General features: G+C 41.9%; 4 protein-coding genes across 4 annotated transcripts; 3 read left to right on the top strand and 1 right to left on the bottom strand.

Moving 5' to 3' along the window:
* Nucleotides 1-1,138: 1,138 nt before the first annotated feature.
* PGD (phosphogluconate dehydrogenase) lies at nt 1,139-13,432 on the top strand. Its single transcript, XM_082493367.1, has 13 exons — nt 1,139-1,227; nt 2,258-2,333; nt 2,771-2,950; nt 3,087-3,152; nt 4,280-4,398; nt 5,808-5,877; nt 6,213-6,347; nt 7,056-7,245; nt 9,675-9,805; nt 10,323-10,456; nt 10,794-10,893; nt 12,426-12,548; nt 13,132-13,432. Exons 1-13 carry the CDS (start codon nt 1,220-1,222, stop codon nt 13,249-13,251), a joined length of 1,452 nt encoding a protein of 483 aa, XP_082349493.1. The 5' UTR covers nt 1,139-1,219; the 3' UTR covers nt 13,252-13,432.
* Nucleotides 13,433-14,740: 1,308 nt separating this feature from the next.
* Nucleotides 14,741-18,115, top strand: CENPS (centromere protein S; the record flags this gene model as incomplete). Its single annotated transcript, XM_082493534.1, has 5 exons — nt 14,741-14,782; nt 15,484-15,607; nt 15,954-15,987; nt 16,414-16,480; nt 17,493-18,115. 5 exons carry the CDS (start codon nt 14,741-14,743, stop codon nt 17,646-17,648), a joined length of 423 nt encoding a protein of 140 aa, XP_082349660.1. The 3' UTR covers nt 17,649-18,115.
* Nucleotides 18,116-19,640: 1,525 nt separating this feature from the next.
* On the bottom strand, nt 19,641-24,219 carry DFFA (DNA fragmentation factor subunit alpha). The gene is made up of 6 exons (XM_082493377.1): nt 23,921-24,219; nt 23,308-23,469; nt 23,061-23,191; nt 22,026-22,215; nt 21,480-21,634; nt 19,641-20,757 (listed from the first exon to the last, which is right to left on the bottom strand). Exons 1-6 carry the CDS (start codon nt 24,015-24,017, stop codon nt 20,554-20,556), a joined length of 939 nt encoding a protein of 312 aa, XP_082349503.1. The 5' UTR covers nt 24,018-24,219; the 3' UTR covers nt 19,641-20,553.
* Nucleotides 24,220-24,300: 81 nt separating this feature from the next.
* On the top strand, nt 24,301-104,878 carry PEX14 (peroxisomal biogenesis factor 14; the record flags this gene model as incomplete). The annotated part of the gene is made up of 9 exons (XM_082493375.1): nt 24,301-24,336; nt 32,406-32,453; nt 62,866-62,950; nt 86,856-86,978; nt 93,987-94,072; nt 96,148-96,250; nt 97,516-97,613; nt 100,850-100,941; nt 103,107-104,878. The coding sequence occupies 9 exons, from the start codon at nt 24,301-24,303 to the stop codon at nt 103,570-103,572; spliced, it is 1,137 nt and encodes a 378-aa protein (XP_082349501.1). The 3' UTR covers nt 103,573-104,878.
* Between the last annotated feature and the right edge of the window lie 14,226 nt (nt 104,879-119,104).

The raw sequence follows: 119,104 nt of genomic DNA, 5'->3' as shown, positions 1-119,104 counted from the left end.
TAGTTTTTGGATGCTTTCAAAAGATTCTTTTACTTGAAAGATAAAATAAAGGGTGTCATAGCGCTGCCAATACTGAACTTGTTTATCTGGGGTGACCGTTAAAAATGACAGGAAGTGTGTGAAACCAAACCACTGAAATATAACAGCAAAGTATAAGCCACTGGCTCTGTGGACAAGGGTGAATCGTTCTTGTCTTGGTTTGAAAGTGGAAAGTTCTTTGTAGCTTTTAAAAGTCACGGTGAGGAAATTGGACAGGGCATTCCCAAATCCCACAAAAATGGGCCACTGCTTGCTGTCAAACACCTCTTGTAACTGTAAAACAGCTGGACAGTGGCAAAATACTTTTATCGGACTGCTGAAATGCTCTCATGGATGTCTTGCTGCCTTCTTGCTGCAGTTGCTGATGCAACTTTTTTCTTTTTTTTTTTTTTCTTTTTTTTTTTCCCCCCAATTAGGCACTTGAGTAACTTGTGAACTTTGCCAGCTGCTCTTCTCGCAGCTTATTTAATACTTCAGAGAAGCCGCTCTGTTTTACTTTCAGATTCATTCTGCTCTCAGTGCCCAAAATTAAGGTGGACCAAAAACTTGATGGGTCAGTCTGCTGTTTAGAAGGTGCCTTCAGTAGAAAGTGAAAGTGCTTCAAAGGTAGCTGTGTGGTGGGGCTGCGGCCGCCTGTCCTGGAGCACGGGTGTGACACCGCCCGCTTTCTTTTACACCGAATTTTAATCTCAGAGCTGACACCCGGACAGGTGTGTTTTTGCCCAAATCCTAGGACATCTCAAAGACAAGGGGATAGCTGCGATACCGCGGCGCTGCCTGCAGCCGAGGAGGACGGTTCAACGTTCAAGGCAACGAATTAAAAAATACGCGGTGCCCGCTGTGCCTGTGGCAGGTATTGCTGTTGCCATTAGCACGGCTGTCTCCCGTCGGCGTGCGGCGGGCAGCGGGCTGGCTCCCGCCGGAGGGTGACTCGGTCCCTCGGCGGGCGGGAGACGGGGTCCCCGCGGTGCGCGGCCCCTTTAAGGGGACGAGGTGCCCGAGCCATCGGCCCATGGGCGGGAGGCGGGGCTCGTCGGAAGAGCCAATGAGCGCGCGCCGTTTCGCCCCACCCCGCCCGCGCGGCTGAGGGGAAGGCCGGGCGCGCGCAGGCCGAGCCCTGAGAGACACTGTAGCCGCCGCCGCTTCTTTCAGCAACGCCGCCGCCGCTGCCGCCGTCGCCATGGCCCAGTGAGTGCCGCCCCCGGGGACTGTGAGAGCCGGGGGGGTGCCCCCTGCTCGCGGGGGGGGCCTCGCAGACAGACCGTTAGCGGGGAGGTCGCCTTGGGGAGAGCCGGGAGCGCGCCCCCGGCGGGCTGAGGGGCGGGCGGTAGCCTCTCGCCTTCCCCGGTGGCTTTCTGCAAAACCTCGGGGTTTTTTTTTGGGGGGGGGGGCGGGCTGGTGTGGGGAAAGCGGGAGATTCCGTGCGGTCCCCGCTACGGCCCGTTCCGCGGTGTGTCCGGCGGGGAGAGGGAGGGGGAGGACGGGGCCTTCCAGCCGCCCGGCGGTGGGTCGGCTTTGCGCCGTCAGCGGCTCGGCGGCGGCCGCGGGACCAGCGAGGGGGGGTGAGCCGGTTGGCTGAGAGCCTTCTTGGTAAAATGCGGGAGCGATCAGTTTGGGGATCGTGACTGTGAAGCAGGAAACTTGTTCCTGCCCCGAGGGGCAGCAGTAGCCGGGTTGGGGCTCTCGGCCTGCACGCCCCTTGCAAGTTGGATTAGAATATCCCGCTTCCCCCTTTTCCTTTGCTCACCCCAAATCTGAGACAGTTTGTGTTGCGGAAGCGAAAAAAAAAAAAAGGGTGTAGCGTTCAGACGTGAAGTTCGGGTGCAGTATCTGTTAAATGCGGGGCTGGGGTAGAGCTGGATCCATCAGCGGCACACTGGGGCTTTGCTCCCTGCCTCCTGGTGCCATGTTTTGGGTCGCTTTCTTTTCTCACTTGTCTAGTTGTGTCTTGGTAGTTGGGAAGAAATCTTGGTGACTTGAAACGTGCTATATGTTGGTCTCCACTCTGTCTGTTGGAGTGACTGGGAGGCACAAGGATCTCTTGCTGTGATAGCCTACAGAATCAATTCAGAGCGTGTGCTGCAGCGTTTGACTGTCAGACAGGGTGGGCTGGCCCAGCAGTTGACAAGACCAGAACAGCCTGACAGAGGGTATGGGTGCTAGTGCTAGATCACTGCTAATGAGACTTAGCTGACATTTTTGTTCTTCCACATTCCAGAGCCGACATTGCTTTGATTGGACTGGCTGTGATGGGTCAAAACCTTATTTTGAACATGAATGACCATGGCTTTGTGGTAAGTGAAGGAAGATATTGTTCAGAAAGGCTGACTCAGTAGCACTTGGAATGGGAGCTGAGCATTTTGTGGGTGATTTTTCTTTTCTTCCTTGTGATGGTTTAATGAGTGTTATTTCCTCCTTTTAGTTATAACCTAGGCTGCCCTTTGCCCTGTTTCCAGAGCAAACCAGCAGTGCATGCCTGTACTCAGCTAGCCACCTCATGTGTTAATTATGTATGATTTTTCCCTAAAGTTTCCTCTGGGCTTGGCCATTAACTGTAGGTTCCCAAGGTGCTTGCAGAGACATGCTGCAGGGTCATCCCTGCTCTGTGTTTTTAGGGAATGTGGAAGTGGGAGGACATGGGATGTTGAATCTTGCGTGTATAATTTGTAGTCTGAGCGAAAGTAACTGTTCTGGTGGCAGCTTTTATTAACACGTTTTCTCGCTCTCCTAGGTTTGTGCTTTTAACAGGACAGTTTCCAAAGTGGATGACTTTCTGGCTAATGAGGCCAAGGGAACCAAAGTGATTGGTGCTCACAGCCTGGAAGAGATGGTCTCTAAGTTAAAGAAGCCCCGTCGCATTATCTTGCTGGTGAAGGCTGGAAGCGCAGTGGATGACTTCATCAATAAATTGGTGAGGCAAACATTCTTTCTACCTGTGACTTCTTGCTGTCCTTTGGGGAAGTTTCCTCTGGAAGATCTCAATTATGCGTCATTACTGAGGTTTTGAGTGGATGGAGAAAACCAAAATGCTGATTTATTTTTGGCAGGTGCCGTTGCTGGAGACTGGAGACATCATAATTGATGGTGGGAATTCTGAGTATAGAGATACCACGGTAAGCCTGTTTTCTACCCAAAAAGGATGAATAAAATACGCATGATTCATTCTCCTCCAATCATCAGAACAGTCTGTCAATAAGATGACTTCTGCCATCTGCTTAGAGAAGGCCAAACTGAGTTATCTATGCAAAACTAGATCATGCAGCCTATTAAAAAGCAATTGTTAGTGTAGTTAAGGATTGTTCTATAAGAATATTTTTATAGAAGTTGCCCAAATTATCAATATTTTTATTGATATCTGAAAAATTTCCTGTTACAGTCTTAAAGAGTTTTCAGGGAGATTTGAAAATCTAAGGATATTTATAGATTTGTTGTTGTATCTCAATCCTATATGGCCACGGGGAAATCCGATAAGACAGAACTGCTGGTTTGGCTGTCTTTGTAATGAAAACAGCAGAGTAATTATCTGTTTTTCAAAAAAAAACCCAACCAAACCAAAACCCCCCCAAAAACGAAAAGTCTGCTTGTGATCAGGCTGTAACTCTAGAATTTATAGAAATTACATTAATGTATCTGGGACGCTTACACGTTTCTTTCAAGTCAATACTTCTGAATTTTAGAAAGGGTGCTGGTATTAGTCTTTCTGCTTTGGCATCCTGATCTTGGATAAGTGGGTTGGCCACGCCAGAGTGAAAAACGGGTACTAAATGAGGATTAATACTCGGGGAGCTTGCAGCTCCTCTTGTGGATCTCAGCCTGTGCTTCTTTCCCACTTGGAGGGAATTAGTTTCCCTTGCAGTTGTCTATGCTTGCACCTTCACTCTGTAGTGGACTCAACTACTCCACCTTGGGCCTAATCTGCCTCCCCCACATCTTTGTACAGAGCATGTATCACCTGACACTTAATTCTGAGCCTTTTCCAGCATCAGTACTGCTTTTTTTTATCTGGTGCTTATAAGGACTTTGTTTTCTCAGAGTGTCTCTTTTGCAAGGATCCGTGTCAAAGCAACAGGAAATTTCCTAATGTTCACTTTGGTGTACGTACAGGCGTTCTCTAAGGTTGTCGTCTAGCATGTCCAAAGCAGAATCAAAAACATAATTTTAGGTCTGAGTTGCTAACCTTTGATTGTAAGGCTCTGGCATTGAAATAAATTAAATAATGCTGCTCTGCTCTTTGTTCCAGAGACGTTGTAAGGAACTACAGGAAAAGGGCATCTTATTTGTTGGAAGCGGTGTTAGTGGTGGAGAGGAGGGTGCCAGATATGGTCCTTCACTCATGCCAGGAGGAGCCAAAGAAGCCTGGTAAGCATGAGTTACTTTATTCTTCTTCAGAATGGTCTGCAACAATCGTCTCCTGTTCACGTTGAGAGCTGAGGGAGGGAAGGAGGAGGGCGTGGGTGTGGAGAGAACAAGATGATGTTGCCATCTCACTTCCTCAAGGCTCAAGATTTCTCAATCTAGCTGGGTTCATGGGGCAGTGCAGAGCTTTCATGGCAGGCAAAAAAAAAGGCAGGTTTTTCTTCCAGGAATTCACAGGCAAAAGTAGTACCTACAGAAATCTGAAGGGAGAAATGCATGCCAGGGAAGAAAAGAGTTTTGCTTAAATTTTAAACAAGTACCGTTCTTGATTATGATTTTTCTTTTGGGGCGCTACGCATTTGGAAAGCTGTTAACCATGAAACAGGCAGCAGCAAACATCCCTGCAGTGACACACATTATAAAAGGAGGCTTCGGTACACGTTCATATTGACTACTGAATACGTGAATTTTTTTGCAAGTTGCTGCCGTGCTGTCTTGTACTCATGTTAGTGCAAAGGACTGTACATCAATGTTCATATTAGACTTTATCCCTGGTTGTCCATTCTCTCTGTAAATGTAGAAAGAAAAGGTGTGTCTGGGCTTTCCCTGAGCTTTAGAATCTCTTAAGCCCCTGTCCGTTTGGTTAGCATTTCGTAATGATATCGGCCTGTTCAAATTTGGTGGCACAAAGTCAGAGGCAACGTAATAGTAATCTGCTGTCTGATCATTTTTTGACATAAACAGCTCAGTAAAGACAGCTTATACCTGCCACCGTTACCTGAACTTTTTCCCCCTGTCACTCACAGCACCTGCACCCCATGTGCCACCCATGCTCCTTTCCCAAGTGGTGGCTTTAGGTTGCTCCGAACTTGGCATTCTGTAATGCTGTCCTGTTAGCTGAGGGAAGACTGGCAGTGATGAAAGCTCCTAATTACTGCAGTAATGCAGATAACTATACCCTGACTTGCATTCATGGAGTTTCTTTCCTCCTTCCCTCTCCTCCTCCAGATCACCCTGGGTTTTTCTTGTGGCTACAGAATGGAATGGGATTCAGCTCTCTCTCACTGATCCTCTCTGACTGTGAGCCTGTATCATAACCTGCCTCTATTTCCCCGTTTCTAAAATGGAGAAGTTAATATTTGGGGTCCTTTAGGTACATTAAGCTTGCCCGCACAGTGCTGTGAGCGTGACGTGGGCTGTCCCCATTTCATGCAAACAGTATGTGGTTCTGGAAAAACCATACATTTTATTTGACATTGCTGTGTGGTGGGTTGTCAGCCAGCCAGTATGCCCTCACCCCAGGCTTCCTTCTGGCAGGTTACAGAAGGGTGCATCGTACCAATGTTTGTTTTTTTTCTTGTGGTGTTTGTGTCCTCTGCCTATCTGCTGAGGCATATTATTTCTCCCCACAGGCCCCACATCAAGACCATATTTCAAAGCATTGCTGCTAAAGTGGGATCTGGGGAACCTTGTTGTGACTGGGTAAATATTTATTCGATACTGAACTTAACTTGTGGTTAGATCCATGCTTAGGTGGTTTGGTTGCTGAAGCTTGTGCATGTTTATCCTTAATAAAACCAGCAACGTTAGTGGGTTGATTTTCTGGCTGATTGCGTTCAGTTCAAATCTACCATCTCTGTTAATGTATTCCATACAATGGAAAGACAGTTCTATGGCCGGGTCATGTGCTGGGGGAGCTAAATGGATGTCTGACCCACAGTGCTTTCAGATAGCACTTGGGCCTCCTTCTTTCCTTCCTTTAGACAGAAGTGGTGGCAGTACTGTTGCTGATGGCATTTTTTGACATTTCCTGACAGGTAGGAGATGAGGGTGCTGGACACTTTGTGAAGATGGTGCACAATGGGATTGAATATGGAGACATGCAGCTGATCTGTGAGGCCTATCACCTCATGAAGGATGTGGTGGGGATGGATCATGATGAGATGTCAAAGGTGATCCGTAGTTTTTCGTGTCTTGCCTTCTTGAGCCATGGTGGCTGTTTGCCATTGATGGAGGCAGCTGGGCTTACGTAAAGCTGCTGTATGTACATTAAGTTAATTTTTCTGCCAGGGGCAGTGCACAATATTCCTGAGCTTCAAATGAGGTAGGGAGCAGCAAGCATACACACCTGAATGTTTATAGAAGTTGTCTAAACTCTCCCATTCTACAGTTGCATTTCTCCCTAGGAAACACTTTCTTGTGTAGAGACGTGAATTACTTTGTCTGAAAAAAGCTAGTAAAACATGGAGCATTATTATCAAGCAGGCGAATCTTGCAAAGACCTTGTTGAAGCAAGTCAATAACTATGATATGTCTTGAAAGGGTGGTTCTGTTTCCAGCCTTCAGTGCCTATGGTGATAGGCAATAGGATGGGCTCTGCCTCTGCCTTCCCCGTTGGAGATGGGTGCTCTGCAGCTCTGAGCCTGGGCTGTGCCGCTCCCAGTGCAGGGCTCCTGCACAATGGTCTTTCAGCAGTGCTGAAATCATGGGTAGATGTGGCAGGGTACCGATAACCAATAGCTGAGATAGTATGACCCCCTTTTGTATCTATACGTATGTATATGTATACATATATCAATAAATCAGTTGAAATATATAGTAGATACATGGTAAGTGTGTGTGTGTGTATATATGTATATACACTTTTTCTCCCCTTCCAGGTATTTCAGGAATGGAATAAGACAGAGTTGGACTCTTTCCTGATTGAAATCACAGCCAATATTCTCAAATTCAAAGACAGCGATGGCAAATACCTCCTCCCAAAGATCAAGGACAGTGCAGGACAAAAAGGCACAGGAAAGTGGACAGCCATTTCTGCCCTGGAATATGGAGTCCCTGTCACACTCATAGGTAAATTGTTTTTCAATCTGGCCTCGTCTTTCCTACCCCATGTATACCACACCACAGTAAGGAGCATGGTAATAAGTAATCTCAGAAATGAGCCCACACTAGGGCTTGGCTTGCAGAAGAGGCTCTTCTAGGTCTAGGCGTTGCAGTCTTTCTGCCCTTGAGAGCTATTACTGTTTTTCTTTGCTGGGCTTGTTTTTACCTTGTTTCTCAAATGTTGGTATTTGTCCATGGTATCTTTGCAGTACTGGTGATGACTCTGTGACAGGTGACAGCAAGTGCTATGCTAGAAGTGTCATGCTAGGTTGATGCAACATTCCTCTCAGTAATCCTCCACTGTATCTGCTACTCCAAATCCCATCATAGGCTTAAAAATGTTAGAAAAAAAAAAAAAAAAAGAAAAAAGATGGGGTCAGGACACCCTCAAAACCTTGTTGCTTGACCACTGCTTGATAAGTACTTAGGCTTCTCTGAAGGCATAAGAATTATTTTTCAGATATTTACCAAAGTCTTCTGTTTCTGTGTTTCAGTATAACTTAGCTAACCCAGCATTAGTGTGACTAAATAGGAATGCAAGGGCTGGACTGCATTATGGGTTCAAGAGCACAGGGAGATTTTTTTTTAAGAATAGTGGTAGACTGCGGCTCTATGATGGCGGCTGCTGGTTTTCCACCTCAACAGTTGATTGTGCTCTTTCTTTATACACTCTGGTCTGCTACTGTTTTTTGTTTTGTGGCTAATAAGGCTGCTGATCCAAAGCCAAACCAAGATGATGGAAATATATTTTTTAATTGCTTTGAATTATATCCCTAAAGTGTGAGAATGTACCTGTTCACATACATACCTAACAGTCTCATTACCTACCCTTTTAACTAACCTGGCACCTGAATGGAATTGTGACACAGGAGTTGTAATATGTCTGCAACACATTTAGAGTGCTCCCTTACCACAGTTCCAGTGTAAATAAGATGACTCAACAGGTTCTGTTCTCTCAGATTGGCTTTAATTTTCATGCTTTCTCTGCTTTTTTTCCTTTGCTTTGGCTGGTCAAGTTCTGTTCTATTAGAAGACGGAAGAGCTATATTCAGTAGGTTAAAAGAGAGTAACTGCAGTGACAGTTGTCAGAGAAAGATGGCTGCATTCCAGCAACATATTTTTGCAAAACAAGTTTTGTAAATGGTTTTAATATTCTACTGCAGCTATAGTCTTTCAGTTCTAGGCTTGAAACAGTGTTTCTTGCTTGTGCTGGTAATATTCTCCTGTTTGGTGTTCTTGCAAAGATCAAGGGTGGAGGAGACACTCCCTAATTAGTCCTCTGCAGCACCAGGGGAGCATTGTTAGGTAATGATGAGTTGATAGGGAAGTATGTGCAATAGCCCTTGTGCAAACATGGCTGTTCTTAGGGCAGTTGCTGTGTGTGTGGTTTTACTACATAAGCATGACTTGCAGAGTTCTGCTTGTAAAAGCAGAGTCATGCTACTCCTGCTTTTTCCTGGTTTCCCCCCTGCATTTCTCCTCACCAGTTAGAAGGAAGTTTTTGCAGAAATGGAGAGGAGCCAGTTCTGATTTTGATATGGTCTGTTAATCGTGCTGCAGGGAGGATCCAGAATCTTGTGCAAACATTACTCATCTTTTTTTTGTTTGTTTGTTTGTGTTAGTTTTTTTTTTTTTGTATTTTAAGACTCATTTAAAAGGTGGAAGAAAAGTTCAGTATGAAGACTATAATAAACTTGATTGCTTTCGTTCTGTCAGACCCTGGAAAGGAAACTTTTTTCCCTCTCCATTTAACAATACCGTCTTCAATTGCAAATAAGTACAACTTAGAACAACGTGATTAGGAATTCACTAATCCAGATCAAGAGATTGGCATTCAGGCTTTCTCTTTAGGAGCCGAAGATACTGCTTGGCTAACTCCTTAGCCCTGGCAGATGACATTCGGTAACCTACTTAGTGATGTTATAAAACTTTATTGTGGGCTCCTGAATACTAATGTTATGGGCATACCGGATTTGTAAAACTTATTTTCTCTTACAGGTTAACCTGCTGATTTATTCTTGATTTATTCTTGTCCCTAGATTGCAGTGCAACACTGTCTTTTATAGATAGGAAGAAATTTTAACGTAAATTCTTAAAATTAAGAGCTGATGAAGGTTCCTGAGGATAATTTTGGCTTTTTTTTTTTTTTTCCTTTATCATTTGATAGCTGTATCAGTCAATATTTACCCAATGGTTCTGCTGACTGGCAGTTTGGTCCCTCAGTAATGCTGTTGAAATAATTTATTTGTACACCTCTCTTGCCATGTGACTGTTTTAGTATGTATAGGGCTCGCTGTTCAGTGGTGCTCTCGCTGTGTGCTTGTGGACAAGCACCTCAGACCTTTACAGTTATGTTGAACCTTCTATTTATCGGCCCTTTGCTACCATACTTAAAGGTGAAGCTGTGTTTGCACGGTGCCTGTCTTCCCTCAAGGATGAGAGAGTACAGGCCAGTAAGCTGCTGGATGGACCTAAAATGACTCAATTCGGTGGGAACAAGAAGGCCTTTCTGGAGGACATACGCAAGGTGAGTCATTGTGCTTGCCAGAGTGCTGTAGTAAAGCTGCATATCAAAGGAGGTTTTGGATGTTGTAAACCCTGGTGAGGAGCTCTTGTGTTTACATTTCATGACAATTGGTTCCTGCTTTCAGCCATGCCAGTGTGCATTGTCTAGTGGTGTCCACAAAGTGTAGTGTGACCAATTCCTTTCCTGACCAAAGAACAGTCCTGAAGGAATTCAAGTCTAAGCTACAGTGGGCAGTGACAACTAGCTGGGGTGCAGAGGTCATAATTCATGCACAGGAGCTTACTTTTTTGCCCCTCAACACCCCTGTCTTTGTAGTGGGGATAATAGCTCTTGTTACCTCTGTGAAGAGACCAAACTTTCCAACAATTGGAAGGTATATTTTGGTTCTCAGATAGCGGGAATGTTGCTAATGTACTCAACCCTAATGAGATGTTGACTAAACAGAGCATGTAGACTGTGAAGTTTCTCACTTGGCTTTGTGGGACTTCACTTGATATGTGAATTTGGGTTTTTTTAGGCCCTGTATGCTTCCAAGATTATCTCATATGCTCAAGGCTTCATGCTGCTGAGACAAGCAGCCAAAGAGTTTGGATGGACACTGAATTATGGTGGCATTGCACTGATGTGGAGAGGAGGCTGCATCATCAGAAGGTAATTAAGTGAGGAGGTAATTAAGTTGCTGAGGGGAGAAGACTAGACTAGACTAGACTGACAAACCTTGAGATTTTCTTGGAAAATCCATGGAGTTAATCTGCTGATAAGATACTGAGAAGTTTTTCTATAGACGGCACTAAAGGTTACCGGATGAAGTCAATTTTCTGGTGGCTTAGCTACTGCAGATTTTCTTAAGTCCTTGTTTTGTTTGCATCATTCTCAATGTTTGGAATCAGAGTCTGGCTGAGTCAAATTTTGGCACTGTAAGTTTTGGATTCTGGGCCTTTGTTGGAAGCTGTGAAATTTTATTCCTGGTTTATTGTGTTCTGTCTAGTGTGTTCCTAGGAAAAATCAAAGATGCTTTTGATCGAAATCCTGACCTCCAGAATTTGCTGTTGGATAATTTCTTTAAGACAGCTGTTGAAAACTGTCAGGTGAGTTTCTAAGGAAGGAAGAGCATTAAAACAATAGTTTACAGTCTGGACTTCTTCAGCTTTTTTCCCAGGAGTTATCTTCGTGAGTATATTTAGACTGAAAAATGAAAAAGTAGAGAACATCCTTGAAACCTATTTATACTGCATCTTTAATCCCAAAGACCTCTAAACAATCCTTAAGCTCTTTTGAACTGTGTGTGTATCTGTACATGCGTAATATGGGTGTAGGAATTCATCATCTGTTGCTTCAAGGTACCTTTCTTTAGTAGAACATAGCAGTCTTGCAGGACCAGGACAGAAAAAAAAACCTACATAGTTGGAGCTGGTTGAAATTGAACAAGAAAGTTACTGTGATAAGGTAGTCTATACTGAGGTCCAAATTAGAATTTTGCCAGACACCAGGGTTAGTAACCTGTCCTTGAAAAAATGCCTACAAATGCCTCTTGCCTCTATTTCATCAGAAAGTTGGAGAATGTTAGTTCTAAATGAAGACTTTTTTGTTGCAATCACTGAAGCACTACTTTATAAATCAGCATCCAGATACATCAAGCAGTTGAACTAAGGTCTTGTGTAATGTTGCAAGGTACATTTGTAATGTCAACCTAAAGATAATACATGAGCAAAGGAGTATGTAGTCCTTGTTGTGTCATGGTTCTTCTCTTTGATACAAGCCAAGCCACTAGTAGAGACTGGAGGTTTCCATTTTACTATTACAAAAGAGCCTTAGGCAGAAATCTAGCAAGGAAAAAATGTCTGGCCTGTGTGAACATTCTCATTGCTGCCCTGTATCTTGTGCCTACTGCACACTTGGATTTTGGTTGTACAGCGTATAAAGCTCTGCTCTGTTACCATTGCTCACAGTAGCACCAAAATAACAGTGTTCCAGACCTGCCATTCAGTATACCTAGGTTTGTCCAAACAGTGTCCTGATTTGGACAGAGTTGACAGGCAGAACTAAAACCGGATTATGTGGCCAACAAAGAAGTCATATATTATCATTAATAATTCTTTCAACTGAAGCTGACTATTCCATGCAGGTTACTAAACCAGATGTACAGTTGAAATGAGCATTACCCACGTGTCTGTTTGAAGTCTTGTGCTGACCTCGTATGCCCTTGGGCGGGCTTTGTACTGTGCTCCATTAGAGGTCCTGAAAGTGCATCAGTGTTTGCTCAGTGTGTTCCACACTGTGTTTGTGCTTTTGGGATGCTCTGATTATGTTTATGTGAAAGAACAGCATCCTCCCTCGAGGCTGTGGTTTGACTGCATGAGAAGTATATGTCTGCACTCCTGTTGTCCTGTTTGTTAACTCTGTCTTACTTGCCATTGTTTCGGATCAACCTTGTTTACGCAAAATCAGGAATCTACTGCTGCATTTGCTTAGACTTGGTTGTTAGATTTCATATAATGTGAAATAGCACGTGCTATTGTACTGGAATAGTTCATGTGTCTGCACATACCTCTGAGCAAGGACTGATTTGTTAGTTTCTTTTTTTCTCCCCACCCCTCTGCCCTCCTTTCCTCTCTCCCAGGACTCCTGGCGACGAGTGATCAGTACTGGAGTACAGATTGGTATCCCTATGCCCTGCTTCACGACAGCGCTTTCTTTTTATGATGGATACAGGCATGAAGTATTACCAGCTAACCTGATTCAGGTAGGTGCCTGAAATTGTGTAGATCTTCTGGCTACTGAAATACCATCATGTTGTTGTTTAAATACTGGTCTAAAGGCTATGATAGCAACATGTCCCAACTACTCAACATTGTAAAGGTAAAAGCATAGATTGCCTAATATAATTCTGTTAAACCTGAAATTCATGGCAATAAAATACTGTGAGATGTCTGGATAAAAAACTCCAGAGATACTGGTATGACAGTGCCCAGCCTGTGTTAGTATTCCATCTACAAACCAAGGCTAATGATAGCTTTGAATCAAAATGCTTTATGAAGAAGTATCTTTGAACCTTTGGATGTATGTAAGTGCTTGTTTTTTTAGATGAGTACCTAGCAGAAATAATACGCTTGTCTTGCTACAGAACTCTTAATTACTAGATATTAGTAAATATTTCATAGCAGTGATTTTGCTAATAATGAGAAAATAACTTTGAATGTCATAATATTGGAGTCGGATCTTATTTCTAATATTTCTATAGTTGAGTATCAGTAGGTGCAACTTCTAGTACTCATATGACTATGATATTCACGTGTCTGGTTTTTGTGTGTGTGTTCTTATTCTAGGCTCAGCGGGATTACTTTGGTGCACATACGTATGAATTATTATCGAAGCCAGGTGTATTTATCCATACTAACTGGACAGGCCATGGAGGAAGTGTGTCCTCTTCTGCCTACAATGTCTAATGGCAGTGTTTCCTCTTGAAGCCAAGATACTGTAGATCTCAGATATTCCTCCTAGAATACCACTTTTTACTGTACTGTGCTAGAACTTGTGTTTGGACACTTTTGTAATAACTTGTGGGTATATTTCATATATATATCAATATATATATATAATATAAGAAAGCTAAATAAACTTGCTTATAAATGCATTGAGGTGTTTTCTTTGCATTGTTGCTGGCCAAAACTGGCTAAAATATCTTTGTGCAGTATTTAATAGAATACATTTTAAAATTATACTATTTTTATTGTATTATAGTGCATAAATTCATAGGGATCAAGATAGAGATGACTGCATTTCAGTAATTGCTAAAGTGGAGAATGGCAGACAGCACAGTAATGCTGCGCAAGATTTCAGGGAGGTAAAGGCCTTTTTTTGGTTGTCATTGTTTATTCGTAACAGGCAGTAGCTTGGTTCTTAAAGATTAATTCCTGGGTGTTCCCCTGTGCACGGTCGTTCATGCTGTGCGCTCTGTTTGTTTTCTGTGAAGGGTGGGAAGGATCTTGCAGAAACTTGAATGCAAGTTGACTGCTGTTCCTGTCACCAAAGTGTTCTCCCTCTGACTTTTAAAATTGTTCCCAGTTTTAACTGGTGGCTTATCTGGGCGCTTGCACTCTTTTCTCCAAAGCTCCCTGCTTTTTTGCCTCGTCTTCCCACGGGGCAGTTGTAAATCCCTGTAGTACCATGCAAAGTTGGTCCTGTTTGATACCCTCTTCCTGCAATCCCACTGCCAGTTGTCTTCAGGACTTCTGAAAATTGACCTCGCTGCCCCTTCTCCCCTCCCCTCCCCCCCCGGAACCTCTCAAGTGTTAAATTTTGTGCTGTGCACTGATTTTTATATTTTTATATTTTTTGCTCCATTTATTTCTCTTAAGACACTTAGTTCAATATCTGTACAATTAGCAAAAGATTACTATCAATTTAAAGCAACTTTTCTGCAAATTATGTTGTAAGATTTGGAAATTCTATAAACTTAAATGTGTAACAAAATGCAGGCAATAGAGATAACGGGCGGGTGATGAAGGTTTTAGTGTCCCGTTTGTGGTTTAGGCTCTGCAGCGGGAGGGGAGCAGCCGTGGTGGATAGTAGGAACCGTTTGGCCGGTTTATTGTGTGCGTAGGCGTTGTGTTTTGAGGGGAAAACAGGATGTTCCCGAGGGAGCGTGTCCCTGGCGGGTGTACGGCGGGCAGAGCCTGCGCGGGCATCTCCCTGGAGCGGGATGGGGACACGAGCCCGTGTCTCCCTACGCGGTGTGCGCTGGGCCGGACGCGCCGTTATCTGCCGGTAGCGGTCCCGGTTCACGGTCCAGGTTGGTGGGGGGTAACGTGCGACCCCGCCCGCAGCCCGTCCCTCCGTGCTGCGGGTGCGCGGTTGCGGCTGCGCGGGGCGGGGATGAGGCTGGCGGCGGCGCCGCCCCGCCGCGCCGGGCGGGAAAGCGGTGCGGGCGGCGCCATGGAGGCGGCGGGGGCCGAGGAGCGGCTCCTGCTCACCCAGGTACCGCGGGGCCCGCGGCCACGCTCCCCCCGCGGCCCCGCACCCCCCCGCGGCGGGGCTGCGGCTCTGCGCTGCCGGGGGGGGGGGACGGGGACGGGGACGGGGACAGGGCAAGAGGGAGGCCCGAAAGGGGGGGCACTGAATGATAAGTGCGGTGTTGTGGGGTGTGTTGGGCCCGTAAACCGTCGCTTATGTTACGACCTTTTAAATAGTCTTGATGATGCTGCGAGGGCTGGAGCCCCTCTGCTGGGAGGACAGGCTGAGAGAGTTGGGGGTGTTCAGCCTGGAGAAGAGAAGGCTCTGGGGAGACCTTAGAGCCCCTTCCAGTCCCTACAGGAAAGCTGGGGAGGGACTCTTGATCAGGTAGGGGAGCCATAGGACGAGGCGGGGACGGTTTTACACTGAAAGAGGGGAAATTTAGACTAGATAAGAGGAAGAAATTCTTGACTGTGAGGGTGGTGAGCCCCTGGCCCCGGTTGCCCCGAGAAGCTGTGGCTGCCCCATCCCTGGAGGTGTTCAAGGCCAGGTTGGACGGGGCTTGGAGCAACCTGGTCTGGTGGGAGGTGGCCCTGCCCAGGGCAGGGGGGTGGAACTGGATGATCCTTAAGGTCCCTTCCAACCCCAACCATTCTGTGATTTACGCAAGAGCTAGCACATCAGTCTGCAGAAAACTGACCTGTGCCTGCCCCGGGTCCTTTCAGAGGCTGAAGGCTGCGGTTCACTACACGGTCGGCTGCCTGTGCCAGGAGGTTGCAGAAGACAAAGACGTGCAATTCAGCAAACAAACCATTGCAGCTATCTCAGAGATCACCTTTAGGCAGTGCGGTACAGAGTTTGCATATTATCTATTTGTTCAAGAGCAATTGCTGGAGAAGCAATGCTTTAAAATAAATAGCACTGGAACTAGGTATCACTGGTGCATTGTTTCTTGCACTACATTTTTAAAAGTACAAGACAGTGATTCTATTTTTCAGACCTGGAAAAAGCATTTAAATGCATGTGGAAATATTGTGTGGGCCACTTGCCAGTGCAACAGAGTGGCACGTAATAACAAGCAAAGGTCACTTCTCATAACTAACTTGGATAACTAACTATAGCTTGAACTGCATTAGATATCTCTTCCTACTCAGTTAGCATTTTAAAATATGTCACGTCTTTGTGTTTTCTCCAGATAACTTTGCAAAAGACCTCGAAATGTTTGCAAGGTAGGTACTGGAACACTTGATTGTTACAAAAGCTTTCTTTACGTAGTGGTACTGGGTGGTTTGGGAGTGACAGATGGTTACTAGCATGCCTGTGTTTCAGCTGGTTGCTCCAGGGAGGTAAGGGAATGTTTTTAAGGAGTCCAAAGTTAACACAGTGACCTACTGGCAAGTAAGAGGGAACGGAACTGTGGTGCTTCAAGTTCTGGTTGCTAAATTCTACTGTTCTTACACAGGAATTGTGGGAACTTGGATGTACACAAACTTGTAAAATAGGGTTTTGTGTATTATAGTTGGAAAAAAAAGGCACGTTTGGTTTACAGCATCCCTATTAAGCCCTTTTAGTTAGTGTTCTGAATTAGATACAGTATAGCCTCTTACAACCAATGCTGGTAAACACATTAAGGGGTATATCTGAATTTTACGCAGGCATGCAAAACGAAGCACAGTCACTACAGAAGATGTGAAGCTTTTGGCTAGAAGGAGCAATTCTTTGGTGAGATTCACTGTATTTTCTCTCAACATTCTTAAACCAATTGGTTAGTTCCTAAGAGCATCTGAATGAACGCTATAGATGATGAAGCAGCTGTTGCTTACTCAATTTCACTGGCTTATTGATGATGGATGGGCATAGTCCAGTGATTTTTTTAATTTTCATCTTATTTTGCTTCATGACACTATGCCTCTCTGTGGGAACACAGATCTGATTGCAATTCAAGCAGCAATGTTCTCGTTGCAACAGGGCTGCTGAGGTTCCAGGTACAAAAGTGCAATAAACAGACACATGACAGCATTGTCAATCTTGGAAGTAAATCCCTTTGTTTTTTCCTGATGTTCTGTTCCTTTGTTTTAGCCCAACGTCAGGAATAGCTTGAGTCCGCCCTGCAGTGCTGTCTTCTACCATTAATAAATACAGGGATGATTCACATTATTCTGTTCTGTCACATGCTGATCTGTGTGATGTTCAGTGGACTCAAATTCACTAATGTGTCAAGACATACCTGTAAATGCTTCTGTGAAGAAGAATACTTCCAATACTAATTTTAATTTTATGTGAGGGGACTTTTTCCTTCCATCTGTGATTTGAAATATGCAACATGAACTTGCCTGAGAAGGCATAGTAAATTCTGGAGCTGAATTTTGTGTTTCTGTTTATGTCAAGAGGGCACAGAGGAATCTTGCAATGTCTCTGTACTCAGATTATATCTCAGCAAACCGCAGCTCTGAGTAACTGCTAACTTTTCTGTCTTGGTTCTAGAGATGGATGTAACATACGTTTATAAATCCCCTTCTTGCCAGGGCATTTCAGTATCTGAGGATATCCAGCTTAGACTGAGAGCTTTGTGCAAGAATTAAAACTAATTTATGTTTGTTGGCCTTTTTGGAGTGCCTGTCATCTTTTTTTGCAATAAGAATTTGCCCTGTTATTTCTCTTAAATATTTATCTCTAATTTCTCATGAATAAATGAAGTTCTTCAGTAGATAGCTGATTAGTTTGTTGTTCTCAGCTAAAGTATATCACCCAGAAGAGTGAAGAGATTGCATCAAATAACATGGAGCAAAAGGAGAAGAAGAAGAAGAAGTCCAGTGCAGCTAAGGGAGGGAGAACTTCTGGGGAACGAGAAGCAGCTGTGACTGAAAGTGAAGATTCCAACATGGCATGATTTACCTTTCAAGTAATGTCTCTGGTCATTTTCTCCTATTATCCCCGAGGACCCAAAGTCAGCCTATTAGCGATTCCTCTTGCAGGTTAGCAACAGTAATCAATTTTTAGAGTTTTCAGTGAACATGACTAACTGAATTTTTTTGTTCCAAAAATGAACAGTCTGTCAGAATTCAGTGAAGCCTACAGCCAAAATGCCTTAATTGCTCGCACAAATGTATCTTACTGTTATTAAAAAGAAAATCCTTTAAAAAAAGTGTGAAGCAAAACATTCTCACAGACCCTAATACCTCGGTGTGTGCAGCTCCCTTGGTGTTGCTACTTAGTTTCTCCAGTAACTGTTTTGCTTCTTTCTTGCTCCCATTTTTGATACTTTTGCTTAGGTATTTTGAATATTTTATTTATGGTTTAGTAGCCATATCTCTCACTTGTTGTCTTGGCAATTAAAACATGTTTGGGGTTATTTTTCACCTGTGATGTTGCTGGTATACAATCTTTACTTTCAATAAGTTGCATTACATTTCTAATTTCACTACAGTAACATGGCTCCGGAGTGGTGGTCAGAAATGTATCACCATTGCCCTCTGCTGGAGTGATGGAGGCTTACCAATTGCTGGCGATGCAAAGGAAGATTTAAAAGACATAAAGTATTAGACAGATACAGCCAAGTGAAATGAGAAGGCTGCTTAAGCTACTGTGTGGGCAAACTTTATCAAGCCAGAATATGCTTGCCAAGGATAGTCAAAAATACGCAGCAAGAGAGGAAAGACTTGAATGCTGTTTCTCTTGCTCAGTCCTTGATTTATGAGACAAGCTTCCTTGTAGCCACTTGTTCCTCCCAGAAGGATATGGTTAGGGCAGTCCCCCAAAACCAAGTTTAAAATCATCAGGCCCTAATTTTAGTAAGACTTATACCTTAAATACTACCCCAAGATAAAGAAGGTACCAGATGACAGAATAATCTTTATCACTGTTGAGAGCTTCTAAGTGTAGCCTTGCTCCTTGTTTACAACTATTCTCTTTCTGGACTAGAGTCACACAGCAGCTACACACGACACAGTGGAAAAAGAGTAATGCTCTGGACTCTCTACATGTGCTCCTTTTTATTCTTGATCTGTATTTGAGGTATTAAACAGCAGTGGATAGGGGAAAAAAAAAACCATCCATGCTTTTTGTAGGTTGTAACTATCCAGTATTGATCAGGTACAGCTCTTGTACAGCTTGAGGAGTAGAATTTCTGTTACCAAGTTGCTTGAAAAAAGCAAAACCATTGCAGCTTTGAGCAAGACTGAAAAACTGGTTTATAATAGCGAGAGTGGTAATCATAAGCTGAGACATAAGCTCACAGAAAAAGCTCGCTGACAGCAAGTCTACTCAATGCATGCTATTTCAATTGGTAGCCAGTGTAATTAGCTTTGAGTGCAATAGAGCATGCTTCAAAACTTGTTAATGCACAGCCATATATGCTATTTCAGAAAGGCTTGAATGTAAAAAGCTTGTAGGTATTTAAAGCAGCAGGAAACGTTTTTACTTGCCATGGCCTATAATGTTACAAGCCAGAAGTGTATGTTCTAAGAAGCAATTACTTGTCCTAGCAAAACAGACTGACCAAAAAGTTGACTGCAGGCTTCCCCCTTAAGTCCAGTCAATTCCCATATGGGTAGCTTCATCTGAAGTTAGCCTAAATATTTTGGCTTACCTGCTCAAAGGCACTAAACTGTTTAGACTGGAAGTGTAACTAATAAATATTCTAACTTGGGAGTGTGCCATAATTCAACTGGAATATCTACATGCAGTGGGTTCATCTGAATGCCTGCTGTAGGAATACTCATCAGTTGGCATCCTGTGCCATTTAAGGTTAAATCAGAGGGTTTTGCATGATACTAGAAAACATTTGTACCTACTAAAACTTTCTCAGAAGTCAGCTCCCTTTTCAGATTTTTTTGCATATACATCTTCTGTTCTCACAAAAGAAGAACAGATTTTGCCAGGTGAGAGTTCTGCTGTAGCGTCCCTAGTGTGAACATGGATTCTACCTAAATACTTTGGACAGGTTAAATACAGAGTACTTCTGTATTTAATTTCTTCTTCCTCTATCCTAAAGGTAATACTGTACTTATCAGCACATTCTTTAATCATAGCAGCTGGTGGAAATATCAAAACTAGTCCAACAGTAAGGTAAAAAGGTTTTAATGATATTAGAAAAAAAGACTTTAACAAACTTAAAAATAAGCCAGTTAATACAAAATCATCATGATACTTCATTAATGATTAGGAGAGTAATACAAACAGGCCAAATACAAGTCTTCTGCTCCACAGCCTTACAAAGCAAGTATTTCCACCTTTGCTGTGTTTTGTAAGTTAGTGCTTACACTGCACCCCAGAGGCAGGAGTTCCTTGCAGAAAAAGCAGAGGACTTTGGATTTACTTTAACTGATGAAATCAGCACGAGAATTCAAGTTCCTAGATCCCAGGCTGGAGCTTAAAGCCAGACAGCAGTTGGCTAACCCCTCTGCCCCATTCATTAACTGTGCCTCAGAGTGTCTTCCACAGGTCTTCCATCCCTGGGGGACAAAGTAAGCAAACCACCTGGGGCTTCAGAAGCTAGGGACATCGTGATCAGATGGAAGCTTCTGGCTCCCAACCAGGTATTCAAAGCTGAACCCTTACATGCTGCGTTTAGCAATACCATTGTTCTAGTATTCTGCAAAAAGTCAAAATCCCTTTGGTTACACATGATTTGAATCATCACAGGAGTTTAAGCCTCAGGACAATGTCCAGATTTTAGTTGTCTATAGCCAGACCACAGTATGACCAGCAAACTATGACTCCCAGGATGTATCTTTGCCTGTATTGATTCTAATGCAAAAAAAACCACCCACCAAACAGTGAGCAGCACTATGGTCTTATTTTTTGCGTTTGGAACTAATCCATTCTCCCCAGGGTAGCGTTTTCTTGCCCTTTGACGTGCTCCTTAGGGAATGCAAAGTCTGCACTTGTTGTAGACGCTTGGAGAGCTCCTGATCACAGGCTTGCTGCAGAGCTTCAGCTTTCTGTTTGTCCCATCTTAGAGCTGAGGCCAGGGCTTGTGTGTCTTCTTTCAAGACCAGCTGTAGCAAGATAGATTTCTAAGTCTTTTCTACAGATGCTCCTCCACCACTAACCCCTCTGCCCACATTAAGGACAGCAGTAATGAAACATCTGTTTAATACTGTCAATTTGGTATTGAAGATGTTCCCAGCTTTCATCATCTGTCCCGTGGGCTAATGGATTTTCAATATTCTACCAACACTTAGAGCTTGAAGCTATATTCAGATTTCCAAGGAACAGAAAGCAGTTACTTAGTTTCTACAGCAGGGAAAAGCAAGAGGAGCAAGTTCATAGCATTAGAAAGAACAAACTTTCTAATGGTTAAAGTTTACCTACACTTTCCTTTCCAAGTTCTGGGTTTATTTACGCTGTTTTCCAAAATAAGGTGGTTTTTATTTTGATTTGGGATGTATAAAAGAAATACAGCTAGATGCATCTGCATACAAAAAACCTTGCTGGTAAGACAGCTGAAGCACTGGCTGACTATGGTTTGGCAGAGTTCAAAACCAAAATTATTTTGTGGCTTTTCAGAAGACAGACAAGAGTACTTGGAATAGTCTCAACTGGCTATTACCAAGCAGGGGGTAGTGTTACTGAGGAAGAGGAATAGATTAAATCTTACCACTTTGAGACTGAGATATATATTGACTTAGAGCCTCCAGAAGCAAGGACAGCTTCCCCTATAACTTCTCTCTACAGAGGGAGAGATTAGCCAGAATATGGTTATATCATTCTCACCCACCTCTAGGTCTTGACTGTCCAAGCAGAGCTCTGGAGCAGGTTTCTCTTTCAGAGCAGCAAGAATCTGGTCACTGAGCGCCGTTTTGGCAGAAGGAGCTGTACTGCTGGTACCTGTGTCAACCACATCCATCTCCTTTCTTGGTACAGTCTCAGGTTCTGAAAAGTAGCAGAATCATTATAGCCCGTGACAAACACAGGACAGGAAAAGTGGCCTGGACTGCTGTGATGGTTTTGAGATTAATAAAATATGCATTCTATTCAAGGTGCATCCTCTTAACTTAAGAAATCCACAATGTTGAGAATGACTATGTGATTTAAGCTTTTCCCCCAGTATTCTACTTTCAGGCATTGTGAGAAATGCAACACAGCAGCGAGAGGAGTCCTGCTCTCACCCAGTCAGAGAATTCTTACACTATGCCAGCTATTACATCCACCACATTAACAGCTGCTCAGTGACTCACTCCAGTCCTTCACTCCGCCTTATTCATTCCACTCAACTATTTTAGGCATCTCTGAAAATCTCCTCTAGCATCCTAATGCTCCCTACCTGCTACTTTGCTTAAGACACTGTCTTCATTTTTCAAGGCCTCTAGATAGAGTTCCAGGAGCTGTCTTGACTGGCGTTCTTCTTCCCGTCTGTCCAGCACCTGCTGCAGGGTGTCCTGCAATACTTGGATTTTGGTTTGACTTTGGGCAAGTTCTTCTGCCAGGTCTGAACGTGGGACATCAATAAGCACCTTGAAACAATGAGAGTGCTCCTGTTAAATGGACTGATTGAGTAACTCATTCCATTGCACTGATTACAGTACAAACAGCAAGGCTCCTGAACAACAGAGCCTCCACCTTCATGAAACCCAGCATGTTTCACAAGGTTTCCTGTCATGGCAAGTCAGCCTAGTTATGAGAGGCTGCAGTGGCACTCCACCAGCCCACATTCTTTACCAGAAGCCAAAAGGCATCCAGGAAGGTGTGGAATCATGTGCATTTTTAACAGAAATCCTGACAACTCCTGGCAATCAGAGTACCACTTCTTAAGCGTACATGGGAATACATGAAGGAACACCAATAGCCTGGCACTTGGGAAGCTGCACATTGCAGGAGCACAAGAAGAGGCAGCTATCTCCGTGCCTCACCACATACAATGTGTTAAGCAGTCAGATACTTGAATCAATCAGCTCTGCTGTGAGTTTCCAGTTTTTCAAGCCCTTCTGGAGCAGATAAATTTGGTGTGCTGCTCAGCCTTCCCTTTTGACACATTACACAGGTGTCTGGTTTTAAGGAAGGAGCCCACCTCAGTTGTCATGTAGCCAAATCTTGACTTTTTGCCCTCCCACTGGCAGAACTGGAAGGCACACTGTGAGGGAAAATCAGTGATTAAGAGCATCCTCCTCAGGCACATAAGTGTCCTCAGGCACATGAGTATTTCCCCTCAAGGAGAAATTTGACTCTCACACCACAGCCAAACAACAGCAGCTGAATTAAGCCTGAGATCTTGTTTACTTATGCCGTTCTCTGCCATCTAGTAAGATAAATGGATGATGGGCACAACCAAGGACAGCAATTAGAAGTTTCCCCACTGTACCTGGAGGTCTTCTTCAGACATCAAGATAATATTAGACAGGTCGTCCTTCAGTTGCCTGGCCAGCTGCTTCCACTTCTCTGCAGCACTGTCCACTTCATCCACGGACTCCCAGAGCCAGGCTGTTGCGCTGTCTGACACAAGAGTCATCAGTTTCATGGGTCATTCCAGATCTACCTGAGACAGCCTAATTTCAGCAGGTGTATTCCAAACACACCTCCCCTTCCGTGCTCCCTCAGCCACAGAGTACCTAAGCTTTTGCTGGACCATTTCTCATTCTTGGCCAGTGCCACAAACTTGGTGTTAGCTGGCAGGCACAAGAAGTAATCTTCATCATCCACAATGGTGCCATCTTCTGCCAGTACTAAGGTGATGGGCTCCCTGGCCTTGTCGATAGCCAGAATGCCACTAGCTGCAGAACACACACAAAAAAAAACCTTAATGAAATAATAAAAGTGACATAAACACTGCCCTTTTATTACATCCATCACAAGAGACAGGCAAGTAAGTAATTTAGGCTGGAGGCCAGGACCTGCCCCACACCTCTCTGCACATCAGCTCTTTTTTAGCACATACTCACGAGTTTCCCCTCCAGGAATTGACATTCTTGATGCAAACCGTGAACATACACATGGAAGAAGGCGCATTTCAGCGAAACACCTTCCGGACTCTTTATTCCCACCTCCCTTCGCTCCCCCCGCAGACCCACTCTCTTCCCGTCCGTTCCACGGCACCGATCGGGCCCAGCGCCGACACCTCACCGACACCGCGGCCGAGGCCTCGGTCCGGCGGCGCACGGCAGCCCCCGGGGACGGGGCACGTCCCGGCGGAGACCCCGCTCTCCCCGGGCGGCCGCCCCTCACCCTTGTCGCGCAGCTCCCGCAGGCAGGAGGCGGCCACGCCGTGCTGCTCCCACCCGTCCTGCCGCAGCAGCAGGCAGCGCTTCAGCGGCGCCGCCATGGCCGCCGCCCGCCCGGCGGGAAGCGGAGAGGTGCGGATCCCAGCCCGGGCTGGCTAGGCGAGGCAGGAGGCTGCAACCCACACCGTCTCCCGGTCTGTGGCTTGCTCTCCCCGGTCCTGCCCCGAGCCGGCGGGAGGCCGCAAACTCGTTGCAGGAATGGCTCCCCCGCCGGGCGCATCGGTGCCCCGGCGTTCGACTCGTTCTGCCTGCCGGGGCGGGGGGGGAACGGCGGTTAGGGCGTTCCATCTTTTGGGCGGGGATGGATTAGCCGGGCCTGGGAAGATGGCCTCCTCGGAGCAAGCGGAGCAGCCCAGCCAGGTAAACGGGGCCGGCGCTCTGCCCGCTCGGCGCGGGCAGGGGGCGGCGGGGACTGGCGGGGTGGGGTGGAGCGGAGCGGAGCGGAGCGAGGCGAGGGGAGCCCGCCTCCGCGGGGGAGCGGGCGAGGGGAGGGCGCCGAGCCCAGCCCCTGCCCCCCCCCGGTCCCGTGTGTCCCGTGTGCCCCCCCCCCCCCCCCCCCCCGCCGCGGTCGGCTGTGGGGGGCGCGCGCGGCGGCGCCGGCCCGCTCCGCTCCCCGCTCCCCTCCTGCCCCTTTCCCCCACGCGCGCGGCCCCGCCGCCAACCGCCGCTCGCGCGCCGCCAACTGCCGCACCTGCCGTAACGGTCACTGGGGGGGGGCGGCTCGCGCCGCCTCAGCCCCCGCCGCGGCGGGCCTGTCGCCGCCGGGGCACCGGCACCGGAGCGGGCGCGGGGGCCCACGAGGAGGCGGCGGCCGGTGGCGGTGGCGGCTCCCTGAGGTGTGCGGTGCTGCGCGGGAGGGACGGCGGGGGGCTGCTGCCCGCGGGGGAGCGCCGTGCCTGGGGAGGGCTGGGTGAGGCTGGCGGGGAGGGCCGGGCCGGGCCTCCCAGCGCGGCGGGAATCGCATCACCCCCTGTGCCCGGTAGCGGCAGCGGAGCTTCGCTTCTTGGGGGACGTGGTTTGGCAGTTCGGCAGCCTGCCCTGCGCGGGCACGCTCTGCCAGAGCGCCCAGTGCTGCTCCGTCTGGGAGAGCTGGTCAGGCCAGGCCCCGAGGCAGTGGGCATCTGAGCATTTTAGGGTCTGTGTGTGAAAGTCAATAAAGCACTTCAGTGTGTGTGTGTAGGCACAGTCAGAGAGAAGGGAGGCAATTTATGTGTCAGCTGGGTTTTGAAGTGAGGTGGAGTACCAGTTAGACAAAATGTTCCTGCCTTGCAACTGCGAGGGATTGCAGATGCTTGAACCAACAGCGTGAAAGGGGCAAAGCAATGGTAGACGTAGTGTAAGCGTTGTCAAAAACTGAATGGGGCGGGTAAAAGAGGCATGTAAGTTTGCTGCTTGAGTGCATGCTCAAGAAACATACTAAAAGGTTAAGGTAATTTTAAATTGGGACCTGAAATGAATAGGGAAAAATGGAAGTGTGAGGTAGTTGAATATAGCGTGGGTTTCTGGTCACTTGCACTGGCTTGCTCATGATACAGCCTAACTTGTATTGCATTGCAAACTCTGCCTACCTCAAATTTAGTGTCCTCCTGGCAGCACTCTCATCTCACCAGTGTCTCGGACTCCTGACTATGTGATACCAACGGAATTTTGTAAAATCCTTTGGGTGGCTGCGGAGGCCTCTCCTGCAGCCGTCAGAGGATGAAAGGTCTGGCTGTTTCAGCAACAGGGAAGAAAATAGAGCAAAGTCTGCCACCAACACACTTTTCTGTGTAATCATTCAAGTTTACCTGGATTTGACTAAATTGGTGTGAACCTCTCCGTTGATCCTTTTATTTTGGACTGAGGAGGCTGACATTGCTGGGAACAATGTTGAACAAAACTGAAATAGAAATACATTACATAAAATTCATACTCTGACTAACCAGTACAAATCTCCTCCTAGGTTGTGAAAGGCCAAGTTACCAAACTCGCAGCAGGCTTGCTGTTTTGCATTGGCCACGTGCTTTCATCAGTTGTAGTTTGAGGTACAGGTATGACAGTCCATTCCTCATGCTTCATTCTGAAAGCATTCCCTTGAAGATACCTGAAACAACTGTGGCTGATCCTAAGCCACTTGGACAGTCTACAAGGCTTTTGAGAGGTTTCTGAGAAAGAAATCTTGTTAACTGGCAAATGTGGTTGCCTGAGAAAGATTCGGGTCCTCTTGAGTTTGCATAGAGTATCCTCCCATTGCACTGTTTTTTAACATTTATTTAGTCTTGCTGTACCTCAAAAGAAGGCTTGATGTTTGGAAATGGAAGTCTTGCTTTTTAATGGACCTCATAAATGTAACCAGAGCACCCCCTGGGTTTTAAAATTAAGGACATGAAGAAAGTCACTGTCACTGTCTCCATAGTGAAAAATGAGAATGGTATAACTCCTAACTTATGTGTAACATGGAGATTTTTTCAGTCATTGTCTGAAGAACGTAGTGGAGTTAACGCTTCTGTTGCTTTCTAAACCAGGAAGAATCTGAGATAAGGCAGAATACCCAGGCTGCAAAGTTAACTTTTCACCACAGAGAGACTATTTCGTGTCAGCTCCTCTGAGGAGGGAGGTGGTCTGAAGCCACTGTGGGTGAAAATGGTCAATTAACTGCTCCCCTACTGGATTCTGTCACATTGTATGCAAAAATGCTGGATTCTCAGGCAATAGCAGAGTAGTTGCAACTCTTTTTGGCTCCTGGCCTGTCATGACTTAATTAGCGGCAGAGTTTGTTTAAAGGGCAGTGCTGGTGGTCTGCCGTGCTTCAGGTATGTGAGGTAATGCTCAAGTTCAGCTAAAAGGTAGTCCATACTAATATTTACCTCCTCTACACGCACACCAGGAGCAGTCTTGCTTGTAAGTTAACTTTCCTGCTTCCCCCCATTTTGAGCTTGTTCTGTGTGTCCAAGGCAGAAGAAGTGCCTGCTGATGACTGACAGGTATCCCCATCTTCACCATCTAGTGTCTTACACTGGTTGCACATTCCTCATGCTGAGAAGTGTTCAGTGCTCTCAAATTTTGTTGGCTGGGATGGGATTTGAGAGAATCTTGCAGCTTTGGCCGGAAAAGGGGGGTGTAACTGAAGACTATATAGCACAGTAGATGAATTCTTAAGGGGACAATTTTTGGAATAAAACAAAACAATGAAAATATCTTTATTAGTCTAGCAGAATGTAAATGACACTCCTCTTATGCAACCATTGCAGCTTTGACACTGTTGTCAATGCATGTCAAACATTGTCCCCATTGCACACTAAACATTTAGAGAATTAAAAAAAATATTTAGTTTCTACCACTGATTATGTTTGTTTATTTATTGCCAAGAATTCAACATAAAGCTATGAGTAGTAGCACTGCCTTGCCTAACATGTTTATGTTTGTGTCCTGTTGTGTTTTCTATTACAAATCTAGTTAGTTTAGATGCCGAAAAGGGAGTGTCAGATATCTTTGGCTTATTATCTGTTTTTCTTAGTTTAGTTTTCTCATTCTCATGAATATATTGCCTCAAGCATTGTGGGGAGGGGGGAGTATTGCAGCTCAAATGAAATCGTTTACCTAGATAGAATTATATTCTAAAGGCGATAAACATTTCTACCAGAGATTTAAAAATATTTGGTTTTGTTTAAAAGGCCCAAGAAACATGCTTTCAACAATGTCTTTACTAAAAAATAAACAAAATAAAAGATCCTGTCTCTCTGTTAGCATTCCTTATAGTAGAAGAAAGGGAAGAGCTAGATGATGGTATAGCCTCTGAACAGAATAAACAATTTCTGATTTTTCTTGGCTATCAGTATTTTGTTGATGCTGAACACTTTGGGAGTATATTTGTTGAGTCTTCTTGGCTCAGCCTGCCAGCAACCCAGTCCTCCAGTGTTCCATTTAACTGTAATTCCCAGTAGTATGAGAGAAATTGAAATTCTTTAACATTAATTGGCAGTAGTGTTGTTGGTTTAGGACACAAAATATTACCTAATTATCTGTACAACTATGTGCAGAAGCTGAGAATCCTGTAGCCTGGAAGTCAGTATGTAGCTGGTCTGTGTAAGTCATAAAAGGCTTGAAATTGTTCAAGTCAATGGCTGAATTTGACTTGGTACCAAAATGGTAGTGCGGCCATTGAAATAGCAAAGGCAGAGTGGGTTCTGTATGTAGGATTCTTTTGTTTGTTTTGTGACAGTGGAAGGGTCACTATGCTAAAAACAGACAACATATAAATTTAACATAGGAGACTGAGAAAGAAGAGATGATAAGGTGAACAGAATGCATTGGTGTTCCAACATCTTTTATACTTGGTGATGTTCTTACATGTGGTTTAGTGGGGAAGCAAGCAAAGTACAAAGGCCCAAATCCTACTTGTTTTGTTTCTAAAGCTTCATAATACTTGCTTTGGATTGACTCTACCATGTAGCTGCATTTTTTCTTCAAATAAGGAAGTAGAAAGATGCCTGATTTGTTGCTTCAGAGCCTTAATTCTGTAGCTGCGTTGTTAGTCAATATATAGGTGAATTTTCCTCCCCGCTTGCCTGTAGCTCTTGACTGTTAAGCCTCTGGATTCTCTGCCTTAAAAGGTGGGTTTTATGGTGAAGATAAATGGTCTCTCGACTGTTTTCATGAAATACAGGCTATTGAATAGCCATCGCATGGAAAGGATGGAATCTTCCCTGACTTGTCTCAGAGCTAACGTGTTCTGGAGGGTTACTGTCCCCTACCCTGTAAGACTAGTTCCTTTGCTGTTACATTATGTCTTGTACTTGGAAATCTTGCTGGAAGGAAAATGCAGATCTCATTTAAATTGTTGGTAGCTTTGGACAATGCGGTCAAAATATCATAAATTATCCAACTCATTGTGTGTTATGTCGTCAGGTTACATACAAGCACATGTCAGAATTTTTGAGTATTTGTCTTCAGGACCAAGACTCTTACCTGCCAATATAATACATGTTTTCTCACAGTAACCTAGGCTTCATTTCAAATCCTTCTTTGGGTAGTTTCCCAGGTTGGCCAAATTCTGTGTGGAGCGACAGCCCATAAATACTAGCACAGCTCCTTAGGGCAGAACATAGAAGCTCTAGTACTTAGGATGCTCTGGGAATATGGAAGGATATGAATTCCGTGGTGGTTCCTTTCTTTCTTTGTGCCTTTGTGACTCTACTGTTCACACTGCACATCTGTAGTTCTTATCTTTGTGAAGTCAGCTTAAGTAGTTAAAAATGCTTTGAATTTTCCTTGAAATATGCTAGAGAAAAGCAAAATATGTATATTCTTAGAAAGCTCAACACTTAATGCAAGGAGCTTGATGGAACAATTCCATGGAAATAGTAGGTAACAGCTGTAGGTACTTTTTTGAAGTATTCAACGGGAATTTTATCTGTGCTGCTCTTTGTATGCCTCTTCTGAGGAGTTCTGATCCTGTGCTAACTGATTTTGATGTGGATCTTTTCTTTGACTTCAGTGTGTGTCCTGGTTGAATCAGCCCCCAGTATTTTAGAGTATCAGCCATAGTAAGATACCTGTGTTAGTCCTGGGCTTTGACTGAAGAAATAAAGTAGAGCATATGTACTGAATAATTTTATCCACAACATAAACAGGTTCAGTTGACTTATTAATAAATCATGGAAGCCTTATTCTTGTGTTGATTCTTATGTTTTCTATATTTCTGGAGGAGTGGCTGGTTCTTGAGACTGTTCATTATTTTTCTTTCATCCAGCTACAAAAGTTTTGAAAGCAGATATACAATGCATAGAACATGGAAAGCCAGTGCCAAGGTTGAAGAGAGAAGTGCCCTTTTCTTGGTATCACGTAGCATTGTCTCCACTACAGACAGACTGGGCAGTGTGACTTCCAGTATGGTGTTGAAGTTGCTATTTGCAGTGGTTATGTCAAGTGAATTCTTAGTGGCTGAAATTTTTGCACCTACATAGTGGAGTAGCAACAAAAATTATCATGACTGCATGTGATGAGACTAAGGTCCTCTCTAGAGAATCACTGCCTAGCTGTGAGATCTGGCTGGGCCCTGGTGATGATGCTTATGTCTGGAAGAAGCTGAATTGCAGTATATTTGAGTTTCTGGCCCCCTCTTGTGGTAAATAATTATTTTTATCTGTATTTTTTTGCATGTTTTGTAGATAGGGAAAAAAAATCTTGAGATACTTTGAAGGTGCATAAAAGTGATGAATGCAGTTGGAGGACAAAAAGTCACTTAAGGACCTTTATGCTATCCCTTGAAAGTTTTATCTTTCCCTGTAGTCAATGAATAGGATCCCTGAGCCTCAAAACTTGTCTTCGTTACTAATAAAACTGCATTTTTTTAACATTGAGGTAACCAGTATGTGTCACCTCTCCTAAGATAAAAAAACAGCGAAGGCAATATGGTTTAGACCATCTCAACATCATGTGAATCCCCTTTGAAAGCAGATGGTTGACAAAGATAAGTTTATTTTATGGTAAAATTTATGGTGTCCCTACCTTGGGAGAGCTGATATGTGCTAGTCACACAGAGATCAAACTGATTTTTTTTTTTGGTGGAGAAGAAAAGCCCAGAGAGTAATTCTGTAAAACATGGGACTATGCTAAAATGTTATGCCTGTTCTTGATGAGTGAGTGAATATGAGCAAAACCGCAGGTGAGCCTGGAGGGTGGAAGCTCTGAATTTTTAAGTCTAGTCCAGTCTTTGGCTTGCAGTCCTGCTTTAATAAAATAGTTTCACTCTCCTCCGGTGTACCACCCTTTCCTAGTGTTCAAGGTAGGGTGTTCAGCATCTGCCCTAAAACTGTGTCTCTTAATTATGTGTGGGAAACAAGGTTGGTACTGGTGATGTGTACCCTCAGCAAGTTTGCCAATGACACCAAGCTATGTGGTGCAGTCAATGTGCTGGAGAGAAGGGATGCCATCCAGGGGGACCTGGGCAGGGTCAAGAGTTAGGCCTGTTTGAACCTCATGAAGTTCAACAAGGCCAAGTCCTGTACATGGGTCAGGGCAATCCCAAGCACAAATCCAGGCTGGGCGGAGAATGGATTGAGAGCAGCCCTTAGGAGAAGAACTTGGGTTGTTGGTTGCTGAGAAGCTCAACATGAGCCAGCGATGTGCACTTGCAGCCCAGAAAGCCAGCCTCATCCTGGGCCACATCAAAAGAAGCATGGCCAGCAGGTCGAGGGGGGTGATTCTGCCCCCTGCTCTGGTGAGACCCCCCTGCAGTACTGCATCCAGCTCTGTAGCCCCCAACTTAAGAAGGATGTGGACCTGCTGGAGCAAGTCCAGAGGAGGCCACAAAGATGATCCGAAGGCTGGAGCCCCTCTGCTGTGAGGACAAGCTGAGAGAGTTGGAGTTGTTCAGCCTGGAGGCCCTAGGGAGATATCAGAGCCCCGTCCACTCCCTAAAAGGGCTACAGGAAATCTGGGGAGGGACTCTTGATCAGGGAGGGGAGCCACAGGACAAGGGGGAATGGTTTTAAACTGGAAGACGGGAGTTTTAGATTAGATATTGGGAAGAAATTCTTGACTGTGATGGCAGTGAGACACTGGCCCAGGTTGCCCAGAGAAGCTGTGGCTGCCCCATCCCTGGAGGTGTTCAAGGCCAGGTTGGACGGGGCTTTGAGCAACCTGGGCTGGTGGGAGGTGTCCCTGCCCAGGGGAGGGGGGTTTGGACCTAGATGATCTTCAAGGTCCCTTCTAACTCTAATGATTCTGTGATTGCTGACATATTGTGAGGTTCAGTTAAATCATAGTTGTTTTGAAATCTTTAGAAGAATAATGTAGAAAAGAAAGTTCATTACTGGATCATGGAAATGGGAGAAGCCTGGTGTCAAGTTTAGTCCTAAACAGGAGAAAGTGAACCATGGAATCAGAGTGAGGTATACTTTTGTATCCACTTCAATAGCAGTACTTTGGGCTTCTGTAGCATTTCATCCCCTTAGTATTGCAAAATTCTTTGTGAATGTCAAGTACTCATCAGGTCCCTTTGGACAGGCAAGTTATTATCCTCATTTCATATATGATGAAAATGTCCTGTCTTCTACCATGCAATGTGACAAGTGTTGCCACTAAGAGTTTAGCAGAGGGCGTCCGAGTTTCATGCTGTGTTTGTTTGCTGTGCCACGTATTTCAGAATTTGAGTTAGGGTGAACGTTTATTTCATGACATCTCTCAGGCTCTTAACTGCTGTCTCCCTAAAGCAAATTCTGCAGATTCTGTGAATTCTGTTGTTTTAAATGGGGCCTGCTGGAACTATTTCTTTTTATGTGATGCTGACCTTTTTGTCTTCTGCCCATCACAGAACTGCTACTGATAGCAGAAACAGGTGTATCTGCCTAAATCCTGCTCGTAGGAAGAGTGGTCTTAACCGACAAGTATTTCTAATCGTGTCCATCAGGTGGCAGTGTAACCTCACGCTTCTTTTTGCTTTACAGGCTGGCTCTTGCCCTGCGACTGAAAATGCAGCATCTCGGGAGCCGCTGGTAAGTTCTTCAAGAAGCAGCATATAATTTCATGCTGCTAATATAATATACGTGAGTTGTTCTCTTTCCTGCATCACTTTGCATCCATTGTTTTGTTTTTCGAAGGAGCTGGTGCTTTGTGAAAAAGGTGTAAACTGCCTTATGTTGCCCAGCTGTTGACCTCTGAATTCTGACCTCTAGCCATAACCTGTCTTTCTGGGGTTAGACATGGCCAGTAGGTTGCTGAGTTGTCCTTGAGCATGGACTGCCTGTCCTAAGTGTGTGCAATGTAAGCTCTTGATCAGTGCTTATTTAGAAAAAAGTCTGTAGAAAGACCTGTGCAGCATAATTTGAACTGAGAATCTTAGTGCTGTTGTCTAATAAAAAAACCCCTCTGCTGCTCAGAGACCTCATTCAAGCTGTCTTTATTTTAAGATGCACTCAGAGTGAGCTTAGAAGTGTCTGGCAGCTGACAGTGCATGTGATCCAGTGTTTTTACTCTAGAACTGTTTTGGAAAGAGCTCTGGGATTTTTTGTGTATGAGGATAACTAAGAGAATCCTGTTTTGTTTTCATTTTTATGGTGACGCGGAGTGGGAAGTAAGCCACTACTCTCTGGAGCTGCAGTATATATTTTTTTTTACAACCTTCTTTTTCTTTTTTTCATTCCTCTTCAGCTATCTATAACTTAGTCAAAACCTTGCCAAAATCCTTAGCCCATGTTATTGTCCTAAACATACAAATCTCTGAGTTTCTTCTCTGGCTTTCATTTGGTGATCATAGTGAATACAAGCTGTTTGCAATGAGAAGACTCAAGTACTTTCCTTAATGGTGTGGCACTGACCACATCAAAGTATTTTTACTTTGTAACTCTTACTGGAGAACGCAGGACATGATTTTTGAAAGAGGGTAATGTGAGTAAAGACTGTGAACTGGGAAGGGTCAGTAAAGTGCACCTAATGAAAGGGCTGTTCGTGAATTTTGTTAAGCTCTGCAGTGAAAATCTCTCTAGTGTAGTAACGCTGTGCCATCCCTTAATTGCATAGATTTCTGTATGTGAGATTACCTGAAGTTGTTATTGACACCGTGTGCTTTGTGATGGAGTTGGTGGTTTGTTTTTTGGGGGGTTGGGTTCCACCCCCCCCATTCTCCCCTTAGGAAAGTCATAGCAGGCAGCAGATCATCACAGCCTGTGACAGTTTGTTCTCTTTCTCAAGGCCAATTCTAACAATACCTTTGATTTAATTAATTTCTTACTGTATATGTGACTGAATAATTGCTCAGAGGAAGCACATAGCAGTTGTGTATCTTTCTGTATAGATGCGTATTCCTACTACATAAAATATTTATAAATTTAAAGAACTCCAACATAAACTTCACTCTAACAGTGGTGAGTCTTGCATGTGAGCTAATTAGAATCCTTTGAAAGATGGAGGTTTTCTCCTTATTTTTTCTTTTTTTTTTTTTTTTTTTTATATTAAACTCTCACAGTCTTTGTCACGTTTGTTTAGGAGCCATTATTGCTTCCAGCTGAGTATCTCTAGAAGCCTCATTAAATGAGCAGTTCAGTTCTGCAAGCCAGATGACCTGACTTCCACCACACTACTGTGGCTTCTCTGTAGCCAGGATCATGCATGCTGCCTTCTAACGCATGCAGTAGATCTCAGTCCTTAAAGCAGACTTATAGGCACATGGGCGCCATGTTATAAAAATGTTTATGGAAACACCAGAACAAATTATGGCATGAATCCAGCAAATGGCTCTGTATGGGAAAGCCATGTGCTCAGGCATATCATTACTGACTTCAAATCTGGTGTTAAGCGGTTGAAGAAGACTTAGAGAATCCAGAGGAGGGAGAAAAGAGTCTCATGACCAAATTCTGCTCTGTACCCCCCTCACCTTTTTTGACTGAATCAGTGATTGAAAATACTCAGTGCTTCATAGGACTGAGACCTGTTTGGAACACATCAGTGGTGTTATGCACAAGTATGAGAAAGCAATAGAATTAAAACATCTTGCGTTGTATCAGCAGATGTCATTATAGGCTCAAACTATTTTTGTAGTTATTGTATTTGTGATTCTAACGGGCACTGTATCCTGCAAGGTGCTAAATACCTTCTGCTCTGTGCTCAGTGGCACTGTCTTCTGTGTACGCTGTACCCCCACAGCCTGCTGCTTTCAACAGGAATCCAGGAGAAACAATGAGTTCTAGCTGTTTGCAAGAGGACTTCAGTGTTCTGCAAGATCATGTAGCAGATGCAGTCCGACGTGTTACATTGTGTCCCGCATTTTGAGTCTTCAGCACGTACCTTGCTAAAGGTCTGTGGCCTTACTGAGGCCTTCAGAATGGAGCCCTACAAACTCATGTCATACTCCTAATTGCTCTTTCTTCAACCCACTTTTGATGTTTTGAACTACCAAACTGGAGATAAGGGACTCCACGTCCATGCCATTAATCCCTTGAGTGATCCAGTGTCCTTACAATAAACTGTCCCAACTGAAAAATACTCCCTAATAAGAGGTCATTGTGTTATAGTACTGACAGTGGAGAATGAGTTGGAGGGGGATGGGAAAAGCTATAATTTTTGCAGCAGAGAGCGAACACTCATTTCCCTAGCTGTCGGTCTTGGCCCATTAAAATTTGCCATGTAGCTCCATAGTGGGAAGTGTAACCTTGTGTTAGCAGAGCGTCAGCATCTCGCTCTGCTGCTGTTTACAGCCACGTTTGTCATCGTCAGTGCGGGATCAGCTTCTCCTTGAGTCCAGCTTATCAGTGAACACTGCTGCATCCCTTTCTGCTTGTATGTGCAGCTGCCTCTGATAATCCTCTGAACACTTGTGGAATTGGAATAGGTTTGTCTTTTTGCAACCACTCAAAGTCCTGGGATGTGCAAAAGATGTAACTATGTAGGACAAAACCTCTTTCTGTGAGGTTAAAGCATTAGAAAATCCCCTTTTCTTCTCGAATCTTTGTTTCTTTGGTCTAATTTCTCTCTTTAGTGTAATTATGTTGTCTTTTCTGCTTCTCTTTTTAGCTTGTTTTTCCCTAGCAGTGTCTTGTAGCTTTTTAAACATTCTGTGCTGCTTTTGAGATGTTTGCAAGAGCTTGAATATCTTTGTTGTTGGCCTTTGCTTTCTGCCGAATCTACTGCAGTCTAAATTACAGCTATGAAGGTTAAACATATGATTGCCCCTAACATGAGCTGGGGTTGTAGGACAAACCTAAGGAAGCAGAGTTTGTAAGTGAGGCTTTTCCACGTGCTGCTTGTTTGTTGTTTCGTTTGTTTTTTTTTTTTTTTCCTGCCTCGAAACATACTCTTTCCCATGCTGGTGCTTGGTATATGGAAGAAGTACTAGTTGTAAATGTACAAGTACTGGTTGTTAATGTAAAACATTCTCTTGGTTTCTCACTAAGTTACAAAATCAATGGATTACAGCAGGGTATTTTCTTTTGCAGGTTTATTTAACTTTTCTATTTTTATTTTTAGCATGTGCTGTTTCTGTTTCTTGCTGCAGATGATAGCAGTTAGCACTGAAATATGGACATTTTATGTCCATTATATGGACATTTTTTACAGGCTGTTGAAAGGTACAAGGTAACAGGAATTACTGCTGCGTCTATAGCAATTAGTGTAGAGTTTGTTGGTATGTGCCCTCATGGCTTTTCCCCACCCTTTGTTAAACTGATTTTCAAATTTTTAAGGGTCATGATAATGGCCTGAATACTTTTAACACCCCTGTTTGTGCAAACATCATAGGGTACACTGCAGCCATTAATTATTGTGTTTAGGGAATATGTCTGTGTTATCTCCATTTTCTAGAAAAGCTAGTTGAGATATACAGGTTAATTGTTTAGCCGGGTTCACCCAGCAAGTCGGTGGCATAGATGTGAGACCTATACCTGTTGGCGTGGTAAATGAGGTAATTTCTGTTTCAGGGGCTTCATTCTTGCCCCTTTTATGTCTTTGGAAAAGCCTCTAGCCTTGCATAGAATCATAGAATGGTTTGGGTTGGAATGGACCTTAAAGATCATCTAGTTCCACCCCCCCTGCCCTGGGCAGGGACACCTTCCACAAGACCAGGTTGCTCAAAGCCATCCTGGCCTTGAACACCTCCAGGGATGGGGCAGCCACAGCTTCTCTGGGCAACCTGGGCCAGTGTCTCATCTCCCTTGCAGTCAAGAATTTCTTCCCAATATCTAATTTAAATCTCCCCTCTTTCAGTTTAAAACTGTTACCCCTTGTCCTACAGATGTTACACATTTTTAAAAAGTGATTGTTGTATACTGCTACTTCTTTAGTTCATCCTGTTTCATGTTTTGACTACTTTTCTGGTGATCAAGGACTTATAAAAAAAATGCAGAGCAGAAAAGAGACTTGGCATTTTTATGTCCATTGCGTATCCGCTGGCACAAAATCGCATCAGTCCGTATGTCCATGCTGAACACATTCGGTATTTGTATCTATCTTTGCTTTCCAGAACCATCAGTTGAGATCTCAAATTGAAGTCATGATGTTGGGGCTTGGTTATGTGCATATTTAGTTCCTCTACATTTTTTGTGTTCAGTTGCTAGGTTTTCTTTGAAGTAAACCAGTAAAATTTGTGATATGTATTTATAATGGATAAAACTTTTGAAACTGAAACTGGACAGAATTACTTACCCTTTTCTCAGCTGCCTGGATTTGGGCACTTAGCATTCAGTGGCAGATAATAGAATTATTAGATACACTCTGTTTCATTGCCTCCTTTTAAACCTTATCTATTCTGTTAAGCTTCTTCTTTAGTAGGCTACGGTTAAAAATAATTTCATTTAGGTTTCTGAGATAGGAGCTTTGCAATTGAGATTTTGAGTTTGACTACTTTTAACTCTAGCTGGTGTAATTAGAAGTTGATGGAGCCTAACACTAACAATACCGTTGTCTTTAACCATGTGAACAAAACCATGAGTGGGAATGAGGAAAAGTTACAGAACTGTGTCATAAGATATGAGAGAGCTTGTTGGGTCTAATGTTAGTTAAGAGTACTTAGAATCCGCTTTTAATGAACGAATCTTTGGGCACATTGAGAATCCATGTCCCTCCTTTTCTTGTGAAGAGCAGACGCTCTTTCTGCCTTGTCAAATCCTACAGAAAATGAGATACATGGGAATTTTTTGAAGATTCTCCTTTGCCTGAAATTATTATTTGATATGAGGACCAGAATGGTATTTTCACTGAAAAACTCATACTTTGTTTCCTGGAACACATTCTTACGCAAGGGATACCATGTAGTATTCTTACCCTTTCTTTTAAAGTTAAAAGATCATAGTCTAGATTTGTAGAAAAACCTGATTTTTTTTTTTTTTCAGAAGGACTTTCGTTTCCAGAAATCATGTGAGGGACTAGAGTGTACTGGAGAGACACTCCCCATCACACTTTGGCTTTCCATTTTCACACCCTTTATTGTTTAAGACAAGATTTATACCTGTTTACTGTACAAATTTTCTGTCTGCCACAATGGGTTTATTCAGAGTGGTGGCCTGCACTGAATGCTTCTCTAAAAGTAATTCTATCCAGAGAGGATTTCCAGACAGCCAGAGTCAGTAGGCAACTAACTTGTAGCCCCCAGCGAAACATTAGTCAGCATAATTTACCACTGTCAGCAGGGGAGAGAGACTATCAGCATTGTGACCTCCCGCACAGGCAATAACCCTAGTGCTGTGATAATGCTCCAGTTTGTTTGGGGAGGTCCTGAATGTGTTGCTGTGGATTCCCAGTGATGGACAATAATTCCATCAGGCTATGGAGGGCAATTCCTGTGCAGATTTCGGTTTTATTTGGCCTGGATCAGGGAGCCAGAGGTGTGTGATGGCCTTAAACCCCTAAATACCCTTTGGTTTGCTGCAAAGAGAATTATATGATTTACTAAGCGGAATTCTCTTGTGTTTGACCCTCTGATAAGTTTGAGATTATTGGGGTTTTGCCTGTTTTGTCTCTTAGTTCTATGTGTTCATTGACTTCTTTTGTTGTTCACCCAAAATGTACTCACTTAATCTGTCAATTCCTTTACTCTGTTGATTTAGACAAATATATTAACATGTGCAAAACACTCAGATGCAAATCTACTTATTGAGCTCAATTAAAGGAACACAGTCATGTCACTATAAATCTGAGGTCAATGGGAAAGTTTTCTTGGAATTCCTTTCAATCCCAATTTTAAAAGAGGGTAGACTATAATAGTTTGGGAAGTAACTTCTGTTGTAGCATTACATGTTAATGTATGAAAGCTAGAAACTTGCAGTAGTTATAGGCCAAAGCAGGTTAAGACCCTATCAGACTGTGCAAAATGTAATAATGGCTTTGCCTGTCCCTAAGAGCTTACAGGTTAAACGACACTTCAGAGGCAGTGGGTGAGGCAGCATAACAACGAGGATAGGTACAGTCATTTTCTATTACTAACAGTGTGGTGAGTTAGCAGCTTATAATCTTTTCTGTGCACTTGTGCAGAGGAGAGCTCTGAAAGCAATTTCTACTTGCTTTTCAGACAAACCAACATGACAGGTCAGAAGACCTTTAAGATGGTTTTAAAATAATTGTAATACTCTTTAAGTTGTTCTTTACAAAACATGCAAGGAAATTAAAGCACCAGGAGTTAGGTTAGAATCTTTTTTTAACATTAGCTATGATTTGACTTCCAGAGATCCCAGACCTCTCACTGAAGGTAAAATGGAAGCTACGGTGCTTTGTGATATCGGAAAAATACACTGGCACCCAGTTAGGAAATACTTAACGTTACTTGATATTTTTGCCTTGAGAAAAATGAATTTAATTTTTTTGTTTATGTTCACGTGATATTTTGGAGGTCTAAACGTACTACACCTACAAGCAATTTCTTACAGATCATGGCCTGCTTTGCTATCAGCTGGCTGTGCGGTATCGGTTGGCAGCCCAGCTCTCTGCCTGCTCAGAAAGATTGGGAACACTTTGCTGTTGGAAAGGGTACCTATTAGTTTCAAACAGGTGATGGCACACCGCAAAGAGATGCCTGCACAGTGTGCACTTTGGTAATGATGGGTTATGGGAGCAAGGTGAGATAATGGTATCATTTCAGCTACATGTGTGTGGAAAACATGCTATGTGCAGAACAACTTGTAGAGGGCAGCAATTGCCCACAGTTCTTTCTGCCTAGGGAAAGCAAGCTGCCCAGCTTAAGAACTTCACAGGAGTGTCTGCCTTTTTAGCTTCTCGAAATAACTTTATGCAGGAGACTTGTTCTGTGGATTGCCTCTTGACTCCATGTTATTAAATTCCTAACCTGGAAAGTGTCGCTAGAGATTCTTAATTCCTCTCCTACCTCTAATACCACTGAGCAGTTGAATTCCTTTTGCCTGTATCCAGATGCTGCCTGTGTCATTGTTACTGCAATCAAAAAGAGTCTAGTGACAGCTAGTGATTCTTAGAAGATTATAACTGCCTACATGTGATAACTTCATTTCTTGGCTTCCTCCTACTTTTACCTGGGAGATCATGCCATAAGAAAAAATTCGCAATGTCGCTTTATTGTGCCTCAAAGCAAAGGATATGTTGTATCTTCATCATGTTAAAAAGTAAGGTAGCTGCGGCACAAAAGGCAGAATGGCATATTCAAGAACTTGAAAGAACTTTCCCCAACTTTGATGTGCAAGGATACATCTTTCAGATACTTCTGATGCCAGCACCTGCTGAACCAAGATTTGCCAAAGTAGGAAGTTGAGAGTTGGTATAGTTCTTGGATTTGGAGTTTCTAACCAACTTACCAGAGAAAAGAGTTTCCCTGCTTTTCATGTTTCTAATATTTCTCCATATGTCACTTACATTGCAAATCCTTCCAAACATCTTAATAGTTTGTTTGTTTGTTTTGATTTTGTATGCATGTTTACATAGCTTTTGTCTTTGTTACAATTGTATAGAGAGTGGCCCCTGCCCAGTTGTGATCCCATAACACACCACTGCTACTTTGGCAGTTGCCTTTCTGAAAAGTAACAATGAAAATATGCATGGCTTTTTAGTAAAAGGATTTTACAGCTGGAGAGAAGCAAGAGAGGGAGCTTCTTATCATCAGCCACGCTTACAATATGCCCCACATTTTTACATTATCTGTTTTATCTTTTGTCCAGAGCAGGATTTTCCTCTGCTGTCAACTTCCTAGTGTGTTGTCAAGCATCTGAATGGCCTGAATGATGGTATTCCTTGGGATACAATGCTACAGCAGAGTACATCTTGCTGGAATGGAGTTTCCCTGCTGTACAGTGAGAATTTCCTGTGTTTTCCTTCCAGCTTGCTTCTCCTGTTTGTTTTGTGTGCCACCCTAAGTGATTCCTTTCCTCCTTAAGCATCTGCACCCTTCAGATGTTTGCAGACAGTTATCACATCATTTCTCCTTTTCCCCCACCCCCATCCTGGTCTCTTAGCCAAGCTCTACATATTTAGCTCATTTAATCTTTCCTCATAAGTCAAGCCCGTAATTGACAGCTCTGACACGAAGAGTCGCATTGGTTACACATGCTGCCAACAGGATATAAATACTTTCTGTGCAGTGATTGAGAATTACAGTCAAGACTAAGATGAGCACACACACCCCCCCAACTCTATATTTTTGACAACCCCTTTCTCAACATCAGGTTGCCGCAATCCCATAAAGATGGGCTTAGATCTTACTCTAATGGTCAGCTACCAAGCACCCACTGAGGTTCAAAGTAGTGGTATCAGGTCACTTGGGAAATTCAGCACTAAAGCCCCATGGGATTCCAGTCTGATCCAAATTCTTACAGAGGTGCTGTTCTTCATACTTCTCTTGCAGGCTTGCAGGTGCCTCAGGCTGCTGATGGTCATTGCTTCTGGGAAGTCAGAGCTGAGGTCTCTGCAACCCAGTGTGTTACCTGAAGTGAATGGGTCTTGCTATGCAAATGCAAAATGAAAGAGATGTTGCAGCCAGTACCCCATGTGTATGTGTTTATGTGCTGCCATCAGGAGGTTCACAGCACTGGTGCTGGCAGGAATCTGTTATGCAGATACTCTTGGCACTGACGTTCTCCACTGTCTCTGCCAAGGGGAAGCTCAGGATGCTATCGATCCGATTGGCATAGCCGTGAACAAGTTCGGGTTCTTGCTTATGCATGTACGATCTGGGAAGAGGCTTTTAGTCTTACCCAGAAAGGCATTGCACTGGAGGAAGAGGTAACTCTGTACTGCATGTCCATGCGTTGGTACATACAGACCTGTTTCCAACTAAACATATTTGGAGGTTGCTTTAGTTTACTTGTCTCCTCATGTTTGTTGCATTCTCTTGAAGAGAGGCGCAGCTAACAAAAGTTGAGGAACTGGTAAATGAATTGTCTAGCTTTTAATGTTGTATTCTGTGAAGCTTCATATGATACAGCTTCCCCAGTGGGGATGGTTCACAAACATTACATGTATTATTGCAAAGCATGCAACATAAAGAGAGCATTTATGAAAGGGAATATCAGAGGAAACATTATAGCAGAGACCTTTATAGCCTTTCCATTATTATGGTTTAAATCTTGACATGGTCTTTATTTGCAATGACACTGGGACCAGTAAAGAAGTGTTTTTTCTCTTCCCCTCCCCTCCCCTTTCTCCCATCTCCTTTTCATTCTTTTCTTCCACATCCTGTTCTGAAGCTGTGGTGCAGAGATACAAATCGTTAAACATGCAAGTAGTCAGAGCGCCAGGTTTCAGTTTGTGTGGAATCAGCCCCTTTTGACTCAGAAGTTGGAAACCAGATGACTCACTGTGATGCATGTTTGTTGTTTTTAATAACTGTCATTTTGCAAAATATGGTCAAAGCTTCAAACCATGACTTCTGGAGTAGGGGTGGTGTGTATTTATTTTTAATTTGGGAGGCTATATAAGCTGGAATGTGTTTGTAGCTGCAGTCTTCCCTTAATATCTGAGATTAAATAAATTAAAGCATTGACAACGTGAAAGATTTTAGAGATAATTTTTTCCTGTTACCTGAAAAAAAATATTTTCTTGATCAATTACTTGCAAAGGATCCAGGTGCCAAACATCTGGTGGGATTGTAGGCCCCTGGTTTGTGTTTATGTTTTTTAATATATACCCAAAGGGACAGGTTTCTTTTTAAGAAAGCAGGCAGATGTTTTTCATTCATATAGTTTTAAAGAATAAATGCCATTCCTGCTTTATCATTCCAATTTCTAACAAAATTGTCATCTATCCCCTTTCTAAGAAGTTCCATTTGCTAAGAAGCTAACAAATGTAGTATTTTAGTGGCAGAATTCCGTATCAATAAAATCTATTAGCAGTATGGAAAATATGAAAATATCTACACATTTCATTTTCTGGAGATTTATTACTGGCTGTACAACAGTTTGTAAACTATAAGCTCAGTATTAAGTGTTTTATGAGTTCTTTGTGTTTTACTTTCTAATTTGCCTCAATGAGCTTTTTTTTATTTGTCAAAGTTCTACAGATTTGTTTTGCAGGTCAGTTAATTCTCAGTGTAAATCTACAGCCACTCCATCACAGGTATACCAGTATAAAATCTATATATGTGAGAACAGAATTTGACCCTAGATATAAAAACTGTATATAAGTGGCCTTATGACAGAATTCATTGTGCTCATGGATTTCCCCTGGTTCAGTTTTCAGATTTGGATGCTTTGTAAACATTTCTATCATGATTTATATTATGGTCTTTTGCAATTGCTATTGCAAAATGAAGTGCTGTGGTATAGTCCAAGGAAGGTAGACTCCTAGCCTACCTCAGCCTGTTGCTTCTTGTTAGAGGGTGAAAAAGCAGCTACTGATTTAAATGAGAGTTCAAGTTTGGGTTCTGCTTTTAGACGGAGATGGGGCATCTCTCCAATGGTAAAAATGCTAGAAAAAGCATATTGCCTTTACTCTGTGGAAATATGTATGTGCTGGCTACTCCTGGACAGCTGTGATCTACATGATTCGTTGTTTTCATCAGGAAAGAAATAGGTTTTGGTCTTTATTTTTTAAAGTGAATGTAATTGCTTGTGAAAGATAGTGAAGTGATGGCTTTGGAGGCTTAAATCATCTTCTCACAAAACTTAAACTGCAAGCTGTGATAGCAGCATTGCAGGATTCCTCACCAGCATGATATGGAAGGGACCCCACTCGTCCCCCAAGGGATGAGAGGAGAATTCAGTCTCGAGCCCATTTGATGCTTGACTTCCCTCTGAAGCTGCCAAGAAGGATGCCAATTTTTCCATTTAGCTGACTATTGTATAGACCTTAAAAGGGAAGGTTTTAATGCAGTTGGCTGCGATATGGACTGTTAAAGGGAAGTTATTTATTTTAACTGGCTGCTGTATGGATTATTACAAGGGCATTCTTTTAGCTGCAGCTGCTGTATTGACTAGTGAACGTGCCGGGCTGTATTGCTAGTAGCTGTCATATTGACTGTTACAGAAAAGATCTGTATTTAAGCCATAACACTGCACTGGGATCTCCCAGGCAGGATATTAATGCTAATTCATCTGCTCACCCCCTGCTGTGAGTGTTATTTGTTTAAATCTGTAGAATCCCACAGCGCATTTATATCCTCGCTAGAGTGAGCTCCGCTCCCTGTAATTATTTAACATTATATGCTGATATAAATTGTAACAGTTAAAGAATGGTAATGAGTAGCAAAAAAACACAAACTTAACCTTAGAAATGGCAGAGTCAGCTCTTAAAACAACAGCCAGCAACTTTCACTGTTCTCTGTCTTTTCCCAAGTCCATATGCACAATATTGTGCATACATTATGTGTGTGCGTGTGTGTTCATGCTCGCACTGGCAACTGTGCCAGGCAAGGCTGTAATTATGCAGAATGTACTGTGAAACTTATGCACACACTCATAATTACATACAGTGCCTACGTACAGCAAGTTTTATCTCTCTGCAGTTTAGCTTCTTGATGAGTGATTCTGATAGGTGATTTGAGTTGGGGCTCCCATCCTGACAGAGCAAAGGGAGCCCCTGGATTCTTGCAGGGAATGCGTGTCCGAAGGTTAAGCTGAAAGCCATCGGGTGTCACTGTTGCTCTGTGTAGGCTCAGCTGGCAGTGGATTTATCTGGCAGTAAAAACTGGACTTTGAAAGTAGTATTTTTGGCTCCAAACATCTAAGGCATTTACACTTAATTTTATATATAAAGTGCATGTCCATGCAACACCATTTATGTGTGGGTGGAGTGAGTGGAGGTAGCTCTATTGTGTGTAAGCTGATTTTTTTCTGCTGTTTCTGTTGTCTGTTATAGCATTCTTGTCCCAAACTGACATGCAAGATGGCCAGCTACTGCTGAATAGTTGTTGTGCTCTGCTGTAGAGGTGACTGTGGCTCAACAGTGGAGGTGACCCGATTCCTGTATGTAATTTGCCTGTGAACATTAAGCTGTAGGCAAATTTTCAGTTTTATGATGTGCACAACTGTGGTGTAGAAACAAATTTATATTCAGTTTAGATTTTTTTTAAAAGCTTTGGAGCTACTGGACTTAAAAGGTATTGTAGAAAATTTTTAACTGCAGTGTGTGTTAGAGCTCATTGAAAAAACATGTTTGCATTAAAATAGTTCATCAATAGCGTAAGAAAACTTTCACTGACTTAAAATGAAGATGACAGAGAAAAGCCGTGTAAATAACAGAGAAAATGTATTTTAAAAAGACTTCTCTGTGGTCTCTGTCCCTTCTGATTTCAGGTAGGGAGTAAAAGCTGGCGTAAGAGGAGCTGAGCTTGTACTTGATTTGCAGAGTAGCGTGATGGTCGGTTGGGCTGCGTTGGCAGCATGGACCTGTGCCAGACTTCACCACAATTCATACTGTGTCAGTTTAATAAATGCACTACTTAAATTATGAAATTACAAAAGAAAAAAGAGAATGCACTTATTCAGACTCTTAATACATTAAAAATAAGGCATTAAAACACTGCCTTTTTTTTCCCTTCCAGAATCAATAATGAACAGGAAGGGTTGTAGACATTAACAGTCATGGACATTCAAACTCTTATACATAAATTATCTCAGAAAAATGCACATAAGACTTGAATAATGTAAATACATTAATGCATTTAATAATTTAAACATTAAAGCGCATTCAGGAATTCGTGGCAGAAGCTGTTCTGAGATAAGGAACGGTCCTGGAAGTTGTGTGTCCCAAGATCGATGGCTGGTTTCTCCTTGAGAAAACTCTCTGGGGAAGTCAAGCTGTGCAACGAGAGTGACCGCCTGTCCTAAGAAATCCCAGGACATTAGCCAGCTCTTTTGCTTTTCACCTCCCATTCTTTCTCCGCCACATGCATGAACACATACTTAGAGAGTATTTAATGGTCCAGAAAAGGCCAGTGTGCATTTTGCCATTTCTTTTTTGCAGTTTGTCTAGAAATTAGGTGAAACAGCTTCAGAGAATGAAAGTGTCTTGGCTAAGTATAACATACCACTAAATGCTAAAGAAACTGCCTGCAAGAGGTTCCGTGGTACCACGCAGGGTAGGAGGAACAACTGTTTGCACAGTGAGAGACAGGAACATGGAGTCTTAAGTATGAACTGTGAAATGGCAATCCTCCTCTTCTAGGGCATTGCATGGACCTGTAATTTAGACTCAGTAGTAGCTGCTGGGAAGACAGCGTCAGTTGGAGAGAGTGAGGCTTGGGAAAATAGCACGCTCCAGGAATGCTCATCTCTTTCTTGGAGCCTTGAAAATCACAAGGTTGGCTCCAGTGTAGTGACAAGTAAGAGGTTTTATTCTGTTCTTGCCTTTCTGCTCTTTGGACTTGAAGCACCTTCAGCACTGTAGCAGCACCTAACTGGCACACTGAAGTCCGCTTCATGCAAGGCATTTTCCTGAGGATTTTGAGCTGTGTCACTTTTGCTGATGTAATTAAGTTTGAAAGGTGTTGCATCAACCCCCCATGCCATTTATCCTTTGTTCCTAGCCTTGCTTTCTTTGCCTCTTCTGCAGACAGGTTCTTTGGAGATCATTTGCACCCTATAGCCCCTCTCACAAAGCAGTATAAGGTATCCTGCTTAGGCCTAGATACTGATGGAACTAATAAAAAAGAGCTTAGTCTGATCCCAAAGGGAGAAGAGTTGGGTTGGTTAATTAAAGGAGCCTGGCACAGGGCACCTAGTAATTATAGGTGCAAGAAGTCTGAATTTGAAGAGGACTGTGCAGCTGGAGAAGGATAGGGAGGCACCCAGAACTCTGCAGTCTGTGGGCAAGAATGCAGCAAAACCAGATCTGGAAATCAGACTCTGGCAGAATTCCTTGGTGAATTCTTATTTATTCCATTTTTTAATGAGGACCTGAATCTCTCCTTATGCGTTTATGTTTTTGCATGCACATGCGTATGTACAATTCCAGTTACACCCTATGTCTGGGAGGGTGATTTTATTAAAGACCAGAAGATTGAGAGACAGATGTTTTAAGAGACCCAGGCGTAGCCCTATAGTAGTTTGGAATAATTAATGCTGACTGCTGCATTGGTTGTATTATCAATGCTACTGGGTCTTTATCTCAAGCATCATCTCAACACCCATGAGTCTGTATCACTGTAGGGCAGAGCTTTTGAAGGCAAAGGGGCTGAGGCCACCAGGACCTGCTGGGAAATTGCTCGTAAACTCTTAGGTAGGTGTGGGGTGGGGGACAATGCTATGTCATCACATTGTCATCACCAATGCTACATCTCTTTATAGTTAAGTTCCTTAAAGCAATGTTTCTCAAAGTTAGGTTATAACCCCCAAAGAGATGCAAAAGGCTTCAAAGGAAGTCATAAAGTCACTAGCCAGTAAACAGCTTTCTACTTGTAATTGCTATTAGGAGTTCTGTTCCTCCTAGTTTCAAGTTAGCATTTATTTCAGTAACTCTCATTTTCCTGAAGGAACTTGCTGCCATCTCAGCTGAGGAATGTGGGATGAGCCACCACAACAGATGAGTGCAAAAGGGAGTCAAGCTTGCATAAAGTTTGAGAAGCAGTGCTTTAGCAAATTTTATTTTCCAGGGACAAGCTCTGCAAATGTTCCCCGAAATAGATTTATTAACTTTACCTGATGAAAGATAAAGGCAGTTATTTTGTCTCCAGTGGATTTCTCAGTAGGCCCCATCTGGGGAAGGTAGGACTGTCTGTGCAAAAATGTATTGTTTGTTGTAGTGCTCAAGACTAAATAATGAGGTGAGGAAACTGTAGCTCTTACTCGACCCTTACACTGACATGCTGTATACTGGTAGGTGGATCACACTAGAAAACAAAATGCTAGTTCTAAGAGATTCTAGCTCAAAAGATGAAAAGAACCAGTTTCATCCAACTATAGGAGAAGATGGTCCACAGAATAAAACTGCTTTGAGAATTTGTCTTGTGAATTGACTATACGTACGTGCTGCTTGGCTGTCGTAAGTGTAAAATAAAAAAAATGTTAACTTGAGACACTTTTTTGTTGTTTGTTTTTTTTGTTTTTTTTTTTTTATGTTGCAATGGACTAGGGGAATGCGTATGGTAATTTTTTCCAGTTCAGATGACTTTATAGCTTCTGATCACCTGTACAAAGCCAGAGCTGAATGCCTTCAATTTTCCCATCTCAAGCAGGCATATTCTGTGTACATGGAATAAATTTTGAGCCTCCCACACCTGAAAGGGAGAAGCGTCGCTGGTGGTAGAAAAGGGGTGTGTCTGTTGCATGTGGGAAGCTCCTGCAGGGGATTTTTCATAATTCAGGGCCTGTTGAGGAGAGGACTTGAGTGATGGGATGCTCTGGACGTGGCCTGCAGGGAAAACAGAGGAGTGGGTGGGGATCTCCCTAGGCTCTCATGGCTTAACGGCCACATTTAGACGGATTTAAGAGGCATAAGCATTTATAGTAAATTCTACTGCTGTATCACAGCCTGCTTTCTGCTTTTCTAGCTTTGTTTCCATGGGGGTATTCCATGCTTTATCCCATTAGACAGCCTGAACTTTTTCCCCTACTTATAGGATTACATGGGGCAGAGATGTAAGAAGAAAGGGAATCTTGCCACTACTCTGCCTCTTTATCTCGATAACTCCATGTATATCTATCTCTCTGCTCTCACGGAGGCCAAGCTTTCTGCCTTCCAAAACCCTGCTCTGAAATTGCTGATTCAAGCAGGTAGCAACTTTAGGACTCCTTGCAGAATAAATGCCTCCTGCGTGCTCCCCTGGCACTGGGATTTCTTCTCTGATTTATCATGCTCAGGTCTGCTAATGTCCCTTGACTAAACTGGGCATGGTGTGATGGTGTGAAGGTTATTTTATATATGCCATATACATTTCTGGAGACATGGTGGGAGAGTAGGACATCTAAAGCAGCATATCCTGCTGGGAAAAGGAGGAAGAAAAGGATAGTCTGGCTCTTCTTTTCACAGCCTCTTGTGGTGGGATGAAGGTTTTGACAGCCTAATTCAGCATTTAGAGAAAGAACCAAGCAGAAAGATTCCCCCTCACCCACTCCTTGCAGCCCAGCTGTGACAAACTGACAGATAATTAACAAATCAAGACCTCCTATTAGCCTTGTCCCTGATGCATTAAAGCAGCTCCTATGTTGCATGTGTCCTTTAGCAAATGCCCATACTTTATGGCTACAGAGTGAAGTAGGTAGATCACTTTAGAAAGGCAAAGGGTTCTCTAAGGTGTCAATGCACAAATATTTCCATGAATGGAAGAAGTTATCTCTAAAAGAAAACGGTGGACAGTAGGTGGGAGAGCTGTACCATGACCGAATGGAAGCTACTCTAATGGTACAGTGTGTGTGTGAAGTATCTTCTGGAGTATGTAACTGAAAGGGATGTATGGAATTATTATGGAGTTCCTCTTGTTTTTACAGAAAATGACGTAAGTTGAAGCAGTGATTGAATCACAGAATCACAGAATTTTCAGAGTTGGAAGGGACCTCTAGAGATCATCTAGTCCAACTCCCAAATGATAGGACAGTTTTTTTGACTATGACTAACCGAGCCTGTAAAAATTAACATGCCAGGAAATTTGGTTTGTGGTAGAAACAGATCTAACGTTAAGACCTTAATATTACATTGTGTGTAGTGTATTGGTGCCCTTTCCTTTGTGTCCTCAAGTTGTTGAAACTGCATGCGTAATCCCCAGGTAAGCTGCCTTCCCTTTAGCTACACTCATTTGGAGAAGAATGAGGAAGAGTGTCAATATCCTTCTAGTTCAAGATGTTAAATAGACACAAGCCATTGGTTCAGCTTAACACATGTTAAAGGAGAGGAGATATCTAATTGCATCAAAGCCACTCTTAAGTTCATGTATGTGGAGCCCATCAAGCTGAAAGCATCCAGACAGCATCTGCTGTTATCAAATCACTCTTGAGTCGAGCTAATTAAAATAGAGCTTCATTTTTCTGAACCATTGTTTGGCAGGAATTCGAAACAGGTCTAACCCAATTTCTGTGTGTTTATGAGCCTTTATTATATCAAAAGTACTTTTCTGTAAATGTACAGGGCAGTGTTAAATGAATTGATCCGCACTGTATCACTGTAGATGCACTGTGGACTTCCTAATGATTTCTCTTCTAGCTTTTTCCAGATATACCCCAGAAAGCTTGCTCTTTGTCCCTTATCGTGTCATCTTCTTTTTCTCTTTTCCTCTCTATCTCACTCTCAAGAAAGTAAATGTCCTTGTATTTCTTTCTTTCATATCCTCCTCCTCCACTCTATTGGGATTTTTGTATTATTAAAACATTTACACATTTGCTGCCACATGCAAATGCGGAATAATAAACCAGGACTCTTTATACTCCAGACAGGAGCAGGAGGTCTCTCACCACTGATTCTTACCCAGTACTCATCCCTGTTGATGACAGGGGATGGAGAGGAGGGGGAACCTAAACGTTGCTGTGTTGAATCTGTTTGATATAGGATTTTTGTCCTTAATTTATTATTTTACATTTCAGTGTGCAAATCCTAGGTATCACATTCCTCTTTATAATTTGCTACATACCAAGCACTAAAGTTAAAGAGACTTAGAAATTGCTCCCTGAAGACAGGTTGTACTCTGGCATCTAAAAGCTGATTCATGAATGTTCTCTGTAGAAAGAGAATACCACACATAGGGCCAGTCAGTTCAGAACATCTGAGTGTCAGTAGCAGCCCAGTGAAACAGTAAAGTCAGGAAATAACTATTTTTCTGGTACCTGGTACAATCCAAGATGTTCATATGATATTCTTATGTCTTAAATTCGTTTCTGAGCAGTGAATTGATATTACAAAAACCGGAAGCTAACGATTAGCATTAGGTAAATAGCCTGACAGTGATCTGTCATGAATTAGAAGAGTAGTAAAGACTTTTGGATTTTTAAAAATAATTGGATAAAATACAAAATACAAATTCTTTCTGAAATATAAATGGAAATGTACTTTCTGTATAGTTCAAGGAAGTTTGCTGCTTTTAACTCAGTTAATTCATCTTGGAACGGAATTTAAGTGCATTTTATTTTGCATTTAATTCAGTCTCTTCTGAATGTGTATATTCAACTCCTCTGTGTAAAGCTTAAGAGCAGCATGCATAAATTGATACTGGAAGCAAGTGTAACATTTTGCTATAAGCAAACCAATGGGTAAAGTTCTATTAGATGTTCCACAACTTTAGAAGCATCATTGTCTCCTGTTCTGTGGTTTTAGAGAAAGATGAAGAAAATTGTTACTCAGAAGTTTGGTCTTCTGTTCATTGACAGTGATTCTCTCCCGATTCCTCTTTTAATAAATTTAAGTGAATTTAATGCTGACAAAAAGCAGCAGAGTCACCGTATTCAGAAAGATAGAGCAGGGCCATTGTACTGCATGATTTTTCTGTAAGTCTTGTAGGCAGAGCTAATCTGAGGGCCCTACGGCTAGGGGCTTCACTAGTCTCATGATTTATTCACTGCCTATCTTCTGTACTGAGACCGTCAAGGTGTACAGTGGGTACTTGTCTTTCTAGCAACTGTCTCATCAATATGGTCACTTTCCCAGCCAAGGGACATGAGTCGATGGCTTTGAGAGAAGAATTTCTGGTAGAGCACAACAATAGAGGTAAATACAGATACTCTTACATGCAAAAGTAATTCAAACAACATTTCTGCTCACGTCATGGTGAGTACAGAACGGATGTGTCAGATTTAAGAATACCTTCATAGACTTCTCAGCATTTCCTGCATATGCAATTGTTGCTGTAGTTGCTACTGCAGAAAGAAGTTTGCCATTCTAGCAAGAAACGCTCTTTCTTTTTTTTGTTTTATAATAACAACAACAAAGTCAAGCATTTGGTCTAAGGATCAAAAAGCCCAGGAAATGCATCTCTAGGGCTCCTCGTCAATTTCGGACATAATGAAATATAGAAAATACTCAATAAAAGCACCTTTATTACTTTAAATGTTTAAATGTGGAGTTTTTAGCCATCAGGTTAATGTTTTTGTATCATTTTTTGATTTGATTGTGAGCACTTTTCCAGGTATCTCTGCCACTTGAGCACTAATTGGATTTCCACAGATAAACGGTGCTAGCTGCAGCCCTTACATCACTGTGTCTTTACTTCATCATTATTTTATTTGTTTTTACTGTAAAGGTTAATAAATCTCAGTATGTTTAGAGTATGAAACAAGGCAGGCAGGCTAAGAACTACAACATGAAGGGGTGAAGTTTTATATGCTGCTTTCTCAAGTCTGAGGGGTGGAAGGAGAAACAGTGTGCCCTTTGTGGTATTTCTAATGGGCTGCTGGGTATGTTAGTCAGCCAAGTAGCGATCCATAATCCTTAAGATAAAAAGCGTTGATCTCTCCACTAGTTCTCAGACAGAGCTGTAAGGCATTTGAATTGGGTTACCATTGATTTAAGGTGGGGAGAAGACTGAGTAGCATGGGTCTGCTTAAAAAGGGATATGTGGGATTTATTTAACTTTATTTAATTTTTTAAAGAAAATTGGAAGCCTTTCAGTGCAAGTGCAACTGAGTTCCCTCTGGATTCTCAAGGAAGTTAATATAGAACTTGCTAATATTTTAGGGAAGGACTAAATGAATGGCAGATTTTAGTCAAGATTTAGGCTGCAAATAAATTTCCATAAGAATTTATAAAGGTCCCAGACTTTTGCTGTCTCACCTATTTGGTCAGGAAAGTATTTTTTACCATTCTTATGGTTTCCTGGGAAGCTGAGCTTGACCTCCTACCACATTAGAGGTAACCCTTAGTTTCCAGCCACAAAGGCAGTGTGAAAGCCCTTTTTGGCCTAGCAGGATTGAACCTAGTGCATTTCAAACACTTACCCCCAATTTTGGACTTTGTCGCTTAATAGAAATTGATTGAGCAGCCTGTACTTGGGCCAAAGCAGCATTAAAGACTGAATCTGCTTTCTTCTGTTACAAAGATAGAAAAATGCCTCATAGCTCCTATGGATCAGGTGCAGAGTCTTGGGAAAACTGCAATGTTACACATGCAAGCTTTCAGTTGCGCCAGTTCTCTGTAGCAACAATGGCCATTCTTACACTGGTGTTAATCTCTTGCTGTGGTATGGACCCAGATTTCAGAGAGATTGTTGATGCTTTCTGCAGCATATATCAAGGAAATGGCTGCTTTCTTTTTTTTCCTGAAGTGAGTAATTGTTTATTAATTTTTCAGCACATAAAGAGTATAATTATAATAGTCCCTGACATGTGCTGGCTGTGCCAAGGTTTAAGGAAAACAAAAAACAGTAGAAGTGCCGTTTTGAACCTTGTCTGATTTTGTAGGCCTTCCTGGTTTGGACCCAAATTTCTGTGTAGAAACTAGGCAGGAGCATCCTGGCTTGAGTATAATTCTCTGTAGAACTAATACTCTTGGACGTTTTAACTCAGTTTAGGACGGTGGGATGTTACTCAGGTGTTTCAAGAGACATGAGTTGGTTACACGTGATTTTTTGGTACATACAGTGCTGTATTAGTTGAGCAGCATCCTGAATTTGTCCTGACACCTATATGCTTTGTTTCTTTAAACAGTGAATGTAATATCCATGAAAAATGCCAAATTGACCCCAGGGGAAAATGAAGTGGACCCGTTGTTTGGTGAATATTTGTGGCATGGACAGCTACAGTGGAAATATTCCTCATGTTTGCCCTTAGAAACAGGACTGTTTCACTCCTGTTGTAGAGGAAGCATGCTAAGAGTTGACCGGGAAGCTCGTTGCTTTTGAGGCTGCTCATGCAAGTTCCTACATATGAAGGAGAAATTCTGTGATGTGAGCTTCTTTCTGTTACAAACTGGACAAAGACAAGGGACGCAGCTGCTTTTGTATCTATAAAATTATTCCACTCTCAATCCCCATAGACTAGGCAGCTCTGGCCAATCAAATTTCTTGCCCCTTACTTAGTTTTTCCCTTAATGGGGCAATTAACAGCAGGAACAAAGTGCATGGTCTGCTCAGTCTTTATTATTATTTGTGTTATAATAAATGTCTAGGAGGCCAGTTGCAGACCCAGACCAGGCACGGTGCAAATCCAGAGTAAAAGGACGATTCCTGTCCCAAAGAACTCTAAAATACTAAATTTACATAAAAGACTTCCAGTGTTTTAAGTCCTTTTCCTTTTGCTATTACTTCCCAACTGCTGTGGTTTGCATGATTTATTGTGCAGCTGTCACGATTTCCAGCTTCTTTAATGTTTCCAACATGAAACCTTTTGTTTGTTAGATTCTGGTGATCCAAGTAGTTTCCCCCAATATCTCCTTATTCATTTGGTCATTCAGATCTTCCACGTGATAATGCCATCATAGCCCCTTGAGTTCACCCCTAATTGTTTGGGGTTTTATTGCTCCAAGGAAAACACTCAGTTTCTAATCTATGTTTCCCATGGATTAAGAATTCTATTAAATGGGGTTCTTGAAATAGGTGGTTCAAGGAATAATAGCTTGCTGATATTTCCTGTCCATTTGAGTCCTTTCAGCCTAAAACATCTTTGTGGCATCTTCCACAGATGGGTTCTAGTTCCAATCCTCTTGCGCTAAATCTAAACCATTGTATTACTGGTATTTTCCAGTCCCTTGACTGTGGAATTGAAGGATCTAAGTAAGTCTGAACAATGATCCTGTTCTGGTGCATCTCTTTGGTTGATTTAGCCTTCTGGAGTCTACCATTCAATAATGATTTCAAGTACTCAGGCACAATTGTTAGATGTGACACAGACTTCCTATCCTTATGTCATCTTCTAGCTCCCTAGCATGAGAATGACCCTCCAGCAGTCCTTGTCTGCTCTGTAGTTAAAAGAACGAAAATGTAATAAATTACAGCTTCATTGTTTTTTACGTTCTGCACATGTGAAGATAATAGCGTAAAGGAGATTTCTTTCAAAAGCTTCTGTATTTGAACTCTTCAGTAATGCCAATATAGAGAGAGGAGTGGAAAAGGTAAGAGTTGGAGGTGCTGCTATCCACTCCCCTGAAAGCTGTATCATGCATTTTTTTTAGCTGTGGAGCCATGGAATGATCTTAGTTCTGCTGTAGTGAGCATCTTGGACACTGACTCATTACATTCCTTTGGAGTGATTCAGCTCAACAGCTTGACAATTGCATTAATTTTACAGTACAGAGCCTCAGTGATCCCTAAGCTTCCTTCTGTAAGAATGGAGAAGCAAGATGTATAAATTGGGTACGATCATGAAAAGTTATAAAAATCAGGTTCTCTTGAATCAGTTTTGACCTTTCACCTTCTCTGTTCTTAGGTCCTGTTGAATCAGTTTGTTAACGTTACGTGGCACTCTGGCTTCACCCACACTTGAAAGCTAGATACCTTACCTACTTGCAGGAGATGCTGACCTTTAAGTCCATATATTATCCACAATGGTCCAGTACATTCAGCGCTGAGCTTATTGCTATTTTTATGTAAACAGAACTTCAAATAATTTGCTGCCAATTGGATTGCAAGCATTATTTCCCACTGCACCACTTTGGTGGTACTGGTGATTATAGGAAGCTTGCAACTGAACCTTAGGCAGAAGTACAAAAAGGGGATATTTAAAGTTTATTTTTCCTCTGAAAGTGAGATTATATCTTTTCAATAGAAAGTTAAAATATTTGAACTTTAGAAAAAAAGTTCATGCTCCTCATTGGTTAAAAATTATTATGGCTGCATTATCAGTTTAATACATTTAGTTTGCTGTTGTGCTCATATTTCTTATTAGGTGTTTCTCCAGCATTTATCACGTCCCTGTAACAGTTTCCACTGTGTTAAACCTGATGTTATGAAGTCTCATTTGGAGGTGTATTTCTTTCTGAAATAAAAAAAATACATAGATAGCACATTTTCTCTGTGCATAACAGTAGTTATTGTACATTTGTTTTAAAGCACGTGTAAAAGTTTCTTGTTCTCTTTAGTTTTATGCATGTAAGTATTACTTCAATATTATTGCTCTTAAAAAGGGAGGAATTTTGTACAGATGTCCACTATGTTTAAATCGAATCAGAAAAAACTGAAGATGGCAGAAATATTTCACTTTGAAAGGTGACTACTACACAGACGAAGTTGCTACTTTTCATAAGGGCTTTTACTCCATATATCAATGTGTTTTAAGAGAGACTTGGGTCAATAATACCATGCTTTAGAATTCCCTAAATACATATTTACACAATAGACCTTAAAATATATTAGTCTATCATGTCAGCTCCTGTACACTTCTATCAGGGATGTTTTATGTCCTTAACATATGATACAATAAAACTTTATTTTATATAGCATTTTTCATACAAATTGTATCCTAGAATGCATTGTGGGGTTAAACAAGACTTTCACAAGGTTAAAATTGAAAAAAAAAAAAAGCTGAAGGGCACAGGAAAATTAAGGGCTTTGCATAGGAAATATTTATTTAACTGAGTAGTGGGAATCTGAATGGAGGGGCCACCGAGCTAAGAGAGCCCGTGAGTCTGACTGGAGGTGCAGCCCAGGATCCCTGGCAAGGGGCAGGGTGGGTGAGGGAAGGATGGCTGTGTGCGGATAACGATGGGTTGTGCTTTATGAACAGCTGGAGCAGGCGTGAAGTGGCTCCTGCAACAAAGAAGTTGAGAATGGGGACTATGTGGAGTGAGAATAGCAGAAGAAATGAGGGGAAACTATGCGAAGCATCTGAAAGCAGGGCTCTGCAGCTGACCTGGTGGGTGACGCTGCGGGCAGCGGGACAGCCACGTGTACCGAGGAGCCTTCGGCTGCTCCACTGCTGTGCCTTCAGCGCGCGCAGCCTCCGGCCCCGCGGAGGCCCTCCCTGGGACCAAGCAGGCACAACAAGATGACACGAAGGCAGCTCAGCTGGGATTTTTTCTGGCTTTTATCAATTTTTTTTTTTTTGGTCACCCTATTAATGTAAATTAAGTAAGGCTTTTTTGTATGTGATAATTATAGATAAATGTATTTAAAGTAGATCTGGATTTTGTAGTCCTCAGGAAAAAGAGGAAGAGTAATTTTTCCCCCCGTCCCTGTCATGTGTTCATTTTAATGAGCAATTTTAAAAAATTGAAAATAAAAGAGGAAAATGAATAGGTGTTGAACCAGCCTGTGATATGTAAATGCCAACTAGTAATTACCTAAAACCTCAATTTTCTTTCTGTTTCATCTTGCAAAACATTTCATTTCCACTGAGTGAAAACACTTAATTTGGGCTTCGCCGGCGGGTGAAGCCTGCCCTTCAGCGCGGGGCCGCCTCAGCGCGGGGCCGCCTCAGCGCGGAGCCTCAGCGCGGGGCCGCCTCAGCCCGCCCGCCTCGCCGCGGCCAGGGGGCGCGCTGGCTCCGCGCCGCCGCCCGGGTGAGGCACCTTCCCCGCCCCGCTGCTCCTCGGAGCGCTGGACAGAAACGCACCTGCCCCCTGCCCGCACCCTGCTTGCCTTCAGGAGCCTTGCTCTCTCGGGTGTTCGCGAAAACGGGGCGATAAATGCGTGGCTGGGATTTGTTTTCTTACCTTTCGTCTAGCTGCTGTTATGTTGAAGATTTTGAGTTAGATTTCACTCACAGAACTCTCCTCTGTCCGAGTTTCCGGGCCCCCGGGATTTTTCCTTTTTAGCTTGTATTACCGTTTTTGTTTTTTGTTTTTTGTTTTTTTTTTTTTTTTGTTGTTGTTGTTTTTTTTTTTTTTTTTTTTTTTGTTACTGTTCTGTATTCTCTTAGTTCCGGGTTCTTAATCTCAGACATAGTTTGAAGCTTGTTTCTTCCTTGCCTTTGTTCTTTTCTCGTTTTCTGACTCTGGTGAATCTTGCTTTAAATTGTATCTGTTTTTTTCTTTTCTGTGTTTTACATCAGGTTTTTTTTTATCTTTGTTAATGCATTTTTAAACTTTTCGGGATATGACTTTGAGATCTGCCAAACTTTTTAGGTTTCTAGGTTCTCTCGCAACAGAAATAATTCCTGGGATTCTGTATGGTTTCATAAAAATTTCTCTCCTGACCGACCTGCAGATAATTTCTGTAGAAATAACAAGCAGCTTCTGTGAAATATGAATTTCACAGGAATTCTGGGGCCCAGAACACTGAATTGGGAAAAGGTTTGTCCTGGGAGAAGGAAGCTTGCGTTAGAGCACATTGCATATATAGTGTCCCAGGACCCCGACTTGGAGAGAGCTCTGCCTGGAATCTCAGGGAACAGTGCCTCTTTAGTGAGATATATGGCTTCATAATTAGCCCTTTGCATTTTTTCATGAGTGCTAGCATCAGCGTTCTATGATGTGTTTCCCTGATTAACAGCTGCTTTGCAACTATTTCCGTGTGCCACCGATAACCATATTTGTCAAGTTAGTCCTGGCAGAGCACTGATTTCTTACTAAAATGCAGCATTTCTGTTTGAAGGGGTTTTCTTGTTCGTTGCGGTGCCAGGCTTTTAAGTCAGCCCTTGTTAAAACGTAAGTTGGCTTTAGCCTGATGCTTGTTAACAGGATTCTGGGTATCTCCTTTAGAGTAGGAGTGCAGAAACCTTTCACAGACAATTTAATCTTCTGAGCCTTGCAAACATACAGCCGTACACTGAGGGGGTGTTGCTGTAGGCTAATATATTGATCAGTTCCATTTGCCCTATAGCTGTGGCCTTCTGCTCTGGCTGAAATAGGTTGAGTGTTAGTTGATACTGCCATATTATTATTTTTTAATACACTAGAAAAAAATTAATTCCAACTTCTTTTACATACGTCATGTATATTGCCAGTGTTGATTGCTTCCGCACATGTAATGTAAACTGTCTGTGCATAGTTCATGGCCTGTGCCGCCTCTGCTTAATGAAAAGAAGTGTTGCATTTAAACAGATACAGATCCACTCAGAAAGACAAAATACCATCCCTTGCAACGTATAATTCAGACCCAACCTTTACATCACAGGTCATCTCAAAGTCTCAGTCTATCAACAAATGCTGTTTAGCAATAACCTACAGAGGGTTCCCAGTCTTAGGAAATCTGTTAGAGTTCTTACGGGCTGCGCTCCCGGTGGCTTTTGATTCTGTTTTCCACATGGAACTCTGTTACCGAATCTTGGGGAACTTTTATTAATGAAGGTGATTTTCTTTTACGTTTTTGTTAATTGATTGGGTTTTAGTTTTTTAGATGGTAGAAAGCGGTCATTGGCCACAGTATTTTAAATTTCATGCTTTATTTTTCAATGCTGGTTAACTGATAAAGTAGCTCAGATTGCTTCATTGGAAACCCTGCAGCTTTGAGCATAATAAGAAATAAGGCTGGCTTTACCCTCCCCATTAACACAAAAGGAAGGGAAATTAGGAATGAGGGACCTTGGCTATAATGTCAAAGTACTGTGCTTTGGCCCAGAATTTTGCCAGCCTGCTGCACTCCCACAACATCTGCAATAAAGTTCCTGTCTCCCTTTTATATCTTTGACATTGAAGCAGAATATTTGGCCTGAATTTATGTAATTTGGCCAGACTCAGATATAATCCATGAATCGTTACATTTATCTTCTAATTAGAAAATCAAACTGTAGGACAAGACCTGCTGCAGGATTCCACCCACCATCACCCAGTCAGAAGTACGTCTTTGTGTATCATATCACTGCAGGAGAAGCAGTAGTGGGATAGCAAATTTGTGGAATTGACTTACTTTTAAAAGCCAAATAAACTGTCTTTCATAAAGAGAAATTTGTACCTGATCCAGTAGATAAAACTAGTTTGCTGGCCAGTGTGTGCTGGCAATCTAAGAATCAGAGTAGTGGTACAATGCACATTATTTGGCAGTGTCCTAATACTATAAAAATTCGGAGAAGTGTTACAAATTAAACAGAAATAGTATGCAACAATGTTACTGGCTGAGTCAGAGTGCTGTCTGCTGCATGATTTTTTTGGCTATACACAGGACTGCAAAGTCTTCTCATCTTCCTCCTCCTTTTTGTGTTGTTTAAATTATGGACTGCAGTTGCCCTTGTTTGTGCAAAGAAAATGATCCATAGAAGGTAGGAAAGTTCTTGTGTATGTTTGTTGAAAATATTGGCATTTTGACATGGCCAAAATTGCTTCAGAAGTTGCTCATGTATACAAGATGAATTATAAAAATGAAGAAGTTTCAGCTCAGCCTAGAGGAGGAATGTTCAGAGGTAAATGCAAACACATATATGAGAAACATGGGATTATTGGGAGAAGGAATACATATCCAGGATTCTTTTTTATGAAGTTTGTTGTTGCTTGTAATTTTATTTTGTTTTAAGATTAAAAATGTGAATAATGGAGGAAGTGATGCAGGGGAGAGATAAAATAGAAGTTTATTTTGGAGTGAAATTTACTACTGAAATGTTTATGTTTTTACAAGGAAAAATAAGTTTTAATGACGGGTTAGAATCAATGAAATGTTCACATGGTTGTGATTGAAATAGCACAATGAAAATTACTGCTTATTTCTTACAGTTTTTTTAATGCTTAAAACCCGATAATTAAATATGAGAGCTTGCAGAATTTCAGGTCTGCAGGCCGTTTGTGTCTGTGTCTCCAGCTCACTAAAAGTGGGAGGGGGTGTTGAGTTTCTGAAGAAACAAACAAGTAATTATTGTTAGAAGGAAAGTGGTTTTGATATGTTCACATATCTGTTGGTCTGCTCATTGGGGCATCTTTCTTATTCAGCATATTATCTTAAGGTTATTAGTTTGGGTGCTTTATATTTCTGCATCTGGCATAGCAATATCAGCACAGTTTAAATCTGTGATTTGCTTGTCACCAGCATTTCAGCTGGAGACAGATCAAGTGCACATAAATGAAACCGAAGTGTAGTTTATGTGGGGTATTTTGCTATGGTATTTTATGGTTGAAAATTATAGAATGTAAACTTAAGGAAAAAAGTGAAGGAAAATAAGAAAAGGAAAAGAATTAAAAATACCCCATTCATTTTATCTTCCCAACTTTGAAGTGTGCTGGGACTTTGTCAAATTCCCGTTAAAATAAATATGTCAATTTCATCTCTCTTCCAAATTCATTTATCATGCTTTTTTAAAAGGTGTTTTCTGCTTTACCTGATGTTTAAATTGGATTCTCTCGTTTATGCTGTTCTTTGCTGTATCCCCCATGTTTTTCTTAAATGAATTAGTAATGACAGCGTACTCCATCATACCCTCTCTACAGCCACTTTAAGGGAAGCCTGGTGATCTAAACCTTTTAACCTATTAAAGATGATTTTCCCCAATTGAATCAGACCCACCACAGGTGTAATAACTAATCATTTAAACTACACCTGCTATTATGTATTTTTAAGCCATTATGCGTGTTGGATAGATGATAATTCATGTTTATTGCATTGTCCAATGGATCCGTTTTGCCTACACTAGCCTGATTAATGTATTTAAAGAAATAAGAGATGCAATTTAAAAGAAAAAAAACATTGATGGAATGCACTGAGGAGTACATTGAAAGTGCCATTAAACCCATCAGAACTTTGCTCTCTGACCAGAAATGCATATTCGAAGGGTTTGATTCAAACACAAAGTGAAACTTAGTGATTTCAGTAGTGATGCTATTTTTTTCCCTTCCTTTTCTGCTGTGAAAAGTTTTGAAAACCTTTTTGGAACTGAATTCCGGAAACTGTATTTTAAGATAAACTTTTCAAGACCTACCTAACATAGGTCTAGCATATACCACCATTTTAGGAGAAGGTTTATGCCACTGTTTGGGGGGAAAAACCTCTATGCATGGTTATTTCTAGCTGTAGAGGAAGGAGGGAATCTCTTCCACTAGTTCACAGGGATGTGTCCGTCTCCTAAGTGCTGTTAACTTCAGGCACGTTATTACCCCTGATGCCACAACAGATGTCTATGTATAAAAGTAAAGTGAATCACTAGTGCAGCAAGATGTATTAATGTGGGTGATAGTATAGGAGAGTATGTGGAAAGTTCACCTATCGTATGAAGAAACAAATCAAATACCTTTCATTGGCCCTAAATGAAAATGTAAAAAACAGTGCCATTGTTGTTGATGCCATTATTATCCCATACTTTACCTTTTTGTTTGAATAAGTGATTTAAGTGCTCTGTCACCTTAAAGAAGCATGTAGAAGTCAGTCTTTAGACAAAAGTAATCTGATTTCTGCCAGTGTGGAACATAAATTTAACTACTCATCTACCCATTTATTCATGAAAAGCGACTTTTTGTATATTTTTGTTATGTGATCCAAAACATGTGAAGTTGCTTCTTTTCCAGTCATGACAAGCTGAGGTTTATTTATTGCTTTCAGTAAGTCAGATAGAAAGGAAGCATTCTTACTAGTAAGCCTATTGTTACAGATCACATGCATTGTCTCAAGGTTGCCCTCAACTATAGGAGCCAACCTAGGTTAAGAAGATCACACTATCACAGAATCGCAGAATTATCAGAGTTGGAAGGGACCTCTAGAGATCATCTAGTCCAACTCCCCTGCTAAAGCAGGATTGCCCAGAGCACATTACTCAGGACTGCATCCAGGCGGGTCTTGAAAATCTCCAGGGAAGGGGACTCCACGACCTCCCTGGGCAGCCTGTTCCAGTGCTCTGCCACCCTCACCGTAAAGAAGTGTTTCCGTGTATTTGAACGGAACTTCCTGTGTTCTAACTTGTGCCCATTGCCCCTCGTCCTGTTACTTGGAACCATTGAAAAGAGCCTGGCTCCATCCTCCTTCAACCCACCCTTTAGATACTTGTACACCAGTACTATACTTGTACTATAAATGACAGAAACCCCTAAGAATCTTAATGGAGTTTTTTTGTACAGGTTGAACTGCTCCAAGATTAATTCAGAAAGAAACTTCTAGGTTGAAATACCATATTTGTGCTCTCTGATTAGAGTTAAGCCACAAACTCTGATGCTCATTGAACCATTTCTGAAAGTTGGATCAGTGTCAGCTCCAGACCATCTCCATGTGTTAGATATGATGCCTTACTTTGCAGTACGGAATGAATAATGTAAAATAGGAATTTGACCATTCCTAACTTGGATATTTTCTCTCTTCTATTTCCCCAATTCTCCTACCCTCATCAGATTGTGACAGCAGTGAAGTTTTTACAGAATCCACGAGTCCGCCAAAGTCCTCTCACAACCAGAAGAGCATTTCTGAAGAAGAAAGGTATGGACTCTTTAAGTTTGTGGTCTCAGTGATAATGAGGGAGCTTGAGTTAGCGTAAAGCCAAAATGTATTGCTGTGGAAAATTAGATGTTAAGGACAAAGCAAGTAGTCAGTCTCAAAAAAAGATTTAAAGTTTGTAAGAAATATGAGTCTCCTTTCTTCCAAACTGACTGAAGCAATATTGGCACCAGATGCGGAATTGTAGAATACAGAAGACATTGGAAGTTTTTGGGTTAACTATTATCAGGTCTTTTCTGCAATGAAGACAGTTTAGAGTTGTGGACTAGTTGGTCAGTTCTAACCTTACTGGCATTGGCTTTATAATGACCAACTTTAGGTGAAAAGGTCGAATGTTTCCAAAGAGAGCCAGAGAGATGAATGAAAGGCAAAGGACGTGGTGAAAGTAAACAAGGTCAGGTTAAGGTCAGGCTTGGGGTTAACCTGACTTTCAGGCTGAAATGGTAAACTACTGACTGAGTTTAGCCCTTTTCTATAGCAAGGATAGAACAGATCCTGACAAATCCTTTATCGTCTCAGACAGATGGAACATACTTTGGCCATTGCCTACTATGAATTTATTTTGCTTTCTGACTCACGGTGGAACTATCTTTTGTTATTTTTTTTCTTTCTGAAGTTGTAAGTCCACAACTTACAGTGCATTTCAGGTGAAGTTCACTGCATATTATGCTACCCTCCTGGGACCATATTGCTTAGATCCTTACCACAAGATGTAAATAATAAGGACAGGCTTACCTTAGAGTTAATTACATGCACTACGGAGCACTTTGAGCAGTTGGAATGATACTGAAAATACAAACTCCAAGCTTCAGATGGGAGCGACCCACTTATACATTGAAGTCATAAGTACTTCAGGGTACATCAAATTCTATAGCTAAAGTTTTTCCGTTTTGAAAAGTAGGGAAGCCTATGAAAGATATATTATTCTGTTTGGGGTTATGAACTGTTTATTGAGATGCCGGAGACCTGATGTCATGAGATGGAGAGTTACAGTATATGCACCATGTTGCTCATCTTGAACAGCGAAGGACCTAGAAGGGAATGACAGTCATGTGTTTTAGCAATGATGTCATGACAAGTAGTTCATGGATCATTTTGAGTGTGATCCTCTCACTGCTTGTCCTAGTGCCAGTTAGAGAACATTCATAGAATCACATAGGTATGCTACTTGCCCTGCCCTGCCATCAGGATGGCATTAAAATTTGGAGCCTGTTGGCCGCTGTGCTCCATGAGTTTTTCCTTGAAATATGTGGACCTACGGGGAGTAATTAATCATAAAAGCTTGGGGATTTCAACTCTATCATCGAAGCAATGAAGCAAGGGAAAGCTGAGCCTAAAAGCTGTGCTGATTACCCGGGGTAACCTGATACAAAATCTATTGTTGCCGAGAGATCCTTAGCCCCCAGTATATCGTGCAATATTATAACTGCCTGATCTTCTTCTGTGCTGACAACGACCAGTTATTCCTCATTTTCTCTTTCAACACAGCTGGGTTAGAATTTCATTTGCAGAAGGTATTTAGAGCAATTTAGAGACAAATGTCTCTGGTGTTTGCTCTGCACTTCCCCACCGCAGGCTTCGCTGAACAGTTTTTAGTATCAGGAGCTCCATCTAATCTGTTTAATTTTAATAAATCCCTGACTGGGAGAAGAGGAAGGGTGGGGAGATGGAGGCACAGAGAAACTGTGGCCTGACTAATACTTCTTATGAATTACTTGGCTAATAATTACTAAAGAGCAGAAATGGTTTGGTAGAGCTGTTTGTTTGTTCCTGTTTGTTAATTAGCCCTCCTTCCCTTTGTGCTAATTGTTTGTTTGAAAACTTAACAGTAGGAGATAGGAAGAAGCAGGGTCCAGTAGTGCCTGTTCCCAGCAGTCACTGGAAATATGTCCATATGGAATCTGACCACTGAGCTTTCAACATGACCTCTGTTCATGACCTTGAGAGCAGAAGGTACATGGTACCTATGTGCTGAAGCAGATGGAGGCAATTGTTCTTGAAACGTAGATGTCGTGGCTAGTTTAGTCCTGAGTAAATGAGGGATTACATGGTTTTGGTAGGCTATTCCCCCTATTCTCTGATATACAGTCATTGTAATGTTTATCCCCAGTTTACAGATAGTTAGGCTGTCTGGTAGAGAAGTCCTCACTGCCAGTTAAAAAAGCATTTTCTGTAGAGAAACCATTTCAGTTACAAGAGTCTCTCAAAATTATCTTTGTAGGAAATAATGCAGAGATACCCTTGTATTTTTTTCAGTTACTCTGATCCAAGTTTCTTCAAGCAGAAATCACAGTAGAAGATCTTGTTATGGACCCCAGAAGAATTTGAGTGGAGGGGAATTTTCATATCTGTAGAGAGTTGTACACTGTGTATGAACTTGCCTTTTGTAGTTACTTTCATGAAACCACAGAGGAGAGGTCTATGATTCCCCACCAAGCCTAGTTAAAAACTAGGAGAGGATGGTGCTGGATCACCTTGTGTCTGTGAATGTGGAGGGAAAAGACCAGCTGCCCTACCCCTGCAGGAGCCTTCCACTACCCCAGCTACAGCCTGGGTAGGCTGCAAGGACAGGATTGGAACATTAGCTGTGGGTGAAGCTTAGGTCCTGCAATCCTGGCTTTGCCTAAGAAATTTCACTTTTAAGACTTGCAGAGATGGTACCACCTTGAATTACAGTTTTTTCTTTGTTTTGTAAGTATCTCCTTCCTAAAAAAGGCCAGTCAAATTTTATTTCCTTTTAATATTATTTAATATGTAATATAGGAACTGGATTTTAATACATTTCAGTGCAGTAAGAAATGAAATTTTCTGCAAGATCATCAGCTGGACTGGGCTTGGTTTCTTGTGAAACAGTAGTTGCAGAGGCTGAAACTAGGCTTTCCTTGTTACTTGCAGGTCAGGGGTTTGCTGAACTGCTCTCTCCAGAACATGGGATGGTAGTGTTGATGACAGTTGGGAGAGTGAGGGTGTCCTGAATTTGCAAAAGGTATTTCAAGAGTTGGATGAGATATCTCTGTTGTCTTAAGCACTTCTAAACTCCCCAATACAGAGGCATTAATGAGAAACATGAAGTTATTAGAATCATTTATCATTTTCTTTGAAGCTTACACTGGCATTTTGTGTAATTTATGACATTTCCTCCTTTTTATCATGAACTTCTTCAGATGAAGGGAAAAACAGCTGTTTCCCCTCAGAGTATCTGAAAGAAAAGAAAGGAAAAAAAGATGCTGTTTGTTTTTTGTCCAACTCGCTGATTCTGCTGATGACATGCCACAGAATCAGCGGCGCCTTGGGAGTAATTAGACAGCATGTGGGGTTTAAACCCTTGTGGAAATGTGTCTGTCATCTAACTGTTGTGCCTTAGATGTCCTGTACTGCTCAGTTACCCATCCGGTAACTCATGTGGCTTGTTAATTTTGTGTACTCTGAATCTGTAACTTCTGGCAAGATAGAGAAAGGGGGTGGAAGTGCACTATACATGTGGAGCTCTGTTTTTCAGGGTGCTTGTCTTTGGGGGCAGGGAAGGGAAAATCTGCTAGTTTACAGGCTTATTGTGTAATCTTGGATGAAGAACTTTTTCCTGAGTTGCTTGTTCTCTTCATCTGTGAAACGAGTAATGCCTTCCCAGAGTGACATTGTGGGAACAGACAAAAGCATATGAGGAGCTCAGAAATTATAGTGATGGGAGAACAGAAGTGCATTAGGGCAAGTAAATGTATAATTGTTGAGTTATATTGGGAAAACGTCCACCCAGAAAGTTGGACAGTCTTCAGAAGATACACTGACTGGATTGATCTTTTGTATATGTAACATAATGGGCTATATGCTTGCAAAAGCAGCTGCATTCTTGCTTGGGTAGATGAGTTGGAGGTTGTTGGACATGTTGCCCTTTTACATGTTGTGTCTACTAATCTGTTTCATTACTTTGGCTGGTAGGAAGTGAGTTACTACACAAGGTTTTCCTGTAGGTCTTGCACAGTTTTTTGCAGTGCATCAGAGTTCCAGAAAATGTTGCCAGTGACAAGATGCCAGGCTATGGTGATTTCTGAAGGGATGAATAAATTATTTCATAGTACATGCCCCTTCCCAGTCAGAGCTGAAAGGCACTTGATTCCCTGGAAACAAATGCTGTCAACCCCAGAATCTCCAGTAGAAAACGGGCTTAATTTTCTTCCTCTTTCTGTAGTTGGCATTCTTGGAAGTTGAACCTGTGTCTTTTCTCCTTTGCCAAAGAAACCCAAATGGATCACCTTGAGGACCTGAGAGAAGGGGGCACAGCCATCTGCTGGAGGGCTTTAAAGAAAGTAAATTCTTCAGCAGACTTCAATTTAACCCTCTTTTATTACTTTTCTTTTTTTATAATTTACGTCCATTTCATGAGGCAGTTTGCATGTCCTTGAGTGGAATCTCGTTACCATGAAAGCTTTTTTAGCATTGATTTCATAACAGTCTTAATTTAATAGCGCCGTCATTACTGAGAAGCCCTGAGAGTGAGGCCCTAGCTTTCCAGGTCACTGACCTTTTAATTACAAACTTTGTTCTGATGGCCAGGTTATCGACTGGACAGCTCCCAACTCCTGCCCCCGGCATGAAGATGAAAATAACTGCCTTTCCTCCCCCACTTCCAGAAAAGGGAGGAAAAGAAAAGTAACCTCTTGTGTTTCCGAAATTAATTTTCTCCTTCAGCTTTACTTTGTAATTAGTTCTTTAACATGTCTCAGTGAAGCTCAAACAGTTTTTACAAAGCTTTTTTTTGAGAAGAAAATACAATGCAAGCCAATAGAGTCCAGTGACAACTCATAGCAAAAAGTAAAGTTAGTAACTTGTGCTGTCAGAATACCTATTTGGGCCAAACTACTGTAGCCCTCCAAACCTTATGCTTTTCTACAAATGACCATGTTTGATACAAGAATGTGTGATTAAGCTGTAAGTGTCGACTATTCAAGGAATGATAGGTGACTTGTCCTTCTCTTCATACTTGCTGACAGGATATGGATTTAAGAGATGGTGAAAAAAGGAGTGAAGACTTAACTTCACTGCACAACTGATTGTGTAAGTGAGTGCTTGTCCTGTTTTGTACTTGCAGATCAAGTAACTTGTTCTCTAGCTGTCTAAAAAGTGTTTTGTGCCAACGCCTGCACAGACCTCATCACTTGCACTTGCAAAGATACACTGAGGCCTGGAATTCAGACACTGACAACAAAAATTTATTGGAAGAATATATTTGCAAGAATGAAGCATCTAGAACAAATTAACACACAATGAGAGAAAGTTCACTAGCATAGGTAGAACCAGGGAGGGTGTGCTTTCTGATTATTATGAAGTTTGCAACAGGTGTTCAAGTAGCATAAAGTAAGTCTAACAGCTTGTGTAGACTTACAGAAATGACTGTACAGGTTAAACGGAAGTCAGTGCATTCTACATTTTCATAATGCTTTTCATTTGAGGTTCTTAGAGCACATTGTACCCATTAACCATTGAAACTTTGCAGCTATTTGCATGGAACATGTCTGATGGTGCATATAAGGTTATCTAGCTCTCACTATGCTTTCCACTAAATAGCATCCACCTCTGAGGTAGAGGACAGCAGCTGCTTAACATCAGTACACGGATTTTAGAAGAGAGAAATGAAGAATACTTTATCTAAGTGATCTTGCAGAGGGAGCTTTAGGGATAGAGAATGTAATTACTGAGTAAAAAATTTACTAAGATTCTTGAAAAGCACTATGGGATATTTAATTACTAAAGATGCTTAGGCCTCTGTTTATGACTTTGAAAGATGGCTAATGTGCCTTATATTATTTTGCTTAGGTTAAAGAAAAATATGTCCTACACCTGTTCATCCAACCAGTTTCTTATTTTGGTGTCATCTCCCTTATGAGGAAAGGCTGAAAGAGCTGGGACTCTTTTGTCTGGAGAAGAGAAGGCTGAGGGGAGACCTTATTAATGCTTACAAGTATCTAAAGGGTGGCTTGAAGGAGGATGGAGCCAGGCTCTTTTCAGTGGTTCCCAGTGACAGGACGAGGCACAAGTTAGAACATAGGAAGTTACGTTCAAATACACGGAAAAACTTCTTTACAGTTCGGGTGGCAGAGCACTGGCACAGGCTGCCCAGGGAGGTCGTGGAGTCCCCTTCTCTGGAGATTTTCAAGACCCGCCTGGATGCAGTCCTGAGTAATGTGCTCTAGGCAATCCTGCTTTAGCAGGGGAGTTGGACTAGATGATCTCTAGAGGTCTCTTCCAACTCAAACTCCGTGATTCCGTGATTCCATGTCTCCCATCCAAGCTTTGGGTCAATATAACCCTGCATAAATGGGGAAATCTGGTTGTCTCCCAAGGAACTTATTAGGGATCTGAAGAATGAAGAGTGAGAGAATGAATGCTTTCATTGCTAACAAACTCACAACAGTTCCTATCTGAATCAGCATTATTGGTAGTCACATCTGGTTTTGGCACTGTGCTATGTTTGCCCAGTGCTGATAATGTTCAACATACAGGGAAGATTTCCATTGCTGGAGTCTCATAATCCAGAAGAATAGGTATTCTCATTATCCAGAAATCAGTTCCACAGTTCTGTATTTTGTATGAGTTTCCTTTTTTTTTTTTTCTTCCTGGAAATGATTGAGAATCTCCATCCATCTGCTTGGAAGGAGATGTCTCCCTGTCCTGCCAGTCTTCTATCTGCATATCTGTCACTTGCTGTTCAGTACCAGCCTATTCATCATGCTGACTCTTTTTCCCCCACCAATTTTACCACTGTTTGTGATATCTGAACTTGTCATGAACTTTAGGGATTTTCTTGGCTTCTTTGGCATGAAGAGACCTGCAGCAGTAGTGTTAACAAAATGTGATAAACCAATCAACCTCCGGACATCCTGGGGAATCAGATATAGCTATTTTGAGATGTCAGGGTTTTGGAAGAAAATGTTGATAGAATGCCTTCACTATCATTCCTCAAGATTTGGAAAGAAATTTGGAAAAACTAATCTATTTAGTGCCTATCCACATGGAGAAATCAGTTCATATCTCATCTTTGACTCTTGTCCCAGTCACTAGTGATTCACGAGAGGGCAGAAAAACACCTGACATTAGTTTAGGCAAAACTAGCCATGTGATGCAGTGTACAAAGGAATGCAACCCTTTCTTTTTCCTACCTTCTAAAGTTTATAATAGCCACATGATTAAGAAAAGTGTGCGTGTTTGATAGAAACTATAGTTACTTACAAGCGAGTTTGTTATTTTAGAAGAACGTACTCGGTGTACATTTCATTCTTTTGTTTTTTGTAGCTCAATGATATCTAGAAACTGGGTTGAACAATACGTTTCTATCCCATAGGAATTCTGAGATTTGGAAATTTGGTTTTATATTAAATAGGGATTAACATTAAAAATTGCAGACTTTTTAAAAAAAAAAAAATATTGTAGACCTGTCAGATCACTCTGTATTTATTAGAGTGGGGTCCTTAATATTGTAACTGATAATAAAATAGATTGATAGAATAATATAGTGTGTACCATAATATTACAGTGAAAATATTTGGAAAAATGACTTTTGAATTGTTAAGAAATCATTACTTTTCTCTAGACCTTTTGGGGATTTTTTGAAGAAAGACTTTATGAAAAAACTATGTCCTAGAAGTTTGTTGATGAGCTCTACTTGGAACTAAAGAATTCTTTCATAGAAATGCTTTTCACTAGCAGGAAAATATATCATCAGTGTTACTGGATAGCTCTAACAAGCTTGTCATCTTGCACTGTTTTGTACTTGCACGTTTGGCTTGAATCCTCCAGACGACTGGCTCTGAACTCAGTCTGTTGCTGAATATGAGCAAAAAAGTCCTACTTGGGCCTGTTTAAAGGAAGCAGAAGAAAAAAAGTCATGGATAAGTTAAGGCCTACTAATCTTCACAGTGTCTGGGTTTAAGCAAGATTATTTTAAAGGGCATTGATACAAGATCTGCTATTTAATATTAAAAACATGAAAATGTCGGTGACTTTCTCCTTGGTTTCTTTGTGAAGTGTTGAGAAGGTGCAACACAAGAGGCACCCCTTTGATGTTTAGTGGTGTGAAGAAGACATTGAGGCAGTAAATCTCAAATTTTACATTCTTTAAATGTTTATGTATATGTCCTGTAACAGAGGGTACAAGTCACATTAGTGATAATATCCTTCCTCTCTCACTTCAGGTGCAACCTACAGTGATCTTGAACCATTTAGATCTATACTCCACAGAACAGGAGAAATGATTAATTTAGAATATGTTGGGTAAACAGTCTGCTACATCTCCTGTTTCTGTTGGGCCACAGAAATTCCTCACAATGTCAGTGAAAAGTCCAGAATCACCTTTGCCATGTTTTTGTAGCTTGAAATTTATTGATAAATTGTAACAGACCGGTTTGGTGCCCAGGAAGTTGTGCATGCCACAAAATATTGGTTGTAAGCTTAATTTTAACAAATAATTGGAATGTCATGGGTTTAATGATGTCTCTCCACTTGGCTATCTGACAGTAACTATGTAATGTAAAAGAGCCGTTAAAAATGGCTTTGCAAAATTAACTCCTGTTGCTCACTGAGTGTGTTTTGAGTCATATCTGCCTCGTTTACTGTCAAAATAATATTTCCATTCCTGGTAGCATTGAAAAACCAATATGATTACAGCATAGTGAGTTGAAATCTACTCTAAAAGACAATGCTAAGACAGTCAGTTATATTTTGAGTCCTGACATTGTTAGCCTTAGTGATGGGCAGAAAAGACCTAGACCCTAAGTCTGATTTGTAAATTTACTAATTTATTGATCATGTTTTCAAGTGAAAGTAAATGCAGAGCGCCAAAAGAAAGTCGCTTCTGTAGTTACAATCTAAGAACAGGCATTGGAGGTCTGAGATATGACTGCTTGCTTGGCTTTGGGCGAGTTACTTGTTCTTAGCTTGCCCATCTGTAAAATGGGGTTAATTACCACTTTTGCATTATTGACTTAGTAAGATTTGTGTTAGCTATGTTTATAAACTGCTTTGATATGCTTGTTTCGGAGTTCTTGGTGCTGCAGTGTGTGATTTTTGAAGTTGCTTTCTGCAGTAAAAGCAACACTTGCAGAGAGGTTGAGAATTTACTTCCGCCAGCTGTGTATGGGAGGGGAGAGCTGCAAACTTTAGAATGTCAGAATGTCAAGGCTCAGGCAGATTGCGTGCAATCCTAATCCAGCCCTGCAGCTTTGACCTTTGAAGCAAGCTTCACCTTGAGACAGTTGAAGAAATCTATGTACGCTTGTATAAAAATATTTTTGTGATAGAAGGAATTTGCTCTTCATGGTCATCCAGCTCAGGGTTTCCCCACAGTCTTCCTACAGCAAGTAAAGGAATTCAGTTCCTGATCTGCTTTGTGAATGAACCTGGTATTTTAAGTCTAAAGAGACAGCCTTCTCTCTTGGGGCTAAAACAAGGAGTGTAATTAGGATAATCTGTGTTGCTCTTTTGCTGAAATCCATCTCAAATCTAATGATACTTTCCTGCTAGGAAAGATAAAATAAGATCCTGGATGAGATAATTCTCTAGGTTTTCTTAGACAACATTTCTACTATGTTTAAAACTGTCTTGGGTGCTGGTGAACAGGAAATCCTACAGTTTGCTTTTCTGCTACAGACTGTTCCCTCTTAATTTTAATGTGGAGTGCAATCATTTTTTCCTTAGCCAAACGGGGAATTTAGTTTTTGGTTCATTCTTTGTATTCTTTCTGATGGAACCTAGTCCAGACGAGACTCCACTTCCCTAGGAGGAGAGCGGAGAATTCATTCTCAATGAAATCTGAGGCTCTCTGAGGTAAAAGCTGTTGACTTTGTCATACCGTGCAAATGTGCATTGCTTTTAGCAAGACAATAAAGGGTAAATGGGGTGATCTCTGCTCCTGTGGAGAGGTCGGGTGGTTACATTACACAATCTTCTGGAGCATCTTGCAGCAAATACATGGGTTATATTAAAAGTTGCAATCATATCATTTTTTAGAAGTAAATTGCTGACCTTATGCAGTGGAATCAGCTTTATTGAATTTCGCCAAAAATGCGTTTATAATCCCCCCCGCCCCTGCATACACATGATATTCATGTCCTTGCTGCCCATGTGGAAATGTCCCTTTTTATGGTGATAAAATTAAATTTGTCTTTGTCTCTGCCTTGCCTCACCTTTTAAGATTCCATCCTTAAGAGACACCAGTGGATATCTGTACCAGAGAATGAAGATGGGCAATATTGCTGCATGGATGGCTGGCTGATTGTGAGCCAACTGCCACGGAACAAATAAATAAGCTTTTCACATTTAGAGGACAAATAAAGCTGAGGACAGGTGTAATATGGGTATTTTTCTAGGAGTGTTGTGGCCTTAGCATAGGTAAGAATTTATTTTGACTTGGAAGTACTTATGCTTTGCTTCTGGATTTTTTTCTAATTGCCATGCAATACAAAATGTAAAATCCACAAATAGTTATTTTGCTACTCATGTAATACTGTGTTCCGTGTCCTTCTTCAGTAATAACTAACTGTAAAACCCTCTAGTCTTTGGCCACCTACAGCCCCCCTCCTGAATTCACTTGAGAAAAAAAAAGTGTTTTGCAGCATGCTCGAGAGTTTAACAAACATGTATCCCATATCTCTATGCCACTTTGCATATTCAAAGTACTCTACAAATATTAACTGACTAAGCTTGTGACACCTTTTGTGGAATGGCAAGATTATAAGATTAATTTAATGTACTTCTGATTACATTTCCTCTTCTTCGTTAGACCTTTACATTCTCCCAATAGTTTGCAAACTGCAGATTTCAGTGGGAAACAGAGGAAATACCATCCCCTTTTTAGATGGGGAAACTGAGTCATATATATTAAGAACAGTTAGATCTGAGATAATTCTGACTCCCAGTCATATATATATATAAATATAACCATACTCTCAGTGTGATGTACTGATGTTTATAGGATTTTCAAAGCATTTCCATGTTTATCCACTCCAGGTCCCAGCTGGTTTGAGGTGGTGGGAGAGGTTAAGCTAGTTTTATTCAATAAAATTAACACAAACCATCTAAGTAAGTGAAGGGGCAGATTGGCCTCTGCAGTGTTAGCATGTATCCCTTCTTGCAGCCTCTCCCCCAACCTGTTTTCCTTTTTATGTAGCATTTAAAAGGCTAGTCGCTCAGAGGTACAGGGAATAATATCAGAATATCATTGCTGCTGCTTTTCAAGGAACCAGGAGAATGCAGCTGTTAAACTCAGAAATATAAAATACATGTTTAAAAGATGACTCTGTGTGTGTTTAAAAAAGAGAGCGAGAGAGGATTCAAGGGAACCAAAAAATAGCAGGTTCCATTACTGTAATTAAATGGCAGCATTTAACCTATCAGGCCGTTGCGTGTATGTGAGAGACGAGCAGGGAGCTGCATTTGAAATGATCACTGTCTTCCTTGGGGGATAGAGTAGTTAAATAATTTGTTTGTGAGGTGTGAGTTCAGTGTCGGGTAAAGCAAGTGCTTGTGCGCGTGTGTATTTTAGAAGCTAGGGATGGCTGTATGTTTACTGAGAATACCCTGGAGGTTGGTATTTACTAGCACGTGTACTGTCAATAAGAACACAAGCTGCTCTTGCCCATTTGTTAGGTTATCTGTAGAGTCAGGGCCTCACCTGGTCCCAGATATTGCATCATAAAAGGGGAGCTTTTTTCACGCTAGGCCACACGAGACAGACAGGAGTAGCAGCAAAAGAAAACCAGGTAGGAAATGGGGGAAGAAAAGAATCGGAGTCTTTTTGGTGAGCTTCATCTACTGCTGTGACTGTAAAGGGTGAGTTGTTGCGTCTGGTGGTTGGGCTTGGCACTCAGTAGTGTGGGGGCTGTGTCATCCCTGGGGGACCAAGGGCGAAGCTGCTGCTCAGAGGTCTGCCCCTTAAACAGCACATCAAACAGTCAGTCCCCCTGCAACAGTGTTCTGCCTGTGCCTGGCACGATCCCGATGCTTCAAGACTGTAGCGTGCAAAATTATGTGGAGAGAGAGGGACCTGCAAAGTACATCCTTGGCCCTTCATAATTGACCCCGGCTCTTTGAAAAGCTCTTTGGGCACCCGTGTGTAGTAGTGTTGATCAGCCTTTTGGCACCCAGGAAAGGAGACACATTCTTATGTAGCGTCCATTTTTATTAACTCCCTTTTTATTTGTGAGGCGATTCCTTTGTTTAAGGGATATTTCCTAGTCCTAGAACTCCAAGAGCTATCCTCATACAGTATGAATTGATACTAGCAATGAGTTTTTCAGCTGCTTCAGCTGCCTAACCTACTGGTCTGACTTGTGTTATGTGGCAGGAACATGCCCATAAATGTGTCTTAATCTTCACTCCAGTTTCTGTGTGAATTCTGTGTAGCCAATCCTGTTTTAACTCCTGGGCTGGAACCTTTGTGAGGCTCTAGAATACAACAGACAGTGTTAAACAAAATAGGTATTTTGGTATTTCCATTTTCAACGTTCAACCCAAGTGACTGGATTTTGAGGGCAACACTTGGCTGAAAGGAGATGAGAGAAATGCCATGTATTTTAGCACCCATTCAAAGCAAAGCATGAATAGGATGAGTCCTTGTGTAGTTTGGTGAGAGTTAGAAATCTGGAATTATTTCCAAAGATGATCTACAAGCACAAAAAAAAAGGATAAACTTGTTACTTGAATAAATTATTTGTTGCAAATGCCTTACCTAGCTCAAATGCATATAAGGTATGTATAGATTCTCAAAACTGTCAGTTAGTCTTTGTACATGATAATTGTGTCAGCCTGAAACATTTTACAAAGGATATTGTGTAATATTACTACTGTTTTACAGATGTAGAAACTGAGGCAGATGGAGGTTAAATGACCTACACAAGGTCAATAGCAAGGCTGGGAATAGAACACAAATGTGTAGAGGCTTTTTATTATACTAATAAGGAAACTCTGGAGGTGTGTTTGGCATGGTAATCGGAACCCTAGAGAACTAGAAGCAGTTAGTATGTTCTGTGCGTGTCCTGAGGGAGCAATGATGAAACTCCTTTTCTACCTTACCACTCCAGTTCTCTGTGTGTGGTCACCATAGTTTTTCCACTTCATCTCGTTATTTTTACTATTGTTAGCATTAGTCGTCCTTTGGGCGTTTAATCCAGACTCCTTTAATTTTCTTCAGAACTCCGAGGAGCTGTTGAAGGCACATGGGGAGAAAAAAAATAACAATAAACAAACCAAAAGATGAAAAATGATCTTTTGAAACTTCGGCTGTTTTTTTGACTTGTCCCCTAATGTTTTTTGTCTTCACTCTTCTTTTATCGTGAAGGACCCTGCTTGAATGTGTAATCTTTGTTTCTTAAAAGTTCGTTTGCTATTGTTTCTTTCTTCTCCACCCAAGATTAACATCCTGTGTGATGACATAGATGGTTGTTGTCTAAATGGATGCAGTGTAACCAACAAAATTGTGAAGGGTGGGTGGAGAAATATTTATACAGTTGTGTTAAAAATTACAAAGTAGGTTTGCCTTTTAAACAGAAGGTATTTCAACACTTATTGGCAGCATCATCCTTTAATTTTACAGGTGGCTAGCTTTGTAGTAGCATTCAGCAAACAATATTTTAATGGCATGTAAAAAAAATTCTCTAAAACAAAAGAAAGAAGACGAGGGTGATTTATAATCTGTAATGAATACTTGCTGACATGTCTTTTTATAATAGTGTATTAGCGTCTCTGTCTTTCTGGGGGAAGTGCAAACCGGATTTACCTGAAACATTTGTACCATAATCAAATATGTAGTATTTAGATGTATTTTTCATAATTGAGCTTATCTTCTCACTGCTACAATACCTGACTTCTGGGCGTCTAACACTTATTCTACTTTATAGAGACTGGGTTAGAGGAGCAAAGACACTCTGTAAGGTTGTGAGAAAATATCTGTCAGAAAATGGACTTAGACTCCTGTGTTCATGGCTCCTCACCCAGTGTTGGTTTTGTTACATTTCCATATATTTTTCCATATGTACGGCCATGTTTTTTTACATTTTCTTAGAACATGCAGCTGTAGTTACTGTTCTCCATGCTCCTTATAGCAACCTCCTCACAGAGACAGCACACAGTAGGCACTGTCGTACTGCATATTCAATCTTCTGTTCTGTGCGTTCTTCAAACACTAAAACTTCGTTTGGTATACACCTACATGATTTTTCACGTGGTAAGTCTGGACAAATGGGTTTGCTTTGTTTCTTTTTAAAGTTTAAAAGGTTTGAAAATAAAAGAGAAAATAAATAGCGTTGAGGCAAGTTGCTCTTTACATTGCTGTTCACCTTAGTCTGCAGAAGGTACTCTCTGACAGGTATTGTCTAATGTGGAAAATATCCAGATGATCTTGTTAGTGTGTTTGGGGCAATCAATAATTCCAGAGTAATATAAGGACCTGGGAATGGTGCATCAGGACAGACTTTCCCATTCTTATATATAAAACTGAGTCATCCTTCAGATATTCTGACAAATCTGGTTAAAAAATTCCTTATAATGGCTTCAAATTGCTGTTCTATTACACAATTCCTTTTTTTTCAATGCTGAGTCGGGGAGAAAGAGAGTCTGGTTATAGAATTGCGGGCCAGACTAGTCCAGTAATAACAGATCAGCGGTGACTTCTAATCTGGAGGTATTCCACGTTAGGGGCCAGTCTGCTAGGTCAAATCTAATACGGACTGTATTCAGGCCCATACCACTGAAACACCTGGTTATTCTTTGCTGTAATAACAAAGGAGATGTTGGAGTTACAAGTGTCTGGTTAACTGCAGATCCTTCAGGCCAGCTTCTTCTACTTCAGTGTTGGAATTCTTGTGACGTGCTGGTTCAAGTTGTTGGAAATACAGTTTAAAAAGGGAGTTCCAAGGGTAGATCAAAACCAAACCTCCTATATTGCCAGTGTTTTACCTTACTCAAATTTAAGACAACCTCTGGCTTTCTCCTTAGAAGTTCCTAAAGATAGTATCACAGATCAAAGAGTAGTAGCCAAAGGCCAATCATTTTGTTACTATTGCTCAACAAGCTGCTCAACAAAATATTTTTCTTTCACACAAAGTAAATGGATCTGAAGCACAAATGTTTTCCAACACTGCTGTTTTTAAAATTTGTGGTAAGTTTGGTAATGAAGTTTAGTTTCTAGGTTTTTCAGGTGCCTTGTACAAAGCGATCTACTGTTGGAAATGAACTTGTAGAAGAAATGAATATCCTTTCACCTTTATAGAATCTTGTTTGTTGTAGTTCCCAATTTAATAGAAAGGAAATTTCATAGACCTGGTGTGTAGTCTGGGTAAGTTACTTCATTTATGTGTGCAGTGCTTTTCTTTCCAATCTGTCTTTCCTTCACATAGACTGTTGAACGCTTTGGGTCTGACTGCCTTCTATGTTTCTGCACAGTACCTGGCACAATACCTGCACAGTGAATGACTTTTGGGGTTTCTAAGGACTATTATAATACAAGTAATGAGGATCAGGAACCATCACCATGAAACTTGTTTCTCTGCAGGAATAACAGCAAGCATTTGCAGGTCACAGGTTGGGTACGCTTGGAAACTTACCAGTTTAGTGTGTCTAATACTTGTTTTCTCCGAATGCATAGTCTTATTTCTAGGGAAGTTGTCAGTTGCGGTAACAAATTATGACAGCATTATGGTTACTAGAGTAGTGTCTCTTCCATTATTTGGATTTTCTGCCCTATACGGGCTTCTTCTAAACAAATGTCAGAGCCTTGGTTATGTTCTATTCCTGATAAACTACCTTGGAATTGGCATCCTGGCATAGAGTCTTCAAAGCCTTCAAACCCCAAGGTAAATATTAATTTGAAATAATTTCAAATATGCAGAGATTTTGTTTGCTATATAGTGTTCTTACATCGTGTACTGGCTGAATTGGATGCCCCATGTTCCCATGTTACAACATTGGTTTCCAGCTTAGTCACATGCATTGTCTCTTTATCACTAGCGGTGCGATAGACAGGTGGACTTACCCTACCATTGTCCACTCAAAGGAGGCTTTCTATCAGGTACTGTTCTTCTGCTTGCATGGTAATAGAAAGGAAAAGCTGAACGCAAGAGACCTAAAAATAAAACCCATAGATGATGATAAAATACATTTTCCCTCCATTTTTAGGAGGAGAGATTTTTATTTATGTTACAGAAAGACTTGTTTCTTCTGATCATGGTATTCTTAGAATGACTCTGTAATAGACAGGTCTTCAGAAGAATGTACTGAAGATGGAAGTTTTGCCGTGTTTTTGCATATGCTTGTTGTGTAGGAATTTAACTGAGCTTTGTAACAAAACTTCTGGTTCTGTAATTCAGATTACAGAGGACTTCTGGACATGTCTTGTTTAATTTAGAGTCATTTTGCTGTCTGTCCTTTTTCTGATTTGAACTTTTTGTGATGCAAAAATTGTGCCTGTTGAGTTATGCTCTCTGCTACCTGAAGATTTGTTGTAGATTAATTAAAAAATGAGGTGTCCAAATCCTTCTAAGGCTGTGATAGTGCTGCATCTAGTAGGACTTTTGCGCTTCAGAATCTCGAGTCTGAGTCCCATTATCCAACCACATTGTCCTGCATGTTGTTCCTCGTGTTCTTCCCTTAGTGCTTTGGCTCCTGAAATATATAGCTTAGTATTGGGAGCTTTTACTTAAGGTTATCCCTTCCTTTTTTTTCCATGTGGACCAGAGATAACATACTTCATATAAGCAAGGAGCTTACTTTACATTCGAAGAGGAAGACCTGACCTCTCTTACTACAAGTGAAACTGTATTTTCCCTGCCTTGAAACTACCAGTGAAACACATTTTGCACTGACTTATAATGCTGTGATTTATGCTGTGATATGCTTTGTGATATTACAGTGTCCTTTTGCCTTTGTGTTTGATTTTTTCCCCTCTAATAAATTTTAGTGGGTATGTTGTCAGTGAATGGGGGTATTTACCCAAAATGCCCATAGGAGAATGAGGCATTCTCCCTGCTGTCTGCTGCCTCAGAGAAGGAATCCTATGCATTTTTTTCCCCTCCCATTAATCTTACTGCATTTTTTTTTGCCTGTATCTTTCCTCCTTGTTTTGAAATAGTATTAACAAGGGAGATTTTTAAATAGAAAACAACTGGAAGGAAATATATTTTTCTTTCCATCTCTCGTGTGCATACACATACGTGTTACACACAAACGTGAGTGACCAGAAGCAACTTTTTCATAGCACATTTTGAACTGCTCATATATAGAAAACTGAGAAGAAAAGTTGTAGTACTTGTTCCTGTTTTTTTCCTTTCCAAGACATGCTAAGCAAGTTGCTTGCCCTTTCTTACTCAGAGTGAAAATACTTTGATCCAGTTTTCTGAAGACAATACTCATTTCATAAGAATATTTAATCAGTAGAAAATAGGGAGGATTTAGTTTGTTTGTTTAGTATTTAACCAAGTGAATAAGGCAGATTAGGGGAAGGGGGGGGGGACTGGACCCATAAACAAGGTGATATATAATATTTTTTTTCGTTCTCCTTTTAAATAAATACCGATCAGCTTTATGTTCAGAGACAATAGGAGCCGTTGGCTTAAATTTGCAGTTTACTGTATTTATGGCTGTAATATCAAGGTGCTGCCGTCGTAATTTCATGCCCCAATGAGAAGAGCAAGGTCGAAGCAAATGCTTCCATCGGCATCTGCTAACACACTAACTCATAAACAAGGCCCGGCTGGATCAGGTGGCACGGAATAATACAGGCTAATGAAATACAGCACAGCTTTCCATTACTGTTAGTTTTTACAGTGTCGTCATTACGTGTAATTTATGTTTAAAAAATTCAATTTTATACAAGGCTCTGGGAAATAGGGGTCTGCAGGTCACCCGACGACTTTTAACGGCTCTGAGAGTCCTTATTGCACTCTCCTGTTCCAACAAAATGTTAATAATAAATAAAAAAAATCCTCTTTTACTTTTTCTCTGGTTTGCATATCTTGCTCTGTCTTTTTAATTACAAGTGGCTAAGGAGAGTTTGGGGCTCTAGATGATGTCAGGAGTTATCCCCTTTACTGATGCTCCCAGAGGGGGGTTACTATCTGCTTGCTTTTCTTTTGTCTGTCTATCAATCACCTGGGGTCCTGTAAATGGAGTAAACACAGCTGAGGAGAGGGAGATACTTAACAACCTCTCTCCCAAACCCTCACCCTCTGACATTGCCCTCCTCTCCTCCATTACACTTCAGTTTATTATAGACTCCAAAAAGCTTGGCCAGGAAGAGAAACTGCTGCCAGATTTATTTATTTATTTATATTTGTTATGCCAAAATACTTTTTATTTTAACCTTTTCCTTCCTGGTTGGCTCTCTGTTATTCTTAGCATTGCACCGTCAGTCTGGTTTTCCTTCCTTATTTCAGTGCTGCGCAACTGAGGTTAGAGCACCTTTATCAGTTCTGATTGCTGCTTAGTCACCCTGATGGGTTAAAGTATATAATGTTTCTCAACGATTGCAATTGCATAATTAACCGTCTCGTAGATGAATAAAGCTGTAAGAATTCAAAGCCCTTTCAGTAACTTTTCAAATTACTCTTATTTCTGCATTTTCAGCCTGACAGTTGAGACCAGTCAATTTCCTTTTGATGTTTGGGCTACTTTACACAAAGTTTGAGCTGGAAGTGCAGCAGCAGGATGTTTACATTCAAATACAGTGTCTTAATGTAAATGAAGGGTAAAAAAAATCAGTGATGTTTCTGACACCTTAGGTTTTGTTAAAATGTTGGTTTGGGCTCAGCCTCATGAATGCCCCGTGAACCAAGATGTGTGAAAGAAAATGGATCAGGAGACTGTGCCTTTTTGACCTTTTTGAAATGTGTTCAACTAAGCACAGAGTAGGATATAGGACAAACATTTGATAAAAGAATCGCCCAGCACTGCATGTAACTGACTGAACAGGTGGAATCATTAGTCTGGATCAGATCCCAGAAGGTTTTTATGATGATTCTTTTAAAATGTGGCCATGTTCTTTCTGAGCAGAGTTGACTCAGTGGCTTCCAGGAACAGGAGTGTAATGTCATTTCAGGGTGTCTACCAGTAGATCTTCCTTTTAGTCATATGATACCATGCACTAAGTTCGGATAGTCATATAGTTTGTTGTAACTAAACAAGTTGTCCACTTCTATTTTGTTTTATTCTTAATAGAAAGTGTGTGCATGTGTGAGGAAAACAACAGATACTTCTCCCCTGCCTTTAGTCCCTCGAAAGGGTAGGTGTGATGATTGCTCCAGGGTGGTCTGTCAGAATGGTAATAAAGCTGGCTCTGGAAACCCAGAGAAGGAACTTAATTCTTTCCACCACCTTTCCCTATTATGGTAGAATTTTTAATTTCTTCCTAACCAAAATTTTCTCCCTAAAACTAATGTTGCCCTCAGGTTGTGAAAATCTGGCATGAACTAACTGCTGGATGAAGCAATACAAAAAGGAATATAATGAAGAAAAAGATATGCTCAGTGGATGGGATGGGAAAAAGAGCTGTCACTAAAATGTCAGAGCCTGTGTCAGAGAAGAAGAAAAAACTTAGTGGCTCGTCTAGTTAAGCTCATGCAAGGGTTTTGCATTGCAATTATTGCTTTCATCCAGAAGATAGAGAATAATGGATTTATGGTAAAACAATGGGTTGGGAATCACATCTCATGAGTTTTATTGTCTGTCAGAGGTTTGGTTCTGACCTTGGAGCACTTCTCGTATCTGTATGTCTCACTTCTTCATCTCTAAAATAGGGGTAACAGTACTCCTCTAAGTACTCCTGTACTTCAGAGTGGTCTTAAGAGGAACAGTATTTTGATGTACATGAGGTCCTTATATTAAATAGTAGTAGATATTGTAAAAGGGCCTAAACAGACAGTCAAGTCAAAAGTTCTCGGGCAAAGGAGCTTTTTATACAATACCTGAGGTGCAGGCACTGAGAGATGTTTGTGACAACCCATTTTATTCTGTGACTTGCTCTGATTCTGTGGTTGACTACAATTTACAGAGGCTGAGTGATCCCTGAAAATTGAGTGGCAGCAGTGACAATCACAAAAGAGGGTCAGCAAGAACCTTTGAGTGCAAAACAATTATGGGTGCTGGATTATTCAAATCAACACCCTGAAGCCTGAAAAGGAAATCTTAAGGCTTTGTGAAAATTATGACTAATTCTTTGCAATGGCTGTGGTGCTCCAGAGGAATGAGATGGATGGTTGGGGGAAGGGAATAGGTTTGCATTCTGTAGGGCTGTGAAGACAGTTTCCTTGCATCCTTCTCCTCAGCTCAGTCCTTGCTCAGTACCCTCTGCGGTTAGATTATTCCTTGCAGATAGCAATCAACTGGAAGGAAGTGTGTGTCTAATTTGCATGAGATTATTTAAAACAAAAAAAAAAGGTCTGCATTAGTCAGGGTGATGGTAAACAACGCAAAGAGATGCCTTTTATAATATAGCCGTGGCTCAGCTTTCAAAGCCAAATATAATTCACTTACAATTGGCAGTTTCCTTTATTGTTCCTTTTAACCTTTTGCATTCTGCATGGTCTTGATCTTGCTGCAACAACAGAAGAACTAAAATGTTTGTTTTCCAAAGTGTTGAGAAAGTGGATTTAGAGCAAATCTCCTATTAAACTGAGGTGATTTTCTTGACATACCTATTTGAGAGTTACATTAGACACAAAGCTCCAGTTTTCGTGGCACTACTTTTGCATCCAAGGAAAATGGTATTATTTTGGGGTTACCAGCTTCCTGCTAGAGTCAAAAAATGAATGGACCACGGATACTTTTTTATATAATGCAGTGACAGAAGGACTGTGAGAAAATAAAGCAAGGTGAGATATTGGAATAGATGACACTTTGATCTGGTTTAGAAATTCCCACTTTTCTATGTAATTAATATATCGAGGCTGAATAATTTGGGGCATGGAAAACTCATACTGTGTGCATACATGTGTGTAGGTGGTGAATCTGAAAAAAATTCAGTCCAAAGGGAATTTTGATGAGTTAGTTATAATTGCATGAAGACAGTCTTAGAATATCTTGTACATTTTTGTTAGTGTGTGTGAGAAATGACACCCATGAAGACAGGTATATTTCTGAATCCACAAATGACTAGTTGCAGTGCAGACTTGCCCATATATATGCTTAAGGAATCAGCTCCGGGAGATTATTCCCTTGATGCTTGGAGGCCAAGATGACAGGGCCTTAAAAACATCTTGTTCAGATGAATAAAAAGGAGGTGTTCCATGGTGATGGCACTCCCAGTCTTCTCTGATAATTAAGAAGGGATTTAGTTCTGATGTTCTTTTGTACAATGCCACTAGTACCATGAACAAGACCACTTCACAAGGCAGCAGAATAGTCCAGGGAAGTAATAACAGTTTTAATTTGCACTACTTTGCTCTGGCTTCAAACCAGGAACTCAAATGTGAAAGGTTTCCCATCATTCTAACATTCACATCAGCTTTTTCTTCACAGTACAGCAGGGTTTTAATGGAAACAGTAATACTTGAGTGTCCCTAGTTGGCAAGACCAGAATAATCCTAGAACTGCATTTTATCTGCAAAAGGTTTTTTTGGTTGTTTGTTTTTTTTTTTTTTTTTTCTTAAACAGGATGAGAATAAAAGGGGCAGTATGGTTAGGAAACAATAAGCATTGTTTCCTGCTCTTGTTATAGAATCAAGTAAGGATCCTCCATAACTTTCGTACATTTCTAAGTGTTAAATATTATCAGATTTGCTGTCTTTGCATGGAAATAGAACAAAATGCCCTATTCTAGTGGGAGCTACATTTGTAGCCAGCAGCTAATGTTGCCTCCATCTTTATGAAATTCCATAGTTGCTAGTGATCTGCAGTGTTGGCATCTGTTTATGCTTTCTCCTACATTGGATAATTAGGAGCTGGTTAAAAGAGTTTCTTTCTGATTAGGACTTCGCTTTTTAACATGGATTAGACACCATAAATACTGCTTTGGAACTGGAACAGTAGGCTGAGTTGTGTTCATGTGCCTTTTATTACTCTCACTGCAAGTCTTGTTCCATACTGTCATGTGTGGGTTTGGTTCCTTACTATTTGAGGCATGCATCAAATACAAGTAAAGAGGTGATTTTGTCAGGTTGCAGGACCAGAGATCAGGTGCTTTAGATTTCTGATACTGTTTCTGACACTGACAATATTCTGTTTTGTTAGAGAAATCACCTAATTTCTCTGCGCATCAGTATCTGCATTGTAGAGTAGATAGAATAGTATCTCACAGGAACTCACAGTATCTCACGTACTCACAGGAATAGGGAAAAGATCTGTTAATAGGTATAAAGCCTTCTGAATACCAGAAGCTGTGTTAGTGCTTTATGATATTAAATAACAGTTCTGGGACAGACTTGTGTATTTATTTCTTGCAATATTGTTTGTGCTACAGATTAATCTGTCTAGATCCTCAGTATGCAGTGAAGTTTAAGATCCTGAAAAAATTTGTCGAAACTTAGGTAATATGCCCAGAAGCCTGGCCGTTTTCTGTGTTGTATCTCCCTGTAATGGTAAAAAGCTAAGTGTTTTAAAGGATTAAGTTCAGAAACTTCATCTACCAGCAATATGTCATGGATCTTGAGTGTAGGTGATGGAGAGGAAGTATTCCCCCATTTTTATCCCACTGCTGTCACATTCATACCATTTTCCTCACTGTGCTCAGTCCCTACAACAACTGTTTGGGAATCAAGTGGTCTCTCTCTTCTTTTCTATATCTCTTTCCTTAAATCTGTATTCTCACCTCCAGCCTTTCTGAATGTTTTTGCATACACACTCCATGTATAGTAAAAGGTCCTGAATCACTTCACATGTTCCTCGTAGCAGGGACACTGGCTTTCTATCTGCTTCTGTGCAGGAGGATAACATAACAAATAATACACAGCTGTCCAGGCCCCACATCATGGTTGCCATCTGAGTTCTAAATTCTTTTTCTAGAGGATGTTTTCTCCTGTTGGAAAAAATAATCCAGCTGTGCTTCCTTCTTCACAGATGCTGGTCATCGTGAATCCTTTAGCTGCTTTTCTTTTCCCCCTTGTTGGCCAAATCCTTTCCATATGTTGTGGCCAATTACAGATGGTCATCCTGGCATTTCCTGATGGCAGGAGTGACTGCACCAACATGTACCATGTGTGCAGTGTTACTACAGCTCTGCGTGAAATAAAAAACAGGCTGCCCTAGGGCAATCTAATCACGCAGCAATAGGCCGGGACAATGCTAAGCTGAAAGTTTGGGCTTGGCCTTGTTTTGATCTGTTTTGTTATAGTTTTATTTCCTCCTTACATTCTGTGTCCCATTCATACTAATCACAGTCAGTCCTGATTTTTTCTTTTTATTTCTGCATTTGTCATAAAATAAAGCAAATTATTCCCGTCTTCGGAAACGATCTAGACTAATTAGTCGTCTAACCCAATAATTAGTTTTTTGTTTCCCTGTCTGTTTTCATGCATTATTGTTAGTTTTTTCCCCTCTTTTTTTTTTTTACACCATTACAGATTAAAATGAGCCACATTTGCAGTTGATGGTATCTTTTTTTCGGGGGAAGAATGGAGAATTGCAATAGAAAGCTACTTCAAAAGCAGCAATAAACTCAAGGATAAATTAAGGAAATTGAATGAGCCACATTTGGAAGCAGCGTTGAGGCTAATATTCTGTCGCTTAAGGTTAAATTGCAACAGAGAAAGAGAGAGGGAGACATTCCAGTGAATCCAAAATTGGGGAGGCATTACTGCTCAAGTCAGTGCCAAAATTCTTTGCAGCTTGAAAGGGTCCTGGCTTGAGAATTTAATTATGTGTGCATCAAGTGAGTAAAGGTGCTAAACTGATTTCATTTCCTCTGCTCCCCCAGGCCTGACAGATGAAGAAATTGACCTGGCTTTCCAGCAGTCGGGCACAAGCACGGATGAGCCACAGTCCCCAGGTCCTTCTACACAGCTGGTACCAAGTCAGCCCTCTCACCCTGTGGTGTATAGTAAGTAATGCTTTGAAAAACATCTGGTCCTGTTGCTTTCTGCAGTGATTTCTGAAGCACTTTCACAGATTTCTGTGCCAGATCCTAGATTTCAGTTCAACTAGTGCCATACTTTTGTCAGAATCAGACACCGAATGTTACTTTGAATGCACTTCATAGTTGTTGATGCCTGTGACAAGATCTTATTACACAAGGAAAATGAGATACAAATGATCATCGTGTACAAACAAACATCATATGTACTAACCTTCTTGACCTGAAGGTGTACAGTCAATACAAATTAGATTCTGATCCACTATAAGGAGTTGAAAAAGCATTTAGTGAATGTAGGACTCAGCCTTCCCTTCTCAAACTTAACGTCACACTTCCCTTCATCAGTAGGGTTTTCTATTATTTAGATAATTAATATATGATAGAGCGGATAGATTCTTGGATAGAAGGTCCTGTAAAAGTGCAACACTATTACATCTTTAGTTATTGCAACAGTGGATTCTGTTCAATAAACTGTTGGACATCATCACAAAGTTTTGTGTTTTAGTTAGAGGACTTACTTTCTTAACTAGTCAGGAAACCGATCAGTTCATAAAATCGTAGAATATCTCGAGTTGGAAGGGACCGATAAGGATCATGGAGTCTAACTCCCGTGCTCCTTGCAGGACTATGTAAAACTAAAACATATGACTAAGAGCGTCATCCAGACACTCCTTGAACTCTGACAGTTAATGCCTTGAACAGTTACTTGAAAGAGGTGTGTTTTCAGCATGAACAGCAAGCTAGAATATAAGGTCTTCAGGACTCAGTCTGTGACTTCCTCTGTGTGTGAGTTAAAGATCTGGCACAATGGACTCCGGTATGAATGAGTTTTAAGAGTGCTGTCAGGTTAGAAATAATAATAAACAGTTACATGGATCCTTAATTTTAACAAGCTTACTGTCTTCAATCTTACATAATCTGAGGGGTGACAGCAGAAATTCTGTGTAGACTGTGTGGATGTGTTTGTATGGTTTTGTGTAGAAAATACACTCACAAAGAATTTTTAAAGTCTCAACATAATCTGTGTAGACTCAAAATTTACATATATATTTGCATTTTAAAACAAACCTCGCAAAAAAGTATCTAAGCTCCAAACAATAAAAACCAAAGTACACACCATTAAAAATCCATCAAAAGAAGCTGTTCAGCTCACGTGTGTGTCTGGCAGTTTGAAAATCACTTCACTTACCTGCCAAGTATTAAGAATAGGATTTTGATACCGCTCCTAAACAGCACTAAGTCAGATATTGACCAAGGTAACAGTCCATTTAGGGCTGTGTTTATTAGCTTATGGCATAGTTTTGCTATTGCTTAGAGACAATACTAGACTTGCTTTCTGAGTTTTTAAATACGCTGGTTTGGCACAGTGTGGGAAGAAAAACATTTGTGATGGAGTTGGGCTCAGAACTGGAATATTTCTGACTGTTGTATTGGGTGTGCTGGTGAACTCCAGGCCTGAGTTATGCCTTCTGGGCATGTCTGCTGTCGTTCACAGAAAACGCCAGAATAGCAAAATCTGCTCTCTTGCTGAAGAAACAGCGTCAGATCCCTCTTAGTGCTACCCATTGCTCATTCAGCTAACTCTTATCACAAACCAATATTGGAAGAGTTAATCTTCCCTTATTTTAAAATGTTCCACTAATATGAGTAGGGCAGGAAAGAAGTATGCAATTCAAACTGGAAAACACTGTCATCATCGTTAACCCTTGCAGCTTCATCACTGTTTGGTTTTTCTCTGTTTACTATTTTGGCTTTCCTCAAAGCACCAGCTCCCAACTTCTTCTTACTAGGTAAGAATCTTAACTAATATTTAAACATCAAAATGTTCCCAGTAACAGCTCCATAGAGAAGTCTGAAAGTGTCATTCTGTAATGCTCAGAAACCAAAGGTGAATAAAAATACCACCAAAGTAAAGATTTTGTAGAGGTTATAATTGTAAACAGATGCTCTAGCTTGGTGATCTGATTGTTGCTTTTTAAATAATTTGAACCAAAAGCTTTTGCCTGTGAGCCAGTCCTTTTTAGCAACCCCCAAAATTAGGGAAATGGTGACAATAGATTCGTGAGGTGTTGTTCCTCCCCTCTCTAGCCATTCTTCATAGACCTTCTATTTAAGCCTAACTCCTAAATGGATGTATAAAAAGAATAAATAGCTAAACATACATTTATTTGACCAAAATACTTGTTTTGATTAGGTGTTACCTGTGGCCTATTCTAGTTCTTGACTGGTGTAGTAATGGTGTTGTTAATGATGGATCGATCTTCGTGTCTTCCTGTTAAGTGCTTTCCATGGTATCAGAACTGCAAAAATAATACGTGAATTTCTATAGACCTGATGGATGAGACGCTGCAGTGGCTCAATGCTCTTTCAAAGTGCCTTGTTTGCTGTAGGTTATTTCATCAGTTGGATGCTAATCCTGTAACGAATATTACTGAATTGGGCCAAATCTGCTCCAGGACAGTTGTTTCTGTGATAGTTTACTAAGTCAATTTATCTTTCATAGATTTGTCAGGGGTTGTCATGTACAGAGAAATACAGATACTACTTTTTCTATCTGTTATGCTTATCTTCTTACAGAGTATTCGTGACACTAGTGTTGGAATGCTTTAAGGTTTGAAGTTCAAAAATATATCTAAAGGACTAATGAGATAGGTAGACAGCTGAATCTGTAAGTTGACTTGTTGCTGGGAACAACTCATATTGGAAGAGCTTATATTGAAAAAGATTATGAGCTATATTTGCCTTCCCCAAAGAAGACGTCTGAGTTTCTTGTGAAGCAGCTTCTGATCTGCTGGAGTTTAGGTCTTGAAGACTGTGAACCACTTTGTGTTTTATATATGTTCTTTTTAAGTTGGTTTTTTTTTGAGTATATTTGACATCTCTACACAAAATGACAAAACTAGAGAGAAAGAGTTACCTTCCACAGGGCAAAAAGGAGGGACACTTGAGGAGGGTACTGTGCTGAAACGCAGTAGCTAGTGTCTTAAGAAACCTAATTTCTCTGTGTGCCCCCTCCCCACAAGGTGTTGCTGCTTCATGTTTAAAAATTGCATTAAAACTGTGGGTTGCAAGTTCAAGATGGCTTCTGAACCGTCTAAAGAGTTTATTCAGCAGGAATGGAGCAAACAGCCCAGTTGGTCATCTTGCCAGCAACTCCAGCATAAGATGTCCACTCTTCTGAGTCAAAGCAATAAATCCTATGCACACCTTTTAATTTTACTTGCTTGATCTGCTGCTGTTGTCAACTCAGTCTGTTCTAATTTTTAAAGCTGCAGGAAATAATTCATACCGCTTAAATACTTCCTTTTGTACAAATTGAGCTGCTAGTGTAGGTATTACTTAACGTTGTAATGTTTTGTTGGAAATAGCTGTTACCTATGTAAGTATTTTCTTATTCTTGAAGAGTTAACGACGAAGAAACATATTTGTAAGCATTCAGAGCAACATAGTTCTTGTATGCTGAACTCCTCCTGTTTAAGAGAGTTTAAGAGGTTTAAGAGAAACAGTGATAACTTTTAGGAGGAAGAGACAAGAATTAAGTTTCTAGACACTGTATTTTAGCTCAATACCATCTCTACTATTTCTCCTCCTGTTCTGGAGGAGTAATTCCTTTCCTCCAGTTTGTACTTTTGCCAAGAGGTGTCAAAACTGCTTTAAAAAAAAAAAGCTTAAAAAAAGCTTGAATTTGATTAATATAGAGAAACAAGACTTTGCCTGACTGATAATAAAACTGATAAATGACATTTGAATTACTTGTAGCAGTAATTTATTACATAAAATATCTTTTATTTGACATGCGATTAGTTGCTGGAAGCATCACTCAATCTGACTAGTTTAAACATGCTCTAAAATGAACCCCCAGTAAAAAACCAGGGCTGTCTGCTGTTGGCGTTATGAAATATACTAATCCAGCAGTGAGGACAAAAATCTGACTTTAAATATTTAAATGATTAATTGGGGTTTGTGTTTCTTTTTTTTTTTTGCCTTTCTAACCCCTATAATTACAAGCAAACTCAAGGGAGTTTCTGAGCAAGGTGTGCAAAGCCGCATGCTTATCATCCAGGTATTCTCTGTGTTCTTCCCCATGGTATTTATGGTCTCCATTTATGGTGTTTTGTGCAGATTTTACACCTTCTTAAAATCAGCTCCAGTGACTGTTTTTCTTGCCATTCGGATCTCCTTCTCCCAGCCCTGTGTCTTCATTATGTGGGAGGCTGTAGAATACAGACTGTTATCTCTTACAATCAAAAATGGTAACTAGAATCCAAACTCTTTTTTTTTTTTCCTCAGCTCCTTTCCATGGGTTCACTGTTTGCTCTTGGAAAAAATCACCTCTTCCAGCCTCAGTTTCTACAGTTTTAAATGTGGATACTAGTGAGGCTGACCTTACTTGGATGCACAAGGCCTAGTTAATTGATATCAAGAAAGTTAATTCTGCGATGAACAGGGATCTCAAAAATAATGTTTATTCTGGAACTGCGATTTACAGTTGCTGCTGTGAAAATTAAATATACTTACAGAAAACGCAGCTGGAGAAAATGTTTGTGTCCGTTCCACTTGCCTTTTGAGGATCTCTTACGTAGAATGGCTTGTTATTTCCCCAGTGCCTAAACTGACGAGTAACTGGGTTATTAGTGCTTTTTCATTTTCTCTTAATTTTATTCCAGTTTTACAAGTGGGGAAATTGAGGATATGCAAAGAAGTCAGTGTGAGCACTGAGGCTACAACTGAGAAACTTCAAACCCTGTCTAAACCCCATGTTTTATATTAGAGTGTTACAGAGAAAAAGGAAGATTGAATGTCGATTTTAGGCAGAGCTGTGACATTCTTCGTAACATTGTAAAGTTGATGTGGTCAGTGCAGAGCCTTTACTGCGTCCCTCACTCACTTTTCCTCTCCACCCCCCTCACTTTTTTTTGCTACAAGACAGAATTATTTCACACATCTCTAAAACGAGTAAAATGGCATTTCAGCTTCTTGTCTTTATAGACTCTCTGAACTTTAGGAAAGATCATTCTGGTCCCTTTTCATTAATAATGAAAACCAGGGGGCAATAAAATGTTCTTAGCTCAAGCATTGCAGGAATGGAGGGAGAGATGAGTGAGGGGAAAGGGCAAAGTGGACAGGGTCCTACAGGTGTCTCTCCTTTCTACTTGGAGATCACCAAGTAGAGCAGCTGGGAGGTAGCGACAGCCAGTCAAGGACTGCCATGCACAGGGCGCAGTTGTACCCACAGACACTCTGAGATTAATTAACCCTTTACAATAGGCAGTTCACCCTGGAACAAGTTGTGTTGTCGTAGAAGGATATGTGCAGTCAGAATTTCAGGGCAGAGAACTGGACAACCAAGAGACTTCAGATACCAGAAATGACAGTGGGAGCGGAGTAAGGAGGGATGGATGACTGGGGTTTGTAGCACGATTAGCCAGAGATCATTTTAAATCCTGACATGTACACAGCCAGTTACTGCAGCTTAGCTGACGTGTGTTAACTCATTAAGTTAAAAAGTTATGATAATTTGATCATGTGCCTAAGCTCCAAAACTGCAACTGCAGCAACCCAAAATACTGCTGGTGAAACTATTCACCAATTCTGGCAGAGCTGCTTTAATTTGTTCAGATTTCTAGCCAGTGGATAATTTGAGGAGCTGCGTCCTAAAATGTAGCAAAAAGCTATGAGTGCCGGTCTGTGAGAGTCAGTGCCTGTCTGTAGAGCCTGAGGGCTGGCATTAGGAGTAACTCTTGCAATGAAGTCCCTGTAGAAGATCTTGGCAACGGGAAAAATGGCAATAGGTGAGCAAAGCAAAAAGGAGACAAGCTTCCAGCCGTTTCAGCCTCCCTTTGAAAGCCTAAATTGAAACTTTGGGGAACAGAATGCATTTCTGAGACATTGTAGGTCACATGTAGATTTGGATCTGTCTGTTTGGAGACTACACCGGCCTCCACTTCATCAGTTCTGCCCACATCCTGCCACTGAACTTTAGGAAAGATCACTCTGCATCCTCTTTATCATTAAAGAAAACCGGGGGCAGTATAAGATTCGTTAAGGGAACTGCGAGGGAGGTGAAAGGATAAAGCTGGTGGAAAACTACAGGTATCTTCTGATCCTGCTTGAAGGAGCAGAGCATACCATATCTTTGCTTTGTTCTGTGGAGTCTCTAAGCTTCTGTGCAGAATTGTGTGTTAAATATCTCAAGCTTTTATCTACTTCTTTACCTCTTTCTAGATATTTAATTGCATATTTTCTTTCTGCTGTTTATGTGTGCTTTGGTCCCTATTCATAATTCAGGCTTGAAAGATACTGGAACCTTCCTTATTGAAATGGTCTGTAATTGCTGACACAGTGTTCATAAACCCGTTTATTGCCCTAATAGATTTCTCTTCTTTCTCAAAACACTACCTTCTTTCTTTTTTTTTTCTGCACTCTTCTGGGTCTCTGGCTCTGTCCCCATTTTCAAAGAATTATGAGAGTAGAGAACAATTGGTATTCAAGTAATGAGTTAACCTTAGCTAGTAGTAACACCGCAGACAGTTATCTGGAGGAAGTGCAGTAGGGTTCAGAGTGCCTTCTGCAAGGAAAGAGTAGGGCAAAACAGCTTGATGGAACTTTTTTAATCGCTGCTATGATTTCTCTCCCTTTTACACTTTGTGCAAGGCCAGTGTCAATGCTAGAGGTCTGGACAGATGTTTCAATGTCCTAGGGCCAGAAGCCTGCACACTGTACCAGAGGAACTAGCAGCATCTTAATTCCCTCTGCTCAGTAATTCTGTGCCAGCTAAGAAACAGCAGAACTGGCATTATTCATTGCTCTTTTCTCTGATAAAATCACGGAATCACGGAATTTTCAGAGTTGGAAGGGACCTCTAGAGATCATCTAGTCCAACTCCCCTGCTAAAGCAGGATTGCCTGGATAGGTGGATGAAAGTGTTGTCACCTGCAGTTCTAACTATGATTATTTCTTGATTTTGGCCTTTAGGTCCACCAGGCTCCAGATGGCGAGATTATGGGGCTTTGGCTATCATAATGGCAGGAATTGCCTTTGGATTTCACCAGCTCTACAAGGTAATATCTCCCTCTCTACTCTCACACTGTACTCTGAGAGAACGATGTTAGGCTACTTGTGTCCAGATGATCATATTGGTTCCAAGTTGGTGAAGCATCTGTGCTCTTGCTGGTACTGCCATTGGTCTATTTCATAGAATCATAGAGTGTTTTAGGTTGGAAGGGACCTTGAAGATCATCGAGTTCCAACCCACCTACCATAGGCAGGGACATGTCCCACTAGACCAGGTTCCCCAAGGCCACATCCAGCCTGGCCTTAAACACCTCCAGGGATGGGGCCTCAGCAACCTCTCTGGGCAACCTGTTCCAGTGCTTTACCACCCTCAGAGTGAAAAATTTCTTCCTAATGTTTAATCTAAACCTGCCCTCTTCCAGTTTAAAGCCATTCCCTCTCGTCTTGTCACTACATGCCCTAGTAAAAAGTCCTTCCCCAGCTCTCATATTTGAGAAACGTAGACACGTAACATGAAAATACAGAGTCAAAAAGTGGCAAGCAAACAAAACTCATTTTTAGCAGTGGATCTCAAACAGCTAAAACCAGGTCATTTTCATCATGTATATGTATTTTGGAATTTTTTAAGTTGAGGAATCTGAGCACAGTTCAGTAAAGGGATTCTCCCAGCATTGGCTAGCAGACATTACTGTCATAGCCCCAATCTAATGATTTGTCCACTGATGATCCTACGTCTTGGGTATGAAAGAATCTTCTTTAACTGATCAGAACATTGAAAAGAAGGTGCTGATTTCCAGGTCTCCTTTAGTTCTACTCCAATGTGCCTCATAAGGCATATTGTGTGCCTAGCAGAGACCCATTTCTTTTATAGGAGTAAAACATCTTTGGAAACGGTTAAGTTCCTTCTACTCGTCATGGGATTTTGAGGGAGTTTGCAAATAGTGATTTTTATATGAAAGATAGGATGCTAGGATACAACATAGTTGTCCGTGTGTGTTCTGTGAAGATTAACAGGGAACTGTTCATGAAAGTCATCAAAAGCCATTTACTTTTCAGAATGTCTGAGTGTAAACATGTATGTGTACATGTGCTTTGTGAGTGTAAGAGCTGTGTACACAACACTGGAATCTTAGACCAGTGCTATTAAGTGTAAAAGAAAGCTGTCCCACACACGTCAGTTTGGATAATCAGCTGTGTCTCAGAAACCATCCTGTATGTATGCCCCTGCAGTGGGTGTACACAGATCAAAAGCCAGGATGAAAAAGAATTGATAGGCACTATCGGGGCTATTTTTACATCCTAGACTATGATTCTCTCACATTTTTCTCACCTGCCATGTTGTGCTTGGATGTGCCCTTGTTAAAGCGCATATTCAGTTCATAGGAGCAGTGCTGCAGAAGGATCCATGGTAGTTAAAGGAGAGTTGTGACCTATTAGATCCAGTCCATCCTCTGCAAGGGCAGAATGAGGTAGCTTTCATGGCTCTGTACAGTGTCACTGAACTGCTTCTCATCCTGTACTAGCTTGGTTCTCACTTCCTTTAGCCCTGGTTCCTTCGTTCTCTCCTACTGTTGTTAACTCTGCTCCGTTTCCTTTCTCTTCCCTGTGCTCCAGATCTCTGCTTTTCCCTCCATGAGTCGTAACCCTTCCCCAGTCAAGGTTCAAAAGATTTTATAATACCTCTCATTCCCTGGTTTGTGCTTCCTCTGGCCTTTCCTGGGCCTTTTTCCTCTTCTTCCCACTTCCGCAATTCTTGCCTTGTGGATGTAGCTCAGATGTTGCAACACATCAGTGTGTTCACATCGAGATCGTAAGATCTGAAATTGTACTCTATGCAATGGATGTTTCTCTGGACTGAGAAGAAAGCTTAAATGGAGTTAGGAACTGGTTTTCAGCACCCCCAAAAATGTAACCAGAGACTTCATATCTTCTCTTCTGCAACTTGTTTTAACACCTACTGTAGAGAGAATTTCTTTTCTCAGCCAGATGCGTGGATAAATGATCACTGGCTCTGTGATAAAGGCTGAGGTTTGGGTGGTGGGCTTTGAGGATGTTTCAGATAGATTAGAAAGACCACTTTGCATATCCCTATTTCCTTAAAAAGTTTCTGTACTCCATGCAGAAATACCTGCTTCCTCTCATCATGGGAGGCAAAGAAGACAGGAAACAACTTCAGAGGATTGAGTCAAACATTTCTGAGATGAGTGGCAGTGTGACACAGACAGGTAAAGATTAATGACTCCATCAATTCAACCCTCAAAGCCTTTTTCCCTGTATCCTCCATTCTGCCAAGACCCCCACCCTTTTCTTTCCCTCCATCTCCACTTTATGTGGTGACTTCATTTATCTGCTCTGAGAATCTGTTCACATTTGCAAATGAAGCCGCCGTCATTTCGGTTTAATTTGAAATTGCTTGTTTACTGTCGGCACGGCCTCAATTAATTATGTTTTTACGGAAAGGCTCCCAACCTCAGAATATTAATAAGGGGAATAAAATGACAGCCTTTCGGAGGGCTGTAAAGTTCATTTTTAATTTCTGCTTCTCTGATGTTTTCGGGGCTTTTTTTTTGGTGTTTTCCCCCCACCTTCCATCTGAAAATCCGAGGAAGGGTCAGGAGAGTCTGTAATTACTGTGCCTCCCTGACCTTAGCCACCTTCTCTGTTATTGACTCTATAGGGTGTCTGTTCATTACCCAATGCCCTAATGATGGTCTGGATTAGCTGTTACCTGTCACACCAACAGAGTTTTTAATTTTATTTTATTTTATCAGCTTGTTTACGGCCTAGAAGCTTTGTATAAAGTACCAAAGTAGAAAAAGTTCTCCTACAGCTGGAGTTGAGTCCAGCAGAAGTTCTGCAGTATTTGCTGGGGTGTAGGAGGGGAATATGTTCTCTTGAAATAAAAGGGAGAAAGCGCAAAGAGTATTCAGTTGGTGGGATGGAAAAAAAGTATCATTTTCAGCAGCAAGTTTGTTAAAGATGTTGGGGTTGAAGGAGCTGTTGGTTTGAGAGTGGGAGGATGCTAATGACACTTTTTAGTGGAGGGTGAGAAGAAAAGCATCTTTCATTTCTCACGATACCCTAAGGTCAGTCCTGAGACCAGCCTCTTCCCAGATTGGAGCTAGCCCCGGTGTTTGCCTGCGTGAGGCCCAAGGTAGATAAATGATACAAACATTGTATAAGTTCAGGGAGATGTACAAATCATAAACCAATATAATTAGAAGGGAGAGGTTTTGGATGGATATACTGTGGGCTATAGACACCTATACAATGGAAAGATAAACTAGAAATACTGGAGGTTAGATGCAGTGCAGGTAGATTACCCGTAGTGCAGATAAATCATATGGATTAAAGTGAGCAGGCGGGCGTAGATAAATTAAATATAGTAGGAATAGAGGCATCTTTGTAGCTAGACAGCAGGAAGGACGTGTGTGAGTGCGTACATGTACATATATTTCAGTTTAACACTCTCCTGCTTTTTCCCTCACAGTGACTCAGTTACAGACAACTTTAGCCGCTGTCCATGAACTGCTAATCCAGCAACAACAGAAAATCCAGGAGCTCACCCAAGAACTGGCTGCTTCTAAGGTATCCACTTTGAACTCTTCACCTTTAGAACCCCACAATCTTATTTGGAACATGCATGGCTTCTTCTGTGGGCACATGGAAAGCACCTTATTAGGTTCACAATCCAGCCTTCAGCTCTGTCATATCCCCAGCCAGTTTCTCCGTATCTGACTTCTCTGTAGGCAGTCTGTTTAAAACACTGGCTATTAATTGGGTACTCAATGTACTATATCTAACTTCTGAGAGGGCTTTGCTCTATAGCTTTGTGTGCAGCCTGTGTGTCTGAGGCCTCAGACCTGTTCTCAGCTCTCTATCTTCTGCATTGCATTTGAGATTAAATAATTGTGCTGTTAGTCCACTGACCAAAAGAGGTAAAGGCCAGTTGTACAGAGGTTTTATTTGTGTGTAATATGTAATTTACATGTTTCTATTTCTCCTGTACCCTTGTACATTGTCAAAACAATGACTTAATCCTGTTCAGCCAAGCACACCCTCGAAGTACTGTATTTAAGTCACCTGTTCAGATCCAGGCCAGGTAATGGCCAAACATTATTACTATTTGGTTTCTTGTTTCAATGATTTTGGTCATCTCAGTGTAACAAGTGTCCCTATCACAACCACGTTAGTGACACACAGTGGCCCATTCACCTTGACTCCTGACTTGACCCTGCAATAAAACCATCAGTTCTGACTAGTTTGTGTTGTTACATGTGTAACTACAGGTAACTACTTTTAACCAAAATTTATTTTCTTTCTGGTAATGAGAATGAGTGCTTTTCATCTCCAAAGTACTTTGCAGCCATCGGTCTGAGCATTCTATCAGCCAGCAAGTGTTGGTTACTTGTGAGGGGGGATGGATTTGAACCAGTCACATAGCAACGAAGCCTTTCTTTCACTCACAAACTTGTGATTATTCAGGGCCCAGTCACCTTGCAGTATTCTCTGTACAGGGAGAGATTTTTCTTTTAGCTGTGAAATCTCTTAGACGATGCTTACAGTCTTTTACCTCTAGCATTAACAGTTGTCTTCTCCCCTTACCTATACTTAATCTCGTACAAACCCTTTGATGGTGTGTAACTGGTGGGCCACAGCTGTCTATGTGGTGTGCACACCGTACAGTAGGAATCCCTCAGTGGCACAGCTGTAAACCCAACCATGAAAGCCAATTTATGGTCACAACACTCTACTTCAATTTTCCTTGGGAACTGTGGCCTGTCAGTGGCCTGGAGCCAGTCCGGAAATTGGAAGACTGTTTTCAGGTCTTAAGTGTTAAGATTAAGACCACATGTTGAGCTTTAAGAAGGAAAAAGGGCATAACAGTCTTGGTGGTTTAGAGAGTCTTGAAGAAGTTTTTCCTCCCCCCTCTTTACCCCCTGCACTGAAATGGTAGCACACATTGTTATGATATCTAAACCTCATGTGTACAAAGGAAAACTTGGGCAACCCCACAAACCAAAGAATAAAAGCTGTGTTTTCTCAGCTGTAATGTAAGTTTTTATATCTGCTTTTCAAACTCCTACTGGCATGCTGTAAAAAATTAAAAAGAGGGACTTTAAGTAATTAAAAAACGTACATAAAAATTCAAGGCTTGAATTTTCTACAACTGTTTTTTAAAGAGACTGGCTAAAAAGCCCCAGATGTCAGATTTTATTTCTAAATCCTAGGCATCTGGCACCATATGTGTTTTGGAAATTTGAGTCCTGTGCAGGCCAGTGAGTGGAAATCACTCCCTTGTTAATGTGCTGCTGTAGCTTTCAAGGTCTTGGAAAGCCAGAACAGTGGCTCCTGGATTCTTACTGTCTGAGGGCTGGGAGTGTGAATCCCAGGGGAACGCATCTGTGTATATCACAGCTACTACAGACTGAGCCTCTCCCAGCTCACTGGGTTCACAGCCCAGAAGTCACTGTGAGGAGTGCTAGCTGTGAAGGTGTTCAGGGTTACTCAGCACTAGCTGAAGTCTGTTTAAAGAATAAGTAGGAACAACCAGTTCTGGCTACATGTAGTAAGAACTGCTGAGGAGAAATTTTGTGTTATTCCTGGCTTCATTTGTCATGGAACTTATTAAGAGTATCTCTGGAGCAATGCTCACAAATAGGTTCGTTCCTAATGGCTTTTAGCAGAAATTACTATGGGAAGTGCTAGACATGAGTGTTCTTTGGTCCAATACTCAGCCCATTGCTACAGGAGTTGCTAGAGTGATAGGATGGGGTAACAATAGGCCATGATCTGTCTTTCAGAATGTTCCTTCCTTTTCTCAAGTTCCCAAAAGGGTTAAAAGAAGAATTGCCAAAAGTATTATCTGCAGCATGTTCTCCTCAGTTGTTACCTTACTCTATAATTTCTGCCTGATATCCCATAGCAATTCTGATGCAGTGCTGACAACAGCTGTACTAGGTTTCCATGAGTTACTTATCATCTTTCCCCACCAAATTGCATTCATTGCCTTGAAATATCCAGGCCAGTGCCTAGTCCAGCTGCTTCCTGGAGATACAATCTGGTAACTCAAACATAGCTCTAATTCTTCAGATCTAGAAGGGAAAATTTTTGCAACTTTCAAGCATCGATTTACCAGCCCACCTCTAAATACCACAGAGTGCAGATAATTGATTCTTTATTTCATGATTTGGGAAAAATGAACAAATGGTTTTAAAATAGTTGTTAATATATAATATTTGAATCTGTTGCCTCAGCTAAATGCAATCACAGGAAAGAGTAAAGGACCTGATCCAGTGCAACTCCCACACTGCCTTTCAGGATCCTAGTTCTAGTTCTAATTTAGAAATCATTCATTAGGTCAGCGTCAAGTGATTTGGTTTACCTCTTTATGTATTATTCTTTGTCTGATATGTTGGTGGAAAACACCCTATGTAGACCTAGCTTTGTCTGAATTCTTACAAGTGCTGGCTTCCTTTTTATTGAAAAAGAAAGGTCCTCTTGAGATGCTTCAGTGACAGTTGTGCATGGTATGTTGGAGACAAGATTAATTAGTCCCCCAAATGGAAAGCAAATATTTTAATGGTCTTAGCACCTTGAGACAATTATTATTTCTAATCATCATGGGATCTATTCAGGTCCTTCTTTATTGTGGAAGTCGTTTTGCTCAGATTTGAGAGATTTTAAATGATAAAGCTTATGTATATTAACCCCAGGGCTCAAGATTCCCAGAGGAGAGGGAGGAAAACAGAGAAAAAAGTTATATTTGTGAACTATCTCCCAGTTCATACTTTGATCTTTATGTCTTCTTTGTCCTGTTTTAGGCCACAACTTCCACCAACTGGATTCTGGAGTCACAGAATATTAATGAATTGAAATCTGAGATCTACTCGTTAAAAGGACTTCTTCTGAATCGGTAAGGATGGAATATGTGAGCAGATTATTGTGGGAAAAGGTGGGGAAAGGGTTGCTTTCTGGGATTCTCTCAATCATGGAAAGGAAAAGCATTTCCAACAGGAACTAGCTCTATATCCTGTTACTGCTATTTTAATAATACCACTTTGCACTCCACTATCACTTTCTATTTGCAGGTCTCAAAATGCTTTTCAAACTTGCCTTAAATCAGAGAGTGGTTTGGATAATTAATAAGATTTTTTTCTTTTTGTTTATGATAGAGGAATTCTCTGCCATTCACCACAGTCAGGATGCCTCTCACCTAGGTTGAGATATTGACTGCATCTGCACCTGCATTCTGCTACAGAGAAAGTCACTTCTGGATACAGTTCAGCTGATCTGTTCATGGCTAGGGCATAACCGGGATGAAAAGAATCACACTTCAGCAGAGCCTGTTTCTCTCGATTAGCTAGCTCAGGTATAGACATAATGCAGTAGATGTCTAAAATGGGGTGATATAAATCCCAGCCTGTGGGACAGTCATAAGAACAGGGATCAGACCTCAGTTCTTGAGGAAATCCTTTTTTTCCAAGTACATTACTTAAGAGTTTATCTAGCTTTTCAGCTATTGATCCTTTCACTCTGATATGAATCCCTTGCCTCCTTCTACATGTAACTAAGTCTTCTCAAGTCATCTGTTTCCTAAGAGATGGACTTCAAAGATCGGTCTAAGACTGGACTAGACATGTTCTGGATCTCAGCAAGTGGGCTTTTCAGAAGTCTGAATATCCTTTTAAATTCTCGCTACACCTCCCAGGAGTCACAGTAGAAAGCTTTGGAGGATTGAAGACACATACCAAGTTAGTGTCTATTAAGTTGGGTTGTACTAGCATCACTGCTGTGGAGACAGTATTGCTTAATGACACCTCTTCAGCAACAGGAAAGTTGCAGCTGGGGGATAAGTGCTTTTTGGAAAAAACAAAACTTTTTGGGGGGTTGTTTTTTAACAAAAAGGCAAATGTTTCTGCAGTGAGGAGGCAGCAGCAACACTGGAGCCAAGAAAGTCTCCAGATTGAATTTGTTGATTGCATTTATCATATTGGTTGAATAATGCAGACATTAGCTTATTGCACTCACAGGAGGTGGAGGTGCAGCAGAGAGTTCTTCAATGGCTGCTGGTGGCAGCAGGAAGAGGGAGGTGGGAGCAACTACGGTTCCTACAGTCTAAGAAAATGTAGTCTGCTGTGTTTGAGCACTCACTGTAGGAGTGGTCTTGTCCGTGGCATTAGCCAGCTCACCTGAGGGGCATGAGGACTCCCTTTCACACAGCATCCTTTTCAGAACTTGATCTGATACCTCTTCATAATACCACTTTTCAGATACACAAGCAAGGGGACTGCTAGATCAGACATGCTTTTTTGCTTTGCTTTTCATGATGGATGACTAGTGCTCCCCACTGCACTTATGTTTGTCCTGTTTGGTACTTGGATTCTCGTCTTCGGGCTGGGCATTATCCTGTCATTAATCAAATCCTTAAAGCCCACCTAGAAAGGACTCGAGGACAGAGCAATCAGCTTTCTCAGCTGGTGCAAGCTAGTATGACTCCATTCAAGTCAGAGAAGCTGAACCAGTTTGTGGCACCCAGGACCTGGCCCAAACATGTAAACTGCATGCTGGGACTAGGAGATAGGCTCTGGATTGTGAAGAGCCAGAATGCAATAGCTGTGTATCACAGTGGAGGCGAGAGCCAGGTGGTGAAATTCCTTGGCTCAGGCACAAGGACCTGGTGTGTCTGACTTCTTGCTCCAGTGGGAATTTTCTTTACTAATTAATTAGTGATTGTTTTATAAAGGGACACGCATGTCTTTCCACAGGCAGCATTCCTGAGTGCTAGCTTGCTCTGAAATTGGCCAAACCAGATCATTTTAGTACTTCAGACTGCCCAGCTGTGATATTTTCCTTGTGTGCAGGCTTGATTACTGGGTGCTTGTAAAGCACTTTGAGATTCTGGCTGAAGAAGTGAAGTGGCTTTGGTTTTGTTCATTTATGGCAAAGGAGACTTGCAGTTTCACTCCTGCTTTACATGACTTCTCCAGTGCAAATACCATTCTCTCTAATGATAACCCCTCAGTGTTTTTAATAAAAGCCCCTTTCTCTCCTTCTCTTTCCTTCTTCCCCTCCCCCAAGGAGGCAATTTCCTCCCTCCCCTTCAGCTCCAAAGATCCCGTCATGGCAGATCCCAGTGAAGCCAAGCTCACCCTCCAACCCTGTTGTTGCCAACCATAATAGCAGCAGTGACATCTCACCCGTCAGCAACGAGTCTACCACCTCATCACCAGTCAAGGAGAACCACAGCCCTGAGGGTTCGAAGGTCAGCTGCCATCTGCTGAGCACGGAGGAGGGCAACAAGGCAGTGATTGACGTCAAGAGCCAAGTGCGGATGGAGGTGCAGGGTGAGGAGGAGAAAAGGGAAACCAAAAGGAATGAAGAGGAGGAAGAGGACGATGAGGATGATGATGTTAGCCATGTGGATGAGGAGGAATGTCTGGGTGTCCAGACTGAGGACCGGCGAGGAGGGGATGGTCAGATTAATGAGCAAGTGGAAAAGCTACGAAGACCTGAGGGGGCCAGCAACGAGAATGAGATTGACTAAGGCACCCTGGCTTCTGCTGCTGCTGCTGTACATCTTCCCTAGCCTCCTGCACTGTCCCCGGTGCCTCTCCGCTTTTGTGGAGAGAAGTGCCACCATCCCCTCCAGTGATTCTCCCATGATTGACCTTGAGCAAGGTCATGACTACCCAGTGAATAAGGTGGGCCCTGTTTCACCACAGGGCTTTGCAGTGGCTTCTTCTCCCCTCCCAGACCCACATTCTCCCCGTGAGCTGGGGTCGCTGCCTAGGCTGGAAGACCAATCGCCTTATCATGCACCACAGCTACAGAATAAGCCCTCTTACAGAAACACCATCTCTCCTGAAACAGTCAGCCTCTTCACTGCATCCTAGGGTCCTTCTATCCAATTTCAGAAACCAGTCTGTCCTGAGCAATTTGATTTCACAAGCCTTTAATCGCCACATAAGGCCCAAACCAGTTCTCCATCTCCCAAAATAACCCTCTGTTTTATTTCTCAAACTACTTGATATTCTGTTGCCAAAAAAAAGAATGTTTTAACCCTGAATTCCTCACCAGATCTTAGTCTTGGCTGTTCCAAGGCTTATGTCAAGCTTCAAATTCCTGAAACTACCTAGCATCTAAAAACACTAAATTTCTGTGGGGTCCAAAGAACACTATTTCTGCCCCACCTGCTTACACTCATCAAAGTGGCCTCTTGCTAGGGACCAAGTCCATGGCCACAGTAAAATCCATGAGAACAGGTGGCTGTGTTACTGATTGCTCCCTGGTAAAAGAAGGCTTTAAAAGAAGTTGACCCCACTTATCCCAATTATTACCCTTCTTCCTCCAAAGACAAGGAGCTTACATCACTGTTTGACATCTTACATTTTATTTATAGCTGCCCTGAATGAATGAATGAATGAGGTGATATCAGATGCTGAAATAGTTGGCTAATTCTGAATCTTTGCAATGGTTCTTAGCCTGTTTTTCTCCAGAAATGAGGAGAAAACCCATCTTAAATGGTCAGCTGAGACCTGCACCTACCCAGTGACAGGCACCTGCTTCAGCAAAGCAGTCTATACAGAAGAGAGAACAGTTCCAGCTCTGAGGTACACCACTGGCCCTTCTTGCCCTGTCCAGCCTTTTCTTTGCCCCATTGGGGCTATACACAAATCACAACAGTGGATTTTGAAACCTCTCATTTGCAGCATTGTGTTCTCAGCTGGTAAAATGGTGGTGTCCAATTATATTATTCAGTGCATCAGAGCCTCTTAGCAGAACAATTCTTGTAACAACTGAGTCTCACTGTCCTCACCAAGCAAGTGTGCTCGTCTGTGTGGTCATGTATAGATTTCAAATATAAAATACAATTGTATATAATTGTAATAAATATGAGTTACCACTATTTAACACCAGGCTGTTACTGGATTACTGTGGCTGTTATTTTGGGGAGAAATGTGCATGCAGGGTGGTAAAGGGAGGGAAAAGGGACTATTACAGAAATTCAGTCCTTATAAAATGTCTTCTGAAGGACATTTATGGTTGATTTTCTGACTGCTCCAATACGAGGTTATATTAGCAGGAGGCAGTGTAGAGAATGGTGTAAGTGCAATATAAGGTGCAATATAAATAGCTCCAACACTGTAATGCTAGGTTGCCTCCGATGTTGCAGAGGGTGAGATGGATGTATCATCTGGTGAGTAAATCACAGCCATTCTGGTGCCTTGCCTCCCAGCAGGAGGCTCTACAGGTTGTGGAATGCAGCATCCACTCTTTTCCACCCCCGGCAGCAGGAGGTGCTGAAGGGAGCGTGTGAGGTATCCCACGGCTCGTCTTATCTATCAGCAGGGAATGCTGTGCCATATCCCATGATTGGTCTAACCCTGCCATGTCAGTGCAGAAGCCATTGAAAGAAATGGCGTACAGCAAGTAATTTGTAGCTACTGCAGTCCCATCTTTGTTCAACAGAAGTATTTGGCTCCCTTCTTAAAAATGAGGGATTTACTTGATTCCTGAGTATTTGAGTGTCTGGTACACAGTGACATTTTCCTGCTCAGGGGGAGCGAAAGGGACCTTCGTATTACTGTATTTAGACCTGCTGCTGAATGTGATGATTTCTCATTCCTTAAATGGACGAATATCTTCCCCAGGAGTGAGTGAGTGTGTGTGTGTCCCTCTCTCTCCCTCTCAGTCTCTCTCTCCACTGTTTAACGTTCACAAAGAACGTCACGTTTAGCTAAAACAGGGCAAATTTGAAAGTGTTTAAAAGGAAAGGCTTTTCTTAAGAGATGGCACTTTTCATTTCTCCAAGCCAAGAATCCTTGTGAAAAGAAAACATGACTGAACGCAGGGATGTGATGAAAAAGTATTGTCCTGCCTGTGTACATTTTATATACATAGAAGGTTTTGAAAATAGAAAGTGCCTGGACAACAGCAGTTGGTGAAATGTGGAAAATATGTTGCTGAGGTATGTGCCTTGCAGAGTGACTTACGAGGTTTACAGTACAAGCATCCCTGCGGGTTCATTTTTCCCCCCTTTTCCTCCATGTTGCCAGTGTTCAATTCATTTACCTCAAGATTTCTGGTGCAGAGTAAAGGGCAGTTTTCTTCAACTGCCCTTTTCCCTCCCTTAGCTTTTGCTTCTTACAACCTTTACCAATTCAATAGGTCACAGTTTTTCCTTCCCTCAACCTGATGGAACCCAGAAGACTCCATCATAGCCGTTGTTGCTCAAAAAATCTAACTCTGGGCCTCTGGCTGCTGATGGGGTGTTTGTGTAGTTTACTGAAGAGATCCAATCTACCAGCAGAGAATTTGGAAGAAACCAGACCTTCTTACCAGCAGGTACTGTCGTGAACCGCAACTTTTATTTCTGTCTCGTGTTCCTTGTCTTTCCAGCATAGCAACAGTTAAAGGGCGAGTATTTTGGTCCTTATGAACCATGTAGCCTGACTGCTAACTTGGAATTTTTTTCTTTTCTTTTTTTTTTTTTTTTTCTCTAGAAACAAACTTCTTAGATCATCTGCCCTGTGAAATGTTTAGCCCATTGGCCAGTAGGCACTGAGAATGGCGTCATATTAGCTGAAAGATGACCAGGTAGCGAACCTTTTTCCTGCAGAACGACAGCAGCAACAGTTACCCACCATCTAGCGTATTCAAGTACTCTATTTTACTGTGTAATCAGCCTTTGTTTTGACACACGAAGAAGACTAACACCACCCCGGTGGGTGAGTGCAGGGGGTTTGTAACATGGTTTCTATAGGTCCTTTATAGCATATAGAAAGCAGGTGAAGGGAGCTTCCTCTGAACAGTGTCATTCCAGCACATTTCAGGGAAACCCTGTGAGCATGTGCTTGCTCTCCTAGAGGAAACAGTATCAGGCTGCTGCTTTCCAACAATTTGAGGATAGAAAAGCTCCCTTTTCAGTAGCTGCATGAGAAATGTGGGGAACTCAAAAAATGTGACAAAGTGGGAATGGGTTAAGAGAGATGTCTCCTGATCATCTTTGTCCAACCTTCCTTACCCCCAGGTGTGACAAATTAGTCCTATGTGCATCTTCCTCAGAAGTAGGAAGAATTTTTTTTTATTGCCTTTTGCATGTTGGGGGTGTAACCTAACAGTGTTTGGGATCAGAAGGAAGAGGATGGACTGCAGGATCCCTTGTGATCTTGTTGCTTTGATGCATGATGCTTTGCAGAGTATTTTACTTATAAGTGTGCCTCAGTTTCCACATGTGATGGTAAAAAACATTGGCTGGCAAATACAGAGGTGTGACAATGACAAATTGCAGAGAAAGCCAACTTTGGGAACTAGGTTTCATGCTGGGTCCTGCAGCTCACACAAAAACCCCATCCCCCATGAACTGCTGTGCCCTGGAGCAAGACCCCCACCCCCATTGCTGGCTGTGCTTTGGCATAAGCACAGTGCAAGGCTGCAGCACACTGCCCAGCTGTAGCCACTGTCCCCTAATTGCCCAGACTGCACAGCTGAGTGAGAGGAGCTGCCCTACCCTGCTGGAGCAGCCGGTGTTGGTCAGTCAGCCAGCTTGCCCTGGCTTGCAGGCAGACCTTTTAGACACAGGCTTTCCTTATTGCAACTCAGGCTCTTGTGGCAAGTAAGTGTTTTTTAATAACTATATTCTCTCTTGATTTTGTCTTCAATAGAGTGGGGGAACTGGCTGCATTTCCAGTGGCTAGCTTGCCCTGGTCTGGGGTCTGTTAGAAGGGTTGCCAGAGGGTCTAACCTGATGAGTACTGGTAGAAGGACGCATGCTGGGCTGCTGCCTGTGGGAGGGAGGGGGCTGTGGAAAAACCCACTCTGTGTCTACTCCGTTGCTCTCATTTGCAATGCCTGCTACAGAAGTGGAGGCTGCCTTTGCCGTTCCTTTGGTGGGGCAGTGTGATGCTTGGGGAAAACAAAGGCTAGACAAATGGTCCAGAGTAGCTTTTTGTCACAAACCTGTTGTGTTAAAGTCAAGGTCTCCATGCTTGACTAGACCCCTGGAAACACGTGTTTCCCAAGGGCTTTGACAACAGGAAGCTTTGGAAAGTGCCTTCTGTGTGGTGGTGCTTTATGTTAAGCACACATTGTATGTGGTGGTGGCCCTGCACACCAAAACCTGATGTTAAGCTTGAGCTGAGAGTCTTCCAGCCTGGACCTGACCTCTCATACCATTGGGCGGTATGCAAGTGCAAAGCAAGAGAGAGGCTTGATCTCCAGGGATTGAAAACATAAATAAAAGGACACCGAGAGGTGAAACACAGGAAGTGATTTACCTAAGGGTGCAGGAGAGAGCTTCCAGCTTTCTTCATTTTCCCTTTTATCGTCTTATCCCTAGACTATGCAGCTTCCTCAGGAGTCAGCCTCTGTAGGCACCTTTAGAGCTGTGTCCCTTATTACACTGATGAAAGGCTGGCTTTTACCACTATGTATGCTCTCAAAAAATGAAATAAAATAATGAAAGTATACCTAAGGTGAATTTCGGGGTATCAGGGAAGAGCGAAGAGGGAGGGCAGGGCCCAACTCCTCCACTTGCTATGCAGTAAAAGCTCTGAACTGCGCACTTGTGGATTGAGGGGCTGGCATGGTCTCTCCCAGCTCAGGGAAAAAAACAATCCCATCCCCAAAAGGGAGCGAGCACTAACCTAATAAAGGCACCAGCTGGACGAAGGGAAAACCAGCTCTTTGGAAAAAAAAAAAAAAAACAACCTCCTTTCATTAGAAAAATAATATATTTCATCCAAATAAGGTAAAAATATTTGAAATGGGGCAGAAGTGAGCACTAGGCAGCATCTGTCAGGCCCTTTCTGAAAAGGGGAAGATTATTAAACTCAATTACAATTTATTTTTGTAAAGTGTCTTTCAGACTAAAAATCTCCCCAAATGCTTTGCAAGGACTGCTCAGGGGTTACTTACAATATGGAGCATCTTAGAACACGCCTGTTTTCCCACCAACCCCTTCTTTTCTGCATCTGCTGAAGGATTTAGCCCTTCAGGTTTTGTTTTTCCTCTATATTTGTGCAAATAATGAGACATGTTTTGTGATGGTGGCTGTGAGAACATGCCTAAGAGGAGTGTGGGGGGCATTTGACATTGTATTTTTTTCTATTTTAGGTAGAATACTTGCTTTTCTTTAGGACTGTGTCTCCTGAGTGAGAAGGTGATTGGCTGGATAGGGCTGATTCAGAGGATCTAGAAGTATTAACTGGCTTATTTGTTGCTTATTTTTCTTTTTATGTGTGTCACTTCGCCAGCCTGCTTGTCTGTCTCTCAGTCACTTTGTCTGCTTGGCATGTCTCTTTTGTACAGCATCCCTGTTGTTGGTTTTTCAGTCGTCCATCATGCCTGCCCGTCTCCTAATGCCTACTGCTCTTTCCTTTTTCTTTCTAACCCTTCAGAAACAGACTGCTTCCAACTTTATCCCTCTGCTTCTATACACTAGCACTGAGGTTTTATCTGTGTGGTGCTAGAGAAACACGTCTTTAAAATTAATTTCTTTAACTGATTTAATTAAACCAGAGAAAGTTCTTGGGTGGACATTCTCCCATTTCTTTGAAAAGATTTGCTTTACTTAAGCAGTCTTAACTGATACGTGCACGCACAAAAGACTGTGTGCTAAATTGCTGCAGCATTCCTATGTAGACGAACTATTCTTTGCTTCCTGCCCTCTTACAGTATCAACAGTAGATTTCATCTCTGAATGCCCATTTGCCTGCTTACTTGTATGTGTTTGTGTCTGTGCATTGCTGTATCAATGCTTCCACTCCAGCAGCCAGCAAGTTTTGGGTGTGACATGGAGGTTGGGGCTTCACAGCCTCTTCTGTTCCCTGGAATGAGCTAGGTGCAGCCTGATGTTTCAACTGAAACTAGAACTTCACACTATTGCATCTGTTTCAGACCTCCTTTTTTCCCCAACTCTAACACAGGCATAGTCTGCTCATTTGTGTAAAATAAGAGAAACATGGAGAGTGCCCCTGGCAGTGGGTGTCCCCTCCATAGTTCTGCAGAGGGGATGTGGAGGGGCTGCAGTGGTGTCAGCTAGGGAGAACCACCTCTGTGCAAGGGGTTGTGTTACCAGCTTCAGTGCAGGGTGTGGGCTGGTAGATATGGTGCAGCCACCAGCCACAGGCCAGAGCTGATTCCGTCCATCTTGTGGGTGCAACTGGCTCTAGCTGAGATGTGGCTTGCATCATTAGTGCCTGGTAGCTGAATGAACGAGCTTGCTTCCATGTGAGGGACTCTCTAAGTTGCTTTGGCCACAGATCAAATGTCTATGTTTTATCCTCTTTAATGTTTCGGACTGTAGAGCTCTGATGTTTAGGCAGAGCTTGGCTGTGGCCTGGGATCACAAGGGGGTCCTAGGGGCTGCAAGGGCACGGGGCAAGTGCCATTGGTAGATGGCTTCACAGCGAGAGCACAAGGCAGCACCCTGCCCTGTGGCAAGGGAAGGGGGCAGGGAAAGGCTCAGTCTGCCTGTCAGATAAATCTTTGTCTGTTTACTTAAATCCTCAGTGTTTCTTCATTTGTTTGTTTAAGAGTTTCCCTGCCAAAAAAGAGCAAAAGGAAGGAGGGAAGCCGCCTCTGTTGGCCGCCCCTCTGCAGCCAGGATGGGTCTGGGGCGCTTCGGGGGCAAGAGCAGGACTAGGGGCAGAGCACCCTGCCTCCCCTGGGTAAGATGAAGGGTTTTGCCTCTGGAGGTGCCACGTTCCTGTCTTCTGAGCAAATGCTTGGCCCTTGTAAGGGAAGATGCATGTTAGGGACTCCAGTGAGCCCACTTCTTGCCCCAGGGCTGCCAGCCTGGGGCAAGAAGAACTTGTCATGCCTTCTAACACCTACTGTACCTACAAATGCTGTTCAGTGCCTTTTTCCCCTCTTCACCCTCACCCTTTTGGTAGAGATTGTTGCTGCCAGTCCGGTGTTGTCAGCTTTCAGGTACTGGTGGAGTTTGTTAAAGGCAGTAGACAGAGACCCGAAGAGCAGAGCGGGAGCTTCCTGCCTGAATGCTGGATTTCCACATAATAGTGTCTGCCACAGAGGGACTCAGAAGCATCTTGCCTATCCTTACCTTTTTATAGCTACCCAGAAAACATACCAGATATAGTAAATACCACACACGCAAGTCTTTCACATGCTAGTGCGTGTTTTCACCAAAACCAGCCTACTTTCCTTGTTCCCACACAAGTATTAGGTGGACCTGTGTATTTTGCTGTAGCTATGCATGTGCAAGTCTTCTGTACAGATGTATTCATGCATGCTCTCACTCTTTCCAAGTTTGGTCATATTAAACTAAGTTCTGCCTTGATTTGTAGAGAAAGACAGAAATAATTTATTTATTTGTGTGTGTGTGCGCCCATGTATGTGAAACTCCAAAAACATTCCCAACAATCTACATGCTTTTCTTGTTTGGAATAGGTACAAGCTGATCATTGACTTTCAGAGAAGTCTTTAAAGTTCGTGTTCCCCTTGAAGATGATGTGAGATTTTATTGTCATTTTTTACTTCAAAAAGGCACTTATAGGTTTGTGAACTGTCGTGGTTTAGGCACAATTTTGTGCCTGTGTGCAAGAGCCCAAAAGTGCAAATGCAAAACTCAGCTGTGACACAAGCAGTTGATGCAGTCTGTATGTACCATGTAGCAGGATTGTTGGTTCAGAACCTTACTTCTTGGAAAGGGCTTGTGCAGAACTGTGAAGGAAATTTTAGAGGTCAGGTAAAGGTCTTAGCTTTAAACATTTGGTCCACGCTGTCCTGTTCACTTCTGTGTCATAATACTTCTCTCTTACTTTGTGTTATTATGCCCAGTGCCCAGTGAAAATATTTTTTTCCAGGAAGTCTCAAGGCATTTGTTATCTATTAGCTAATTGTTATCTGTTAATGGCTGGTTTCTATCTTAGCTCCCATACCTGAGCAATGTGGACAGTACCAAAAGCTTGCTCAATTAATTTTTTCTCCATTGTGTGAATGTTTTTTCCCCTTTTGTGTCTGTGTTTTGTCAAAATTTCTACTTCTGGCCTCTTGTCCTATAACAGGGAGGAGGATGTGCTAGTCTTCTAAGAGAGCTAGGAGTCTTGAGTCCTGCCACCCGATCAGACGCATGCCCTATTTTCTCAACAGTAGGTTTCTCTAAAGCTGCAGCAGCACATGTATAGTTCCGCTTTCAGGCCCTATGGATTGCCCAGAAACTGGGCTCCTGTGGGCATCTCAGCCACACTCATACCCAGGGACCTGGCCACTGCTCTTCTGTGCTAAAATCTTGCTCGATTCCAAACTTCATTCTCTAATCTAGAGGTATAACGCTGGGCGTATTTAACAGACCTATTTCCTAGCAAGTCTCCAGGTCTTTCTTTAATGTTGTTATGCCTTAGGAAGCCAGTGTTGAGCACTGGTCCTTGCAAGCTGTAAGTTATGCCCAGTATGTGTTGTGCGTCATAACAGCTGCTTTTCCTCTGTACCAGTAAGCATCAGAATTCTGAATTTCCTTCTGTCTGGGTGTAGGACACATTGTGCTACTAGAGTAAATATCCTCCCAGAGTCAGACATGCTTTACTGCATTCTGTACTCAGCTGAGCAAGCTATGAGGAGTATTTCACTGGGCACGTGCACCAGCTCTGCACACCTGATGGTGTGGCTCAGGGATGACCGCTGGCTGCCCTACACCCACTGCTCTGCATTCCAGTCTTCACAGCTCCCTGGGAGATGGCTGCTTGAGTAAAGGGGAGTTAAGTTTGGAGCGGATAAGAACTTTTAAGACATTCCTGCAAATTAAATGAATGCCTACCACAGTATAAAAACTGTTCCTTCTACACCTGGGCCATAAGGAGAAGTGTAACCCAAAGTATTATTTTTGTAGTAGTCCCTAAAAAAAAAATACCCTTGCTAGACTGTCTGTGAGAAGCACTTGGATGAATAGTGATGATTGTCTTTCTGAGCCACTGTGATGGCCATTACCTTCATGTTTGGCCAATGCTGATAAAATGCTGTCTTTATTTCTGTCCTTGTTGGCCCCTATGGCTACAGCAAGGACAGGTCTCCATGTGCTAAGGCTGGACTAGGCATGTTTGGGTAATGACATCTAAACAAACACCAGAATGATTGGAAGCAGCAGCAGAACCATCTGGTCTCTCATTCTGTGTCCTAGAATACCTTGAATGCTGCTTCTTTATGTTTGAGGTGATTGAACTTTTGCTGTCTCTGTTGGTTTGAAGTCTTGAGTTGTTTGCAAAGAAGAAAGCAGTGCTGCTGTGTTTGAGTTTTATGTTTGGACTGGTGCCAAGGAGTACTCCCACTGTGGGTGCCTGTGTTGGTGGGTGCTGCAGAAGACTTGGTAATGTGCTGAAAAGTGGATATCCAGTGTCTTATGTAAAACAGGTAGTGTAGTTTTGTGGCTCTGTGTGTGTAACTGTAGGGTCCCGCACTCTCAAATAAATGCTTATGGGTTACACTTGGCATAATCAAAGTGTAATAGCAGCAGCAGCTGCCTAGTTTTTGTCCTGACTTTAGAACAAGCAGCCTCACTGGGTGTCTGCTGCTTCCATGGCTCACCAACTGCAGGGGCTGGCTGCAGAGCTGCGGGTGCAAAGCTGCAGTGTCACCAGTTGCGAGGGCTTGGAATAAATGCAATACTGAGGCTTTGATTTGTTCAATTTGCAGCTTCTCCCATGACTTGGTCATGCTTTTATGAAGCACAGTTCCACAGAAAGCAGGCAAGTTCCAGCAAGAACTTTCAAGCAGTGAGTTGTGTCGTCCCCTGTCCCCCCCCAGAAACGCAGTCATGTAAATATCCGGTGTGCTGTGGGCAGAGCTCCAGTGAGAACAAACCTCTGTGCTCCAAGGTTGGATTAGGACCATGTTCAGATAATGACATCTGAAAACAGGATGGCTGGAAGCTGCAGCAGAGCAACAAGGGGGCTTTGAAAGAGAGAGGAGTCTAATCCTCTCTGCTAATAAGGAGGCAGCTGCTGCCAATGCATCAGGTTTGGCAGGCGCTGTTTTACTGCTCCTGGGTTCTCTGACGGGTGGCAGAGAGGTGCAAAGACCCAGCTGCTTCAAGATGGTAGCGGAAGACCCGCACAGGAGGCATTTTCTTTACTTTCTTTGGGTAAAACAAGAGCTTTGACATTGCACTTCCTCCACCCCCCAGCCTCAACAGCACTTTGGCAGGACAGCATCAGAGCAGTGTCCCATGCCAGGCCAGTGTCTAGGCACACGTCATCTGGCACTGCAGAGGCTGTGACCAAGGCTGAGAGGGGATGCACACACAGATGCCCAAATGCCTACTACCGGTGCAGAAACAGTTCCCTTTCCAGGGCACTCAAGCCCGTCCTTTTATCAGGAGAGCAGCTGGCTGTGTGCAATCGTCCTGTCTCACCAGTGTAAAAACAACTTTGGGCGAGGTGGGGGGGGGATGGGGGGGGTGGCAATGCAGAGGCAGCTTTTGTGCAGAGTTATGGCTTAATATATGTACAAATTTCCACACGTACGGCTAGGATGTGTGCTGCAATGGTCTTCCACTGAGGGGCGAGTACTCAGGGGCATGTCAGTACCTAGCAGATACGACAAGCGCACTTGCTTTAGTGCATGTGAAGTACTGTGAACACACACACCTTTTTTTTAATAAAGTGACTTGCTTACATTCTCATAAAAAGACATCTATTGCCTGTCCCCGTCTGCCTCATGCCGCACAGGGATGCTGGTGATGAAAGCCTGTTCTAGACCCGCCTCCAGCGTGGAAGTGCCCAGGCCTGGCACCAGTCTTGGCTGGGAGAACAGTGGGGACAAGCCGTATTGAACGTGCAGTGGTTTTATCTAATCTGTTGTTCCTTTACAGTCAGCACTCATGACTGCTGGATCAGTTGTACCAAAGCAGTGTTGCGGTGAACTGTGGCTGTCAGGACACCCTCTTGCTGAAAGACTTGCTCATCCCAGATGGCAGGCGCCATACTTTGCAAAAGCGCATGGTATATACAAGCTGTGGCAGGGCCAGGTAAGGAATGCTTTCTTTCAGATCTTTGATGTATGGCATATAGCTTTATGTGTTCTTGCTAAGTTCTGGTTAAGTATATGGCTTCAACTTTGCATTTTAGTGGACATCAGTAGATTTATTAGCCCCCATCCCTTGTATGCAGCCAGGATGTTTCTTTCATTCATGCGCTTTGTCTCTGTTTTGTTAGGGTGATAGTCAAACGTCTATTGATTTAGTGGGCATTGAATGTCATTGTAAGGATTCAAGTGGGTTACAGCAAGTACAGTTCCACCATGGATCCCAGTTCACCACCCAGAGTTTGCAGGCCAAGGCAGAAAGGGAAAAGTCAAAATGTGAGTAGTCACATCTCTGATTCCAGGTCCCAGTTTGGCAAGTCATGGAGATGTAAGCATCACTTCTATCAGGGACCCGATGAGTACAACTAAAACTACAGGGCTGCTTAAAAAGCTTGAGGCCAGAGTCCATATAGAGAGAACTCTGTTCCTAGTGCACTTATCACCTCAGTACTAGTGCTAAAACAGTGGCTGTTAAAAGGGGTGCAGGGCCATTACTAGGACTGCAGTGCTTTAAAAGACCCAAACTGCTCCATGACATGTTAGGCCTTAAAAAAATAAAATACCTCCTCAATCAAGAAGACAACTCAATCACTTAAAACTTTGGGGTTTTTTTCCAGTTTTTATTGAGTGAAAATGTCAAACCTTGCATCAGTCATGCAAAAAAAAATCAAATAAATAAAACACATATATTAAATTTCTAATAGCACTAAATTCAAGTGGAAAAATATTCAGTTCTTAATAACGCAGGTGCTGAAGAGACCAGATTCAAGTAAATCAGAGCACACCATCCTGTTTAGGGTGTTTTTTTTTTCACTTTCTGCATTTTTGTCTCAAAACCTATATATATATCTATATATCTATATATATGTATATACATATAGATATATACACACACACATATATATGTGCATACATATTATTTTTATATTTATATATATACACATACATATTTATAAAACATTAAAAAGAGCATTGGTGGTTCAAGCATTTATTTCCCCCCCTCCCCCACGGAAAGAAAAAAAAAACAACAACAAAACAAAAAAAATTACACATTTAAAATTCAAAATGAGCTAGCAATGGCTTATAGTCCTAGTGTGCAATATGGATATTACAAAAGGCTAGAATCCTCCCTCTTTGTCTTTTTTTTTTTCATTTTTGTTTTTTAAAGTTTTTTTTTTTGCTACATTGGAAAATTTTTTTTGTTTTTTTTTATTTTTCTTTACAAAATTCCTTCCACACAGACTTTAATCCAGTTAAGTTTGTGGCTAGAATGAACAATCTAGTCAAGAGTTTTTATTTTATTTCTTTCTTTTTTGCTCTTCAGCAGTGAGCGGTAGCAGAATCAGGAGGGTCCATCTCAAGGTTTATTTTGTTTGGTTTTCATCTTGTTTTGGACAGAATAGTTCCATTTCCTCTCTCCTCTTTCCCCCTCCTCATACAGTTAGCTGAATCTCTCTCTCATCGTTCTTTTAAGCACATATTTCAATAGTATTGTATTAACAGTCCTATTGATATGATAGCTTGGAGTGAAAAAAAACCTCACTGTAATAGGGATCTTTGCGCTGCTGAGGCCTTTGTTCAGAAAAGCCCTTAAGCATGGGCTTAAATCTGGGCCCGTTCAGAAAGCAGCTGCTTAAGAGTTTTGCCAAATTAAAGCCTTAACATGGCAGAATAAAAAGACAGGTTTAACTTTCTTGACTTGTTGTTGTTGTTGCTGCAAATAGAGACATAGATTTACAGAAACAAGGCTTGGAGAAGGTCGAGTAAGCCGCGCTCTGGGGGTAGGGCCCACCTGGTGGGGGGCCCCGTCTGGAAGGGCCGAGCAGCCACTGTCCTGTGAGGGTGTTTGACCGGCTGTGGGGGTAAGGCCCTGCTCGGGTGTCCCATTTAGCAGTAGCCTCTTAGGAAACAAATCTCATTCCCTGTGCCAGCTCCCAGAGAAAAGGTGATAAAAGTTTGGGAGAAAGGCTGAGATGTTAGGGAGAAGTAGGGTGCCTTGGGGGAGAAAATGGTGTGCATAGATAAACACAGGCCCTTCCGGCACACTTAGCCACACAAGAAGGACATGTGAAACAGGGCCCCGTTCCAGCGCAGTTCCTGGTGCAGCTGCACCAGCCGCACCTGCCTAAACCTGCCTCCTGAGATGATCTATTGCATCCAGCGCCAACCAAAGTGGGCCAGCGTTAGCAGGGCTACTGGTAGATCTTTTACGCTTTTTTTCTCCACACAATTTTGCTTTCTCCCACTGTTGTGCAGTGATTCAGTCAGTGGAGTCTGGTGAGATATGAAAGGGGAAAGGTAAAATCACTACATCTTGGTGCAGGTTCCCAGCAGGGAAACGGCTGGTCTATCCTGAACAGAAACAAGTGGCCCAAGTGAGTCCCATGCCTCGCCACCGAAACCAGACTTCCTCCTCACCTTCAGTGATAACAATGCCCACAGGCAGGTTTCGTCTGAACCCTGCAGGATGTTGTACTGAAGGCAGTAGACTCAATCCTGCTCCCACAAAAGTCACTGATATCCATCATGTTGATTTCAGTGGTACAAAATGAACACATCTGTTTTGCAAGACATGGATCGTGTTACATCCAAGGATTCTCTTGGAGCCCATCACCATACTATCTAAGTAGTTGAATATGGGAAAAATGTACAAGTATAGAACCTGCAGCAAATGCCGTTAGAGTAAAATCTTTTTGCCCCATCCCATTTCTAGAAATTCCAGGGCCTCGTTCCCTCACTCTGCCCCAGAGACGTGAGCTTCATTATATCCAAGAATTGAGCTGTGCTAGAAAACACATGGTTGAGGGCAGGGGATATACCAAACAAAACAAAAACAAACAAAAAAAAATAAAACCCTATAAAAATAAAAGCCACACAAATAGCTGATAGAGGAAAAGAACTGCAAAGAATTAAATATACTACAAACTAGTAATAACAATATTTCATTTGTTTTGTTTTCATTTGTTTCATCTCTACAAAATTCAAGTCAGAATTCAGAATCGTGCAGCTCCGGTCAGTGCTAGGAGTGTGAAGTCAGCCTCAAACCATAGCATTAAGGCCCCCCCCCCTCCCCTGCCACCCCCTACAAACAAACACTACATTGAAGGAAAAAAAAAAAAAAAAAGAAAAAGAGAAAAAAAAAATTGCACACAATTAATCATATCTAAGGGCTATCCAGAAGGCAGGTGACCCCCCTCATCTCCCTGGCATTGGTGGTTTCTCTTTTGTTCTATATATAGTAATAACCTTTACAGGAAAAATACTGTACAACTTTTTTTTTTTTTTTTTGCCTTTCCTTTTGAAACATTATCTGAACATTCTGTCCCTACATTTACACAGCTGAGCTGCTTGTTTATAAATCAGACCTGATCTGCACCAGTTCCTTAGGGAAATAATTAAAAAAAAAAAAAAAAAAAAGGCAACCTAAACTTCTTGAGGCCTTTATCTGTTCAGGGTGAAAACAAATCCAGGGGATCCCCTGGAGCTGAAGTGCTTATGGAGTTGGGGGGAGGAGGGGGTGCCTGCATGACGTTAGAAAAAATAATTAGTTGTTTTTTTTAAAAAGGACAAACTTGAGACATGAGGAACCTTTTGCTAGGCTGGTATACTTACAAACTGGCACTGAAATAACTATTATCAGAATTAACTCATACGGCTAGTCCTTCTGGAGCCCAGGTGTATGTAGACAAGCCCTCTCTCTCAGACTCAGGTGAGGATTTGGGGTCAAACAGCTACTGTCTCACCTGTCAGAGTCAGGACAGTATCCTGTAGTGTGTGTTCCCAGACTGGGCTAGGAAAAGAGAGCAGGGAAGAGCTTGTAACCAGGAGAAAGCCCAAGCTTCTGGAGGTGGCAGGTCTCAACACAGTACAGTTACATTTGCTTATGCAGTGCCCAAGCTATTAGCGCTACTTGGCAAAATTTATCAGCATGGACCCAGAAAGGCATTAATTCTTAGCTGGACTACATCCTGGCCTCAGCTAGCATCTCCCCCCGTATTTGAATTCTCTGTGTTGTGTAGGTTGCAGCAGCCTCATGT

Source organism: Vanellus vanellus (assembly GCF_965231255.1).
Source record: "Vanellus vanellus genome assembly, chromosome: 20".
Lineage (NCBI taxonomy): Eukaryota > Metazoa > Chordata > Aves > Charadriiformes > Charadriidae > Vanellus > Vanellus vanellus.
The sequence above is the reverse complement of the archived record's forward strand: the minus strand, read 5'-3'. Positions and strand labels throughout refer to the sequence as shown.

Excerpts from the sequence above, each read along its gene's own strand:
- PGD (XM_082493367.1), top strand. Across the intron at positions 5,878-6,212 it reads GGGAACCTTGTTGTGACTGG|GTAGGAGATGAGGGTGCTGG; the intron begins GTAAATATTTAT and ends ATTTCCTGACAG. Across the intron at positions 6,348-7,055 it reads ATCATGATGAGATGTCAAAG|GTATTTCAGGAATGGAATAA; the intron begins GTGATCCGTAGT and ends CTCCCCTTCCAG.
- DFFA (XM_082493377.1), bottom strand. The coding sequence starts at position 24,017 with ATGGCGGCGCCGCTGAAGCGCTGCCTGCTGCTGCGGCAGGACGGGTGG. Across the intron at positions 23,192-23,307 it reads ATGGTCCAGCAAAAGCTTAG|ACAGCGCAACAGCCTGGCTC; the intron begins GTACTCTGTGGC and ends CTCTTGTGTCAG. Across the intron at positions 20,758-21,479 it reads TGGACAGTCAAGACCTAGAG|CTGGTCTTGAAAGAAGACAC; the intron begins GTGGGTGAGAAT and ends ATCTTGCTACAG.